At 36.0% G+C, this 130,723-nt stretch overlaps 1 protein-coding gene across 5 annotated transcripts; it reads right to left on the bottom strand.

Moving 5' to 3' along the window:
* Positions 1 to 10,352: 10,352 nt before the first annotated feature.
* LOC145671789 (uncharacterized) lies at positions 10,353 to 101,137 on the bottom strand. Of its 5 annotated transcripts, XM_081740998.1 has the most exons (9): positions 100,576 to 101,137; positions 94,445 to 94,545; positions 58,455 to 58,637; positions 39,747 to 39,860; positions 37,175 to 37,296; positions 33,443 to 33,613; positions 29,331 to 29,573; positions 25,808 to 26,021; positions 10,353 to 15,140 (listed from the first exon to the last, which is right to left on the bottom strand). In XM_081740998.1, the coding sequence occupies exons 1-9, from the start codon at positions 100,655 to 100,657 to the stop codon at positions 11,661 to 11,663; spliced, it is 4,710 nt and encodes a 1,569-aa protein (XP_081597124.1). In that variant the 5' UTR covers positions 100,658 to 101,137; the 3' UTR covers positions 10,353 to 11,660. The 5 variants fall into 5 exon arrangements, with proteins under 5 accessions (XP_081597124.1, XP_081597128.1, XP_081597125.1 ...); XM_081741002.1 differs by lacking the exons at positions 94,445 to 94,545; positions 100,576 to 101,137 and adding an exon at positions 66,002 to 66,118; XM_081740999.1 differs by lacking the exons at positions 94,445 to 94,545; positions 100,576 to 101,137 and adding an exon at positions 65,753 to 65,915.
* Between the last annotated feature and the right edge of the window lie 29,586 nt (positions 101,138 to 130,723).

The raw sequence follows: 130,723 nt of genomic DNA, 5'->3' as shown, positions 1-130,723 counted from the left end.
CTGCGTTTCGAGTGCTAAAAAGCTTTACGCTCGTTTTTGTTTGTAGAACAGCAAGATCTAATTCATTGAAATCTGTAAGGTGCATGCATTGACCTCACTATCTGAACGTTCCATTTAACCGTTGTCACTCATCTGGTTATCTTCTTTGTTTTCGACAAAGAACCAGAAAAAAGTAAAACCAGTAGGCATTCTCATTTGCTTCGATGTTGAAAGTCATACTAAAATTAGAGATCCTTACTTACAAATAGCATGCACTGCATTAAAATATTACGCTTGGTCGCGGCAGTAATGTTATTTCGTGTAAAAATGGTAGCTACTCCCGTGACCAGGTTATATCATCTCATCTGATGTTTAGTAATCCGAGAGATATGAGGTCGTAGGACTGGTCCACAGATATTCCATTCAGTGAGTTAAGTCAGTGATTACCCACTTTTAGTACAGATTTTTGTTCTTCATCAAAATGTGCATTTCTGAGAAAAATTAAACATTAAGCATTTGAGAAAATTACGTTGTAGGAATTATGCAGAACAGTAAATCAATGTTGACATGAATTTTCAATAGGATATACTAATTAATACCTCTTCTTCAAATATAATCTCAAAACTAACAATATTAATTTAGCATTGACTACAGGATAGTAGCTTTAAGTGACTTCAATTACATTTGAATTTATTTTAAGGATCTAAAACATCCAAGGCTCAGGGGATAAAAATGATTCAATAGAACCATAAAACTTCCCTAGTGACACCGAGGAAGAATCTTGGTAAACTCCGTAGTAGAAATATTTACCCACGAGGAATAGATCACACCATCTTCCGAATCTTAAGATGATGTTCTACTGCTGAGCTTTGGCCATTCGGTGTGGATATGAAGTGTTTTGTGTATTTGAATTCACGTCAAATTCTAAAGTAAAAATTTAAAATAATAATAATAATAAAGGTAAACCAAAGAAAGAAAAAGGTCACGTATACTTCTGTAGCTGTAGGAGTTCCCATTGAAATGTCTGTTCTGATGCTTTTTAAAATTAGCGAAAAAAATATTTCCTCTTTTTGCTTCAGTGTTCACTATCATTTTAATAAAGGCAAATTCATTACTCAGCTTCAGATTCTCAAGGGGTAAAAGTAACCAAATATAATTGAACGGCCAGACCAAAACAAGAGGCTGCAACCGGGGCAGTTGCCCCGAGCGGCAGCAAACTAATCTGTGTGTTTATTGGTATAGATGTAGATGAAGTGGGAGCTAATAGCAAAATTTGCCCTGCCACCAAATGTCTGGTTTCGTCACTGATCAGGCTACCATATTTATAGAGCATGAAATCGGGACATTTTTCTGAATTTTTAAGAACACATGACAATTATTGGCAATTTACTTTAAAAGTGAAACTTAAGCTTCAAGAGCAAGGCTTAAAATTTAGTGGGCTGGAATGGTAAATCAGTGTTCTGTTACGAGTTCAGTTCCTGTTTCTGCGTGACGTTTCTCTCTTAAGAACATTTGTTCTTGTCCGTCACATTTCCCTTTTTATTATTATTATTATTATTATTACAGTTTATCTACCAAACTATTTATATTATTATGCGGTATTAAACCAAATCTGGAACTTGTGATATCTATTTACTTCCATCATTCCATCCGGCAAATTAGTGTGATCTGTCTATCGTGATTTAAATCAATCCACCCTATACAGTACTCACATATTATTAATACAAAGATGGAGCCCTTGTACCTAAAAGGGAAATCATTAAGAAAATATTGATTATGATCCTAGCAGTACGTTTCAAACAAGAATTTCAAAACAATGTTGGAAGAAACAAGAAAGAAATCAAGGGTCAAAATGACCCCCCAAATGTGGTAACATAGAAAAAATCCCAAATGAATCTAAAGGTTAATTGATGAATTTTTCAATGGATTCTACTGCATTTCTCTTAACATGTTATCGGTGGTTTTAGATTAATTATATATAGATAAAATTTATCTGGGTATGAACAGCGCTGCAAGTTCTTGCTACATCTACACGATGAGCCACAAAGGAGGGTCAGTTGTTAAAGTAACATTTCTGGCTTTGTTCCAGATTAAAATACTTCTACTTAGAGGACCCGTGAAACAAAATGGCGGATCGATTTGATTTTGAATTTAGCGCCCCTTTCAGTAGCGAGGCTAAGTGAGACGTGGACCTAGAACTTAACGTGGGATCCGAACATTATCTTCCACCGGAAATCGCATCCGGGCCTCCCCACGCAAAAGGCGCATACACTAACCACTTAGCCACGAGGGAGCTCAAAGGGGGGATCAAGACAGGCTTTTATATAATAGTGCTTGCATATATATATATATATTCATGAAATAAAAAGTGTTCTGCAAACTGAATGTTTAGTGCTATTTCACGACAGAATTCACTCTGATAAAACAACAGCAACTATATGAGAAGTTCAAAAGGGAGGGTTCAAGTTCTGTAATCCAAGCATTCTGTCTTCAGAGAACGTCGAGGTTATCTGTATAGCAATGCAAAAAGTGTCCTGGGAAATCTTTCTGCGTCTTTACGGATATTCAGATATTCAGTGAAACTAATATTAAAACGCGATTTCAATTTTTCCTTATAAAATTAGTGTTGCATAAATCCACCGAGAAATATTAAGAGCGACTGCTATTTTGTGAATGTGGCCGTGAAAAGGATGAAATTGAATAACATGTGATTCTCACATGAGTAGAGATGCAAAAAAGCCGGCTTTTTTGAATCGATGGTTTTTTTCACATAAAAAGCCGGCTTTTTTGGGAAAAAAACGAGAATTTTGGAAATTTTGGCTTTTTTCAACTTCATGATTTTTCTATCTAAATAGCTTTCTTATAGTATATTCTATACTTAGATAAAAATTTCATGACCTGAATGTGATATTTCGCTCTGAAATTCACCATCAAGATGGATGGAGCACATGTTTTACGAATTAAAGCTAACATGAAGAATGTAGTATTTGAGGGTAATTTTAGAGGCTATTTAACTTTATTTTAACTTTTGAGTTATCGACATCTTTTTTCTTCTCTAGTTTGTCATCCGTGTTTCATTTCTAAGAGCTTTTAGTACTCTAGCTTCTAGCGCAAAAGTTAAACTTGCCCGTTTTTCTATTTATCCGTCAAAGTGTACGTTTTTCAATATATCCGTCAAACCGTACTTCCATATTTCTGTTATACTGTAGCTGTGAAGTGATTTAGCAATAATTTTCCGGACACAACCTTGAATACCAATTTATACAAATAATCAGTAGCGGATTTAGAAAAGTACTTTAGGAGGGTTTTTTTCTGATTGTTTCGTTTCCTAAAAAGTCCTAATTTTATTTGGGAAGTGCTTGAAGTTTATGAGTACAGGCATAACTAATATTTCGTTTCGTTTATATGTTTAGCAATAATCTTCCGGATACAACTTTAAAAATCATTTTATACTGAGAATCAGTGGCGGATTTAGAAAAGTATTTTGGGAAGGGTTTCTTACTAATGTTTAGTTTTTTTAAACATTCGTAATTTTTATTTGACGGGAGCTTAAAGTTTATGAGTAAAGGCATAAATAATAGATATTTCGTTTGTTGCAGACATTCCGTAACTTTGGGGAACGGGCTTCAGTCCGAAAGACCGCCCCCCTAACCTTCGCAAAACCGTCACTGCTGGTAATTAGTAATAATAACGATTTAAAAACAATAAAAAAGGAAGTCGCCCAACTCACAGTACACGCACTATTTCTACATTCACAGATGGAATGAAGAAAAGCTTTGTCAGAATGGTCGAATGCTGGTTGAATCCCGGACTTCCCGATAGAAGCGCAAAAGCTAATCACTCAGTCATGTTTGTTGTGCAGTTGTATTTAGCTTAACTTAAATATATTCCGTAGTCTTTGGGGGGGTGGGGGGTGGAGTTCCGTAATGATATGTTCAATCCCTCTTGTTAAAAATTCAGAAAACTTGAGGATTGGGTAAACTGTGATTGTGGTTCTATAAAACTTAACTGTAGAATGTCAAGAATATACAGAACCAAAAGCTCTAGATGTGGAGCCTTTAAGTGTATCATATAAATCTAAGTATTTCTCTTATGTTTTATTTTAATTTTATTTTGTTTCAAAAAGAGGGTATGGAATATTTTGAAGCAAAAATACTACATACTATTTAATATTTTGCTAGTTATTTGTGTATTCTTTAAAAAGAAGTGTTTACTTTTAGGGTTGGCTGATTTACACCAACTTGTTTTTTAATAACTGGTTTAAACCACAAAAATAAAAAGAATGAAAAATGCGAATCGCGTGAACTTCATGGTAACGTTTCCAGATATCAAACCACCTGCAATAGTTTTACTTCCCTTTCACCTTTTAATCAAGGTGTCCCATGTTCAATTCTCGGTCGAACCACAATCCTTCTTTCATGCGTAACCCAAGTAGCGGTTCGGATGTCAGTTTAAGCGAAAGTCTTCTCCTTGATAACCTCGGTATTTCGTAAGGATGTTAAGCCTAAATATACGAAACAAACCAAATTGTATATTTCTACATGCCTAAATGCGTGTTGTTTTATAAAGAAGCCAATATTGCTTAAATATATTGATAGAAATTGGCAAAATTTATCGATTGCCTACGTAGCTTCCAACATTAGCTTGGATTGGACTTTCAATGATATCTACGTACCGGTACTAAATTTGTAATTCAATACCTCAGTTTTAGCGTACTGATTATGGTACGTTGACCTTTAAATTTTACATGCAAAGCAATAACAGGATTTTCCCGTTATTGTCTTACATTTCAAGTAATGACGGGATTTTCCCAATGGCTAGGGCGGGAGATTCTCAACTTAAGAAATTTACTGACCGCACTTCTTTAAGCTTATGGGAGTTCTTCCGGCATAACCCCGCTGTTGCATAATAACATCAAGGCGAAACAAACTTAGGCTATTTCTGTGAATATGTAATATAAATATATAAAGCAAAAAATCTAAGTCAAAAAAGCCTGGTTTAAACCAAAAAAGCCTGGTTTAAACATCCCCCAAAAAACGGGTTTTTGGCATATTCAAAAACAACCACGGTTCTTGCCAACTCTGCTTACTTTTGTATATAGCAGGTTAAAAAATTCTTATTATATACATTGGTTAATCCTGTGGAATTCATAATGTAAATATGTTGAAGAAAAATTGTTTGAAATATTTTTTCGAAATTCATAGTTTATTTTCGATGTTTTATATTATTATCAGCATCAACCACTAATTAAATGATTTTTTGTGTTATAGAGAAGCGATACAAAGTCTGTTTTATCAATTTAAAGCAGTATTTTGAAAAAAGCCCAAAATTTCCGAAGCAAAAAAGCAAAGCAGAAAAAACCGAGTTTTTTTCCAAAAAAGCCGGTTTTTTTCCGAGCCCTTGCATCTCTACACATGAGGTCCACTTTCAACTTGACAAAATGTTAGTTTTTGTTGGGGAACCTAAAATCCAAAAGCCTGACCAAAAAATAAATCCAATGTGGATGGGTAGTTTGCAGTCTTGCCTGATTGAAACTTTCTTTACAGAGAACATCAATGATGAGCAATACCTGCTGAAAAAGTTTTGTAACAGCTTCATCCACACTTTCATGCAACAGCCTTGACCTTCAATACACAGTGCATAATGCAAGATTGGACTAAACCACACATTTCAGACGTTAGGCTCTTTCTTTCTTTTTCTGTATGTGTGTGGAACGTTCGGAGAAAGCGATTTAAAATAATTTCCAAATCTGTTCCATTGTGGAGAATCGTGGCCCCTAAACAGCCAAGATTTGAATCCCTATGACTCCTTTTGTTCAGAGAATTTCTTAAATAAAAAAGAAATTGTGATAGAGATAAAAACTTAGATTATTCTGGCATCCAGTAAGATCATTGTGGACCTGTGTTGCTGAATAGTGGGTAACATAAATGCCCATTCTGGAAAGGTTATCAGTGAGTGTTGGCTAGATTGAGGACGTGCTAAAGTGAGATGCATCTCGTAATTAAAAGTGTAATGCATTGTCACTCGATACTTGCTCAAGATATTAAAAATTTTATAATAAAACCTCTCAACTTGGCCACCTATCTATCTTGGAAGATGGCCCCATCGAAGCAATGCTTACCCTATGATGATGATAAATTTACCTGCGTAACTTGGTCACGCAAAATACCGTTATTTTTTTTTAACTCTCATACGGAAGAGGCAGATGTTCTGTATTTGTCACTGGAGACAAAGAAACATGTATTCCCACGATTTGTTCATGAAGGTCAATGGTCAGAACACTACCCTAATCAAGGGGTGGTGAAAGATGATGTGAATAAGAAAAAGCACGTACAGGAATTCAGGAAATAGTTGTACCTACTTGCTTACCCTCTTTTGGTGAAACCATTAGCTATATCGGCTCCTTTCATCTAAACTCAGTGGGAAGCTTTTAATAATTCCGGAAAATTCTCAACGTTAAATCTTTCTCAATTGTCAACTATTGGCACCTGACGGCTTGTCGAAAGGTAGCGAAGGTTTTGAGATGAATTCCCTTAAGATTTTCTCAAAACATCTTTTGCTCCAAGGGAAACACTTGTAGATCATTAAGAGGTGTAGTTAACTACAAAATAACAATGTGCGTATGTGCCAAAAAGAATAAAAGAAATACGTCTAGAATGAATTTGTTTTTAATAACTGATTCAGTATTTTCCGGAAAGTATCTACAGAAAATATTTGTCACTGTTTAAAGTAGCTGTCGTGCCACTTTAAAATTTTAAATCAAGTAATACTAGAAATCCTATTCTAAAAATTACACCAATTGCACTTATTTTCTGGAAGTTGGCCACTTTTCAATGGAACCGATGGTGGCCAACATAAACAGGTTTCACTGTATACAGAAATTAAACGCCGCATTAAGGCCGAAAGACGAAATTACGGCGCCAAAAACAGAAAAGAATATTTTGATGAAACTACTCAGAAATGCCGTCAAAACAGTCCCTATATACCAGTCCGTATTGTACTGTAAGAATTTGTTTTGTGAGCGCAACATAGCCAGCGCATGCGCGCAAGGTCGAAGTTTCTTTCGAACGACCTACAGCAGTTAGTTGTGCCTGAATTCCTGACGGAGAAATAGCTCACGCTAAATTTCCATAAAGTGACAAAACAAGGTTTCAATACGAATATTGAAGCGTTAGATATATATAGTCAAGGTATTTACTAAAATTCCAAAATGAAATTTCGTGACTTTTTCTTTAACAAACCATAAAATTTCGTAACATTCAAAAACTATAACAATACTTGTATTCTTCAGCACTTATCTTTATCTTATCTCTACTTTCAAAGGATGTTCCTTGGGTGATAAAAGGTTGGTATCTTCTTACAGTTGAATAAACTGGTTAGATCGCGTTGGTGGTTTCGGCGATGCGATGCGACTTGCATCGCCACTGCTTAATGATGCCAGCTGAAGGACAGTCAAGAGCGAATTTGAATGTAAATTAGGCCAAATTTTCATGCATGCGATAGAAGCGTGCTTTGCTTGCGATTTGGTAGCGTCTAAAGCCGACAACAGACAATTTTGGCGGTGAATTTTGACGTTTTATACAGTAAAATTTTCCAGTCTGTACTTATATTCGTACAGATTAAAAAACATCGTGACCGTAAAGCTAAATTTCGTGACTTTTTCTTTACTTTCGTGACAGTTTTCTGGATTCGTGATTTTTTCATGACTTTCGTGATCGATAGACACCCTGATAGTGTACATCTGAAATGACTGTGAACCTAACAAATAGGCCTAGTGTAAATATAGTACAGGTGGTATATGAAATAGTAGTGCGGTCAAAACAAGGAAGAAATATTTAACATACAAGAGTTATAAAAAAAAAAGTTCCAAAGAGTACCGTGACTATTCTTGGACAGTTCGACAATATATATATCTTATATCGAACATAGAACAGGAAAACACATGTCCCCCCTTTCCTGATTGGAGCGTATTGTTTGCACGCAGTTGTGAAGAACACGAAAATTAAGATGACTGTTTATAGTGTTGTCTTCATTAAAATGTAATGAAATCACTACAGTATATATTAAACAAGTGCAGTGTCAGTGAACTTGCTCAAAAATGCAGAAATAAACTGAAAACTGTAGTGAAAGTATTTGTGTCAATGCTTTTGGCAAAATGGCGGACGTGCAATTTACATGTACAAGCGGTTTAGCAATAAATATATGGAGAGGCTTGATCAAGACGTAACACTTCCGGTGTTACAACCATCACAGGGTCCGTCAACAACACCACGGCTTTCGAAGCAAAAAACAAGAGGAAAACCAAGAAAAGTGTTCAAAAAAAGTTCGCAACGAAGTAAGCAAAGATATGTGAACGAAATTGTAAAGAATGCCTGTTCCGAAAAGCTGTGCTTGGCTGCAGAATCAAGTTTGGTGAAATCGGGCAACAGAACTGCAGCCAAAGTTGTGAAATTAGCGATCCAGTCTTCGCCTAAGAGACTGAAAAATATGAAAGTGATCCATGACCAATCATCTGCAATTATAAGACCGTACAGCCCAGACGAAGCTTTAGGCTTTCTAGTGGATCTTATCTTGACAAAGGAAGATTATAAAACAATGAGACTTGGAGCAAAAGAAAGAGGAGCAGATATTTATCCCTCATATCATGTGCTAGCACAGACAAAGAAGTCTTATTCTGCAAATATTACGATAACTGAAAGCGCGGCTCTGATGCCACTGCAAGATCTGCTGAATCATACTACACAGAGTTTAGTAGAGGTACAGAGTGATGTGATACTGCAGAAAATTTCGGAGGACTGTGATACTATAGATATTTACTATAAATGGAGTATAAATGGGGCCTAGATGATAGCGGTGGCCACAGCATATACAAACAAACTTTCGCAAATAATTCACAACACGCAGACTCCAACATACCTTTATGTACTATTGTGCCATTGCACATGTGTGAATCTAATTGTAAAAACACAACATTATTTTGGAAGAACATGACTACATCTTCGACAAGGCACTGCCGACCAATTGCCTTTAAGATAAAAAATAAAAGGAAACGGTTAACAATGTGAAAACAGAGTATGACGAAGTACAAACCAAATATTGCAATTGCAGCCAACAATAATCGTTCTCGGCAATAAGACAATAAAATTTAAGCATATTCTCGTTTGTACAATGCTGGATAGAAAGACTGTCAACATTTTCACTGATACTGTAAGTTCGCAAGCGTGCAATGTTTGTAAAGCCACTCCGAAAGATTTTCACGTTCTAAAGCAACTTACGAACAGACTGTGATGAACACACATTCAAATATGATCTGTTCGTATTACATGCACATATCAGATGTTTTTGAATATTTACTACATATAGCGTACAAACTAGAAATACAACAGCGACAAGCCAGAGGTGCAAATGCAAAAGAAAGAGTAGAAGATCGAAAAACTAAACTCGCGACTTCATTTTATACAGAAATGGAAATGGGCCTCGTTGTTGATCAGCCAAAACAAAGTGGTGGCAATAGTGATGATGGTAACACAGCGCGAAAGTTTTTCCAAAATCTTTGTCTCGTTTTCCAAATAACTGGAATCGATAAAGAATTAAAAGAACGATTTGCAAATATATTTTCCATTATTGCTTGCGGCCACTATGTCAACGAAGACCTATTTGCTTTGAAACAGCGCAGCGCAAATGGCTAAACCACTTCACAGTTGGTACAAAATGAGTGCTAGTGTTCACGAACTGTTAAATCACGAGGCTGATATTATAAAATCTTTACCTTTGCCAGCAGGCCAACTATCAGAAGATGTGATTGAGACAGGCCATAAACACTTACGACAATATCACTCCAGAAAAGCTTCAAGACTTAACACGAATAGGGACGTCTTTAATTGGATTCTGAGGTTATCGGATCCCGTTGACACATACACGAAAAAGATCTAACAAACCTCCAAACAAAATACAACGAAGTTGTTTTGAGCATGCTCCGAGTGCCTCCTTCCTGTGGTGAAGAAGCTGATGATGATGATGGGACAGATGATGATGATGATGTAGCAGAATATTTAGATTATATAGCTATCTCCGTAAGTCGAAATGCGTACCAACAATTTAAAATGGCTCTTATTTTTGACTTTTTTAAGGCGTAGTCGTCTTATAAGGATTTCTGAGCAGAATATCCAATAAAATCAACTTTTATTTTTGTCGTCGTAACTCAATATTTTGGCCCTACGTGCGCCGTGTAGATTAAAAGACGCTACCAATATCTTCTATTTGAATTGTTATGGGTGGATTACTTGAATCATGCACAAAATTACGCTGACAATTTGCTTCACAGCATTTTTAAATGAACCAGTGTATATATATTCTTGAATGAAAGCGCAATAAAAGTATACAAATATTCGCTTTTATTCTTATAACTGAAGGCTATTCAAACTAGATACAGTATTTACATAGTGGATGGTTCACCTCTCTCAACAGCTGGACTTCGCAAACGTTAATGGAAGTTCAAGTAAATGGAACATAAATTAAAAAAGACATTCTTACACAAGAAATGAAGAAGTGGATCGCACCTGATCCTTAAAAACTATACTGAATAGATCAATAAGACTCTCGTATTTCTCTTTTTTAAAAATAGACCTGTATTAAATTCATTACACCTTAGATATTTGATTTTAACCCGATCGCAAATACGGGATTAATGAATTCAAACTGGCTTTGTACGAAGTACTGATTACGTATAAAACACGCTGATAGCATACAACACGTAGATTCAACTTACGGATCTAAAGTAATTTACCTCTGATTCGGGAATGCTCGTAATATTGTTATATTAAGAAATTCTTATATACAGTTTTTTCACTGGTTAAACTAAAATCGCTGCTTTTTCTTTCAATTTCCAGATTTCGCTAGCTAAAGGGTTTAGGTCGTTAGTGAGTGAGAAACTACGTCCCTGTGAGCATGAACAAATTCCGGGAAAAACTGAGAAGAAAGCGGTAGTCCCTCCAAGATACTGCTCTACATTTCTGATGGGTTCCTATAGTTCACACTTTGTGGCGACTTGTAAAAATGAAAGCGGGAGAGAGAACTGAAATACTTTCTTAAATTTCTGAAAGCAGAAACTTAGACAAGCACCGGCATCTGCATGAGAACAAGTGGAACGTCAGATTTGAAATTTCTCAACTTGCCTGCTGACCTATGCTTTCTTCGTTGAGCAACTGAGTTGCGGCAACTACACAGCATACATTGATAATGCAAAATACGAAACTGACTCGCCCATTTCTCAACAAAAATTAAGTGGTATGTTTACCAACATCGGGACAAAATAAGATTTTCAAAACTTACGACCACCCTCTTTAACAGTAATTATAAGAACTGCCGAAAGAACAACTACACAAGTAAGAGTTCTTTTTCTGAGAAATCTACGTTAATTTTTCAAGCTCATAAGATTCAGAAACTCAGTTTTATGATCTAGATGCTGAAGTGGTGTCATACGCTGCGTAAAATGAAAAAAAAAAAAAAAAAAAAAATCAATTTTTAGGTAAAGATACAAAGCCAATTTAAATCCATTAATTAATAAACTAAAATTAAATATATGCTACAATTAAATATACTTGTTGAAAACGATATGATATACATGTTGAATATTATTTAATATAATTTAAACGTATTAACAATGAGCAGGAGAACAGAGATCATCTTTGAGTCGACGGCCACACTTCCCACCTTGCAATGAGCTGAGTACTAGGTTTGCGAGGAGAAGCTCTTCGGGTGAAGTTTTTCGACTTGCTTGATCCTATGGAAGAACTGCCTTTCGTATCACCACAATCGTTAGTATACTTCTTTGCAGTCTTCTTATTGGCTGAACGTTTAGAAATACCACGACGAGTCTTGCTCATATGCCTCACGGAATATGAACACCTTTCTAATTCTGGCATCTTTTCCACACGAACACATGGCTGATACTCAAGACTGGATGCTGAGTCGATGCTTGTCCGTGAAGTCCGATCAAACTTACCACAACTACTACTACTACTACTGCTTGTGCTGCTACTACTACTACTATTACCATTCTTACCCTGTAGATTACTTGTTACCACTTTTTTGTGTAACTTTTCGTCTTCTTTAAAACTTCTATCACTCTGTCTTGTGCTTATTCTACATATTAACGAACCCTTGGTCTTTGAATCAACTTTCGCCCGAACTTTACCACTTGGTTTAATACTTATTTTCAACCTAGGTTTCTCAAATTTTGAGTCATTTATATCACTGTTGCTTCTCAAGCACTTCCCCTTGAACTCCTCACTATCTGTGGACCTACTCTTCGGTTCTTCGCTGTCTGTAGATTTACTTTTGCCTTCTTCACTGTCATCGGTGGCTTTCCGAATAACAAGCTTCAAACTGTTTTTATTCCCGCCTTTGTATATCGTCTTATATTTTCGCTTCCTATGGAACATTGCTTTAACAGTTTCACTTTTACTATTTGGTTTACGTTCAACCGTTTCACCTTTACTATTTGGTTTAGATTCAACCGTTTCAATTTTACTATTTGGTTTAGACTCAGTCTCATTTTTCACAGAATCACTACTCTCTCCGCACTTAAAAGTCGTCGAATGTTTTCTACCCTGATTCAATACTGAACTTAGGTTCGCTTCATGTACAGGTTTCGGTGCATTTGATGATTCACTCTTACTTAGCCTAACACTAGTTGCTGATTTTGCAGAAGTGTTCGTAACGTCACATTTCTTCTTTTTCTTTGGCTTATTTCTAGGCCATCCTGTCATATTTATTTTCCGCTTTTTTCCACCGAATCTTCTTCTGCCCATTCGCCATCTTGAGTCCGTGTCGGAAATAACAGTATCACACGTTGAGGCACACTCTGAATTTGATTCTAAATTATTATCACAGCCTGAACACGACGACGCTACTACATTCGCAATTCTATCCACACACTGGCAGTGAGAAAAATTAAGCAAAGAAAGAACATCGGGACAAGGAACACGATCCACAGAAGCGAAATTGGGGTGATTTGAAGAGGGACTGTTCTTCTCCATCTCCGCAAGAACTTCAGGATCGATTTCTTCTACCTTCTCTACACCAATTCCTGAACACTTTTTCTTTCGTCTCTTGCCCTTGCCTTTCACAGAGGGCTTTGGAAATACTGATTTAGAGTCAAAACTTGTACTTTCACACTCATTTTTAAACAAAGTATCTATGTTACGAGCAATCTGATTCATTTCATTATCAGATTCCGATCTAAATTCTGGGTTGACGTCTCCTTTGGTCGAACTCATTTGTACTTCAGTTTCGCTTTCAACTGGCACGGGGTCTCCGGGTTCAGACATATCTTTGCCCGTAGAATCGGAACTATCCTTTTTGTCTTTCATTATGCTGGATAAGATAGCTAATGTTGAAGCGTGGCAACGGGGCGACTTCCTCGGTGACCTGGCAAGAAGCGCAAGTTTCGATGACCTCCTTTGGAACATAGGTCGTTTCATGGGAAGAGTTTTATTGGGAACTAAGAATGTCTCAATGGGCATTTCGTACGGTAACAGGAAAGGTTTCCACAAACACGATTCACTTAAAGAAATATAAAACTCCTCTCCTTCGTCTTGACGATGATATGTTTGGTACCATGGCTCACTCTGCGGAATACTTTCAAATGAAAAATGTAATTCGTCGATTTTAATTGGAAGTTCATTTTCACCTGCAGCAACTTGATCTTCATTCTCTTCTTTCACTTTATCTACAGGGATTTCGGCTTTCTTTTCTTTATTACCACATTCCACATTTGCAAGTTCAGGCTTCTCATAACTGTGAACACTGTCATGCATACGCAATCGGGATTCCGATAACTGAAATTTATAATAGTCTAAATTGTCTCTAATAAAAACTTCTGCCTGCGTCCTTCGCTTCTTTTTGCCTGCTTGCTTATTAGCCTTTTTAGAATGGGAACTATCATTACTATTATCATCATGATTAACACTATCATTTTGCACAGTTTCACACGCAGAAATGGCGTTACTTTTACTCGAATTTGTTGCTTTAACACTGTCTGTTACTTCGCCGTTTTTACTCGACTTAGCCGTTTCATCTGTCTTTTTCTCATCTGCACTACTCTCGCTACTTGACGAATCCACAGAATCATCTCTCCTCACAGGTTCACCAAACATAAAGCACTCGGCTTCATCACTTAATACAGCCAACTCTGATCGCCTCGATCTTTTCGGTTTCACTTCCACTTTCTCACTTTCAGCAAAGCCTCCATTGCACCTCACACTGGACACCTGTTTGGGGGAACTGTTTGACACTTGTTTTGGGGAGCTGCTGTTAGAGACAGGTTTTGGAGTGCTATTGGCCACTGGCTTTGGAGTACTATTCGCAACTGGTTTCGGGGTACTGTTTGAGGTTGGTTTTGCGGAACTATTGGAAACTGAAGCATGTTTATTAGAGCTATTAGACAACTGTTTGGGAGAAGAATTTGTTGAACTGTCTGAAGCTTGCTTAGCAGAACCGTTCGATACCTGTTTCGGAGAAGACTGTGAATTCTTCTCTTCCTCTAAACTTTCAGCTTTCCTGGCCAACTCTAACTCTCGCTCTCTTTGGCTTAGAAAATAACCGCTTGATCGTAATTTCGCTGCTAGCACCTCTACCTTATAATAGTCTTTGTTGTCCTCTAGAAACTTCTCTTCTGCCGACAATCGTTTCTTTTTAATTGTGTGGTTAGAACTGTTGCTTTTTCCGTGAGAGTTCTGTAGTTTCTTCCCACCGCCTTGCTTCACTTCATCCATCTCGTCGGAGAAGTTCTCCTCTTCACTTGACTCGTTTCTACCCATCACATAGTCGAATTTCGAACGGTCTCTCAAAACCATTTCACACTTCACTGGTTCCCTTGAATGGAAATTCTGGAGATTTCTCTCACAAAGAGCGCCTAAGGAATAACGACCATGTCGCAAACGATGACATATGACGTTACTAGCTTCCTCCCGTTCACATTTGGCTGACACATGTCTCGAGCGTAGATGATGACCAGATGAAACTGACAAGGAGTTCCTTCTTGACTGAACCTCTTCTTTACTCAATGAATCGCAAGTTTTCACTGGTTCTGAAACAGGACTTGCATTGCTCTCCGATTTCGACTGTGCAGTTGGGTGCCTAATGCCATTACAATGTACCTGTTAACAGAAAGAGTTTGATTAGTCTTTGTCTAAGTGAACAGAAAAATAGCATGAAAATCACACTTTCGTAAACAACATACAACAACAATTACTATTTCTACCTTGAATTTCAAGCAATATTACTTTTGTTAGATAAACTTCCTTTATACAGAAAGCAAGCGTTTTGGTTCATGTAATTAACACGAAAAAATACTGCTTTCAAAACAAAAAAAGCACTAAAAAAATAGAAGTTTAATTTCCCAAATACCTAAGAGGTTAGGATTTATAGAAACAAAATTATTAACCAAGCTTAAAATGTTACTGCTAACCAATTCACGTCAACTAGAAAAGTTGCAATTACTTGGCAAGTCATGATAAAAGTATCCAAGTCCACTATGCTGAAATAATATAACACCATATTCTGCTAGCTGCTATGGTAATTTCCAAGTTACTTAATGAACTGATAGGTTGTATATTGAATAATAAAACGTGATTGTGAACTCATTTGAACATCCGTGTTTTTAACTTGTCCATATAGGTTTTCACGACTGTGTATTATCACCCTCAGTACGTATCCATTAAAGGTTTTACATTGCTTTGTGAACTCTCATTACTTGTAATATTCCTATACTTTAGAAAACATAGGATCTTTTAAATTAAATTGCGAGTTGTGTTTGGTGTCATCAAAGTATAGCTTTGTTAAGGTATTGGTATGTTACCGTTAATGTAAATCCACAAAACAACCTAAAATTCCTTAATGATTAATACTGAAAATTAGGGCACGGAGTCACTGAAACACACACGGGAGCAAGTACTTAAGTTCAGATCGTATTTTATTATTAGTGACCAAATATTTATATCGGGAGTTCTAAAACACGTGTAGCGTTTCGCACACGGTGATGCTTGTGGTAAAAAGACGAAAACAATATAACATTAAACCTTCGGGGCCTTGTTTCGGCGAAAGGGTCTGGTAAAATAATCATATGACGATGAGGCAACATCGCACGACACATGGCAAAGTAAATGTCTAACAGAAGAGACTGCCATTGCATGGTGTGGACTAGGTGCAATGTATATTAACTGGGCGCAATGCTATTTTACGGTGAAAAGAATAAAACGAAATGGGAGTAACGTGCCAAAATAAAAGCACGCACACTCGTCTATCATGTAAATGTATAAATGTGTTCATAAATACGCTCGTTCTTTGTGGCTCCCCTCCAATGCGCGTACGCACTAACTTGAAATCCGACGCTGGTACACTAGAACACGCATGAATATAGATGCAGCTCCGTATTCACACCACAACATATGAGACTGGATTCGAATTTAAAACAAAGCCACTGGGAGTTCAATATTAATATACTACTACTAATAATAAAGTGTATCCAAGGCTTGAGCTCTGAACACGGATCGCATGGCTGACAAGACACTATACCTTTACTCCATACCGAACAATTACTCTCTCGTTCTCTTAGACATTTGTTAGCATGTAGTGTTGCCTCATCGTCATTTTTACTGGACTATACCGCTGAAGCAAGACTCAAGGTTAAATGTTATATGTTTTCGACTTTTCATATTAGCATCATCCCCCGCCGAGCACGGGCTCGACTTTTGCCAATCTTTATCCTCCCATAAGAGTTTTAGTTGGAACTCACTTTCTTAAAGAAATCAGCCTATCGAATACCTCGTTCTATGGACATGAAAAGTAACGTTATATGAGAAAAAAAAAAAAAAAATCTGTTCGTCCGGGGTATAGAACTAACATGTTTAGAGTCTAGGCTGTTTAACTTTGAACTGATGTGTTCTGGAAAATAAAGCTTGATCCCTTTCTATCTGAACAACTTGCAGACAGTGTCACCTATCAAATAGGGTTTCACAGAACAAAACTGTATGCATACTTGCGTCAGTCTCTCAGCCACCGTGCAGTAGAATTGGAAGTGCTAAATTAGGCAAAATAATGCGAAAATCAATCGCTTTTGGGAACAGTGTGTCATTGCTCTTTCCCATGAAACTTCACCATTTCTCATATAGCAGAACAGTATCGGAATAAGGGCTGTTATGTACCAACTATTTCTTCCATATCCTCAACTAAATCACATCCAAAGAAAGCGCCACTGAAACTGACAAGACTTGCGCTAAAGAAGATCCGAGATACGACTACTTGTTATGACGGAATGGTTATATGAGACCCAATCAACAGTGAATCACGCAAACCATCACAAATTGAGGTTACTTCTGTTGTGCAAGGCCAGCCTGCATATATGAACACCGTGGGATATCGCGACAAAGGGACAAGGTTGTACGAGGCTAATGTGCGGTCACCACTGGGAATTTGTTGTTATAATAGACGAAGCATGGATCTACCTAACTCGCTGAAGAAAATTTTGAGCCATCACTTACAGGTGCACATGAAAATGACCCATCTTACTTGATACATCAATGCAAAGGAAGTTTCTCCAAAGGTTTTACAGTACTGCCCTTTACTGCCTTCTGCTACAGAGGAAAGTTCCAAGAGTCGCGAGGTCGAAAAAAATAAATAAATAAATAAATAAATAAATAAATAAAAAAATAAAACTCAATGCTCTTTACTATTAAAAAGATGTCCTATCTCAAGTTTATAGACAAAATACAGGAAGTGGACAAAAATATGTGAACACCGTGATATGCATACCTGATATTAAAATTCTCACTGCGGAGTGTGTAGGTGGCGCTGCCTTGTTTGCGCAATTAAATCACCTGTATAGATAGTAATTTTACCATGTGGCCAAGTTTGTTTCTAGTCGAGACAGGTTTTCTGCATTTGCCAGGGGTTTATATCAGAGCTGACGGAATTTCAACAAGGTTAAATTATTGGAGCTTGGATGGTGAGTGCCTCGGTATGCAAGGTAGACGAAGTGTTTGATGTATTACGAGGCACAGTAGCAAACATTATGTCAACATCCAGTATGGCTGGAAAAAACGCATAGAACAAGCACAAGCGTGGACGAAAAAGTATTTTGAGACCGACAAAATTGCGCAAGGTTCTGATGAAAAATAGGAAGTCGACAATAGGAAAACTGGCAGCTGAAGTGTATATTGTGCTCAAAAACTGTATCAGCACCAAAGCAGAATGAAAGAACTCCACAAGCAATATGTATAGACAAGTAGCCAATTCATACGTCTTATCACGGAGACATATGCTACATTTGGTCAAAATGACTTGATTTTTACACTATTTCCAACTTCTGGCCGAATTTACAAGTGGAGATCGCCATCCCAAGCTTACCACCAATTTGTTTGCTACTACACATGAAACATGATGAGGGTTACTTCATAATGTAGCAGCTAAATGGTGATATTCTGCTGGACTCATCGTTATCCTGCAACTCCTTCGTGGTTAAGCGATTAGTAACGCGCCTTTGCCGTGGAAGACCCGGGTTCGGTTCCCGGCGGTAGCTCATGCGGTTCGGATTCCACGTTAATCAGTAGGTCCACGTCTAATATAACCTCGCTGCTGAAAAGGACGCTAAACTCAAATTAACAACTTGTTACCCTGCAAGGTTATATCATTGTCAACGACTACGTGACTTTTTGAGCGACCAGGTCCATCCCGTGGTGCAATGTTTGTTCCCTGATGCTGCTGTTGAGCAAGCCTGGTTTTCTAGGCACCAACAGGAAGTTGCACATCTGCTATAGTTTCCCCAAATCACCCGATGTCAATATTTTTGAGCCCCTGTCAGTGTTGGAGAGGAATATTCAAGTACGCCATCCACCATCCTTATCAATGAAGAAACTTATGCACGTCTTGCAAGAATATTTACTCAATCTGTTTATTAATCCGAAGAAAACTACAACCATTGACATTCTTGACTTTGTTAATATTCTTGACTTCCAAAGTTTTGACATTCTTGACTGTTTCTTTTTTTTTTTTAAATATATATTCACCTAAAACAAACAATTGAGCTTTAGGGGAGCTGAAGGCGGCTGCGCGGGGTGCAAAACCCCTGCTGCCCAGTAGCTGATTACTGCTTCCAGTTGTGTTCCTTGATGCAACAATTCTTCGGAAATGCATATAGCTACACAACTTCTGAAACTTGTTATGATCCAATAATAGGCTATGATGCGAATTTCAAATTCTTAAAATGAGAAAGGCCAATGAAAGGTGTTAGTTGCGTCTCGCACAATCACATTTTGCGCAGAAATGGGTAAATTGCAAGTTTATTGTGGCAGATAAAACTGCAAGAATATTTAGTTTTGTTTCAATTTTAAAATTCTCTATAACGTTGTGTTTTCTATGGGACAAAAAATCACTTAAGACGAGTACCACCCACTCTTGTCCCTCTCTGGGTACAGACCTGCTCGTATAATATATGAACATTTTCAACGTAACAATAAAAATTTTCGTACCGAATTGAATATATCTATATACCGTTATACTGACAACTGGAAGGGTTCAAACTTTAGTGTGGTTATAAATAGCATCTAAAAACACTCACGGCAACGCTGTTTGTACATTCTTATCGAAAAATATTGATCACCCCGAAGTTTTATTCTCTTATTCATAAACGCATAAACAGACGTAACTGTCTTATGTATAAGTGTGACATTACTCTCGTCTTTTACAGGTGACTGATCGAATTAATTGCAATTAAATGTGCTGCGACTTTTTATGGCAAATGTAAATTTCAACGCACTCACGCTTTTGCGGTACTTTATAGTATCTCTACAGTACTATATTCCAAAAAACGGAAAATCTTCCTGTCCTACTACAGGAACTTTGAGAACAATTTACAGTAAATCTTCAAAGTAGAGTTTGCACCATTTTTTTATTCCAGTCTCAAAAGGAAAAATTGGACCATAATTTGGAGAACGTAACAGATTACGGACTACTTCCTAGAACAGGGGAAGATCTACGTACGAAACAGGTTTTCATCTTGATGTTTCTAATTGAAAATAATATCTCTACATAACTTTTCAGCGCTGTAAAATGTTATATATATTTATTCTGAGCACTTAAGATGGCATATTCTATATTGAATTTTTATCGTGTTTAGCTACAAATTTGGGAAATTTTATTAACTTGGCTTAGAAGATACCGATATCATTATACATTACCACCCTATCATTATCCAAAAAAAGATACACCCTGCTAATTTCGGAGCTTTTGGGCACAGTAGGGTTATACTGAGATCACTTCAACACACAGTCACACGAAGGAAATTATATACAAATACGTGTGGGAAACATTTGTCAATACAATTTCTGAACTAATAATTTCTCACTTGATCTAAATGTAATAATTTAAAATCTTTTCCTAATCTCTGTCAATTGCGTAATTCCACTTTCCCTCCCACGCAAACTTTTCTCAGAGAACATTGCATTCTTTTTTCTACAACACAAAAATACATAGACCACACAATACAAAGAAAATACACATACAAATAAAATACCATTTGGCAGACCCAATTACACAGAAATATTAGTATATTTTCTTTTTGACATATATTAGTGGCGACTACAGAGCAGAATTATCTATTTCAAACACACACACACACACACACACACACACACACACACACACACACACACACACGAAAATACAGTTGTTACTACAGAACTACACATGCATAATAACGCTTGAATATTTTCTCAGCATGCATTACTTTATTACCTAATAGATCAAAATAAAATCTTAAAAACACAAAGATAGTAAAGGCATTTTATTTACTGCTGTCTACAATCCAGACAAATGTTTAGGCAGAAGAATTTCAAAACTGTATACACTCCAATATCCGAAAAAAATAAATAAATAAATAATAAATCAACTAGTTCTACTCAGAATAGAATATACTTTGCAGCTGCCATCTTCAACCTCAAGAAATTCAGAAGTTAATGCAAGCAAATAGAGAATGAATGGAGACTCATCAGAGTACGTACACTCGCAAACAAAAGTACATATCCACTTTACACAAATTCTTCAGTCAATTACTTTGAAACGAATGGACCAATTTTAGTATGTTTGACGTTTGACATTTGACACTACGTAATTTTCTATAAATTCATCGCAAACTATCCATTTGTTCCGAAGCTCTTGACAGCAAAAATACAGCATGGATATGTATTTATATTTGCATCTATACAAGAATCGTTAGGAAAAGCAAAGAACAGATCGGACTACGAAGATAGTATCAAGTGAAATAAAAACATAGTCGTTTCCTGAATTATTTTATTCAAATGTTTACAAATCCCACGCAATCAGCAACATGTCTTTTACGTCTGCTCGACATTATTATTAATTTTCTTATTTGGCGATTTGACGTTTTAAAAACAAAACGACAGTATTTAAAAACCCTTCGTGACATTTCCCAACAGTTTCTTCCTCTAGTACGCAAACGGTGTGAACAAAACAACGGTGAAAACATCATAATTCAAATAAATACATTTTAAAAAAATGCTGCCGTCTACGTGCAGAGGACTAATCACCAAACCGTTTAACACTCGAACGCCAAGAATTTTTATCACCCTGGAAGAGCTATGGGTGGATAATTTTTCTTTAACTTTTTATCTTTATGTAAACATTGAGGTTAAGTCTTGTTTGTTTCCGCCTTTTTTTCCCCTTCCTAGCAAAATCAAGGTATGCAATACATCTGGCTTTCGTACTTGTTACCAATTGGAGGGGGGGGGGGGAAATCCTAAATGATTATTAAGTTAGTGAATATAATTTCTTTTAGAGTTGAGCACTCAATGATAAAAGTTCCTGAATTTAACCCGTATTGAATATATTAATTCCAGGTACTTTCAAAGATATTTTCCTATTTTTTTCCTACGGGAATTAAAACTACATCATTCATAATGTTCATATTCACTACTATACATAACCTTCAAAAAGAATAACTTAAAAGCGTTTACTGTTATGTTTCAAGTATCTCTAGTTTCATTACAGTAAAAATATTGTATTTATTTGAGATATAGATTAAGGGGAAAAAATTGTCAAGTTCCAGTGATTCAACACGTTAAAAAAAAAAAAAAAATCCCCAAAGCGCTTATCTCAACACACACATTTTTCCCCTTGACATGCAACGAAATGATAATCAAGCAGGACTCCCGCCATCAGAGCAATTGTACATCAGTGATCAGAGCAAAATAAGAACCACATTTGGGAGGCCATTGTCCTTGTCTCCGCCCTTACCAGAGGAGACGGTTTACTGCATGTAAGTCAGAATTACATTTTCTAAAGCTTTGTTCTGTTTCTTGTTCTATACGTCTAGGTCAATTAAAGCCTAAACAACCAATATCTGAAAGCAGCTCTTAAATTGCATTTTTCTAAAAATCATTACCTTCCATTAATGGGCTTGGTAACCAAACGATTATATATTTATATGAAAAAAAAAAAAAAAAAAAAAAAAATTCACAATAAGAAGTCAAATCTTAGTTCAGGTATCACATGATACCCACTACAATCTTCCTCTTATGCACCCTCAAATAACAAATTATACATTTTATTATTATTATTATTAATAATAATAATAATAATAATAATAATAATAATAATAATAATATCAGCGGACAGAATGAAACATATTCGCAGGACGCCCTTGACCATTACTGTTGTAAACTATCGATGGCATCTATTGTGTTCTTTCTTCCTCATGGAAGAATGTCTGTACCTACTGAGAAATTACTAAGTACCACACGATTGAATAAAATAATTTGATATCTTCAGTCAAATTCTAAGTTCAATATCGTCACGTAGCCACAACACCCTGGGTGCAATTTTCGTAAATTGTAGCAATGGTTCCGGAGCATGAAGTGTAGTATAAATATAAACTGTGAAAATCGGTTAAACGCCTTTAGAACTAATTGCTATTTCATTAGTTCTCTATTACATTCAAGAAGCAAAATCACTATATACAAAAGAAAATGTTAAATATACACATCCCGTAATTCTACACTGAGAAACTTCATATGAAATTAGTGATGTCAAGCGGCTCGGCTCGAGCCGGCTCAGATGGGTGACCTATTGTGGCTCGGCTCAGTGCTGACAGCCGTGAACCGAGCCGCTCGAGCTGTTGAAAACACTAAATTAAGTTGCTAACTACGTGCTACGAAATGTTAAAACAAAAGCCCAATTTTCGAACTTGGATCACGTGAAGACAAACAAAATGTTTTATATTTGAGTTTGTCGTAACTCATTTGTTAATCTCTTAAATCAGTAGGCACTAGTTTGATCTCTGTTGAAAATATCATACAAAACCTAATGAAATAATAGTACAAATGTGTAAAATTTCGAGTACGCCTAAAACTATTATTGTTAAGGTCGTGTAACAGCATTTATGTAGTTTTTTTAAGGCATCCTTTGTGTTTATCTAGACTTGTTTTATTACTTCCATCTGTTTATGAATAACTGAAAAAATATTTCTAAGCCAACGTGTATTTTTCTTTGTTAATCAGAACGATGTTGCGCCTAACCGGCTCGGTTCGGCCCAAATGAGCCGAGGGCTCGAGCCGGCTTGGTTGGGTGAGCTGTTGGCTCGGCTCGGTGGTGACTGAGCCGTGAGCCGAGCCGTTAACAACACTATATGAAATGAAACATTTCTTCTGTTACACAAATAAGATTAGAAATAGTTACTGAATTTCAATAGGAAAACTTCTTACGAATTTAATCAAGTGAATTACACAGAGCTGTAAAAAATCGTCCTTCACTTGATTTTTATTATTTTTTCTGTCCACGACTGACTTCAGTTATTTAAGCAGTATTTATTCCGTTCTCATTATATCCAATAAGTTCATTTAGAATTTTGATTGGGCATAGCTTAAACCAGAAACCTGCACCGCTGTGTGAATATTTCACACGTTTGTACAGCAAATCAAGGTCTACCATCGTGATAAGCTTAACTTTTTACACCGGACAGGTATTTTAATGAAATCGTAGAATCTCACGTTGGGGTTTCTGGTGACCTCCCTAATTATCACAGGTTAAGCGTCTTCATTACAGCGAAATTTAACTACCGCTAATTTTAGTTTTTCTGTAATATCTTACAAACAAATAAAAAAAAATATTCGAAAAACAAACGTAGTGAACTAGACAATACGGTTTTGCATGTAATACCTTTACTACAATTCATCTATCTGCTTTTAGTATGCCACTATTTACAGAACCCGCAAAAAATGCTAAATCTATCTACAGTTGCAAATCGAAAGCAGATAGGTGAGTTGTGATAACGATATCATATGCAAAATCGTATTTTCTAGTTCATTACGTTTCTGCTTTTCGAATATTTTTATTTGTTTTGAAGATATTACAGAAAAACTCTTAAGATTAGCGGTAGTTTAATTTTGCTGCAGTGAATACCCTTAATGACTGATACCTCATGGAACACTGATTCCAACGAGGTAACCATATGTAATTCCCACCTTATTCGTAGAAGAAACAAAAAGTCTTTTAAAAAAATCTACGCTGACAAAATGAAGCTAATGTGTAGGCAACAACTTTGTGACAATACGAAAAAATGGTAGCCACTGCTGCAATTCAAAGCGAGATAAAAAACCAGAACAAAATTTCTATAAAAATGCCCTGTGTCTCATTTTCAAAGGGTATTGCAAACCTTCGCGTGTTCGGCCCTGGTGACCTACCTAATTATGTCATTCTTCATACATAAAAGGCATATCGGCGGCAAGCTTCATCCGTAAGGAACACACTGATACCAAAATTATATTTCTAGCAACATTAGTTTCGAACTATTAAGGTTTGAAGCCTTCACGCAGCAGTTGCGTCCTTCGGCGTTCAAAGGTTAATCCCGATCGGATGATTTTTTCTTTCTTTCTTCCTAAAATATGACTAAATTAAATCGCTCATAACTCAGGAACGGAAAGTCTGCTCAAGATAACAGTTTACGTATTCTTATAAAATGGGTCACGGTCTACTAACATCCCAAATATGGTCCGTATTGGACGAGTTTAATCTCCCCCTCTCCGCGAATGTAACACCAACGGGAAAAAAAAAAAAAATCAATGACTTGGGAACCAAAAACCTGCACAACATAATATTATACACCTTTACATGGTTGGCAAAAATCATGGTTTTTATTGAAAAACCCAAAAAACCAGGTTCCGATACTCAGCGATCTTTGCTGGATCAGACTTGACTACGAAACTGTGAAGAAAGAAAAACACTACATTCTCTTCAAATATTTATGTAATTGCCTCAGGAATAAGATTAATATACCTCATATTCGTAATACGCTAAGCTTTCGTCTGAAGTAACAACGTCAGTACCAAGTATCTGAGGGAAGAAATAAAGGGATTATTTTCAAAATATATCTTTTTTGAGAATTTTTTGTTTAGGTTATTCATGGGAACACTGGGGTCCTCAGAGAGAAAATGTAACTAAGCAATACTGCTGCCTCCCTTTAACTTATCCTGTGATGTGATAATGAAATGCTTCATGTAACATTACAATTTGTTGCACCCTCCCCTACAATACGCACGAAACTGCGGTAACATGTTTATGCTCTCCAACCACATCAAGTGAAAGAAATTTGCTGGTACACCCAAATATGTACCACAACTTCGAAATATTTGTCGTTTTATTTTTTTTTCTCCATAAATTCTTTATTAAGTAATCTCTGCCTATACAATGATCTGGATTTGCAGACGCAGTGTTTTTTTAACTTTTTGTCTGCGAACATACGTAGACAGTACTCTACCTCAGTGCTATGTTTTCTTCCCTTCAACTGTCTTTCATCGACAGAATATCTTAAATTCCCCCGTCTTGTAAGAACTTCGGAATACGGTTTTTTGGTTAAATCTTCGTTTGTTTCCTCGCATTCATCACTCCACAGGAGAGAATTGTCAATGGACCACGTCCGGTTAACTTTTGACCCTCGTGGAGAGCGCCTAGTGCCAAACAGTTGGCACCCGCTACAGAAAGTAAGAAGGCCCAAGTCAAACACTGTTACAACAACAACAGCCAAAGAACATTAAAATAGTAGGTACAAACACCACAATACTTACCACATTCAGATGTTGTTTGAACATTCATTACATAGTAGAAAAAAATAAGAAGCTAATTAATAATGGCTGAAACAAACTACCGTAATTGCTAAAAAGTAACTTTCAGCATAATTTGGATGTTTACAATCTCAAATGTTACAAAAGTGAACATATTTGATAGATTATGGTCACTGCTGAAAATTAAATTTGCGAAACAATTGTTATCCTCTCATTTTGACACTACATTGAACACTTCGATAACAATGTACTATATTTCGCACGCAAATATTCTTTAAGCACCATTTCTACAAATTCAAAAACTGAATATACATTTTTTCATACCTTCCGCAAACTGCGACAAAAAGATTTAAATGTTTCTTTAAATTTCTTGCAACTCTTATAACGAATCAATTTACTTTTCGACAAGTTAACCATCTCACGCTAGTTATCTGATAACACCACAAGTACAATATTTTAATATTTTCCACTAAATTTGAGATAGTCTTTTTTTAAAGAGTACTTAACGAGAGTTTATTGAAATTATTTCTAAATTCAGGCTTAAAAACTTAAATGAACAAAAGCAGATTTGTCTAAAACAGATGGATGTTCCACGAAATATCGTGTAAAAGTTAGTATTTTGTGCACAATTTAATATATTCTAAAACTAATATTCACCGCAAAAAATAGTAGTTTTCTTCTACATATAAGACGCGCTTTCGGAAGAACCTTCTTCTATCTTCAACTTACTTAAAGTTTAAAGAGGATTTAAAAAAATGAAGGAATGTGGAAAGACAAAAATGGTTAAAAGGATTAAGAACTGTAAAATACAAATCTTCCGTCAAAAATTAAACACATGCGAATACGTTCCTCCTAAATCCATTACATAAAAAATTTAAGATATTTTTTGATTGACCCTCTTCAAAGCAGTGGCGTCTATCGGGTGAAATACTGTGATGAAGTGTATATAGATCAGACAAAAAGGAATATTTGCATTAGAATAACTAACACATTCGTATACCAAAATCTCGGAGCCTGCAACAGTTGTCTGGTCTGGCAACGCATCTCAAGATTATAATCATAACATCGCAGATTCATGTTTGAATAAGAAAGCAAAAGCAGCAACGGAACGAATAATCAAAGAATATTATATCCATAAAAAGAAACCCATACTTAATTTAGATACAGGAGAAATAAATACGATTTGGAGCAATCATTTTACTACATACTTTCGCCATCTGGAAAGCAAGAAAACCGTGAATAGCAGTGAAAAGTGAGCCTATTCGAATGTGTTTAAATTTTTGGCAGAAGATTTGTGTGATACATTTCTATTTCTTTTTTTTAAATTTTTTTAAATACCTTTCCAGATTCTCCTTCATCAGGGTTCCTACTGATTTGGAGAAATTATTTCTCTAACTTCTCCCTGACTTTCATGACAGGTGTCGGATGACGTCGACATATAAATATGGAATAAATAACAGTAATTATTTATTTATGAGAACATTTATTCTATCGAGACAAAATAGTAATCAATTGTTCATACGTACAACAATAAAAAATATAGTAATAAAAAATAAATACGTATTATAATGGTTGGTTAAGCTGAAATTGGTGTACAATTAATGTTAGAAAAAATATATTTTATAAAATTTCCGAGTTTTCCTGACCAGTAGGAACCCTCTTCATGTTTTTAAATCCACTTTGAATTTTAAATAGGCTGAAGGTAGAAGAAGGTTCTTCCGAAGGCGCTTCTTATATGTACAAGAAAACTGCTATTTTTTGCGGTGAGTATTAGCCTTTTGCTTGTTTATTACCTCCTAAAATTCCTTGTTTTTTGCAGTTATTCTTCCAAAGTACGTTAGCTTTTAAGAATGCAACTTACAAAAGAATGCTTTGTCGAAAATTTACTGTGTTGATGTATTCTATTCTTTCTCTATTAAAACAACGGGACACTACACAAATAATAAAAATCAATTCTATGAAATAATTTACTAACTCAAGGAAGGATGCTTGCTCAATGGTGTTTACTAATTAATGTTTTCGAAATGTAATCTAAATCGCGGTTTCGCAGCGGAAATAAATAAATGCATGGTCGTCTTGTACAGGACTGTTCTGCGCATGAATTTCTTAAAACATTATTCCACAGGCGAAATGAATCAGATATTTCCTTACTCAATTATATTTTCTTCACTATCTTTATGTGTAAAATCTGCATTTAATATTTTTTTTTAGTCAAGTATACTTGATGAACAAATACAGAAAAAGCTTTGTTCGCTCAGCTTAAAAGACTAACAAATTATTTTTTAACAAGTGTTTGTGAGTGTGGGGAAAGAAGTACAAAGCATTTTACAAAATATTTAGTCCTTTTCAATATATATCAGTATATGCTATTTTTATTTATTTATTTATTTTTAACGTTAATCTTGTGTCGCTCGAACCCAATGAACATGTCAGTTAAATCGAAAATAAATACGAGGGTTGTCCACAAACAGATATTTTGAGATAAAACAAAGTAACAGAATGAAACCGGACTGTATTACCGTATATACATTTGAAAGGTATACCCTTAAGCTATTTTTCCACATAATCGCCATGGAAATTAAGGTACTTATTACACAGTGGCACATGTTTTTCAGTACCATCGAGGTAGAAATCTACAGCGTGTGATTTAAACCACTGGCTTACATCGGCATGCAGTCCGGCGTCAGTGTCAAAGCGTTGTGTAGCGAACCATGTCTTCATCGCTGGGAAGAGGTGGTAGTCGCTCGGCGCCGGTAGGTGATCGAACCCCTCCCATTAAAAACCATCCAAGAGTTCTCGGGAACGCTTGGTCGTTTGTTCACCATTGCCTCACTCGGGCCTTCACTCATCATTCCATGTCCGTACACTTCACACAGTTGGCGATGGATTTCAGTTGGCTTCTGGTTTTGTGCCATCAGAAACCTAATCAGAGAACGCAACCTTACAAGAGACGGGATCTTCTATTGCAGCACACATTGTACGTCCCAGAAAGCATAGTAAGTGTGTCACAATCGTCACGCTACCACAATGGATGTGTATTGTGTGTGGCAACGTTCTGATATCAGGATGGTGACCAGCCCCGCCCACTGCTGCGATAGGCCAGAACATCTAGTACTTTGTGGACAACCCTCGTAAAAAAAACAACAACCTATAAATGATATTTTAAAGTTAGCATTCTACACTACTGACTTGAAAAACTGCTTAATGTCATTAACTCACCTGAAATCCTTGGTTCCATTCATCTTAAGGAAGGATTCAATATTTGGTCCCGCTTTTATAAGATGATCAATTGAGAGAAAATTCTTATCATTCTTCACAAAACTCAAGTGCTTTTCACTTTTCACATGTTGTTCAATGTTGGAATAATTGGATTTACAAATCTCACAGTAGCCACTCTTACTCTGGAGTCCAATGAAATTCTCTTCACAACTGTCCAGTTTGCTTCTCACTTTACGTGTCATTCTGAAAATAAAAAATATATCAGGTAAACTGGAAGTACAATTTCGTTAAAATAAAGAGAATACATAAAAAAAAGTTCTAACTGATCAGATCAAACTACTTGAACTAAAAACCTGATTTTGGACATTTACATACGATTTCAAGGAAACGATGTGGAAGGGGAGAAATGGGAGTTGCAATTATTATTACATTTTCATATCTCGGAATCCCTCAAGAGCCTCACATATTAAAAATAATACAAAATTTACCATTTTTCTTTCGCTTGTTTTTCATAAGTGAAAGGAAATAATGAAATGCAATTTACCACAATCATAGATAATGTTATTCTGCAACAGAAAATATTAACCTCAAGAATTTACAGTGTTGCCATCCATAAAAATTACAATGTTGTCAGAATAACATTTCCCCCAAAATGGAAGTTAAGACTGACTAGACGAATGAACTCAACTGCATTTGATTACGTACCATGTTGTTTTGGAATCCTGAACTACTTTTTATATAATAGTTGCATTTAGTTTCTAATAAACAAAATAGTTTAACAGTTATTAAAATTAAATAATAATGTATTTAAAAAGTAGATCACAAAATACCATGCCAACATGATACGTAATCAAATACAGTTGAGTTCGTTCCTCTAGTCGCTGCCTTAACTTAGATTTTGGGGGAAATGTTATTCTGGCAACACTGTAATTTCTATGGATGGCACCACTGAAAATTCTTCAGGTTCATATTTTGTGTTGTAGAATAACATTATCTATGATTGTGGTAAGTTGCATTTCATTATCTCCCTTCACTTACGAACAAGCGAAAAAAAAATGGTAAATTTTGTATTATTTTTAATATGTGAGGCTCTTAAAAACTGGAGACATAAAACTCGGTATTTGGACTTTTCATTTAAAACGACTGAGGCGTTCCCGAGTAGTACAGGCAAACTCAACAGAGGTTTGTTCCCCTTAATATCCCTCGTTATTAGTGCACTCTGAACGGTTGAAATATTTAATTTATTTTGAAATTGTTTTCTAAGGTAAACACGTACGACTTCTACAAACCACAAATATGGGTACGACAACTGCAGTTCGGTATTACCACTCGAACATCTCAAATGTAATTTCCATGCACTTAGATCGCCACATACTTTTTGTTGAGTTCATTTTTACTCCCAGGAATGTTTAAATTAAATACTTGTTTTAGCATTTTTTGATATTAGACCTAGACTGGAAGAGAAAGGGCTGGAAGTAGTAGACGGATGTCCATACCATATGTTCAAATTTTATTCAAGACTTTCGAGTTCAGACAAATTCTATATGAAAGATGAGAGAGAGAAAGAAAAGCAAAATATTATAACACGAAGAGTGAAAAAGTGAATAACAGGATCGAGACTCGAACCCAGGATTTCCGGCATACCATGCTGATGCGTTAACCATTACGCCACCCAGTCCGTTTCCCAGAACAGACAGACAGACACACACTTTCACTCCTGAAGTCGGTAGTCTCCACCACTCAGATCACATAGTTTGTACCACAGTCTACCTGCTGTGCTTGGACAATCCATTGTTCATATACTGAGATTGTAATTTCATATATCTATTAATGAAAGGTTGAAATATATACGAAATTACAACCATCAAAAGATGTTCTCACTATATGGACACTGGATTTGGTGTGTAAAATGTTTAAATGTGTTCTTTCCTCCTTATATATATAAAGCAGAATATTGCCCTCAGTAACACGTAGTGGCATTTGCTAGTACATGAAGAGAGAGGATGACCTGTTTTAAATCAAACTAATTCCTCTATAAATGATAACGAATCATATATAGGGGCACGAGTTTTTCGCACTAAGAATTTGGAAATTTCGCGTTTCATTTTTCATATTTCACGTTTTGTCGCATTTTCCGAATCACGTTTCTCATTTTATAGCTCTTTCTGGAAAAGATATTCCCTGGTATTTTTACAATTATTCCTTTAATTCATAGATCACTACAGAAATAAACCATTAATTACCTAATAACAAAACTGACTGAATATTTTACTTGACATTGTAAATTTCACTTATAATATTATATATAAAATTTAAAATCAAACTGAAAGAAAGTCCGTAACTAAACTTACTTTGAGTAGGAAAGTTCGCGATAGTGATAGCTAACGCTGAATATGTTCTCTATAGCCTTGTCCGAATCACCCAAAATGCACCGTTCATACCAAATTCTACCGTTCCATCACAGGAAAACTGGTGTTTTTAAATCAATGAAAACTTATTTTTAAAATTACGCGTTTTGTCGCACAACGGAAACCAATGAAGATACACATAATATTATAAAAATGTCAAGAAACTGAAAATTATTTATTTCTGACGCATATCGTTTTATCGCGCATTGCGATAAACTCGTGCCTCTAATCATATACAAGAATGAAAAAATGAAAAACTGGACCGAGATTCGAATCCGGGTCTGCGGGTTACCTTGCTAGACGTTAATCACTACGCTACCCAGTCCGTTCTCTGATCACTCGAAAGCTGTACTATACTAATCCGACCACATGGACTGTACAACTCCGGTTTGCTTGCACAACCCAGTGACTATATTACGCAACATCTCTAAACTGTTGAATTATGTATTATTGATAAGTGAAGTAAATAACAGATTTCATATCATCGATTTTAATTCTTTGTTTGTCGTAGAAATTTTGATATTTCCTACACTCTTTGAACGAAAAAGTATGACAAGATTACGATCAGAATTGTTTTGAAAAGTTTTAAGTGTGTCAATGATTATTAACCACACACTGGCCAACACGTCAGAAACTTAAAACTGTTCTGAAGGGTATAAGACGAACAAAGAAAACAGGAAAAGCCTGACATTTCAGATTTTTTTATTTCTTTTTTCAACTATCCACTTTGCTTTCACGATTTTATGGCATACTTCAGGTTCTAGATGCTATCTGAGGCTGGCTATTTTTCACAGGAAAAGGCAAACGTATGGCTAGATGGAAAGACGTTTCCCCTATTTAGGAAGTCTGATATCCTCGGACGGAAGTAGTGAAAAAAGACGTAAGTTCCAGAATAGCGCAAGCTAAACAAGCATTCAATACGAAAAGAGGACAACTAACATCAAGAAATGTGTCGCTGGACGTTCGTAAACGATTTCTTAAGACATTAGTGTGGAACGTGGCGCTGTACGGATCAGAGACGTGTACATTGAGGAAAACAAATATCCAAGCTGGAAGGATTTGAAATGTGGTGTTGGCGCAGAGTGCTGCGCATATCATGGACCGAAAAGAACAGGAATGATGACGTACTAAAGGAAGCTAATGAAGGACGACAGATCATTAAGATAATAGGACAAAGAAGAAACAGCATGCTTGGCCATCTTATTCGGCACTCCGGGTCACCGGGCTGGCAGAAGGAAAACCAGAAAGAGAAAGACCAAGGATAGAATATCTAGACGCAATTACGAAGAAGAAACGTTATCAAAGTATAAAACAGCTCTCTAAAGGGAAAGAAAAATTTTAAAATTTCCATGTTGCCCACCAACCTATGGTTGAGGTGAACAGGAAGACATTGCTTGTTTGTCTACAGGATTGTTGTTTGTTCTTCTCACCTGTGTTTGATGTGTTCCCCAACCGTAATCTTATCAGTATCTACAAGTACCTTATTTAACCCACCTTTCTGATCCTCTCTTTCGTACATTTAAAAAACAACTTTTATTGATTTACCAGTGTGGTTATTATATCATAAAACATGTGATTTCATTAGAAATAATTTTCTAAGTTAATGATTTTTTCTTCAATGTTAGTTCTACAGATTGATCACTTTTTTAGTAGACCCAATGATGACCAACTACAACTTGCTGGACTCGTTAAGGTAATACGTACCTTGACTTGTGTTGCGACTGCGATCTAACAGACGAGACCGAGACTTCATTTTTCTTTTTCTGTGGCTTCTCACCTAATTGTCTGGGAACTGCAAACGGTGACGCACCTGAACACCCGTCCAACCTTATGGAAGGCCAGTGATGGAGTTCTTTGTATACAGGTTGGTACTGCCTAGAATACACATAGATGACGGAAAGGCATCAATACATAAAATATTTCAAACTAACAAAATACAGGTAATTTACTATTAAGAGTTCGTAAACCTTCATAACAATTGTCTCTACATAACTTTCCACAACGCTAAAACTTTCTTACACCCCAAATCAATTCATCCAATTTACGTAAATCGTAAGTTTTGTCTAATGTGAACACAAAATTGTAATTTTTAAAAACTATCCTTCTTAAAAAGCAGAATTCTCGAAAATGCTGGAACATGTGCTCATTTATTTTTAAATGTAGGTTTATATAGGATTTGTCCTTACAGTAGTAGAACTGAATTAAAAAGAAAAAAAAAAAATACAATTTTGACATCGATTTAGTAGTTCTCAAAATATGCCCCTTCTGCATCACAGCGTTTCCAGCGACCCTGCCAATCACTGAAGGCTCCCTGGAACGCAGAAACTGGAATGCTCTTCAGCTCCCTCGTTACGGCCTCTTGAATGGTCTGGACCGACCCGTGGTCCCGTCCTTTTACAACGATATGTTATATTTTTCATGTATTCTTTGGGCAAAATGTCTGATCTTGTCTATAAAATATGCACTAGCTAGCTAGGTTAAGAAGAAGAAAAGAAAACATATATATAAAAAAGTTAATGTATTAAATAAATGAATGTGTTGTTGTTATCACCAAGACGACATATTTAGTTATTACTATGGTAACCGAAGTAAGGTTATACATAATGTTAACTACCTTGTAAGGATCATAACGTTTATAAAAAGGAAGTATACAATAAACGACATTTTGCATTATGTCCATTTAGTTTACTCATTGTGTGGCTCAAACAACAACGATAATAATATCATTAAGAATTAGGAGGTGACAGTTACACTTTCATAACGCTTTTCAGTCGGGAGAAGAGGAAGTCGACATGTAGGCTGTAGGGTGGCTGGGGAAGCTGTGTGGCTCAGCGCATCCTCGTGATGAAGCTTCCATGATCCAGTGATTGCTCTCTTTTTCTTGGACTTTCAAGTACTTCCACGTAGAATGCAGAATTCGCAGTATGACCAGGCGGTACAAACTCTCCGGTAACGCTGCTCTAACAAACGATTCATTGTAGAGATAATAAGGCACCTTGAAAGGGGTTTACCTTAAACTCGATCTACACTCCGTGAAGGCTTGGAGGCGACTGGTGCACGGGTAGCTAAGACCAACCACCACCCAACCAGCGCAGTAACATCCCCTTCCTTCACCACATTTTGGCGGGAAAAATTAACTTCTACTACTTTCCGCACAAATCCTGTATACCGAACTTACTCTAACTTCAGAGGCTAATGAAATGATTTACCCTTAGCAATAAAATACCATTCCGTTAAATATTTCAAAATGAAATAAAAATTCAGCTTTATCCACAAGCTAACTGCTGAAAAGTTTATTTCAAACGGTTCGCCCGTTTTCCCTCATTCACATTTTATGAAAGCAAAATCGGAAATTAGAATATCAAAGAAATCGCCCTCCTCCTCACTTTTAGAGGCGCGATTATCACAAACAATGGAACGCGTTTTAACTTATTTTTAATGACTGACTGACCTTAAAGGGCCTGCGACAAAGACTACTTTCCCACCTTTGGGATTAGTCAAAATAAATTTATAAAATTCATTTCACCGCTTTCTTTATAAGTCTTTGAGGATTACTTCTAACATAAAGCATATAAAAGTCGCTTTACTATATTAAATGGCGTGTTAAAAACAGTAAAGTGATAAATTAAAAACTAATTGCAACAACGTACGCTTAGGAAGTGTATGAACTGGGAGAGTAGTTATAAGCAGCTTGAAGTTCGTAAATTTCTCTTACAAGATAACATTATTTCGTGGTAATGTTTTTCTGTTCACTATCACAAATGGAGACAAGACCACCTGCCCTACATGTCAGCTTTTTGATTGACGAAGTTTAAAAATGGCGTATATCATTTCAACCATATAATGCACCGAAAATTATGAAAAAATTTCACGTAGTACTGAAACATGCTTTTCAGTTCATGTGCTGGCACAGTGGTAATTTTGGTTCACAAGCAGAACTTTCACCTCCGTTCCACATTCTTAGCTAGTAGTTAGGTATTGCAGAAACACTTCAAGGGAATTAACTACGATACTATGAATCATGTGAAGTTACGGATTTGACTTGTTTCTCGCGTTTAAGATAAAATTCACACAGTATCATTTAATTATGTAAATTACAAATGTGCTAAGCATTAAAGATCCGAAGGCAAATTCAAAGCCAACTGAGTTTTGAGTCCTTTATGCAACACCAAATTACGAAGGACAAAGTTATGAAATACGAAATGGGCTTGAATCCGGTACAGTTGGTGGGACCATAGATCATCAGGCCGTTCCCCACCATACAATCTCGTCTCCAGAAAAGCTGGATTATGGAACTATGCCACCGGATCCAGCGAAGTCTATCTTGAGTATACATTCTACGATGGTTTTGATGTAGCAAATAACATGTACATTTTAGAATTTGGAATTACCTATGATTGATTGAAATGCTCTGCAACTTCAATGTGACTATATGCTCGCAAAGTGTAAATCACAAAATCCACCACGATAATCTAAAGCATCATTATTATATTTTACCATAACTGACAACTATATTCTCGAGTTTATTCGCTGGATTAATATTATTTTTCTTCTGTATTCAAACTGAAATGAACTCATTCCAATATTTATTGAATACTCAATTGACCTTTATTGAAAGATTAATGATTTGTACAACATGTCCATTAAAATAAGGGAAGACCTATATGAATACTGCTTTTAAGGGTTTATACAGAATAAGAAACGTTTAACTACCTACAATACAGTAATTTGTACATACAGAATTTGTCAGTAAAGTAATGAGACTGGGTCTGATAAAAAGAATTTATTGATCCGAACAGACATATTGTTAATATTCTCCAAAATAGTTTGTTTGGGCGTCGATCAACGTCTACCAACGCAATTCCCACGCCGCAAAGGCTTCCTGGAAATCAGCTGCCGTAACTGTGCCAGCCCGTTGGATGGCGGGAACATCGTCGGAACGGTGACCTTTCAGGTTTCTCTTGAGCTTTGGGAACAGGAAGGAAAAAAAAGTGGTGGGCTCACATCAGAGCTGTATGGTGCTGCGGCAAAGTTGCAACTCTTATCCTGGCCAGGTAGGCGGTCACAACGAAGGCGATGTGAGTTGTAGCGTTGTCGTGGTGGAGCTGCCACCGATCGGCAATCTCCGGTCGTTTCCGCTTGACGGCTCAGTGGCACAAAAAGCAAGTAAGGACTATTCTGTAGAAAATGGCGTTGACGATTCGTCCCGGAATGATAAAAACACAGAGATTTTACGTCACGCGTGATCCTTACTGCGTCAGAGTTCGTACGCGACTGCCACCCGGCGCGTTGATTAGTTTAGACCCTCCACCACAAATCCCCAAGCGGCGGCCAGTCTCACTACTTCACAGACAAATCCTGTACCTCTACTAATACAATTAAAGTATTTTGGCGCAACTACAACTAACATTTTTTAAACATGTGATAATCACTTACTTATTACAAGCTTCAAATTTTATGAACGGTGCCTTGATTTCTGTATTCTTTGTGGTTTTGGACTTCGAGTGCGATGAATTCTTCAGGCATAGACTTTTAACTTTCTCTAGCCACTTTAACACCTACAAAACATATAAAATTGTTATACATCTTTGAAACATTGATTAACCGCTACAACATATCGGAAACTCAAATTTCAAAAATACAAGGAAAACTTAAATTATCGTAGATTACGACTACATAATGAAACGCAAAACCTACAAGTACTGTACAGTATCATTTTAGGGTAAATATAATTAGGTGTCTAGAAGTTCCTGCCATAGGTTATATTTCATAATCCAGTGACAGTGAGAATTACTATCTTACAGAAAACTGTACGTCAATTTTTATGAATTTGGCTCGCTCTTAATGTAAAATCTCGGCAGTCAATTTGCGATTTATATTCCTTGTAATTATCACATAAAACTCAAGTTCCACTTCAGATGAACTAGATATTAGTCGGGTTCTACGTAAACTGATTTCTTCCCGCAGAAAACAAGATCTAGCACGTTTATTATTCTTATTACTGATAATTTACTCAAAGAACCTAACTCTTATATCAGAGCATTCAATAAGATCGACATCAAAGCTAACTAAAGTTCATGAAATGAATACTGGTTAAATAAAAATAGGAACACGGTAAGATGGGAAACACGGTGGAAAAGTTCCAGTGCCAATATGTTGTGAATATCTAAGCAGAATAAAAGGTGGAAGTTTATTAAAACTACCGGCAGTTTCTTCCTTTGCACTTTTAATAACCAAATATCGTGGGACATGTCCCACGATCTTTTCCTCGTTCGCTTTCCCTAGTTTAGTATATCTGCTTTTGTCGTTCAAGGGAATTTGATGCTAACCACTTCTCCGTCATCGTTCTGGAACCAAGGAGGTGGACGGGTGTTACGTACTACAACCCTTGTCACGAAGCTGAACGATTACTCCAGACCCAATGTGCGAGGAGTCAACGCTACTTCTCTCCTCAACTAATAGGTATGCTTAAGAAGACCACCGTCCCACCAACTTATGGCAGAGACCAGACTTTTTTAGAAGTGCAACAAACCGCACTCCTATCTTTCTCTTTCAGAGAATCATTCAAATCAGTACAGCTAGGCCCCAACAAGCTGCACTCCAACGTAACAAGAACCCACACTCCGACACTAGGGACTATTGAAGAGAATCCGAAGAGTAAGAACGGACAGTGGTTCCTTCTTCACGATAACGCGGACATCTCATAACGCTGCAATCATAAAGGAAAGAGGTGTCTGAAGAAAGAAAGAAAAAAAAAGTTTGTACTCTCTACCAGATCTTGCTCTTCCTGATTACTTTCTCTTCTCAAACAAAGGAGAGAGGGTAAAAATCGACCTTTTCTTGCCTCTGATAGTCATAATAATAATAATAATAATAATAATAATAATAATAATAATAATAATAATAATAAAAACTTGTTCATAAAAACCAGTATATTATATAAATATGAAGTTCGAGCAATAAACATTCCATCTATGTAATAAGATGTATATGAAATATATTGCAGCATATCACAAAAAACTCTGCAAAACAAAGAATAATTGTTTACATTCTGCCAGTTTAGACATTTCCTCGAACTTGTACGGGGTGCTTCATGAACCATTATATCACTTGTTTTCGTGAAGGCTGAAGTTAATAAGTATTAATGTAATGTGGTTCATACAGCGCCTCATACTAAAATGATTATAGCTAGTTCGAAAATAAGCGTCTAACTGGCTACATAATAACGTTTTGTTTGCGGGGTTCTTTATGACTTCCTACAATATTTTTTGTATGTATCTTATATAAATATAACGTTTAATGCTTGAACTTTATACACATACGATATACTACTTACGAGTACCACTTTTACTTTTTGCTAAATAAGGTCGATCATTACTCAACCTCAGACGACTTATAAGAACGCCATTTTCTTTTAGTGGCAAACATTCAGAACGCGGTAAAAAAGAAGCTTCGCAACATCTCAAACGGATTTTCTGCAGATCAAGAAGTTGGAGAAATGTGCAAATGAGTGCATCCATCAAGGAGGAATGTATTTTGAAGAATAAAAATAAAATTTGTCCATATCAGAATTTGTGTGTTATAATGGTGACGTACTCTTATACACAGGCATGCTGAAATCAAACTATAAGGGATATTTTTGGACACCAGAAATGTCCGACTCTTAGCTCATTTGGTATTGAGGTATTGAGCTCAATGAGTTAGTGCTACCCCAAATGAGGCTAGTCAGTGTGAGGACGAGCGAGAGTAAACCTCACTGAGGATGGCAATCCCGAGCGTGGGTAAGCCCTGAATTGCAAAATAACCTCTCTACTAGACATTATTTTCGTAAATTAATTATTACTACCGTGACTAATTATACATAACCAATAATAAATCAATCAATCAATTCAAACCCAGACACATATAAACCGTAAAACTCGTTACACAAAATTTAGTACAGCTATTCAAAAGAAAGGAAATATATACATTGTTAGCAACTACAACTGTATTAATACATTTTGCCTACCTTTTCCAAAGGCCACACAGAGATACCCCACTGATCAGCTAAGTCAAGAACATCAACCTTATTCTTCTCTGCCTTATGCTGAATCCTTTCAAGCATTTCATCAGCTGGAGTTTTCTACAACAAAAGGAATAATTAACATAATTTTGTTTAATACTGAAAGATATTTCTCATAGAAGATTTTACTTTCGCTAAGCACTATAAGTATTTTGTTAGGAAATAACACAGAAAATTAATACTACACATCAGCGACTGTCGGGTTTCCGTCATGTAGACTGCCTATTCGTTGAAAAGCTGGCTAAGACCATTGCAATATACGATAAAAAGGGAAGGTTATACGGTATAATATAGGAAAGGATCTACTGTATACATTGCTAAATTAAAAAGAACTAGGACTCCGGACTTGATGCTCCATTGTCTAAATAGTTATTTCCAACTTGATACACTGTGACGTCATAGTCTGTTTACCCCATTCTCAGTAAACAAGACAAAGAGGCTGAGCAACTTGACATTCATAAAGACAGTGAAGACAGGCAAGCTCTTTTTCTTTAACGTTCCACGATTATGCAACGAAATTAAAGGAGACTGATGATAATGTATAAAATAGTGGAATGAAGGAAGTGAGCTCCGAGAAAACCTACGCACACGTTAAAAAAAAAAAAAAAGTTTAAGTCCCATAATGATGTTCTTTAGATTGTTCATTACAAAACCCACTTAGCACAAGCTGGGATCGAACCAGAGTCCCCACACACCATGTGACTCTCTACCACTGAGGCACCACGACCTGTAAGAATGATGATGGTTTTGCAGGTATATCACTCGGATGTAATTCTAAGTTAGAGGGGGAAGACAAGGTGCCTCAGTGGTAAAGGATTTATCTCTAGTGTGATGGTTAATGCTTCGTTCATAGGACAAGTGGGATTGCAGTAGAAAACAACATATCCGTCGGTTCTCGTTTCCTCTCACGTTCTCATTCCACCAATTCTCTCATTATGGCTCCTTTAGTCATGGAACTATGGGACGATCAACTAAAGATTTCATTTCGACTGTGCTACAGTCTATCCTCCTCTGCTCTATCTTTCTTTCTTAGGCACCAGATCACCATAAATGCGTGCTTCGGTGTCATACATCGGGCACAGAAAAGCTATAGAGATCCACGAACCCTACTTTGATACGTTTTTCATACATCAAAAGCGAATACTTGTCAAGTAACGTTACCTGCGTACAATGCACTAAGTTACCGAAAAATTGAGAAGTGATTGAACCTTAGACTATTAAACTGGTCATTGTAATAATGGTAGACGAACATTTTCATTTGGAGACTTTTCATAATTAGCAGGTCAGAGAAATACTGACATGCGCAAGCAAATACATGGGTATATAAGGTATCGTAATACCTAATTTTTTACGCACTGTGTCGCAACCCACCAAGGAATAACGCTGGCCAAATGAAGATCGTTCAGTGTGCCCCCAAACCCATTATCCCTGCTTGACTGGCAATTCTTTAATTCAACTGTTCCCCAAACTGCTTCACATGCTAACAATAAAAAATAAGGACCTCACAAACAACAGTACACTGGAATTACAGTACAACGAATGACACATTCTACATTGGTATTAATAGCAGGAAACTGAGTTTAAGTTCAATATTGGGTCATTTAAACCGTGTGAAACACGTGCCCAACTCATTAACGGATAATACAGATTGTGGGATAATACTGGAGTCGCCAGGCAAAAGACGGTGATATATTGCTACAGAACTGTGTAGGCGGAGATACTCTATACAGACATTTGTCCATAAATTGTGAGGCATTTCCATATCATGCAAATAAACAGCAATTACGAGAAGTGGATGGAAGAGAGGGTGTTTATAGGATGCCTGCATTCGGCCAACATGGCGAAGAGGGAAAAGTTCGTTACCAATTTGTTCTCGGGTGGGTACCACATTACACAGGTTGGTTATTCAACTTGATTTCTGGAACAAAAACACGACCTTTACATCAATAAAACACTACTCTACAGGATTCCATATCCGAAAGTCCCATAATACGCTTCAACTTATTTAAGGCAAGGTCCGTCGACCCTACTGCTCCTTTCCTCTTTTAAGGTCGCGTCATAACTACCCTTCTTTGAAAACCGAAGATGCAGTAAAATTGTGACGTCACGGAGGGAGCAGAAACAGCTTTCGCCCAAGGTCCTTGTCATTCACCCTTGCTTGTTTCTGTGATTTTTGCAGGAAAGTGAGTAATTCTTGCTTTCCTGTATTAAGAAAACATTAATTACTTGTGTTAGCCTATAAGCATGTCGAATTCTACACTAAGTACTTGTTGCAATTATGGTAGAAACACTACAGGTTCCAAAGTTATTTATCATGTATTTCCCTCGGACTTTTTGCGGAAAGTTTGGCAAAAGAAATGCTCCGATCATTTTATTTCCGAAGCTTATGGACATAATTTAAAATGTGAGCTTCTAGATATTCTACCCAACAAAAAGTTTAAACAAGATGTGCCTTCACTAATCTTACCATTACCGTACGGAACCGTGTTGATGTAAATAATGAAAGAATTAAATGTACAGAAGCTAGGTGTTTAAAGAAAAAACAATCAGACATTGGGATGCAGCCAGATGAAATAACTATTGTGACTAAAACAAAAAGAACTCTTTGCTTATGCTATTTTCAGTTTGTTCTGTGGAGAGTGAGGGGCATAAACCAAAAGAAGAGCTCTCCTTTTTGCGTAAAGAGAACGAAAAACTGAAGTCTAACAGTATGTACTCCCATGCGCAAAAAATATTGCGCGTATACTGTAACTCACAATTTTTCGCAATTATTCCATTTTCCATATGTTTATTGGTAAAATTCAGTTATTAGTACGTGGAGATAATAGAAAGCAATCCATCTAAGGAGATATTTCCAAAAAATATAATAAAATAATAAAAATATAAGCAAAAAACAAAATTATGTTCGGTTTTGTGTATACTGGCAATAATGTTTTCGAGGGAATTTTTGGAGTAGCACAGCACGATTGCAGAGGGAATAACAAGATTAGTAGGAGAACAGCTGAATCAAGGAACTGGAAATTGGAGCAACATATTGCATTTATTGGCTTAAATCTAGGGTGTAAATTGTCTGCCAAATATAAATTAGCTTCTGTAAGCAAGATGTTATACGGAAAATATAAACAAAGAGAAAAACTGTTGTCTTAAGTTTGGAAGTGACATGCTCTATAGCCATGAGCATTTATTTCTTAAGAAAAAGATAAGCAACAAAAGAAAATTTGTGTGGTCAAGTGGGTAGAGTGACGGACTAGTAATTCTTATACTGTTTTGACACCAGATCGAATCCCATCCGGTCCTGTTCAATTTTTTTTTACAAAACATTGTAGAAAGTGTATAATTTTTATGTTAATAAAACTGAAACAATACAATTAGGAAATAACTTTTTGTTTCCTCTGATGACGTATTTATTTAGAATTAGTGTACTATTAGTAATACCGATTGCTTTCAGTTTATGGTGTTGTATAGCTTCCTTTATCATCCTCTTTTCTTGAAAAAAAAAATTCTCCAATAAAGTATGAAAAATATATATAGTCAGAAACAGACATCTTAGTATCAAACATGATTTATCGTGATGAAATAAACAAGTTTCCCGTTATTAAAAAATAAAACTATAGATAATCATTGAATTTGGTCTTTAGGTTTTTATTATGCTATATATATTCTTTATAAGACTATACTTTATAAGGCAAGATGAGCGATCATACCCTCAAATTTAGCTAGTGAGTGAAAGATGTTTTCGGCACAAATATTTTACAGGTTTAGGTGCATGAAACACCAATACGCCATGGTCTTGACCTTCGTTTATTTCACATTATTATCCGACATATCATAGCAGGTAAAAAGCAGCATCAATCGGCAAGAAGAACTGCAAGTTGTGGTCTTAGTCTGTTTCTGATCAGGGTGTCTACTAAATGTTCATTTTTAAATTCCAGGTTTTATCAAGGTTTTCAAGGTTTATTTTTCCTCTTTTTCCAGGTCTATTCAGTAGTGACATTTATTGTAACACGTATAAGTTAATGCAATTTTATAGTTCTTAACAAAAACTGGTTATAATTAGAGAACGCATATGGCAATTGATAGTTTCTTTAAGTGACAAAATGAAAAGAAAAAACTGACTGAAATGCAGGTTCTCAAAAAATTTTACACAAGAAAATGTTTAATTAAAATATCCCCTACCAGAAGACTGGTTGAGAAAAATGTGCAGTAGCTTTAAATATCCTAATGTAGGAATTCTATACAGGGGTGAACCTTAATTAAACCGACAAACTTCGGGAAATGATTCTCGGCACCCAAACAAGAAAAAAAAATTCTCTTTAACTCTTCTCCAGGGCGCATAGTTTCCGAGCTAAAAGGTGCCGAAAGTGTGGAAACATGAACTTCCGACGCCTATATTTCCAAAATTATCCAAAGTAGAGAGTGCTGCTTAAAATCTCACATAGGAAATCATATGTTCAGAACAGATAAGACTTCCTTAAAGAGATATTAAGCTAAACTCTCTACGTTGGATACGTTTGGAAATATAGGCCTCGGAAGTTCATTTTTCCACACTTTCGGCACCTTATAGCTCCAAAACTATAGTAAGACTATTCATGGCTTTGGATTAATTGTTTTATTATAATTTAATTTATAAATTATAATTTAAAATAAAGTTTTAAGCTTTGGTCAGTGTCTCTTTTGTTAAATCCAAAACTATGTACCGTGGAGAGAAGTTAGAGGAATCTTTTTTTCTTGTTTCGGGCTCGGGAATCACCTCCCGAAGTTTATCGGTTTAGTAAAGGTTTACCCTGTATAATAGTAAATTTCCGTCAAAAACATTACTTCAAATAAACTAATATTATAGTAGTAGCACGTGAGTGTTGATGAACAATGACAAAAATGGCGGGAAAATAGCTTACTCATCGCTAAGTTATGGGATACAATACCACAAGAATATTTTACTACAAGCACTCCCCTTTAAAGTACTCTTGTGGTATTTTATGCTAAGTAGGACTTAGCGGTGTGTAAGCTATTTTCCCACCATTTTTGTCAAATTAGTATTAGTTTAGAAGTAAAATGAAAATGATCATATATAATACAAATTCTTAACGCAAAGTAGTCCATATTGTTAAACGTTACTGCATATTCTTCTTGGATAGGGACTGGCCATCAGTTATATTTTATTCAAAAATGTATTGTAACATGAAAGTTTGAAAAACTGAAAATGTTATGGAACCACGCACATTATATGAACAATATAGAAAACAACTTTCACAGTGAACAGTTTTTGACATTGAACTTCTAGAGTTCAATATCCCTTTCAACTTTTTCGCCTGTTCTTCCAATGCATCTACTTCTACTTCGGCGTCAGTTAGTATTCTTTTCTTCTTTAATTCCAACTCTTGTATTTTCTTCTTAATATCTTTCTTTTTTCGAGCTACTCTGTCTTCTTTTTCACCGCGGTCTTTCAGATATTCATTTCTTCTGCTTGATGCATTTCTCACATACTGGATCATACTCTTTGTGATATTCATATTACGTTTGTCACCAGCAACACGCACACCATTCAACACTTCTCTGGGCAATCAAGTACTCCTCTTGGAGATTTTCAACAATGCACTCTTTGTTAATGGAGAAACTCCTTTCCACTGCTATGCTGCTATGGAAAAGTACAATATCTTATGCATGAATGTTTTAAACGCATTGGAGAGACCTTCTTTACTTAACAGATCATGGAGAAAAACCTAATCTGTCATTTTTGTAACTGAAATTTGACAGTTTTCGTGCTATGTCTTGGTCTGAACAAAATTTTAAATATTCCCGTTTCACCATATCAGCATTTACAGGTGTTATTTGTTGCTTCTCGACAAATGTCTCCAGGACGAGTGTGATACGTGATTCACGAAGGGTTTCGTTGGTCATGGTTTCTGGAGACAAGCAATTTGTGGCTCTTGTTACACTGTATTTTAAAGGGCATTTTAGCACAATTTTTTTTACACAGTTCTTGCAAGAATCTTCTGCATTCCTTCTTAAAGTTCAAATCAACATCCTTCACTCCTTTAAGCGATGTAACCGCAGAAAATCCAACATCAACTAGATTAAGTGGTTTTAAGATGTCCTTATCAAAAACATCTATTGAGGTCAGTTTTCTTGAAATTTTAGCTACTTTTAAGACATCATCTTTCACGAAGAGGCTTAACAAACTACGAATTAACGTGTTTAGGTCATTCCATAGAAACGGTAGTAATGGACTGTCTGTCTGGTACTTAGTGACGAATTCTTCTAGTTTTACAGATACGGACTGAAGGAACCCTTATCTAGCAGGCAACGGTACATCAGAGATGTGGGCTTTTACATTAGAGAAGTTCGATGTTTCAGGAGGTTTTGTTTTCACTGCATCAACATAAACTTTTAAGGCAGGAATCATAGTTATGGCACGGTTGATAACTTTAGAATTCTCCACCCATCTAATAGAACAAAATTTAAGAGGGACAACTGCTGTTCCAGATGCTGCCATGAAATCTGCTCTTCTTGAAGGGAAGTCCTTGAATAAATAGTACAACGCTCTCAAAAACTCTATCACATTCCAACCAGCTTTGGTATGCGCAGTCTTAAAAGCCCCATTAACAATAGGTAAAAGCACGTTCCTGTTTCCAAAAGCTGTGGAACTTCACCATTTTCTTCACTCTGATAAGCCTTCAAAACACTCAGAAATTTCAAATTAACGCTGGGGCCATCAAGAGAAACCTGAAGTAACTTACAAAAATCGAGACCCTTGTCCTTGAAAGTATTTATAAATGCACTTAACAAATCCTGGGCAGTAGCATGTCCGAGGAATACTGATGTTAAATAACGTATTAAAACTTTATTTTCGTCACTGTGCCAGAAACGAACTACTAAGTCCATTTGATTTTTCTGTGAGATAGTGTTTAGGCTTTCGTCGAACGATACTGCAAAAAATTCACAGTTTTGTAGTACACGAAGTAACGTCTACTGGAAATATGGACCCAATCCAAAGGTGATGACATAACCTATTTTGTCTTTGTGTAACTTCATATTTTTAGCGACTTCACACTCAGGAAACATTAAAGGAAACAAATCCGTTGCACTCGCTTGACTTCTGGCCGATCATGACATGTAACTTTGTGTAATGTCCAGATTATTTCTGCTTTCGTCACTTAATCTTTGATAAGATAACTCTATTACACCACTAGTTTTTGCTGGGCTTTCATTTTTCTCCTGAACAACTGGAGTAGATGATGTGCCAGTCACTGAACTGGAAGACGCTGTAGATTTTTTTGTACAGGAAGGCTCCTTGTTAACATTGCTTGAAAACTTTACAATCGAACATTGTGCATTAAGAGCTTTAACAGCTATTTGATGTTTCTTTCCTTTTTCATGAGATTTCAATGATCCAGCTCCCATATCTGAAATGTCAAAATCAGTTCTGCAGAGTTTACAACCTGTTTTAAATGGATCGTTGGACCTAATAACCCATTCCCACTGGCCTTTCCACGAGTCCTGGAATTTAGTTTTACTTTTCGCCATATTAATGGCTGAAAAATAAAATGTTAATTGTTAGTGTGTAACAGGATTTATTGCAAGACTAGTAAAATGTTAACCTAAATACAAAAAGTGATTCCGTTAAGATGTGGGCAATTTTACTTTTTTCCGGTGAACACCTTTCGGCCACCGGGAATGGTGTTCACTGCGACATCCGTCGGCTTGGACTCCTGTTAAAAAGCTTCGGCACAGGAGTATAAGCGGAATGTTGTTCCAGACCTGTCTACTACTCTTGCTACAGAAACACGTAAACCAATGTCTTCACAAAGCAGCAAATAAGCTTGATTCATACTATGCAAATAAGCAGCAACTACAGAGAAAGCTTCTGGCTTGTATGCCAATATCCCCTCAGTGTAAGACACAAACTTAATAATCATGAAATTTAACTTTTTCAATTACCTTACTCTTCTCATCGGGGACTAATTTAGCTCTTTTTGTAGTCACTGTTATTCACAACGACCATGCCAAACAAATAAAATCTTATTCAGTCTCTTTTTGTACCCTCAACATACTTTCCAAAAACATTCACCGCCTGCACTCTGCTCACGTCTGTCTGTCTTTCTCAACTCCGTCTCCATTGAATAAGTTATTATTGGCTTTTAACCTATGCTGTAGTATATAACTTTCTTGCATTTTAAAAAAATATACTTATTCCATACCAATCCCAAAAACAATATTTTAAAAACAATTTTAAAACTTCAAGGTTCCTCATCCAATTCCAGGCTATTTCCAGGTTTTCCAGGTCCAAAAGTAAATTCCAGGCTAATTCCAGGTTTTCAAGGTTTTCCAGGTCAGTAGACACCCTGCTGATGCTCCGGACTCGATCGCCTAGCACGCTCGTCTATACCTTGACTCATACGTCTATCATTCAGTGCAGGCACATATCCAGCTTTTCTTTTCGGAGGGGACCCGACACGAATCCTCGTAAGCACGTAATTCTAATGTTTCCAAAATATCAATAATAATAATAATAATAATAATAATAATAATAATAATAATAATAATGCAACAGTTCTGTATTTCTCTTAAACGTTTCTTACTTGTCATTTATGAACCGGTCAAACTTTCTCTCTCTCTATTCTAACTCTCACGAAATCAAAAAATATTTTCTAGAGACATGTAAGGAAAACTGTTTGCTACGTATATCACATAAAAAAAATAGCAAATGGCAATGAGTGTATCGTTCTAATACAGTAATGTTATAAACAGACCGGAAACGAAATTGTAATCCCATTTAAAAGTGTTCTTTAATTCCACCTGGTATCAATGGCATTACGGTATATTCTTACAAGTAACACTTCCCAAGTGTAACACTCCGATTTTGATAAAATTTGACAGGCAGATACTACACATAAAATAAACGAATACATGTTTTTTTATTTTCTGCGGAAAAACTGTTTTACGGGGGCAAAAGCACTCACCCAAAATTTTGAAAGTTGACGCCCGAAAGACAAAAACAAGTGGACCAAAGTGTACGAAATTGTGCACAGATATGGCAGACGCAAAATGAAGGAATACGTGTTTTGTATTTTCCTGGAAAAAACGGTTAGGTGGGACGCAGACCCCTCCAAACCTTTGATCATGAAATATCAAAAGTGCTAGTAACAATATGTCTGATGTGTGTAAAGGACGAAGAATTCCGATGACACTTTGTGTATGGACAATACGCAAAAACTAAACGAATGCCTGTTTTAAGGGACAAAATCCCCCATCCAAAATGATGAAAGTTGACGCCCGAAAGGCAAGAAGAAGTGAACCGAAATGAATGAAATTGTGCACAGATATTGTAGACGAAAAATGAGGGAATATGGGTTCCGTATTTTCCTGAAAAAAAAAAAAAAAAAAAAAAAAAAAACGTTTCGGTGGGACACAGACCCCTCCAAAACTTTGATCGTGAAATATCAAAAGTGCTAATAACAGTATGTAAGAAGTGCTTAAAAGACATGAAGAATTGGAACGACACATTGTGTAGGGACAATACGCAAAAAAAAAAAAAAAAAAAAGAAAAAAAAAAGAAAAAAAAGAACGGGTTTATTTTCTGCGAAAAATTGGTTTTAGGGGGCAGAATTCCCCACCCAAAATTTTGAAATCGTGCACAGATATTCTAGACGTAAATTGAGGTAATTGTGTTTCGTATTTTCCTGAAAAAAAGCGATTGAGTGGGGCACGGACCTTCTAAGCTGTTGATTAGGAAATATCAAAAGTGCAAATAAGTATGTATACGTCAGAAGTTCCTAAAGAGTATGGAGAATTGCAACGAAACTTCGTATAGGGACAATTTGCAAAACAATAAATGGAATGCATTTTAATTTGTATGAAAAAACAGTGTTGGGGCCTAGAGCCCCTCCAAAAAAAGTTAATATTACCGTAAAAGTGCAGGAAGGAGTGGACCGAAGCAAATGAAATTGTGTGTAGATATTGTATAGACTGTATGTAAAATAAGGACTTTCGTGTTTTAAAGATGTCCCTATCAATTTTGGCACATCAACAGCAAACAGGAAATTAATCGGCACGTGTTTTTGTTTATGCGGAAAAACATTGTAAGGGTTAAAGTTGCCTCGTAAAATACTACAAAATACGCTATACTGTTTGTGCTTGTTGTTGATCTGCCAAATTTGAAGAAATCTGATGGAGACACTTGTGAAACACGAGAGGCTTTATTTTTCATATCCAATATCTACAGACAATTTCATTCGCTTCGGTCCAATCCTTCCGACACTCAACGCCTCGGTCCACTCAAAAGTTTTTTTTTTCTCTTTTCAGGAAAATACGAAGCACGTATTTCCTCATCTTACCTCTACAACATTTGTGAACAATTTCATTCAGTTCGGTACATTTTTTCTTCCCTTTCTTGCGTCAAATTTCAAAATTCATGCGGGGGACCTTTTGTCCTCTAAAACAGTTTTTTCGCAGGAAATAAAAAAGCCGAATTTGTTTATTTTTTGCATATTGTCCTAACACAAAGTTTTGTTCCAATTCTTCATGTAAATTTAGGCACTTCTGACATACTGTTATTAGCACTTTTGATATTTCATGATCAAAGGTTTGGAGGAATCTGTGCCCCACCTAACCGTTTTTTCCAGGAAAATACAAAACACGTATTCTCTAATTTTATGTCCGCAATATCTGTTCACGATTTCGTTCACTTTGGTCCACTTGTTTTTGCCTTTCGAGCGTCAACTTTCAAATTTTGGGTGAGGGCTTTTGCCCCCTAAAACCCCTTTTTCAGCAAAAAAAAAAAAAAATAAAAATAAAAAATAAATAAATAAATAAATAAAAAAGCACTTATTTGTTTATTTTATGTATAGTATCTACCTGCCAAATTTTATCAAAATCGGAGTGTTACACTTGGGAAGTGTTACTTGTTAGAATTATAACAACAACGCATTGTCCACAGTTTGGACACTGACTCAAAGTAATCTGACATAAATTTTAAAAAAAAATCTCAAAAGGGAAAAAGTAGGTTTATTAAAAAGTGCTTGAGGTTTGGTAAGGGACAGCTTCCAGGACCTCACGCTGGATACGTCACTGAGTCAATGCATTATATTTGTTTCTTGCAAAGATGATAATTAGATGCGTAATGTGTAAAATTATATCATAGTTTGACTTTTTATAGGTCTTTCCTTAACACATCCATATTATCCGGCGTTCTGCCTGCCTGTTTTATGTCGGATAAGCGAAACTCTACTGTATTTTCAGATAGCATATACACAGGAGCTAGAGGTCTGCACTGGCCGGAATTTTTAGAACGGACCCGGCCCGTCCCCTTTAATTTACGAGGGCTATCCAGAAAGTAGATTACGTTTTCGTCTGTGTCCGCTAGGGGCGGGGCTAGCGCGGCCATCTTGGGGTCAGAGCGTTGCGCAGCTCAGTCGGCATCTAGCCGTGCTAGTGAGAGGTTCGTGCTGTGCTCCGTTAAGATACTGTGACGGTTTGAAATGTCTGCGTTAATTGAAAATCCCGCGAGGTGCGTGCAGTAATAAGGTTTCTGACAGCAAAAAACTGTAAACCGATAGAAATCTATCGGCAGCTGTGTGAAGTGTATGGGGACAACATTATCACTGAAGGTGGAGTGCGACAGTGGGTCATAAGATTTAAAAATGGCCGAACCAATGTTCACGACGAAGATCGAAGTGGGAGACCCAGCAAAGTGACTGCCGAACTTGTCGAAAAAGTCGATGTTAAAGTCCGTGAAAATCGAAAGTTCACAATAACGGAACTTTCTTTGAGTTTTCCACAAATTTCGCGAAGTTTGTTGCACGAAATCATCAGCGAAAAGCTTGGTTACCACAAGTTTTGTGCAAGATGGATTCCAAAAATCTCGTATAATCTATAGGCATTAGCGGATTAAGGGCGGAGCCAATGGAGCCCAGGGTCCCCAGCTCAGGGGGCCCTTTAAAATCCCTCTGTTTAATACTTACGCTCGCGGTATCGCTAGATTTAAGTCTTTGCATCAGCAGCATTTACCTGTTAATAATGAATGAAATTATTTAATTGTTAATAATGAATTTAACTAAACTAATTATTGTAAACTTGAAGCACATTCAAATATTACAGCATAGTTCTCGGTAGTTCCATAAGTAATTTCAGAGACCACGGTGTTTCAGTGGTAGAGCGTTCACCTTTGGTGCATGGAGTCCTTGGTTCGATCTATGCTCGCGCCAAGTGAACCTTGTGCTGGACAAACACTGTGTGTGTGGGTTTTCTCGAGGTTCTCCCGTTTTATCCCACTTTTTTCATTCCACCATTTCATTCATTTCTTATCATCACTGTCTCCTTTAGCCTATCCGGCATAATCGTGGGACGTAAAACTTAAAAATTTCATTTCAAATCATTTCAATCAAAAAACAGTTGCAGGAAGTATGTAATTTCGAATAAAACAAACTACTATATACAATTCTGAGTATATTATTCTTTTATGAAATTCTCGCGAACCTTATTTCTAAATTGAAGGGTAAGAAGACTAAATTCATTCTCTTATTATTATAGACCCATTTCAATTGAAGCAGTTGGAATAGTTGAAAAAAAAAAAAAAAAAACCCTATATTCCAGTGTGCCACAATCGGTATAACGCGCCACACTGGTGTGTCCAGCAAAGTGAACAGTGTGACGCAAACTTTTTCCTATTATTTGCAAGAATATTTGTCGAGTTCCTGTTATTTATTATTATTATTATTATTATTAACGATTTTTCCATGGATCAGCTGTCTGTATACGGTTAAGCAACCACAAGTATCACATTGAAGGAATGAGTGTAATTATTTACTTTAATAGTAATACAAAAGTCTATTTGCTTGTATATTCTACCGGTAATAACTGCATCCGTCTAGAAAGCTAGGACTAACAACAAAGGGATACCAAGTTGTGACCACACACCGCCCCAAATCGTGGGTGCCACAAGTTCTCTCCTACGCCTTAGAACAATAAGGGCTGTAGCGTTCAGGGAGAGAGGAAAACAACTTAATTCCATTGCAGTTATATGCTTATTAAATGTTAACTTATATTTATAAATTATGTAAGTGATCGTATCGTTTTCTGTTTATTATTAATAATAATAATAATAATAATAATAATAATAATAATAATAATTCTTATTATTATACATTTCTTAATACGTTGATTGCCATGTGTATGGAATTCCATACACACGGCTGTCCTGTACAGTAGAGCGTGATTATTTTCCATACGCAAACAATGTAGATATTCCAAGTTTGTTGTGTTCGTTCTATAGGTGTGTATGTAATTAGATACATATGGCGTAGAAATCAAAATTTAATGTCCATGCCACGTATATGAAAAACCATACACAAAGACATTTATGAATAAAGACATTGAGTTTGAGTTTAACGTCTCGTTCAGCAACGAAGCTATATGAGACGTCGGCCTACTGATTAACTTGGACTCCGAACCATGTGAGCTCTCGCCGGGAATCGAAGCCGGGTCTTCCACACCAAATGCGCGTACGCTAACCACTAAGGAGCTTATGAACAGAGACATTTATGAGCTAAAACAAAGGCGAAAACAAAGATGTGTGATGTGATTTTGAGTTTATCGTCCCTTTCAGCAGCAAGGCTATATGAGACGTGGACCTACTGATTAACGTGAAATCCGAACCACATGAGCTCCCGCCGGGCGAAAACAAAGACCTTTGGAATTGACAATTGTTTGGGCATTCCAGTCGAACCTACCTAATATTAACAACGTTTCTACGATAATTTCGTAACATTGTATTATTTCTTTTGTTGATTAGCTTGGTTAGGCTTATTTAAACACTTTCTTCTTTGCACCGACGTGTCACATCTCTTGGATGAAGATACACTAGCTCTCACTGGAAATCTAATCCAGAACCAATGCACTTGAACCATTTGACCACAACAAGGCACATTTAAAAAGAAGTTTCGATTTTGTTCGGGAAAATTGTGATTAGGTGTAACATTTAAAAATATATTTAAGAAAGGGTACGGAGTAAACGCACTGTACTTTCTCGCTCGAATATTTTACACTGACTTATGTTAGGCTGCAACTGTTATTGATACATTTATTTGGGAAATTGCGAATACAATAATGTTTTGGAAAACTTTGCTAGAAGAAACTTCAGGCCCAAAAGTAAAGTACCCATTGGTCATATTTCCGTTAGAAATAACTTGATCCATATATTAGAATTATAAAGGATATAATTGTATGTGAACTATAAGCAAAAGCGTCTGAGTAATTTCTGAGAAAATTATGCAAAAAGTCACCCCCAAGAATAAATTATCCCTTGTGGATCTTTTCAGTATAAACGAGCTATGCTATATTGTTAGTGTTTTCATAAAACATTTATTTATGAAATACGAACACAATCACCTGAGTCGTTCTTGAGAAAATCGCAGGGTAAAACTTACTGTCAAAAGTAATATAACATTTCTAGATTTTCCGGATGAGGGAATTATACCATATAGCTAGGTTATTTATGTAATACGTATTTATAAAATATGAACAACAAACATCTCCTGAGTTGTTTTTAGGAAGGTCATCGGGAAAAGCTTACCCCCAAAGGTAAACTCTTCTATCTGTAATTTTGACAGTATATCAAGTAATTTTTAAGCAAATCGTCGGGAAAAAATTTCACTATCAAAGTAAACTATCTCTTTTGGATTTTTCTTTTCGGAACAAGCGAGTTATACCATATTGTAAGATTATTACAGAAAATATTTTTACTGAAATTAGAACAAATTTCAGTAAAAATACAAATTTCAGTAATAACTGAGACAATTGTCCAAAAAAAATCAACCCTTGAGAAAACCACTTCTTCTGTATGTTATCGGAATAAACTATTTATGCTCTATGTTAGTTTATTAATGAAATATTTTTTTACGAAATATGAACAAAATTGCCTGAGGCGTTAATGGGAAAACCATCGGGGGAAAGCTCACCCTAAGATTAAGCTACTCCTTCCAACGAGTTGACATATTGTTAGGTAATTAATGATACGTTTATTTATGAAATGTGGTTGAGAAAATTGTGCAAAAAGAACGCATACCATACAGTAAATTACACCATATATATTTTTTCAGAAAAATTATTCATATGTGGTGGAGATTTGTTAATAAAATATATATTTATCAAAAGTAAATAAAATCGTCACAGCTTTTTTTTTTTTTATTTGAGAAAATAGAATTATTTTAAATTTTAATCCTTCAGTAAATTACCCTTGCTTTTAAGTGTCGAAGGACATAAAATTCGAAAGATATTATGTTACTAAAACGTTATGTCTAGAATTCGGTGCAGATACGTTGAACAGTATGGCCTCTATTTGAGTGCGTGTAAAAGCGTGACGAACCGAGAGACAAATAGATGGACAGACATCGAAAAATCATTTTTTTCGCTATGTAGGAGCCATGTAACTTGAATTTATTGAAATCTGGTATTCTGTTTTTATAACTATCACCACACTTTCTTTTTTCGTCGCTCGAATGTGAAAACGAATAGGCCTACACCGACACGTAATGTGATAATTCGTAATCCCAAAAATTTAATTTGTTATGTTTAATGTGTGGTTACTCTTATATATATATATATATATATATTAAAAAAAAAAAAAAAAAACTTATGCATGTTACATCATTTTATTATCAGTTTTTCACGCTACTGTATAATTCGGTACGATTATAGTTAATATTCATGGCATCTTTTGGAAGCATTCGCGTTCCTCACAAAGAGAGCTGTAAAATTTAGTTTTGTTTAAAGAAAGCACTCTTGATTTTTTTTCACACAGACTTGCATTTCTTGCACTTGTGGATATGAAACAAAAGGAGAGAGAGAGAGAGTCAATACTTTAAAAAGAAACACACACACAGAAACACTAGAACAGTTTTTTTTCTTCATGACAACGAGCTATCGCTGTGACTGTGTTCCTCACGCTGTGTGTAAAGCTGCAGGTTGCTCTTGTTTTGTTTTTTCCTGTTCCTGACTCACAGACACTCGCAGTGAGTTGAAGCTGTGTAAAAACGGAGAGGGAACGGTTAAGCATACCATACCGTAAACTAAAAACAATCGCTATTAGTAATAAATAGTAAGCTAATTCTGAATAAATACGTCATCAGAAAAACAAAAAGTTATTTCATTATTATACTGTATTATTTCGTTTCTTATTAACTTAAAAATTACACACTTTCTACAATGTTTTGTAAAGAAAAAAAAATTGAACAGGACCGGATGGGATTCGATCTGGTGTCAAAACAGTATAAAAATTACTAGTCCGTCACTCTACCCACTTGACCACACAAATTTTCTTTTGTTGCTTATCTTTTTCTTAAGAAATAAATGCTCATGGCTATAGAGCAAGTCACTTCCAAACTTAAGACAACAGTTTTTCTCTTTGTTTATATTTTCCGTATAACATCTTGCTTACAGAAGCTAATTTATATTTGGCAGACAATTTACACCCTAGATTTAAGCCAATAAATGCAATATGTTGCTCCAACTTCCAGTTCCTTGATTCAGCTGTTCTCCTACTAATCTTGTTATTCCCTCTGCAATCGTGCTGTGCTACTCCAAAAATTCCCTCGAAAACATTATTGCCAGTATACACAAAACCGAACATAATTTTGTTTTTTGCTTATATTTTTATTATTTTATTATATTTTTTGGAAATATCTCCTTAGATGGATTACTTTCTATTATCTCCACGTACTAATAACTGAATTTTACCAATGAACATATGGAAAATGGAATAATTGCGAAAAATTGTGAGTTACAGTATACGCGCAATATTTTTTGCGCATGGGAGTACAAAGCCAAATAATATATTTACAAACGAAGTTAAAAGAATTGGAAAGCAAATATAATAAAGAATTAATTTCAAAGGCCAGTTCTAAAATATAATATTGTGATCGTTTCAATAAAGTGGTTAATAACCGGGTGATGATATATTACGAAAAAGTTTTACACTAGGGCAAGTAAATATGCTAATAAATGGCAAGAAAAAACTAAGACGGATTGATTAAGATATCATTCGTGCATTAACACAACACGACTCATTGATAAATTATACAATCATCTGCGGTTACAAGTTCGAATCCCCGTACCCAATATGTCAACATTTCGAGGTTGTATGCAAAAATTGCCGTTTTTTCCTGATATTCTTACACCAGTTTTGAAAATTTTGACTTGCTAGGGCGCTACTTAAAGAGTGTGGAAAAATTTTCAGTGCTTATATTTGATGAATTGAATGTTAATATGCGCGTATGCTATGACCAAGAGGTTTATTTATTTTTAGGACCACACAGAAATGTCCAGGTGGCAATGATTCCAGGCTTAATAGATGTGTGGAAACAGCCAGTGTATTATGATTTCGGAAAGACTATGAGAAGTAAAAAAACGACTCTTCGAAATCTTATCGAAAGTTGAAGTCTCAGGATTCAAGATAGTTGCGATTCTCTCAAAGTTCAATGGTGGCAATATGAGGCTACGTGGTGGTTTCGTTTCACCTTTTTCCAAGTGGATGGAAGCAATAAAATAGTATGAAGTTATAGTTCGAACATTTCACAAAAAACTGTGAATCGAAGAAAAGAAAAAGAATGTGATTGGCCAACCGTTTTATGTCCTAAGAAAGACAATTCGATCTTGAAACTATTCGACACGGCTAACACATACTTCAGAATTCGGTTTTTGAATAGAAAAGCACAGGAACTCCGCAGGAGGAATGTTTTTCAAGATAGTGGATGCAAAGCTATTCTTCAAGTTCTACTCAATGCTATAGTGAGTACATATTGTATCTGTATGTACGTAGTCTTTATTTTTATTGCATTTAAAAATTTGTTTTCCTTTGCAAATCGCTACGACAGAACATAGGCTTAGCACACGATATTTTTCCCTGCTTCACCGCGGTGATGTCACACTACAGCTGGAGAAAGTGGCTACGCAGAAACAGTGAGTTATGAAGGGACCTGTAAAACCGCGGAACAGTAGTGTCGACGTACCTTGTAATTAAGGTATTCATGCGATTGGACTTAACGTTGATCAGCAAAGGTAATGAATGCAATGATTGGTTTGAGACTGAGTTGTTTCATCCTTGTCCGAGAATCTGCCGGACTCGGAATTTGTGATTTAACAATGGTTTCAGCAAGAGTAAGTATCTTGGGCCTCAATTGCTCGCCTTTCACAGGGAGGCGCGTCTCCCTGGTTGGGAACCAATAACCTGTGTTTTCACGATTTCAAACGTTTAATGTATTCAATTACACGGGACACAATTGTAGATGCATTTCGCAAATTGCTCGGTTGTTATAGGTACTTGATGGATATAAATCACAACAAGTGTGATGTTTCTCTTTAGATATCATATGCAGAGTTATACTTTACATATTAACATCCTTATATTACAAGTAAATAAAGTTGTACAGGTTATGAATTGCGGTGTACTTCACTTCCGCCCATACTGTATTAAAACTAAAGAGATGACATCACATGTATGTAGGATGTGATTTTTTTTTATATCCGGATTCAACGTTTGATATTTTTCAATATTTCGATACCCAAACCGGATATCACAGAGCCCTACATACAAAGGAGAAGAATAAATAAATCCTGTTAAAATAAAAATGCTCTAAAGAAAAAGCCGATATTGTAACGTACCGATTGCGTAGCCTCCAGGTGACTTCTTGTAACATCAAGAGTCCCCGGAGCAGCAGACGTCCCACTGGCAACAGCCGACGACGAAGACGCTGTACATCTTGCTCTCCCCTTATATTTATCTCGAAAGCTTAAACGGTCGGTAATGACATAGTCTAATTCCTTCTTTAATGAAGACTCCACTACCTGCAAATAAAAAAATGTATATGAAAGTTCAATACAAATATTTCAGCAATTTACGATTACATTAAACCAAACAATTAAAACATGTCATAAAATTATTTCGAAACTTGGCTGAATAAGCGGTCTAATATGTTCTGTATTGGACAGAGAAATGTTATGTATAATCATATTCGTAACACTGAATAACTGCTTATATACCGGTACTCACTCACCTAGTCGCGCAATGACTTGATTTTCTGGTATAGCCTACAATATTTCACGGTTTATGTTTGATTTTTTATATATATTCAAAGTTATTTTGTTTTATGTACTTAGAGATACCTGTAAAGTATTTAGTAATGTGGAGAATATCCCATTTCTTGCATGGCTAGGTATGTTGATATAAACAGTGTGTGCAACCATACTGTTCTAAATCAACCGTCATGACGCTCCTAGCGGTCTCTCCTTAATACTGTTACTTTTTCACCAATTAGATGCTGAAACACAAAGAAACTTTGCGGACATAATGAGTGAAGTTCGGTAATACAAACAGGATACAATACGAAATATGGATCTCAGGCTGCTGCTCGAAAACCGTCAGTGTTAAACTGTCCAGCACCAATGTCCATGGTGAATTACGGTGCCGTGCATTTATGTTAATAGTTACCCAGCGATAACAAGGAAGTCTTAGATTTTTACAGAAATACGTAAAATAGGCATAGATACAGTCGATATTAGGCACTTTCGGTCGGTAACAATGTTTCTTTGGTGAAAAGAGATGGTCTCTATCAAAATGAGATTAACCTAAATTTGCCTTTGTTTTTATAAAGAACTACTTGGAGAATATAGTACACATCGGGTGTTATTTTATTATCATGGAAAAATAACAAAAAAGTCCCAGGAAAGATTTGTAAAGATGCTAATACTAAGCTGGGGACGGCCCCGACCTGAATCGAACATCAAATATTAGTACAGCATCAGTTGGTTTCCTGCGAACACTTTGAAGATGTGGCACAAAGCAAACCTGTACTATTTTAGGAATGTGAATGGTACTCCACTCTCAAACACATTCCCGTTTTTAGAAACAAAAGGCAACATGAGCCCTTACTAATATATACAATTCTAGTGCATATAATAGCTTTAGGAATTTTAAAAAAACGTCCTTTTGAATGTTCTTTCAACTGAGGTTTTAAGTTCTTCTGTGATCGGTATTATAAAAAATAGTTCACCGACGCAATATTTGATAGTATTCTGATTCTTTTTAACATTCCAAGATCCTAATTAAACACTACATATGTGAACCATATATCAACGGAAATATACAAACATATGATTTTAAATGTTTAATATAGTATAGGAATGGGTGTTCAAGAATCTGTACTTTTTAGAAAGTGATATTATATTCTTTATATATATATATATAGATAGATAGAAAAAATATTTTAGAATATTCGCATTACAAAAAATACGACAGATTATGGTCAAAAATGTAGCCGGTTACCTCCAGCTTAAGACTGATAATTAGGTTGGGCTATATTACACAAAATTGGAACCAAATTATCCACAATAATCATCTTTGCGGAAAAGGTGAAAAAATCATAATACAAGCCACTGTTTTCAAAGCTAGTACGCGTACTTCTGGACCGTTTGCTGAGATTCTAGCTAATTACTCTGGTGTTTGCGTTAAGCCGTGAGCGAATGAAAGAAAAGTGTATTTGGAGGCTTAAGGGGGAAATAAAAAACCTTGAGCATGCAATAGGGCGGGATTGTTTTACAGCGCATGGTACGGCAAAGTTATAACACAGGAATCAATGCTATTACTTCATAATATGATCTTATTAAGATACCGCTATGCATATTAATTTTCGTGAGAAACCAGACTAGATCTATTTCCTTTTCAAAGAGTATAAAATGTGCCAATATCATAATGCGGAAACGAATGTGGCGGCCCTGGGCATGACCTCAGAAATCTATATCACGTGTCTTTTTAACTATGGGGTAGCTGACAGATCTTGTTGAGCTATAGTTCAAATATGGTACCATGAATCGGCTGTCCGTCTCTTGTGCGCTAGCAACATGGAAAGCGGTAACCGATAGACATCAAACGAATGAGTTAGTTGCCTGCCGTAGGTTAACGTAGTTACAGTACGTAACATTCAATACCTATTAACTAATTCCAGAAGATATATCATGTACTGTTACTTTCATGTTGCAAAGGGAACAAACGTCGCTCAGTGGTGATATGCTCATCTCTGGTGCTAAGAGCCCCTGGTACAATCACAAGCCACGTGAGTTTGTAGTAAACGGCCATGGATATTTTAGGAGGCCTCATCCCGGCGAAATTAAAATACCGCTAATTTTACAGTAATTATGGGATATCTTCAAATAGATAAAAGATAATCGAAATGTGGAACAAGAGCGCCCTAGACAATATCGTTTTACATAAGATACCGTTATCACGACTCACTTATCTGCTTTCGATTTCGAGCCATTTTGAAAATCGGCATTTAATTTCGCGTTTCTAAACGGCTGAAAACGGAAAGCCATTAGGTGACTTGCGATAACGGTACCTCACGCAAAATAATGTTGTCTAGGACGCTCTTGTTCCACATTTCGATTATCTTTTACCTATTTGAAGATATCACATAATTACTGTAAAATTAGCGGTATTTTAATTTCGCCGGGATGAGGCCTCTTAAGGGTTTTCCGACTTCCCCCACATTATAATTCCACCAATTCGTTTATAGTATTTCACTTTCATTCATTATGTTAAACTAAAGGGCATTACCATGGGACGTTAAAGACCATTTTTTCAAAATATATATTTACACAGTATTTCGGACTATAATTATTGTTTCAACAACACGGCATATTATCTTCTTTATTTTAAATATATAATGAAATTAACTCGCTACTTAAAAAGGGCATTAGGTTAGCTAAGTACTCGTACCTAAAACGAAGATAACTTATCTACAACCGATTGCATGAAACAGTGAGAACCACATCACATTCAGGTAAGGTTGCTGAGAAACGTGCTGACCCAATTCAACGAACCTTTAACCCTTTAAAATGGGCGTGACATATAAACAACTCTGGAGAGAGAAGGCGGACGTGGTTTAGAAGCCTCAACTGCGCTTCTAAAGTTATTTAATAGCCAATCATGGGCTTGGACAGTGTTCAGAGCGCCCATTTCTGTTTCTGCTCTGAAGAAAGACTGACAGCCGTCCCTTATAACAGGGTAATTCTTTCAAAACTAATTCTACAAGCACCTTTCCTTTATGTTTCTCTCACATTTATCTTATATATTAGCAGAAGGCTGACACACGACTACTGGGAAATTTGTCTATTAAGCCTCGGAACTCGTAATTTATCAACTTCATATTTCTAAATAAACTGCAGTTATTCTGGCCCCAAAATAGAAATAAAAATAATAAATACAGAGAAATGAAGATAATCAGACGAAGTGTCAGCAGAGACTTAGAAAAAAGGTAATAAATATCACTGTAGGGAAGAGGTCTGCACGGGTCGGAATTTTAAGCAGGGGCCCATGAATTTATAATGTGAAGCCCGACCTGAGTCCTTTTGGCCCGAGCCCGAATTACAGTTTTTGAATAACTCAAAAACTGTATTTTTAATAACATCAATTAGAGAATTAATTTTACAGTTATGCTTTAAAAGTTCTCCAGAAAGAACATTTCGATAAATATCGTTGTACAGTATATTTACAAAGTTAAGCCCAGAAATATGGCTGTATGTTTAAAAATTTACGGCCCGAGCACAAAGTGATTTAAGCTTTGTAGGCCCAAGTCTGACCCGCGGACTCGGCCCGAGTCCATGCAGACCCTTACTGTAGTGTAAGTAATTATTGAGAAAAACGAAGTTAAATTTTACTGGTAGAGGATCAGTGTTTCAATATTGATGCGATATTAGGCAAACAGACAATAGAGCGTAATGTGATAAGTGTTTCAAGCCCACTGTCTTAGTAATTAAGCTGGAACATGTATGATCCAATAATGGAGGGGGGAAAAAATGTACTGCAGAAGGAAAATAAGAACATAATTTGCATCTTAACCAAATGTGGTTAAGACTTACTTTATGAATGTAGCATATGCCTGACGTGGGATAATATTTCGATGTCGAAAACCCACTCGTGAAGGAGCCAAAGATCTGTATTTTTATGCAATATGAAGTCTCTTTCCACTATCTACATCTATGCGTATACCCATTGTCACTAACGCGCCTGCTCACTACAGACGCACGCCCATACGCTACTGCCCCGACTCACATAGCATTCGTGCATTTTAGTGGTCAACTAGCACAAGTTGGTTCGTGTTTCATGCACTGTTATTTTTATGCTATGTGTCCATATCCGTCCGTATAAAGTGAATATGAACCAATTAATGCAATTCCTACCTTAAGAATCCTTTTCTAAAGCAGGAAGAATGGATGTTTGACAAGATATCTACCTATGTATTCGAACACGTGTCACAAAAGATTGACATTGCTCACGAATTTTTTTAAGTGCTTTCGAAGTTATATTCCTTCGTCGCAATGGGACGGTAAGGATTCATTGTTTTCATTATTTGTCAATAGTGCATAATTTGCAACACTTAATAATTTTAAAGGTACTAATGCTTCGTAGTAATATGAATTCATTCGTATTTAGGGAGAAGCAAAGAAAGAACGAAAATCATAAATATCTGCGATTAAAAGGAGTGAAGGTCGGAAATAAAACGGGAGTAACTGAGGTCAAGTATATTTAAAAAAAACAAAATTACTAATACAAGGGTGTCATCTAGGGCCGCAATCAACGAAAGGTTAGTCACATTTTTTTTATATTTATTGTTTAAAAAAAAAAGAAATTAGTTCTGGGAGAAGCGTTGAAGCTGAAGTTTGCGGAAGAGGAAAAGTATAAAGAAGTTGTGGTTGTTCGTTGGCGTTAAACGTCCCTTTTCAGCAGCGAGGCTATATGAGATGTGGCCTTACAGTTCAAGGTGGAATTCGAAGACTGTAATGTATTCAAATTTCAGCACTTTCCCACCGAGAAACACAAGACCCGCGCGCCAGCCACTAGACCATCGGATAAGTCAACACAAATCTATGGTATGGGTTTAGGTCTGTTGACCGATTTTAGCGTTTCATTTATTAGTGATGGCCTGGCGTGGAATCCGAACCATGAGCTCCCACCGGGAATCGAACTCGGGACTCGCACGCCAAATACGCGTATGATTACAGTATCACCACGAGAGAGCTCTAGTACGGAGTGTACAGAAGGGCTACTTGCAGTCACTATCACTTAAACCTTTACTGAGCAGGTGAAATCTTCTAATGTTAATATGTTGTGGAATCGTGCAGAACCCCATGAATAACTAAAGGTATATTTCAATTTAACATCTCACGATTATGCTCGTTAGGCTAAGCGAGAGAGATGATTAAGACAAGTAAATGATAGAACTGGTGGAATGAGAATGCGGGAGGAAAGTCAGGGACGTACGCTGCCGTGTCGTGACAAAACGCTGTAACTTTGGCGAAGAAGTTTTGCGAAAATGAGCCTTAAAGTTTTCATCCGAAAATGTGATCTGTATCGTGTAGAAATAGTGTATCTTGACTTTGGAAACACATGGTTACATGTAATGTTACGTAAATGCATGTTGTGTGATTAAATTTGGTGAAAATTGATTGGTTGACCATTATTGCCTAGTTACACTGGTTCTACACAATACAGATCGCATTTTCGGATGAAAACTTTAAGGCTCATTTTCGCAAAACTTCTTCGCCAAAGTTACAGCGTTTTGTCACGATACGGCAGTACGCAGAGGTGAGTCTTGAGGGTACGGACCCCAAATTTCTACTCTTAGCCTAATTTTAGGGGCAATCTTAGGAATTTTAATATAAAATACCCTCATATTGAAAAAATTAAATGAAATCGTTTTGAGTTTTACGTCCCACGGTTATGCCGGTTAGGCTAAAGGAGACGGTGATACTGAGTAATGAATGAAATGGTGGAATGAAGAAAGTGGGGGGAAACGGGAGAACCCCGAGAAAACACACGCACACGGTGTTTGTCCACCACAAAGTTCACTTGGCTGGGGCTGGGATCGACCCGGGACCCTAAGCACCAGAGGTGAACGTTCTACCACTGAGCCACCGCGGCCCCTTCTGAAGCAGTCAATGAATATATTTCATTGCACAGTGAGCAACACAAAAGAAACACATTATAGGCCTTACTTAAAAAAAAAAATCAATAATAGAAGGGAGTTCTGACCCCAGAACCTTCCTCTCTCCGAGTGTACAAGTTCCTTGGAACTTAATATTCAGATAGTAGTGGATTTCTATGATAGCAATGCCGTAATGCAAGGCTTTATAAGACCCGTGTAATGTACACTTGTACTCTGCAAGCATTTAAATACTATTTCGAAAATATTCATTTGGTAGAAACACTGCTTCCGGTGAAGTCAACGACAAGTGATACGATGGCAAGCTTTTATCAACTCGTCCCACTTTGTCGCTCCTTGCTAAAGCCGTCTTTATCAATAACGGACCTGCAAAGCACAGGACGCAAGCTCCATCTATTGTCAGACAATAACAGAGTTCAAAATAAATACTTAGAATTTTACAGAACTACTCCACGTAAGTTAATAATTATGCTAACAGGTTACGTAACCTATGTAATTTCTTACAAGAACGTTTATATATATATTCACACACACACATCTATTCATTTCTTCTAGTACGCCTCCCTGTAACTCTCCCACTTGCGCCCCACACAAACATCTGGGCCACTGACCTAAAATGTCACTACTTCAACTACTCTATTATTCTAACTTCGACACTCTCTCACTGTGATGGCGAAATATTGGCATACTTCTTAAATAATCTTAAAACTTTCAGCGATTATTACGCATTCTACGACAAACCCAACAGACACTGCGCTTGCAAGAACAGAGTGATTTCCCAATCCAATACGTTCTCGACCCACCTAACTGCTTACGAATTTCACTGACGTACGTTATTTCCTGGCATTATTTTCATGCAGAATAAAACACACATATGCAGAAGGAACCGCACAATTGACTTCTTCAAAGCTGTTACTTGTATCAACACTCATTATTTGATCGTTATTCAATTGTTGTACTTACTAATTAATCACTTATTATCGCACCAATAATCACTTTTGACAAAATGGCTCATTCTACTAACAACATCGTAACGTTAACACGAGAGGGCAGGGCAATCGCTTGTATTGGACTCGACTAATGGCGGTGGACGAAAGTTTGTAGCAAGCGCTCGTAACCCTCCTCCACGACCGCTTTCATGTGAATGACGCTTCGCTCGCTTCAACATGTCGGCAGGCAACTATAAAACTGCAAACTAATAATTACACCAACCTATTTAAAACATCAGTTTCCACAAATTTGCCTCTTCAGAAGCAATTAATATTACAACAACAAAACCTGTTGCAGGCCGCCTTTATATCCTCCCCTTGTACTATGCAAAGAAATCAATAACAACTTTGGTCATAACAACGCCAGGGTAAAATGACCAATCCAACTTTATTTTTCAACTAAACGTGCCAGGGTTTTTTCTTCTGCATCGACACAATTCAATATTTTCCAATATAATAGAATTCCGCTCTTTCCTCTCCTCAGCGATACGAAAAAAGAAAGAAAAAAAAGCTAGCATGAAGCGCAAACTTAGGGAGAAAAAATGGTTATATAATATGAACATTCAATAGGCTATGCAATTACGCGTAATAGCTTTACGGTTTCCTATGCATTATTTACTAATACCACTGTGGCATTTACATAATCATACTTGCATCCACTATAAAGTCTACTTGCAAAAAAACATCATCACTAAGCACTAGGCGGATCTGTATACACACTAGCGCACCTGTTTTACACTGTATTTTATATATCCTGTGTTCGATCCCGCAGAAGCTTTGCAGCTCTCACCCCACCACACCGTGCAAATATTCTGATACGGCAAAATCATTACAGCTGTTCTATCCTTATTAGCATAAGTTGCAGAGGTCTGCACGGGCCGGAATTTTTAGCCCGGCCCGTGAATTTATAATGTTGGACCCGACTCGAAACCGAAATATGTTATTTAGCCCTTAGGCCCAAGCCGGTGTGTTAATCAAATACGCCCGAATTACAAAACTTAATAATTAAACACAAAATTCTATTTTTATTACCAACAATTAGAGGTTTTATTTTGCAGTTTAAAATCTTACATGATTCAGAGAGAATGACGAAATAAAGGTTATCGTTTACATTTACTAATTATAGGCTATTCATTCTCTAAAGAATATGGTCAGTTATATAAATTTCGTCTTCTTCAGCCTCGATGTATAATCGTGGGAAAACTAAATATTTCATTTCATTTATATATATTCTCATGAAATTAATATTTAAAACTGAATGTCACTGTGTTCAAATTCTAATGCAAATGGATGTATACTGAACTCGCTCAGTCCTCAAAGCAGTTTTCCTTTTTTTCTCCATGCTCACCAGATCAATTTTCCTTTTTCTTGAGCTGTTGAAGCTGGGAATAGGTGCAATTGTTGCTATTCAGTTTTTCTGCAACGTTTGATTCCTCTTTGTACAAGCGAAAATGGGAATGCTACACTTTTTGGGGAGAATTTCTGAAAGATATGCTTCCGATATAAGCAAAAGAAAAATAAACTAAAATATAGTGACATCATCTTGAAGAAATAAATAAAAAGACAACTTGTTTCGAATGTGTTTCTTTAGTTCAGTGCAAGAAACAGTACTTTCACTCACAGACAAGCTAAGCATATTTGTTATTTTTAATTTTGCTCTCCACTAAACAGTTAGCTTTACTCTCAATTGCACAATGTGCTTTAAAAGTTCTCCAGAAAGAATGATTAATAAACATTGTTGTATAGTACACTTAAAAAGTTAGGCCCGAGAAATATGGTGCATATTTAAAAATTTACGGCCCGATTCCGGCCCACGGGCTGGGCCGAGCCTAAACCCGCGGATTCGATCCGGGTTCGTGCAGACCTCTACTAAGTAGACACATTCTCTATCCCCCAAATTCGAACAACGATTATTCTCTTTCACAAGAATTTTTTTTTATACTTTTGTAAAAATAAAAAGTTTAAACAACTATTATACTATTTGTTTTACTTCGGAGAGGAATCCACAGTGGATCAGTAGTAGAGCATTCATCCTTTGGTTCGAGAGGATCCGATTCGATCCCACAAAATAGAAGAAATGAAATCTTTGAGTTTTACGTCCCACGGTTATGCCGGTTAGGCTAAAGGAGACGGTGATGATGAGTAATGTATGAAATGGTGGAATGAAGAAAGTGGGAGGAAACGGGAGAACCCCGAGGAAACCCACGTACACGGTGTTTGTCCACCACAAAGTTCACTTGGCGGGGATTGGAATCGAACCCGGGACCCCAAGCACCGGAGGTGAACGCTCTACCACTAAGCCACCGCGGCCCCATTCCCATAAAATAGAATGATTGTGGATTAACATTGTTATGCGTGGGGTTTCTCTTTCTGTCTTTTCCTTTCACATTCTCATTCCACCAATTATTTCATACTCAGTAACTTTAACCTACATAGCATGAATCTTTTTTTAAAATATATACTTTCATTTCTTCTACTTTATGGTAATTATAATCACACTTTATAGTAAACCTTGTTAATATACTGCAACTAATTTTGTAGGCTCAGCACATGCGTTAAAAAAAATACACAAAAGAAAAATCCGGAATACAAGTTTTAAGTCCTTGTAGGCTACAAAAAAAAAAAAAAAAAAAGTGATCATGAAAGAATTAATGGAATGAGAATGTGGGAGTAAACGAAAGAACTAAGAAAGCCTACAGACAAGAAATCTACCACCACACACATTATTATTAAGTATTCTATCTTTTAGCAATCCTGGGACTATTTTTTCCCTGAAGGTTTGAGATTGGAAATGTTTCTCCCACACGTTTCTTAATCTTCAGCTTCCCCTTTTAACACCCAATATTTTCTTCTATTTTTCAAATCATCGATCAGTTTCTACCTTTTCCTACTTCTCGCTTTCCTTCTATGGCGGTATGAAGAAGACAATTTCTTCGCAAGATGTGTCCAATCCAATTGGCCTTTCCACAAAGGATGGTGGCTTCATCTTCGCCTGTTTTAAAAACTCTCTGTCCAATTTATCTTCTCCATCTTCCTCCAACACCACATTTCAAAGCTCTCTAAATATTTCTTCTCTACTTCTGTAATGTCCAAGTCTCTGAACGACTCGTTAAGAGTGATCTTTTCTGGTTGAATTCTTCTTTGGGTATGGTAATTCTTGATCTTATCTCTTTGGTGCAGTAAGCGTCTCTGGTCAAAATACTTTCAAGATATTTGAAATCATCGACACCCTTCAGGTTCTTTTTGTTCTACTGACCCGTAAGGGCACGTTCGCACGGGGTATTTTCACGACTTTTGATATTTCGATGTTCATTTTCATTCCATATAGTTTTCCAGTGTCAACAATTTTGCCCATCATCTGTAGTCTTTCTTCGGTTCTAGCTAATAATTACCTTATCATCTGCCTTCCAATCTTGAAATCTTCAATTCCCATTAATGCTTCCTTCATTAAACATTCACTGTAAATGTTGAATAATTGGGGCGACTACTACATCCTTGTCTGACTCCTTTTCCAATCTCCACAGTATTGGTTTCTTCTTCATTCAAGCGCAACTTGACTCGTTGTCCTAACTACAGGTTGCGAATGTCATCGGTTTCTCCAGTTGACTCCAATTTCTTTAAGTATTTGCAGAAGTTTCGTTCAATTGACCCTCTCGAAAGCTTTTTGCCAGTCTATGAAGCACGAACACAACTTTTCCTTTACATCGAGAATCTGTTCTGATATGATTCTCATCAACCCAATAGCGTCTCTGGTGCTCTTTCTGAAATCCAAACTGATCTTCCTCAAATATTTCTTCTATCTTACTTTCCAGCTGCCTGTTCAATATGCGCGCAATTATCTTTCTAGTGTGGAAATAAGACTAATGGTTCTGTGATCGCTACACTTCTTTTATTGCTTTTTCTTGGGTAATGCAATCATTGTAACACAAAGAAAATCCTTTGGCCATTCTCCAGTTAGGTAGATGTTGCTAATAAGTGAAGTCAGTACTTTCATTGCATTGTCTCTTAATCCCTTGGGCAAATCTCCTGGTATGTTGTCTCCAGTGGCCTTCCTCTTTCACATGTCTTCGATGGCTTGTACTACTTCATGGACCTTTTTTCTTCATTATCAAGCTCTTAATGTATTTCTCCCAAATTCTAAGGATTGTTTGATGATCAGTGACTACATGACCTTGTTGATCTTCAATTTCAAACGTGCGTATACTTATGTCAGATTTCCCTCCTAATTCTTGTACTTTCTGATACATCAGATCACATCTGCCGCGCCGCTGAAGTTCCATTATTTCTTCACACAGTTGTTCCATGTACTTTCCTTTGGCTTTGTTCGTCAACAATATAAGGAGTGAGATTGAACCAAACACATCTCTCACAGTAGAAGTGAGCACTCCCAACCGTGAGTGAGCCATCGTGCCCCAACTAGGCTATATGATTTTTAAGTAGAATGTATATTAAAGCAACTTTTTATATATATATAGTAGAAACTATATTACTCCGATTTCTAAGATTCAAATTCAACGTTTTCTCTACGTAAGTTTCATTAAAATGATACAATGGACGAGGAAAAAAACTTAACTTTCTTCTCTTTGATAAGGCAAGAAATGAGTACGCTTCTTGAACACCTTACATTCATTTTGAACTCTAGATGAAGGCACTATTCTGGCATTTGCTCCGTCGGAAATCTACAGAACAATATCACGCCAAACTGTCCATTATACACGTATTCTCACTCTGTCAGAATAAAAATATAAGACGCCTCGCCCTAACATCCATAATAAACACAATTATCTGTTTACTGTCAGTGTTGCTAACGAGATTACCCAGAATTCCACCAGATTCATGCATAAAATAGTCAGAATTGTACTAGAAAATATGCTGCTTTCAAAATTCAAAAGGACTGATTGCTAATACATTGGCGCTAAACCATAGCTGGAAACAATGTCTGCTGCTTCTGGATGTTATATTTGCATTTGAATTCACACTTCATGAAGTCAAATAAAAAATACGCTGCATTTCCCTATTTGTTTCCTCAGATCTTAAAATTTGAGCAACTGAACCATCCGAATCAACAAGGCATTAGAGAACAGCACATACAACGCAAATTCGCACATTCCGAAAAAAAAGAAAAAAAGTATGAACTGTATATAAATAGCAAATGACAAATACGTAGTCAATTAAACAAAAACATCAGATTGACAGTTACCACTTGTCTTATAATTCAGTTCTTTTACTTGCTAGTTGTCTTCCACGAATTCGAATTTATTTGATTTAATTTCGAGTTTAGCGTCCCTTTCAGCAGCGAGGCTATATGTGATGTGGACCTACAGCTTAACACGGGATCCGAACCCACGAGCTTCCACTAGGTATCGAACTCAGGTCTCCCATACCAAGGAGCGTACGCTAACGGCTTCGACACGAGAGAGCTCTTTAAACGAATTTGACAGTGCCCTTCCGCTGGTCTACTGGCGTGCGTCTGTGGTACAGGTGTTTCTGGTTTGATTCCCACTGAGACCGGAGAGAAAATTTAATTTTACAATCATTCACTTTTACCTATCATCTTTTCTTTCTTCCCCCTTTGAATTTGTAAGCATTTAACACACTCGTCCCTTGTCTAGACACAGAATACGAGGAACACAAACATGCGCTATCGAAATGCATTTAGGGCCATATGCATAGTCGACCACGTAAGGGTCCCCTAGACGAACCGTACCTGTGGGCTTCCTCAACCTTCCCCTTGACTGTGCAATGCATAAAGCTTCCAAAGTGATCCCTCAGGTACGGTTAACACTGAGAGCTGATTGGTCTAGTACACCTCGAGCGAGGCTAAAATTTTGTCAAAAAAAAAAGTTGAAGGTAGAACTCCGAAACTCAATTCTACTATGATAAAGAATTAACATCGAAGCAGCAACTGCATGGATACAACGTATGCTATATCAAAAAATGAAATAAATGTTCTGAACTTTGTTCTTGCCAAGGCGGAAAAATAATGGTGTAGATTAGGAATACAGTTCTTTTTTTTTTTTTTTTTTAAATTTTCATATAAAGTCTGTTAACTTGAAAATAGTTATAAAGTGATATAGAAAAGCGGAAAAATATCGGTGTAGATTAGCAATACATTTCTTTTTTAATTTTCAGGTAAAGTCTGTTAACTCGCAAAAAGAAATATGGATATGTAGCTAGAAAACGTGTGAGGCTGTAGCTTTAGAATAGAGATCCCACTAGAAATAAATTACACATACAATGTAATTTTTTTGGACAAAATCAGCCCATAGTATTTTTGTGAATGTATTTTCTAAACAATTTGCCAGTAAAAGTTAACCTTAGGAGAGCATAAAAGTTATGTCTATAAATACAGTATTTTTTGGGGGGATATTCCATGCAAATAGCGTAAAACTTCTTATCTACTTATTCCTAGAGTGTTATCATCTAATTGCGTATAATTGTATAAGACATACATACATATAGTGAAAGCCAGACGTCTCAAAACCACGCACCAAACTTTGCAAGCTGCTTATTACAAGCAATTTCTACATCTACTACGGTTTAATGCCAAGGTGAAGCTAGAGAGCTACAGTCGAGGTCCGTCCGTAGGGAACGGGCGAGTTTGCGATGGTGTGTAAACGAATTAGGGGTTCACTCGAGCAGACACTTTTACGAAATAGAAAATTTATAGGTAAAATACGATGTGAAGCCCTACATTTTTCGTGAAGGAATGAAAGAGTAAATATAAATAATTACCAACAATGGCAGCATATTGAAATGATTTAAGTGATAATGAAAGTATTATATGTGTAAGTGTGCTCTTCCACTATCCTCGTATATACGTATACCCCCATCGCTGACGCGCCTGCTCCCTATGGACGCACCCGCTCACTATCACTCGGAGTCGCCTGATGCGCTCCTACCATAACTCAGTTAGGGAGCATTCGTGCTTTTAGCCACATAGCACAAATTGATTCGTATCTTATGTACTGTAGTTTTTATGTTATACGCCCACACTGTATTTATACTCAGCCCTCCTGAAGTTAATCTGCAAGTAGTAATGGAGCTCTTCATATAGACATACTTTGCTAAAAGAAATACAAAGCTCTAACCTAACCTGAAAATGTAAGAAATGTGTCAAAATTTGATAGAACTGCTTAATCGAATAATGATCAAATTAGTATAAAAAATATGCATCTATCTGTAGTAGGTGGTCACTAGAACCTAGTTTTCCATTATAATTGCATAATTATGAGCCATACTTCTTAACACTGTTTCTATAATCACGTGAACCGATGCATACTTTGAGCAATTACAGCGCGTCGATAAACAGGAGTTCGATGATTTCCACTTGTCTTTCCTTATACGCATATCACCAACACTAATGTGCCTGCTTCCGCGGACAAAATCATGCGTGATCCCTCAAATTGTGCCCAGCTTGGAATCGGAATAAATGCAAACTTATCCTGTGTTGGGCATGGTTTTTCGCACTTATTTATTTATAAGATTGCAAGCATATTATAAATGTGTACGCAGCTGGTGGTCTGGTAAGAAACCAAGAATGCAGAAGACGTTAGATCATTAGTGGAAAAAAAAAAAGGGAAGTTAGCGCTCCTCAAGTTTACCTATGCTAACTGAGAAATGTAGGAAAACACCAACAGGGAGAAGGATGTAAAACACATTAGAATAACATTTTCACGATGAAATATGTGTAACTATTGAGTCAAATTTTCCCATCAGTGATTTTTTTTTTTTTTTTTTTTTTTTTTTTGTGTGTGTGTGGCGATTTCAATATACTGCGGATGAAATGTATTAGTAACGAAAATACTGAGAATTCACATTGAGCACGATAGGCTATGTGGTCCTGAGGTAATGTCATGGTTCTCGGAGAGAAATTTCTCCCCCCCCCCCCCGGCCGATCCTTGAAATCACCACTGGACCCCTAGAATCAATTCTGAAGCTATTCTACAATCTAATCTAAAATCTACTTCAGTACCAATACTGTAACAACAAGTATCTCTCGCTTATTTTATTTCACGTAGAAGTTGTTAGTCCATTCTATGACCTTGTATTCAATATTTGTACGAGCGAAAGCAAAATATCCTGTAATCTTCTTTCAGGAATTAGTATATATTTTTAAATTGGTTGCCATCAATATGTCATTTATTATCGCTTAATCAGCTCAACGAATTCGGTAAACTCATTAACATACTCAAATATTTTGTCAGCACGGAGCATATGCATTTTATACAACAACAGAAACTGCTACGGGCTAGCAAAGGGTGCGTTGAAGCACCCCTAGCCATCCTCTTGACTTACGGGAAGGTTGCGGGCTTGTTTGACCCTGCGGGAGAACTCTGCAACGCAAATTATCACGTGTCCCGTACGTAGCCTTTAAGTAACCCGCAGAATAACTATGCATACGGCCCTTAATACTTTTTGAGATGTTCGGCCAATTCGCTGACAATCAATTTTCACCGTTAAAACGCCAGATTGCGTGTTGCACTGGGCAACATTGGTATCTGGTCAACAACTTAAATAGCGCCCAACAATAAACAATTAGCTCATGATAATGAAGTACTAATAACAACACAATTGTTATATTTGTTATCAGATGATTGATAATTAATTTTTTCGTGAAAATTAACCCACTCTTTTTAGAAGAAAATATGTAAGATGGGACCTACTGTTTGAAGAGGAGCCGAAATAGTACTCGGATTAACATTTTAATAAATGAAATTAATTTTTTAGTTTTATGTCCCACGATTATGCCGTGTAGGTAATGAGAAAAATATGAAATGGTGGAATGAAGAAAGTATAAGAAAACGGGAGAACCCCTAGGAAACCCACGCACACGATGTTTGTGGACCATAAAACCCCCTTGGCGTGAACTAGAATCCAACCTGGGACCCCATGCACCAGAGGTTAACGCTCTACCAGAGCTGCCGCGGTCCACAGATTTGCTATCTGACACACGTACTTCCATCAAGAATCGAACCTGTGACCACACAGAGTACGGTGATCTTTCTTTTATTCTATTTGCATTTTTTATTCTCCAGTGTTTCAATCTGCGAACTGATGTATCTATGTGTTAACCACAGAAATATTTAGTTAACCTAGAAACTGCATTCATAAAATCAACAAGTCAAAATTATTATTATTGTAGCTTAACGAAACAAGCCGAATTCGTGGTATACCAATAACTAACTTGGTCTTTAAGTGCAGAAATTCAAATATACCTATTCTAGTCGCAAACAAAAGATCTTGAATTTACAAATACTTTTATATGGCGGACAGACAACATGATCAAGCTTCAGCTAAATAAATCATCTTAAATTGCCATGATTTTATCATTAATTGCACGCACACGGCATGGATTTCATTTCCAGTGGGAGTTCACGTGGATCGGATTTTTTATTAAGCTCACATCCATTTCTCCTACACCATGTCACAAAATAGTAGTAAAACTTGAGTTCAGCGGAAATTACTCTCCATCATTTTTACCTAAGTTTTTCTTTTAATAATATAATTCAATCCATATCAAGCAGAAACGAGTCAAGTATTCCGCATGGCAGGTCTGTGTTACAACATTAATATATATATATATATATCCAGGACGAACATATGCAGGAAAATGATAGCGTAGCCAATTTCAGAAAAAATCAATTCCTGTAAGGTACGAGCGAACGAAGTCATTACACGTTTCAAATTCCATGATTGGAGATGAGTGATGGAGAAACTTTGTTATATTACAACAACAAAATTTGAATTTAAACTTTTAGGTTTTTCTTTCTGACTTCCGCTTGAAAGGTGTCCTAGTTATTACAGCTTCCTGCCCTTTTATTTTCAAGATAAACTGCTGCACTAACGACGACGATTTCCTCCCAAATACTCAAAATATGTAATAATATTATTACAGTAGGCACCATCAATATATTTTCATTGATAGCAGTAATACTAACAGTTATTTACAGAATGATATGTCATAAACATAGCAACATGTCTTTAATTCATAGAGAAAGTGTCTATTTAAAATTTTGGAACCGAATGTTCTTACATTTTTATTTCATTATTAAACCTTCAAAAAAAAAAAAATTCGAAAAAAAAACTAAAAAATAATGTACCTAGGTATTAACCCTATTTTGGAAAAGACTCACCGCTAAGATGTGTTTAAAGGAAAGCTAATTACTGACAGGTGGCACCACACCCTCTATCATTGATAAATGGCACAACATATCCTTTATCTTTCCAGTGAAATTTGTAAGGATTAACATTATTGACAATAATTAAGTCAATTTTAAGAGATGATTTCAAATTGTCTCCAAAGAAAAATTGAGTAGATAATCAAAGATTAATTCGTGCACTATATGGCAATTTTGTTTTGTTCGTTGTACGAGCATTTAATCTTATTCTTCAAAAGCAACACTTCCAACAATAAAAAAAAAAACTCAACAGTGAAAGAAGCAAAATAATAGAAAAATGTACGGATTATTCTGATTATTCAATAAATATGTCTTTTACACACAGTTCGCATATCTTGTTTCTTGAAGTTGATTTAATTCTTGTGAACATTGTTGCTCCCTAAAAAGTACATGGAAATTATAGGTGAATACGTTCTGCCGTGTGTTGCTGGCTATCACTTCTTTACCTTAAGCACCTTTAAAGTAAAGAGAAATTGCATCTAGCTTCGATGATCGACTGTCATCATCCTCCGTGCGGTGTGAGAAACTTTTAAACACTGGTTAACTAATTACATTCTGTAGTTTGTTCTAATTGGTAGGGAATGGAAAACTATGTACACGGGAGAAAACGACTGAGCCCTCGAAATACGATCTACAATATAGTAGTATGCCTTCTGGATTCCTTGAACCAAAATCAATGGTTACGTGATTATATTAGTAACCTATACACATAGCATTTGCAAAAGAACAAAACAACAGTTGAAAAACAACGTATAACTGATCAAAACTTGCACTAAGTTACTGATATGATCACGCAGCCATTGAATTTGGTTCAAGGACTCCAGAAGCTATACTTTTCTATTGTAGATCGTATTCCGATAATCGTTTTCTCTCGCGTACCAAGTCATTGATTTCTACTCAGTAACTAGTCAGGCAATACAAGTTTTTCAGAGCTCACTGAGAATGAGGACTGTGAATCATCGAAATCGTATGAAATTTCACTACAATTAAAGAACGCTTAAGGGCAGTAGCTCGTCATTGTGCGATTTGCCACCGGGAGGCCATGACGAACTAGACTCGTCATTTCAGTGCGAGGGGTTAATGTAATATTTCATAAAAAGTTAGTTTTAATGTCATCAACAAACTGTAATTCAGCTTCATATTGAGAACTGGCACTTTTCTCGTGTATCTTCTCCACCAAGTACCGGTATTACTAACTGGCCTTGACGTTATTATTATGGTAAATTCCTGTCTAGCGTTCCAGGCTGAAAATATCCGAAATGAGTAACTGAAAGTACCTATCCCCATGTCTAGCCGTGAAGTTCGGCCTAAATCGTTATTCTGGACATAGTTGCATTACCATTCACGAAACGTACAAAGTTCACCTACAGAACATGGTGTGACATTACATTTGCAAATTACTACAGTACACCACAGCTGCCTTCATATATTAGATTCAATTAAACGGCAGTAGGAGTGAACTAACAGGTAACTCCATCATACCCTTTTTACTTTTAGACTAAGTAAACAACATTGACTATAAATAAAATGATCATTTTAGGGCAGAACAAAAAAAAAAAAAAAAAAATCACGTAATGTGAAAAGCAGCAGAAACGATAATGAAGCACAAAATGCATTAATAAGAATTACTAAAAACCAAACTTTTTTTTTTTTTTTGTTTAAACCAGGTTTTTTGGTTTAAATAATTTGCTCCACGTATTTATATCACATATGGACAGAAATAAGTTTGTTTCACCTTGGTGTTAATATGCAACAACCGGGTTATGCTGGAAGGGCTCACATAAGCTTAAAACGGAGTTCAAACTGTTTCTCGACTTACATCCGAAACAAACTGTCCTCTATTTGAACTCGAAACCGGGACTAATTGGCAACAAATGCGATACATCTGCCGACACACTCACGAAGGACTCCTGATACGCTGTACTGATCTTTACATACTTTTAATATATTGTCTAATTGTCAAGAGTCGTTTCAGAAGGACACAAAGATAAACAGTTGCACAAGTCAAACCATTATACCGAATTACATATGGACAATTTCAAAATACTGCAGAGTACAGAAGTACTAATTGAGTCCAAGTTAGTTCACTACGACTTTCATTAGTCCAAGTTAAAGAAATAAAACGACTTAATGTGCATATCAGTAAGAAAAGTGAATCAAGATAAGAATTATTTGAGTCCACTTTGGCTCTGACCCATTTACACATAGATACCAAAGATACTTCTGATTTCAATAAATGCCCCTCGTAGAGTTTGTATGACCCCCCACCCCCCAAAAAAAAAGTATGGTATTTCGATGTATTTTATCAATAGTAAACATTATTAAAACGAAACAATATTTAGAATTTTTCTTTGATTGCAATTGCATAACAACAAACTATAAAAAAAATCACAAAAGAGACATTCATAAATTTATAAAAAAAAACTTGTTTTTGTAGTATAATCTCTTTGAGTAATGAATGGGAAATTTAGGTCTGAATATAATACGAACAATATGCGGGAGTGACACGTGATAACCCACAAATGTGTGTTCATCAAGATTTTACGAACATTTTTCGGTTTTTGGTTTAAACCATTTTTTTTAACAGCTGATTTAAACCAGTCAATCCTGCTAAAAACTTATTGCGCAAATTCTTATCATTAAAAAAAAAAAGTGCAAGGATAGGTGGCATACTACCAGGGTTTGCCCAAGTGGGCCCAGCCCGAAAAAACCCACCGGTTTTTTTCGGGTTGGACCCACCTGAAAAAACCCATCTGGGTTTTTGACTTTTTTGTTAGTGTATTATTGGTACAACTAAGGTGATCACATTGAAAGTTATTTTTATCAGATTTTAAACTTTCTTTGGGCGAATTATATGCTTTCATGTTAAGATAGACAACAATATTCAACATAAGACCTTTATAAAGCTCTAAATGCACTGAATAAATAAATAAATAAAACCCTCACCTTAGCTTAGATAATTGTAGAACAGATTAATGTGTGGATTATGCTTATAGCCTATTTGAAGTAAAGCAAGCGATTGTATATTTTAGAAAATACTTTCCGTGAATAGTGTGTTTCCTGACTCGGCACCGCCGAGGGACGTTATCCCTCATACGTTGACGGGTTTAATGTCATAGGTGCCGGTACTAACAGTAAATATGTAAATACATTAGTAAAACTATTAATATTATTTCTTACCTTTGATGGTAACAAAAGTATTCAGTAAAATTTGGTTTTCCAACAACAACAGTTAAGTTCAGTCATTTGTTGCTAGCCTTCAAATAAGCATTCTGTAGAATCAACACTAGCAATAACGTAAAAATTCTTGTCAAAATTAAGAAGCTTAATGCTCGGAGCTCCGAAGACTACGTAACGCTTACTATTTCAAGTGCTGCATTCAAACTTCAGTATTAATGGAAGTTTCGATGTATAGTAAAGCAAGCTGCATTTTCAGGGAAAACCCATCGTGAAAGAAGTGTTCGGGAAATTCCCGCAACTGAACCCACAAAGCATCGAAAATGAATACTTCAACAATAAAACTATTTATTTTACGCTGGAGGATATTTCATTTCATTTTAGACATTTTGAAACATTTACTTTATAAAATGTGAATTATAGGCTTATCTTTGTTAATTGTTTTAAATTAATTTTCGGAAAAGAACGGTCTTGCAACAAGTGCTCGGGTAATTCCCGTAATTGAATGCACAAAGCATCGAAAGTGAACTTCAACAATAAGACCATTTATTTTACGTTGAAAAATATTTAAGATATTTTGATGAATTATGTCTTCGTTTTACATTAATATAGCTGTTTGGTATTCATATTTGGCGAACGTCACTGAGGCTCCTAGGATGATTCGATCTACATTTGTTCGTTTGTCTGCCTTTACCACACAGCAGGGTTGGCTGGTTTAAACCAAGGTTTAAACCAAAAAACGAAAAATGTTCGTAAAAGTGTAAGTGTTTGTAAAATCTTGATGAACACACATTTGTGGGTTATCACGTTTCGCTCCCGTATATTATTCGTAATATATTCAGACTTAAATTCCCCATTCATTACTCAAAAAGATTATACTACAAAAGCAACTTTTTTTTAATATAAGTTTCTTCAGTATTAATGGAAGTTTCGATGTATAGTAAAGCAAGCTGCATTTTCAGGGAAAACCCATCGTGAAAGAAGTGTTCGGGAAATTCCCGCAACTGAACCCACAAAGCATCGAAAATGAATACTTCAACAATAAAACTATTTATTTTACGCTGGAGGATATTTCATTTCATTTTAGACATTTTGAAACATTTACTTTATAAAATGTGAATTATAGGCTTATCTTTGTTAATTGTTTTAAATTAATTTTCGGAAAAGAACGGTCTTGCAACAAGTGCTCGGGTAATTCCCGTAATTGAATGCACAAAGCATCGAAAGTGAACTTCAACAATAAGACCATTTATTTTACGTTGAAAAATATTTAAGATATTTTGATGAATTATGTCTTCGTTTTACATTAATATAGCTGTTTGGTATTCATATTTGGCGAACGTCACTGAGGCTCCTAGGATGATTCGATCTACATTTGTTCGTTTGTCTGCCTTTACCACACAGCAGGGTTGGCTGGTTTAAACCATGGTTTAAACCAAAAAACGAAAAATGTTCGTAAAAGTGTAAGTGTTTGTAAAATCTTGATGAACACACATTTGTGGGTTATCACGTTTCGCTCCCGTATATTATTCGTAATATATTCAGACTTAAATTCCCCATTCATTACTCAAAAAGATTATACTACAAAAGCAACTTTTTTTTAATATAAGTTTATAACTGTTTGTTTTGTGATTTTTTTGTAGTTGTTATTATTGTTATGTAATTGCAATCAAAGAAAAATTCTAAATATTTTTTCGTTTCAATGTTGCTATTGATAAAATACATCGAAATGCCGTACTTTTGTGTGTGTGTGGGGGGGGGGTGGTCATACAGACCACACGAGAGGCTTTTAGTGAAATGAGAAGTATCTTTGGTATCTATTTATGTATAAATGAGTCTGAGCCAAAGTGGACTCAAATAATTCGTACCTTTATTCACTTTTCTTACTGATATGCAAATTAAGTCGTCATATTTCTTTAATTTGCAGCAATAAAAGTCGTTGTTAACTAACTTGAACTAAATTAGTTCTTCTGTACTCCGTAGTACTTTGAAATTATCCATATGTAATTCTGTGTAATGGTTTCACTTGCGCAACTGTTTATCTTTTTGTCCTTCTGAAATGACTCTTGACAGTTATGTTAAGAAGCATGTAAAGATCAGTAAAACTTTTTTTTTTTTTTACGTATCGCATTTGTGGCCAATTAGTCCTGGTTCCGAGTTCAAATGGAGGACAATTTCTCTCGGATGTAACTCGAGAAGCAGTTTTTATTCCGCTTTAAGCTTATGTGACCCCTTCCAGCGTAACCCGGTTGTTGCATAATAACATCAAGGCAAAACAAACTTATTTCTGTCCATATATGATATGAATATATAGAGCAAATTATTTAAACCAAAGAAACCTGGTTTAAACCCAAAAAACCTGGTTTAAACCAAAAAAACCGTTTTTTTTTGGTTTTTTTAAATAAAAACCATGGTTTTTGCCAACCCTGCCACACAGTGTTCAACTTTCGGTCTTTTAAATTTTCAGGATACAAACCAGAGACACTTAAAATTTTCTGTTTAGATTCTGGCAGCATACCAACGTAAAATTACAAAATGGCGCGCTTTTTTTTAAAAAAAAAAAAATAGCTTATATCCACTGGCGAAAATCCCGGAGGGATGATGGGGACATATCCCTTACAATCTTGGAACTGTCCCCCTCAATAATCCGATTGGAAATGTGTCTTTTAGGAAGAAATGTGATGATTTGTGTCCAACTGTCACAAAGGAAAGTGAGATGAAATTGATACCTCCCAGAATAAGCCTCAAATCTGACCGCCTCCCAATGCTGAAGACAACTCTGCTCCCCTGCCCATGTTGTCCCGGAGTCCAACACAGGGGACATAAAATATGACGATATTATTATTATTTTACAACTTTAAAATCAGACTGGCAACATTGAAAACTGTTAACAGGGAATTATCATATTCGGATCATCCCTTGTAAACAGTTTTCAATGTTGCCAGTCGGATTTTAAAGTTATAAAGCAATAATAATATATTTTATGTCCCCTGTGGCGGACGCTGAGTCTGACATGGGTAATCCTCCCCAGCATTGTTTTTCGCCTTCATAAATATTTTGCACATCGCATATTATATATATATATATAATATACCGTCTTACCCATCTCCCCAATGTTGAAGACATTTGCGCCGCTGTTGATATCACGCTACAAAGCGCAATTTTAGGTCTTTCAAGCTGAAATTTTCAAAGTAGAAGCACAAGGGAGTAAATTAACTGTATATATTTTGGCGGCATTAAATTTCAAAATGGCGGCCATTTTTCAAAATAGCGAGCATCCATGCTACAAGGTGCAATTTTCGGACTTTTTAAGTTGATATTTTGAGGGTAGAAGCACAAGACCTTCTAAATTTGCTGTATAGATTTTTTCGGTGATCCAATATAAAATTTCAAAATGGCGGCATTTTTTTCAAAACAGCAGTGAATAGAAAGTTATTGCAAGTTGTGACAATGACACTCATAAAATGTAAATCATATTTTAACATTTTTACCCCAAAGAGATTGAAATATTTCGAAAAAACCCAATTAAACCCGAAAAAACCCAATAAAACCCGAAAAAACCCACATGGGCCCAGGTGGGTTGGGTTTTTTCAAAAATACCCGGGTTTTTTCAAACCCTGCATACTACTGAAGAAAGAAAAAAAAACAGTTTTCCACTGCATGCAACTAATTTATTCTTAAAGGATTACTTTTACATTGCTTTCTCTCACGCGGGGTTGAAATTTAAGGTAATCACAAAATGTATACAAAACACATGTATATTAAATTTAGGCTTGTACACTGTAGTTTTGGTTTTTGTACTGGTATATTCAAATATTACGAACTTTTCCTAACTATCGCACTTGGTATAGGCACTTACTCACTTGCAACCGGTATGTTGTAAAACGAAAATGCCTGACACTTTTTGCATAATGCGATAATGAAGATGCAGATCACTAAGGATCAGCGAATCAAAATTTCCATCAAATTTTCTCTTTTATTCAACTATTATAACGTTGGGAACATTTGAGATCTTGAATGAATTTGAAATGCTGTTATTACATCACGAATTGCCTACACAGACTATATACTCTGTAGTTTACTAGTATAGATTGTTGAAACACGCAACAAAAAATAGACGCCTAATCCTCAAGGAACCTCAAGTATAAAAACTAACATTTGATGGAAACGTACATAACATACAGTTGGGATATAAAGATATAACTTGAAGTTGGTTCAAAGGTGGTAGTACGATCCCAACATTACGTTCGTGTGTGACACCGAAAATGTTACATAGTGTTCCAAAAGATACATTGCTAGTATTAATAGCATGTGTAATAATCCCGAGCGGTCACAAGCTGTTGTTCAATTAGATGGCCGGTCGTTGAGATTCTGGGCTATGGGAACCCACGGTCGCTGGAATCTTGGCATAGCTGTGTGATAGTCTTTGCCGGAGACCAGCTGGCGGCCAAACGCATCCCACCACGTTCCATGCTCACTTGATAAGAGCAGATCAGAGTGGAAGACATATACCGAAACGAGCAAGCTGGGTTATCCTGGCACTATGGAACGCGGGTTATTTTGCTGGAAGATGGGGTTCAGCAGTGTCTAGATCTACTAGCAGGAAAGGAATGACGAGATCACTAATTAACAATGCACTAGCCACCAGGGTTGTTAGAATTTACCAAAATACCTAGTGGACTTTTTTGGTAAAACCCAAATTTAAAAATAAATAAAGCCCAAAAAATCTATAAATAAATAAATAAAACCCAAAAAAGTCTATCTCCAAAACCTGGATTGAAATGACAACCTGAACGTAATTACAATTACTATCTTCAATCGTGTTTCTTAGTACATCTAATTTCAGAATTGGATGGTTTCAAACTAGTTTCAGAACTACGTATTTATCAAGAGATCTCTAGAACAGAAAGTCAGGAAATAAAATATATTTGGAGATCATGTGTAAGGAATTTTGTTCCCGCTCGATCAAATTCGCTATAACGGTGTTCAATTGTAATCTACAACAGAAAGCAATGCGACTACATTTCCTATCGCTTTTGACGTACATATTTGCTTAGAGCACAAACAATCAAATATATTTCTCCATGTGTCAATTACAAATCGAAAACGCTTCACTTAGAAAAGGAAAATGCTAAGGATACCTCTATTTTCGCAACATTATAGTTGGATAATTACAAACATACAAACAAACAAACAAACAAAAGTTGCATTATGATAATCATAAGAGACGAAACTTTTTCGTTAATGTGATATGTGAGAAACATAAAAAAAAAAAAAAAAAATGCGTATATGTTTCAGGAAACCTCAAACTTCGTTTCAGAGCCAGAAATCACGTCTATATTATCGAGAATTTTTGCAAAATTAGGAATTACTTGTGATAAATGCGAATGAAAACGAAAAAGTGGAATTCAAGTTAAATATTGCTAATGATAACTAGAAAGCGCATTTCCAACATTATGTAACTTTAAAAATTGCATTTACGAAAATGTTCTGCGAGTTATCTGATCTGTTTCCCTTTATAAAGATGTAGACATCAAGAAAACTGAACTGTTGTTTAAACCCTTGACTGTGTTTAGTGGTTAAAATGTTCATGATCTGTTGTTTGGTTACCGTGAATTTAAAAGTAAGGTTACTGAAGTTCTCAACAACAGCGAGGGTAAGGAAGTTGACATTATATCATTGTTAAACAGTTTAAGAGTTAACCACAGGTTTTTTGCTGTCAGCTCGTTACGTTCAATATAATTGCCAGTCTCGAGTGTTGATGCCGAGAGATTCTTTTCCAAGTATAATGTGATTGTTAGGAGAACAAACTTAAAAGAAGAATTGGTAATGTGTTGCTTCCTTTAACTAAATATGAGGTTAGAGGAAGTATTTAAATTTTTGCATTTATTCTAAATTTCAGTGAATACATTAGCTAGAATGTGCACCTAATCAAGGTATATCCTCATTTTTGTATTAGATATACACCTTACTACCAAAAATATACTGTTTACAAGTTCCATAATTTAAAAAAAGTGCTACATTTGGAAAAATAAACACAACATAAATCCGAAAATTGTGATAATTAATGCTACAAAGTTTCAAAATTGCTGCAACAAAGTTTCGTCTCTAATAATCACAAATATAATAACAAATAAAGATGATGGTCTCTTATGATAATCACAGGCTTTCCAATGCTAATGAAATATATATATATATATATATATATATATATATAGGAAATCACGACGAAAAAATATAGGTTGTTTCGTGAGGCTGTGAAAAAGGAACACTTCAACATCCCAATAGGTAGAAATAATAAATAAAAAAAAATTACGTGGAAATTACACCAATTGTTCTGAACATACATTCTACTATAAATATAATTAAATGAGAAATTATCTCGTTGAAAAATTGTATACGAGTTTCTTAGTGTTCTCATATGTAGCTTAACAGTACTAAGCTACGACCATTAAGGAAAGTGTAAAAAGGCTCTGTATCAGAAAATCAGTGTTTGTAAGTATACGTCTCCAAGATCTAAATGAAATGTAATTTAAATCTAAAATGTAAACATTCTGCAGCTTGCGTTTTTAAGGTAAGATTTGACTATGTGTAACATATTCTACAATTATTTGCCTACAATTAGTGTAAAAAGCACTGATACACCTAAATAAATTAATTATAAGTCTTTAAAATCACAACTCCATAGAACTTTTAATGAATATGACGAATCTAGTTTTTGTTCCATTTTGTAGGTGTATGAATACTTTTTGCGCTAACTGTATACTGTTTGGTGTAATTATCTTTAGACAATAAGCAGAAAAGGACGAAACACAGAAGAGTCTCCATTCAACCACCCTACTGTGGAGACAAAAGGCCCTTCAACCACCCACACCGTATTTCCTTATGTTATTTTTAAAAGTGGAAGTAGCAATGACACAAAAATATAGGGTGGTTCGTTAAAATATAGGAGTTTATAGGAAAAGACGCAAACCTATAGGAGCATTGGAAAGCCAGTAATCACAAATTAGTCTTTTTTTAATAGTATAATTTGACTCAAGGACACTACAAATGCTTCACATTAAAAAAGAAATTACCGTACTAAAAATCTACCTCTCTTTTGTCTTGGTACACTTGGCACTCACATAAAACAGGGTTGGCAAAAACAATGGGTTTTATTGAAAAAACCAAAAAACCCGTTTTTTGTTTAATTTTTTTTTTGGGGGGGGGGGGTTAAACCAGGTTCTTTTCTGTTTAAATAATTTGGTCTATGTATTTATATCACATATGGACAGAAATAAGTTTGTTTCACCTTGGTGCTATTACGCAACAACCGGGTTATGCTGGAAGGGCTCACATAAGCTTAAAACGGAGTTCAAACTGTTTCTCGACTTACATCCGAAACAAACTGTCCTCTATTTGAACTCGAAACTGGGACTAATTGGCAACAAATGCGATACATCTGCCGACACACTCACGAAGGACTCCTGATACGCTGTACTGATCTTTACATACTTTTAATATATTGTCTAATTGTCAAGAGTCGTTTCAGAAGGACACAAAGATAAACAGTTGCACAAGTCAAACCATTATACCGAATTACATATGGACAATTTCAAAATACTGCAGAGTACAGAAGTACTAATTGAGTCCAAGTTAGTTCACTACGACTTTCATTAGTCCAAGTTAAAGAAATAAAACGACTTAATGTGCATATCAGTTAGAAAAGTGAATCAAGTTAAGGATTATTTGAGTCCACTTTGGCTCTGACCCATTTACACATAGATACCAAAGATACTTCTGATTTCAATAAATGCTTCTCGTGGAGTTTGTATGACCCCCCCTTCCTCCCCCCCAAAAAAAGTATGGTATTTCGATGTATTTTATCAATAGTAAACATTATTAAAACGAAATAATATTTAGAATTTTTCTTTGATTGCAGTTGCATAACAATAATAACAAACTATAAAAAAATCACAAAAGAAACATTCATAAACGTATATAAAAAAAATGCTTTTGTAGTATAATCTCTTTGAGTAATGAATGGGAAATTTAGGTCTGAATATAGTACGAATAATATGCGGGAGTGACACGTGATAACCCACAAATGTGTGTTCATCATTGGTTTAAACCAGTTGTTTTTTGAAAAAACAGCTGGTTTAAACCAGCCAACCCTGCATAAAAACGAACAAGAGTAGCATTAAAAACGAGATCGGAAAACTCATGAATTCTTGCGTATCTGGTGAAGTATATGACGTATGGTAAGATTATCGCATGTTACAAAGCTGTTTCCCCCGTAAAATCTTTTGTAAAAAAACCAAACTGGCAGCTGACAATGAGATTTTAAAAAAATCCCAACATTTTAGTTCTTCCCAAAAAAGAACCAACTTTTCAATTATAAAAAACGTTCATTTAATAAACCGTTCTTTCTACATCTCCGGCTCCTAATGTTGAGGTACTATCCCAGTATTTGCCTGGGGTGTTTTGAGGAAAATTAAAGGAATCTTCAGTCAGTGCGGCTGGTCCAGAGATTTGAATCCTGAGTTTAATTCGGATCCTATTCTACATTACCTAGGTATATAGAATTACTCCCTTCTTTGTTCGTCTAAAAAATTATGCACTTCCTTCTTTCTAAAAATCGAAATACAAGCGAGTGCAATGATGCAAAGTGTGTCCCAAGGAACGCGGATAGAATTCACGGATTCTCTTTGGGGGACATGGGAATATCATTGTTTCACGTGTGCAATACAATATAAATGTTGAAATGGTATTTTAAGTAGCAATATGGCTTTAAACGTGCGTACAAAATTTAAGACAACACAATTTTACCAATTACAATCCACTGAGCTAGGTTTATTCACAACCTTGCTTGCCACGCTTCCCTGAATGAAAACCAAAGGCGAGTGAGAAGTTTGCTGCCACCAAACCAGAATACCAGGTCTGATTTCTCTTTGTCGAGTGCTATCACCCTTCACTTTCACGTCTACCAACATGCATAAGGACATCAGTATGTCAGAGAGATTGAAAGAACTCCTCTGCGAAAATCGCTGCAGTTCATTTACCTCGCCACTGTACTCTCTGCACACTATAGAACACATTCTTGCAGAACAGGGTTGGCAAAAACTATAGCTTTGGTTCAAATAATTTGCCCTATGTATTTATATCACATATGAACAGAAATACAGTATGTTTGTTTCGCCTTGGTGTTACTATGCAACAACGGGGTCATGCTGGAAGGGGTCACATAAGCTTAAAGTGGAATTCAAACTGCTTCTCGGCTTACATCCGAGAGAAATTGTTCTCCATTTGGACTGGAAACCGGGACCAATTGACCACAAATGCGATGAGTCTGCCGACTCACTCACGAAGGAATCCAGACACAAATACGTTGTACTGATCTTTACATACTTGTTAATAATTGTCAACAGTAATTTCAGAAGGATAGAAAAAGATAAACAGTTGTTCAATTGAAACCATTATACAGAATTATATATAAATCGGAAAACTCCTGCCTTAGCCATTGGGAAAATCCTGTTATTACTTTAAATGCAAAGCAATAACGAAAAAATCCTGTTATTGCTTGGCATGTAAAATTTTATGATCAACGTATCATGATCAGTACGCTAAAACTGAGGTATTACAAATTTAGTATGTAAATATCATTCAATTAAATTAAAATTGAAAGTCCAATCCAAGCTAATGTTGGAAGCTACATAGGCAGTCGATAAATTTTGCCAATTTCTATCAATATATTTGAGCAACCTTGGTTTCTTTGCAAAACAGGCATTCAATTTGGTTTCATTTCGTGTGTTTAGACTTAAAATCCTTATGTAATACCGACGTAAGAAGAAGACTTTCGCTTAAAGTGACATCCGAACCGCTACTTAGTTTACACTAGAAAGAAGGGTTGTGGTTCGACCGAGAATTCAACATGGGACGCCTTCATTAAAAGCTGCAAATGGTTTGATATGTGGTTCATACGATTTAAAGCATTTTTTTTTTAAAGCATGTTCGGTCATTTCTTAATATATGCACATGAGCTGTGAACCTAAAGTACCGATAAACTTTCTTTTCTTCCTAGTTTTGAGAAGCAAAGGCAAAAATATTTCTACGTTACTTCAAAACACGTAAATTCGTTTCAAGCCCAAAATGAAGGAACGTCATCACCACGGCGAAAAATGCACTATAACGTCATACCCTCTGAACAGACGAAAAATCATTTAAGAAGTAGCATATAGATTCTGGGGGGACAGCATTTGTGCCAAACGGGTTAATAAAGTCATTAATCTCTGGCACCTAACTTGAAGTACCATCTATCCTAGTATTTACCTGACATGCTTCGAGGGAAATTAAAGAAATCCTAAGTGAGGACGGCTGGCTAATAGGAGTTTTTATTCCTATTCAGTATTACATAGAATTACTCACGTTTTTGATACTTCACAAAATTGTCTACGGGAATACCATACTTTCATTCGAAATATGTACACCGTGCTTGTGGGTTTTCTCGGGGTTCTCCCGTTTCCTCCCACTTTCTTCATTCCACCATTTCACTCTTGTCTCATCATCACTGTCTCCTTTAGCCAAACCGGCATAACCGTGGGACGTAACACTTAAAGATTTCATTTCATTTCATTTCGAAATATGTACAATACACTATGAGTGCAGATTTTAATGTACGAACAAAATTTCACACAACTCAATTTTACCCCATAAAACATACAAGTTCAACGATGCACAATGTGAAAGGATCACCACTCTGTAGAATCTTCCTTACTTCCTGATAGTAAATGATATTCCATAGTAACTAAGTTCAGTGATGCACGATATAAGAGAATCACCATTCCGTGTCTCCCATACTTCCTGATCTTAAAAATCTATATACCTTAACCAATTTTAGAGCTTTTTCCACCCCAAGCCTGTTTCTCGCCTTATTCCGTATCAAACTGAAAGCGCTCGGGAAATTCCCGAAATTGAACGCACAAAGCATCAGAAGTGAATACTTCGATAATAAAACTTTACTTTACGATGGAAGGTATTTAGTTCCATTTAAGACATCTTGAAACATTTACTTTATAAAATAAGAAATATATCTGTTTTAAATTAATACATTTGGTATTCATATTTGGCGAACATCACTGAGGTGTGGCTCCTGGGATGACCCAATCTACATTTGTTCGTTTGTCTGCCTGTACCATACAATTTTCGGTCTTTTTAAGTTGAAATTTTCAGAGTAGAAGCACAAGAGCAGTTCTAAATTTTCTGTATATACAGGGTGGCCCAAAAGTAGGAATACACCCATGCATTGATCAAGTATAACGTTCTAGTGTATAGGGTTATTTGCTTCTGCTGTTCCAAGCTTAAAGTATAAGTAAAAAAGCATTAACAATAAATAATAAAGAAACCAGCTCTACCTGTTTGATAACAATGAAATACAGTGAGTTGATCAGTACGGGACTGTATACCTACTTTTGGGCCACCCTGTGCTTATAAGGCGCCGATCCAACGTAAAATTTCAAAAAGGTGGCCATTTTTCAAAACAGCAGGTATCCACGGTACAGGGTGCAACTTTTAGATTGAAATCTTGAAGGTGGAAGCACGAGACATTCTAAATTTGCTATACAGATTTTCTCGGCGATCTAATGTAAAATTTCAAAATGGCACGATTACTATTTCAAAACAGCAGCGAATAGAAAATTGTGACAATTCTGAAATATAAATAATATTTTAACACTTTTACCCCAAAAGACGTTGAAATATTTCGAAAGAAACCCATATGGGCCCAGGTGGGATGGGTCTTTTAAACCCTGGTGAACGGTGTCAGAGATATGGTGATAAAGTGAGTCAGTTTGGTTCTATATAAATTCTAAATACTGAATTTTCATTGAGTGAGGGTTCAATCACCTCACGTGAGTGAACGAGGCATTATGATATATGACAACAAAGATATCCATTCTAATATTTGAACATTGGATTATCCAACTCATCATTGAAGACTACGATACAGTCTAGTGGGTTTAAACAGTTGAACACCAATTTGAAAAAAAGAAAAACAATGTGAGCTGAACGTGGAAGGAATTTATAGCCTAAAGCTTATTCAAGGAATGTTCGGTACCTCATGTTTCATAGTATTGGTTAAAGAGACTTGGAACATCCATGCGGCAGAAGAAAAGTCCATGTCAACTAAGCTGTTTTTTAATGTCGTTGTTGCTTATAAGGCTCATTATCAGAAATGCAACTTCCTTGTAAGTAAATAACACTATATCTAAGAACTAAATTAAATTAATGCAATAAAGGGAATACGCATGCGTAGAAAGTGGCTTTGACCCACCTTAGGCGAGAATTACAGTTTACAATACGGCCGCGTGCGGGGACTATGTAAAAGACCGACACGGTACCAGTGCTTCTCGAAAGAAGCGCTAACCGACAGCCAATCATCCGAAAACTGGAGGAATAATACCATTCTGCAATGTTTACATCAGGATCAGGCAGTTCGTTGAATGAACTTTAGTACTTCGGGCATCATACGGTACGTTCCATACGCAGCCCTAATTGTATCCTTTCGCTTTTGAATTTCAACATAACCGCAGTTTCATGTATGCTTACCGTAGTTTCCTTGGAATGTTATGATCCAACATACAGGTTTGTAATTCTTTGTATATGTGCTGATCATTACCTAATACACACTGTCTACATTAGGTTCTAGTTAATGCAACGAAAACCAAGGGCTACTACTGTAATTACCACACAATTTTATTTTGATCACGACATTACATACTGGCAAACTGCTAACTTACTGTATTACTAAATTCATATCTGCTATTAACATCTATGATCGAAATGGAAAAACAATAACATATTTTACAAAATCCCTAACAGAGTGATTAAGTGTTACACTATTTCCTCTCTCACTGCGAAAGGAAGCCAATCCATACGTGAATATCGTGACAGACACCTTGCAAAGTTCACATTAATCCCGAGAGCTAACCCCGTAGGACTTCTAAGAATTCATAGCACTTAAAATCTCAGTTCTCAAGAGCTACAAGCACTTTTGTCTTACATTTTTTATTTATCAAGTTATTTGGCACGTTCCATACTAATTTATAGGGCACGCCCCTATTAGAAAACTTGTCTTCGGAAACCAATAAGCCCGTCCCGCATTAATGATATTATATATATATATATATATATATATATATATATATATATATATATATATGTGTGTGTGTGTGTGTGTGTGTGTGTGTCAAAAATACAGAAGACTTGTGAAATAATAGAAAGCAATACGAAGATCACTCACCTTGCAGTGTGGATGCAAGATGAGTATATTTTTTATTGTATATGTACGGTTCCCAAGAGCATCAATTAGTAATTACACTGAAAAGCAATGTTTACTTACTAATCAGCCACTTAAGATCCAGATCAATGCTTATGCAGAAGAATACTTTGGTATAAGGGAAATTTATGGAGGACTACTTAAGAAAATAACCTATTATGGAGATAATCCAGACAACGCTAGTTGACTGAAAAGATACGTGCTAAAGGCAATAATAACTTTTTGCCGAAATATTCAGATTTACATAATTTTGGGGTAATCTCACTAATCGACGCTATAGGGTACATCTTGATATATAACAATCCAGTTATCTTCACGCCTCCAGTACATCTGCAGTTTAGTTTTCAATTAACAGCACGTATTACGGACACAAAAGTAAGTCCATTATTGTTAGAAAAATAATTTTAATGGACATTGGTCTGCTAAGAATAATCAAGAGGTCAGGAAAATTCTTCATATTAGATATATAAACATGATTGTTTGGAATATTAAAAGAAAATGGCCATCTGCATGCGGTAAATCCTACGTAGCTCCCAGAAAAAGCATGTCCATCAACGATCAACATAAATTCTTCCATTGTCCGTCTCCTTTATCTTAACCGTTTTAAATTAGTTATATATATATATATATATATATATATATATATATATATATATATATATATATATATATATATATATATATATATATATATATATATATATATGTAAGGTAAACAACAGACTTTCAGTCCAGCAACTACAGCATCAGCCATATTTATCCTAGGATCATGGTTCGCACTTCATTCTCTTCAGAATAGAACATCCTTTCAAACGGTACCATTCATATGTTTCCATGTATTAGGCGGGAAAATAATGAAAAAATGGATTTTTTTTTATACAAATATTTTTTTTTTCTCTTATATCTTTGACCCTCTGGACCCCACCTGTTTTAACGTAGAGACCTAAAACAAATCTGAAAAATACTAAGGGTTATGCTATTTGAGAATGCGTTTCCGAAGCGTTACCCCCTGTAGCGAACGTAACCAAGGTGGTTATTCGGTCATTTTACTTTCTCCAGAGCTATGAACTAGTCAGGGTCAAACTGTGAACTAGTCAGGGTTTCCAGGTCTATAAAGCAGTTCCAATACTCTGCACAAAGTATCTTCCAAGCAGCTGTTTCTTGCTAAAATCCCCTTGCCTGGCAACACGTCTTTCCTTTTTTTCTTTCCTTTAGACATCTTTTAAACAGCAGGCGGTCTATTGTTCCGAAACGCACCAAATACGCTTGAGCTGACGTTTTCTCCGCGTTTTTATTGCTTTCGCGTTTGAGATTAGCCATCCACGTTCAAATACATTGTCAGTGTATTCCAAGGGTACGCGTGGCGAACGCTTATGATTGGACATGGGCTAAGGGGTGCACTGAATGTGTAAAATTTCAATCTTCTAGGTGCAAAAGCCCGCCCGCCAAAAAATAATAAAAATAAGCGCAAATTATGACGTCTTCACACCCTGTCTCGACGCAAAAAGGCGTGAAAGCATATGTAACATGTTCCACAATGCCTCCACGCTTGGAAAAACAAGAACAGAAACTAAAGTAAAAAGCTTTATTGGTACTTTTTTAAATAGAATAATTCTACCCTATCCTCTAAAAATAGGTAACATAATTTAAAAGGATTAAGGGGATCAGTATCGGACGTACGAGTAATGCAATTTCAGAAAAGCTCTCCATACGAGAAAAGCTTCCAATTAACTCGTTCTCTACCGAAAGGACACTATCCCATCTGGCCCTTGAAAAGCTAACTTTTCTATTTTCACAGGAGAAATAAATTATACACCTAAGCCAAAACAGAAAAATCTCCTATCGGGAACTGTCGTAAAACAATATGTAAACTGCATTCTCCTTCCTGTACATGGAATTTCCCAGCAAATCATACACAATTCTACTAATCAAAAATGTCTCCCTCATAACATCTACCAAAACCACTGATAATATAAAGACATCATGTAAAACTTACCCCTCCGAAGTATTTTAATTTTGCCTCTAACTTAGAAGATACATTACGATCCTTAATGTCCAAATAAAATCTCTTCCTTGTAAGTAGCTTCAAATGTTTCCCTGTAAGAAAAAGCATTTTATAAATAAACGGAATCAAAGAAAATGGAAACAACCCCTACAAACAAAATTCCATTATACACTTCCAGAGTAGCACACTCGTACCAGTGTCCCATCTAATTGATCATAAATACTGCAAAATACAAATGATAAATCTTACGACTTGACTACACAATTGCTTTTCATTAGCAAAATAGTAAATCGTACTCACTGGTTGTGGGAAACTAGAGCCTGTCTATTCCACCTGTGCTCTCGGAAACTGTGCGAACTTCGGCTTCACCCCCGCCAACCCTCTGACTGAGAAAACCCTCCCTTTGCTTAGAGAAAAGAAGTGAATGACTTTGGCTGTGTTGCCGATTTGTCATTCAGTCGTTTGGTCTTGACGAGTGAAGATCGTAGACTACTTAGTGTGCCTAACAAGACAGAGCCCATCGAAGTCCATGAAATAATTCCTTGTGGCAACGCTTCCGCATCTAACAATTAAAAGATCTCGGCAGCAGCAAATTCTTGCTCCTCTTTCGAGGGAGGTACGGGAAACCACATTATCGATAGCAGCGCCACCAACGGCACAGTTCAAATAGAAATGCTCTACTTAGTGTTGATCAGTTTCCCTTTAAAAATACCGGCAAGGTACAAGAACACAGGTCCATGACCCAGAGGCCAAGTTTACGACAAAGTGAACTATTTCAGACTATTAACTAAGAAAAGGATCACTTGCATAAAAGCATTACTTCCAATAATCTACGTTATAAAATAACTGGGGGGCAGCCCCCCCCCCAATTTCCCAAACTACATTATTTTAAAGTACATATTATTAGAAGAAATATTTCTTCTAATAATATGTACTCTAAAATAATGTAGTTTGGGAAATTTCCCAAACTATCCCTAAATTTCGAATAATTTATTTTGCCGTAATCCATCCAACTTGCCCGAAAAAACAAAAGTAACCAGAAAACATCAATAACACCAGACAATGCAAAACAATATACCCTTTGCGAACAAATGAATTTCATAGAACACCACACTCTATGCTTTTTAAAAAAATCAAGAAATGCAACACTAAAAGCAGGACGCAAAATTTCCAAGTCAGACGCATGCGCCAATCAAAAAACTACGGTCACGTACAAATGATGACAGGTCCTCCCGCCCAGGCCTTTGGTTTGACAAAGAAAGAATTCACAGCCCGTGTTTTCTCCAACTCAGTGACAATATTATTGTCGTGTGAAACAGAAACTGCTCAGAAACCACACCTACTGATGTTATTGGTCACCAGCTTTATATTTCTAGTCGCCATTGGCGACTGGAAATTTTGCACCCAGCTACGAGAAACCATAAAATGTACGCAGTACACACGAGGTGTAAAGCAACACATACTACGTCTGCCACCAATGAACAATTCAACATCGACTCCGAAGACGAAAGAGAAACTGAATGGAATTTCGAAAGTAAAGACTGTTTTAAGATTGAAGTTCAGCGTTCTTAGTTTCGGTAATAATATATTTCAACAACGAAAAAGCCTAAAAACTGGAAGAAAAGAAGGACAATTTAGCTATTTTTTTCTAAAAAATGTTACAATTCCGATATTTTCCGTCCACATTTGGTTAGTTTAGGTTCATTTCGGTTAGGGTACATTAGTGTAGGGGTCCAGCATTTTTTTTTTTTTTTTTAAATGATAGAATTTCGCTTATTTCTATTAACCCTAGATTACAAAGCCTTCGTAAATTTTACGACGCGCCATTTGCAAAAACGATAGAACTTGAAAACCACATTTCCGAGCACTGCCATTTCCCCAGTACCTTCCTATCATAGCCGATAGATGTCATTACTAGTTTGGCAGTCGCGTAGATCGGATGTATGTGTTTCATTTGAGCAGTGCGTCGTAAAATTTACGAAGGCTTTGTGATTACGTTACTTTTTTATTTTACGTTAGAATTTTACTCTACAAGTTGTTCCAGTTGTAGTGTGTACATAGTGGTGGCTCTTTGGTTGATATATATTGTCAGTGTCATGGCAGATGCAGAAGAGCGGGAAATAGACCGCATAAGACAGTTATTGAATGAGGATTTGTCAGATTATGATAACCAAGATGAAGAGCGACATCAAGCATTATTTGTTGAAAGTGATGAAGGGGAGGAAGATGAAGTAGAGCAAGATGAAGTAGAAGATGACGAAGTAGAAGACACGGACGACACAGTCGCCGACCCTGATTATACATTAGGTGGTAGTGCATGTGCATTGGATTCTAAAGAGTCACCTGCTGAAGGATCACCTTCAGGAACGAAAAGAAAACGGAGAGAAACTGTGTATTGCCCCTTTTCTGTCCCATTATCTAATGTTACGCCCTCTTCCTCAACATCCACATCCTCCACTCTTGACTCTGTACTATCCGCCGCTGGCGCACCCCCTGCTGCTGACGCATCCCCTGCTGATGACCCCTACATTACGGTTCTTCCACAACATGTGGTACGAGCTAAAAACAATCATGTCTGGTCAACACGTCCAAGGCCACGAAATGCTCGCACTCCAGCTAAAAACATTGTAGTAAATAGGAGAAAAGTTCTAGGCCAGGCAAAAGATGCTACTACAGCACGGGAATGTTTTACTCAAATGTTTGATAAAGAAATGTTGGATAAAGTTACTCTTTACACAAATGACCAAATGAATCGAGTTAGGGCGAAATATGCTGTTCACACTAATACAACGTCTCCTGTAACTAAAGAAGAAATGTGGGCTTTCTTTGGGATATTGGTGAATACTGCTTTTTCGAAGGACAACCATTTGTCCTCCAGAGAATTATTTGACCATAGGTGGACTGGTACTCAATATAAATGTGTGATGACTTCTGAGCGGTTTGATTTTATCTTGTGCTGTCTTCGATTTGATGATAAAGCTACTCGCTCGGAACGGAAGAGAACTGATCCTTTTGCACCGATAAGAGAACTATGGGATATGTTTACCAAAAATTGCCGTTCAAAGTACAATCCAGGATCATATGTTACAGTGGATGAACAACTGTTAGGATTTCGCGGAAAATGTTCGTTTCGCATGTACATTCCAAACAAACCTTCAAAATATGGTGTGAAAATTGTAATGGCATGCGACATGGTTTACCATATGTTGGGAAGAAGACCCAAACTGGGGGATTACCCCTATCTGATTTCTTTGTCAAAGAAGTGACAACTTCTATCCACGGAACTAATAAAAATGTCACAACCGATAACTGGTTCACTAGTGTGCAACTGGCTGATGACCTCTTGAAGCCCCCATACAAGTTGACAATGATTGGTACAATCCGTTTGAACAGGAAAGGGGTCCCAAGTGATGTGCTTTCTAATAAAAAGGAAAGGCCAGTAAATAGTTCAATATTCCTATTTGACACTAATAAAACCTTAGTGTCTTTTAAGCCAACAAAGAATAAGACTAACATTACTCTCTAGTATGCATGACAGTGCACAGACGAATCCAACTACCCATAAACCTGATATCATACACATCTACAACGACACAAAAGGTGCAGTCGACAAAATGGACCAGATGTGTCAAAACATGTCTTGCAGTAGGAAAACTCAGCGCTGGCCATTGTGTGTCTTCTTTGGCATTATGAACATTTGTTTTGTAAATTCATACGTGATTTATTGCTTGAACAGTTTTGCTCAGGGAGGAACACCCAAACAACGCAAGATCTTCATGAAAGAACTGTGCATGGAACTAACAACTCCACACATGAAAACTCGCTTGCAAACACCGTCACTGCAGAGAAACTTACGTACTATGATCTCCGAGAATCTGGGAATACCTGTAAATGCGAATGGTCGCTGCCCTGCAAGTGCAAGGAAAATCTGTTCCTTTTGTCCTTCTGCCAAGAGAAGAATGACTACCAATTACTGCAACCATTGTCACAATGCAATTTGTGGGGAACATAGAGCAATGTGCTGTGTAAACTGCGATGCAGACTAAAGATATGCAAATGCTCATGGTCGGAACAGTGTTATTTGAACAATATTATGTGAACAGTTTTATGGGAACATTGTAATCAAACTGAGAAAAAAAACTTTCTTAACTTTTACAGTGAAATATTTAAAATTTTCCCTTTTTCAGTGTTAAAACCTCACAATATTTACAGTTCCACCTAAACATGTTTTCTTGCTCCATACTCAAGTGTAATATTTTTTTTATTTTACCTTATATATTCTAGTTTACAAAATATAGTTATAAAGTTAAAAAAAAGTTCATATTCAATTTTTCCTCCCCCAAACCCAGGCATCATATTTTTTTCTATTTTCCAAATACACATGTCGCGAAAATAAATTTTTTATTTTCCCCGCACTGGACGTAAATAAACAAGTTATATATATTTGTGATATAGATATACAACTGACTCCTAGATAATTTTTAGATTTTAAAAATATACAAAAATCAAGTAGATATATATAAGAACCCATCGCGTCGTAAAAATTACGAAGGCTTTGTGACGGCGTGACAAAAAATGAGGCTTTGTAATCTAGGGTTAATATTAGGTTAATTTGCATCTTCAAGTTTGCTCAAATTTGAGCTTACGGACAGACAATGTTTAGCAAAAGGGGTCCAGCTATTTTTTCTTATATAAAAAAAGTTACAATTTCGGTAGTTTCTGTTCACATTAGGTTAATTTCGTTAGGTTTCATTAGTGTAGGGGTCCAGCATAATTTTCGGTAAAATGATGGCTCGCATCGCCATTGGATCATACTTGCTACACCTGGCTACTAACCCGCCTTCAGTTTCTCGGCGTTACTGTGAATTGAGTACTGAGCTTTGATAAAGAAGCCAACTAAGCTACCAACCCATCTTCACCTATATGAACGGGCCAGCATTCTAGAACGTTCCCTTATGTTATAAAAGACGCAAGCACTTGCATCTTCAATTTCTCCCGTACTTCTGGACCCCTTCTGTTAAACATCTACCGGTCTTACCATATCAATTATAGCTAAGCATATTTATTGGCATTTTATTATATGTTTCACCAGTGTCTGACTGAGCAGGGAGAGGGGGAAAAGCCTCTTCCGAATCGAAAAAAAGTTACAACTTAGCTCATTTCTGTATTAGGCTAGAGGGAAACAATGCACACTACACGGTGCCTCTCAAATGTAACAGGGATAGACACCTAATTAATCTCCATTATAATGACACTTTGTAAATAACTTCAACGGAGACAGGCTACACATAGCCTACATTAACCCTCCACACATGTTATTGGCTACTGAGTAGCTTTCAGTAAATTTATGCTGGACACCTTAACATACAACAGAAAAGTACAATTCTAACGTTTCCCCAATACACTCGTGAATAAATATCAATTTGATTTCCGATCATTCAAAAACCAGTTTTATCTTTCGTGAGTACAAGCCTCAATTCATCTTACATATAAGCTATGGCGGTCTTTGGCGGGAAGGAAACTACTCTACTCCCGCCTTTACTGGAACAATATAAACAATAATTATATCCAGGATATACTCATCTTTATAGGTTTATACTATTATTTTCTGACTTTATGAACTTAAACGTAAGTACGAAAACTAAACCTAGTGTAACTGAGGCAATGTAACTAAATATTTGTAAGACAACTAGATCTAAAACACGCAAATATTTTGCATAATACACAACAAAATAGTCAATCAACGAAGTCCACATATTTAATTACCTCGAACAACATATTTTCACAATATTGAATAGAGATTTCCGGTGAGGAATTACTTTCTCCACTCAGTTTTAAAATTGTACAGTTCGTAAGTCAATTACACTTCAGGAGAAGAAAATTAATCCCTGAATCACATCTTTGTAAACTTTATTGACTACTCTAGATTGAAATGATCGTATTTCTATAAAATATTAAAATTCAAGCATTAACATGACAATGTTAAAATTGATTCTATTATATGGCACAGATGTTTCTCAACTAGTTGCACATCACAGCAGGATCATGATTTACAATCCAAACATGCACCAAATATTCGAAAGAAAAAGAACAAATTATTAATAATTTACATCCCTGTTTACCTTTCTCATGTTTTGTCGAAGTTTCAGCTCCATTTCCTTTCTTGATCGGCTTCGATTTTCTGTTTTTAGACGGTGATACCATGCCTCATTTCATGCTAAGAATGTTAAATTTCCACATAACAGTTCGCTTCATACCCTCTCACTACTTTCACTTTTGCATACTAAACTGTTGAATTAAAGAATTTATAATTTGAAAATATGCTTGTATTTTGTTTTTCAAAAGCAATAATGGCTTCCTTAGTACAAAACACGAACAGACAACACAGCGCTCGTCGTCAAGAGGTACTGTCTCTCTCGTTCAAATTCCATTCGCATTCTAACCGCCATACACATTTTCTTTGTGATGTTTGTGAATGAACACGATAACATATTCCACACAATTCACTTCACTGCACAATTAATATGAAATAATAATAATTAAACAGTAAACACAATTTCCATTCCTATTTTTCCTTCGCACTTTTTTTCGCGTCCTGTAAACGCTTGTTGCAGGTAAGCGTTCCCACACAAACGGACAAATTCGAAAGCAACTTCCGTCCGCCACGCTTCTGTAGACACGCGACACCAGAGCCATCAATTGGGGTTTGGCGGAAGTTTGGTTGCCACAGGCACAAGCTTATGTTATTGATTGATTCATGTCAAATAAATTGGGTTTTAGTGGTAGCAAAAAGCAAAGCATATCATAAACGTATCAAAGGAATACTCTAATAACTGTTCGTAAAAATGAGTTTAGTGCTAGATTTCAATGTTTTTATGTCAAAGCAAAAATAAAACATTGACCCAATAGTATCTTTTAAAGCAATTTGCAAGGAAATTGTAACTAATAAAAGCAAAGAAGTTCAATTTAGATCTCATTAAAAGTTGACACACATTTTAAATCCATAGAGGCCATTATTTCAAATTTAGTTACTCAAGGGGTAATTCTCCTAGGAAATAAAGTCCCATCTATTTGATTTATTGTCCTCATAAATGTCATGGCAAATTAGAACATTTATGATTCCTTGTCGCGTATTTGTGCATAATTGTTTCAAAAGTTTAAAATGTCTTTAGTAGGTTTTTAAGTACTGGCAAGCCTATATTTAACATTTTATTGAAAACTCGTATGCTAGTGTTGTGTGAATGTTTATTAAATGAATAAAACTAAACAAAATACTATCGTTAAGTTTTAGCTTGTAGCGTTAAAACTGTAATTTTTACCGAGGACTTCCCTCAAATGCCTCCACTGCTGCCCTTAACTGCGTTAAATCATCGGTAAAACAAGGCTTTCATTTATAATACTGGTGATGATAGCATCATTATAATAAACGGGTCTTAGTAGGTGTGTCACACTAATAGATCAACACAATTTTATGTATTACGAAGTCATTCAATAATTACACGCCTTCGGTGCGAGCGGTTCCGGGTTCGATTCCTGTTGAGGACACTCGGTCGAAAAAAGTATAAAATCTTCAAACCAGTCATTCTGAGTGAGGTTTTGTCCGAAGAAAGAACGCAACCCTTTAAACGGGTAGACGACAAAAAATAATAATAATAATAATAATAATAATAATAATAATAATAATAATAATAATAATAATAATAATAATAATAATAATAATAATAATAAGGATTTCCTGGCTTTTCCTCGTTCACACCAGACAAATGACGGGATCGTAAGTTATGTAAGAGAAAAGTTCCAGTCCGCTTTCTTCCTTCCCGTCATTCCTTTGTTCCTCTCCAATTCCCCGGGTAATGTGATCGCCGAGGAATGTTATCCCTCACGTGATGGGCGAGCATTGACACAGATGCCGAAAGCCCAGAAACTTAATTCCTAATCCTAATTCTCAAATAACTGCATAAATGAAGTTTTAGGTGGTTGGTAGTTCAAATATATTTTAGAAAATAAATGTCAATATAAATAATTTTAATCTATAGTGATCAGAGGATAAAAACAACTGGCTAATTTTTGAATATTTTTTCCCAATATTGTATAAGTATATGCAGAGTCGTAATGAGGCATGATTAGTGTCACACTAACGAGTTTGATTAACATACATTTCCTGCAGTAGACAGAGCTTTAGTATGATGCTAATCATACGTCAAAACGACTTTGCTTAAGGCGGTTATAACTTTCAATTAACCACAATTTTAACGTATACTGTACAGTGGGCTGAAATAGTGATGGGCATTTCAGTTCGTTCACTCTGAACTAGTTTGTCACAAACTTCGTTCAGTTTTTCAATGATCACATTCGCCTGCATTTTGGGCTATTGTAGTATGTTAAAGGGAGGAGATTTCTCCATAAATTAAAAAGCTCGATGCGCGCGCAACCATTTCACGAACGGAAAAACACTGAACTAAGTAACGAACTACAAGTTTTTGTTTCATTTAGTTCAGAGCATTTCCAGACAAATATTCATCTGTTATGGAAAAAATGAAACTGCTGGTATACACATTTGCAATACATAATTTGAAAGCTAATTTCATGTGAAATCAAGGTCAAAACAGATTAATTAAATATAAATTGTATTTCACTGTCAAATAATGCTATTTAAGTGATACATCATCCAAGTGATTAAAACAGGCAAATTGTATATTGAGTTATAAACTGATATACAGAGAGATCAACAGCAAGATTTTGACCAAAATGCATTTTACTGGTGTACTGTGATCAGTATTTCATAAATCAAGTAATAAAATGAATATAGTGTGTGTAAATTTAATTATCTTCCAAAATTTATAAGTACTATCTACATGTGTGTCAGTCCGGAACATTTTCCATTTCTAATTTTATGTAGCTTGCGTGTATGTTTGTGAATTTAAATATATATATATATATATATATATATATATATATATATATATATATATATATATATATATATATATATATATATATATATATATATATATATATATATATATTTCATATTTTCTGTCTCCTTTAAACAGCCTTTCAAATGAGCCGTATGACTTTACTGTAGCTTCTCCCACAACCAAGTAAATTGTGTTCCGGACTGACCAAGTGTGTGTTCTGGACTGACAGATGATTCTTTTTTTTTTTTTTTTCCTGTCTGGACTTGTTTTTGCTCCCTAATCTCATCAGAAATTCTGCCGGGTAAACATATAGCTTGTACTTCAGAGCTTCTAATTTATATTTTGACAATTTACAATTACACAAGCATTTTACAATTCAAGAAATCCTGGATGAACTAACTTGTGACGTTCCTGATTTTCTTGAGCCATACTTTCATAAAAGGTAACAGCATAGCAGACATTCCTCGTTGAACCATTGTTTGCAAATGGATTTTGCTGAAAAGTTCACCTGTAAAGAGTAGAGTCAAATCCAGTCAGCTCACTGAGTTAACAACAAATGTCAGTCTGCAGCAGTGTCGTGGTTCCTGGATGATGATGGTCAGCGACAGCAAATGACTTTTGTTTTTGTTTCGGATTGTTTGGAAAATGAAAAATACTATGTAGTTCATATTTACCTTTAAAATACTCTCTGCTCTTGAGAATCACGGTGTATTTCTTTACGGAGTGGCTTCAACTTTGAAAATCTTCTCTGATGGCGCATCTAGCCAGTTTAAGCAGAAGTTCATGTTGGCAGATATAACAAAAATACCTGAAACATTGATGTCGTGGAATGGAACTTTTTTGCAACCTCCCACGGGAAAAAGACTATAGATGGTATAGGAGGTAACGTAAAAGGTATTGCAGAGAGAGCCATATTAAGTGGAGACTATTACAAACGCACATGATTTCGTGAAACATGTTGAAAACAGGGTGAAGCATGTCAATGTTTTTGAAGTGTAAGTGAATGAAATTGAAGCTGAGAAAGATCTTGATGACTTTTGGAAATATATGGTGTCCATTCCAAGACTGCGTAAGAACAACTTCTTCAAGGTAATTGGATATTGCCAGAGTGAATACGCCTGCATAAGAAAAGTGGATGAGGCACAAGACATGCCACATGCAGCCACAAGACACTAAAACAACATCTTAGGAAGTATCCCTTCAAGAACATCTTTATTACGCCGTGTTTTACGATCACGGATTCTACATCGGCTGAGCTTTCCAATGCAGCAAAGGTGACAGTGTTGTTACAATTTAAGTCTTGCACCAGATAGGATAGGGTTTTCGTTGGCAAAAAAAAAAAAAAGTTGAAAATGCAGAAGTATAACCTGTTTGTGTTTTTTAATGCTCCATTTAAAGTGGAAGAATTAGAAATTGCAGAAGTATAATCTGTTCAAAAAGTATCCTACAGTGTAAGTTTTTTTCTTTTCTGATCAGTTTTGTAAGCTTAAATGCTTATTAGCTTATGCACATGTTTTAAGTGCTGATGTATGTCATTTTGTGCACAATACTATTGCTCATTACACTAGTATTCCCAGTATCTCAGTTTTATCTCACAAGATCAGTCCGGAACAGAAATGTCAGTCCCGAACATGGTTTATAAATTTAATATCTCTCTTAATGTAATACTACACTTGTCTTCTGTAATTTGTGATATAGGACATGTAGTGCCCACTACATCCTCGATAATTTTTGGTTTGTAATATTTTTAACCTTAGTACTTTTTCTATTTTTTGATCTGGCCACTCTGTAAAAATGTTCCATCTTCCCTCGGAATTTAGGGGAAGTGACATAGGAGTGTGTTGAAAAATGGCAGTTGTCAAACAGAAGTTGTAGTGTGTGATCTCTTTAGGAATCGCACCGTATCCTTTTGTTGTTGGATGCACAGCATGTTTCTTCAGTGATGGTTGACAGCTTGGACACTCAAACGGTGGAAGGGAATATTTAGCGACTGTTAAAAGTGTGAAATTCATAATATTTTTAGGATCAAAGTAACTTATTACAATCAACGAGCTTAGCACATGTTAACAATGTCAGTCTATTAGCTATTTTTAAGTGAGAAGTGTCTTTTTCTACCAGAAATTCAATCAAAGTGATTTTGGTGGTACTGTGATTTTCGTAATTATATCCCCTCGGAAACTAATATTTAATATTTTTCTTCAACACTTCATCTAGTGATATCATGTTTGCGTAAACTTCTAGTAGAGCTCAATCCCCTTTCGACCTAATTCGTACCTCGATATTCTTAAACATACCAGCAGTGATAGATGTGGCAGTTATATCCTCATTTTAAATTTCATATCAAATATTTCAACAGTAACTGCACTAGTATTCAAGTGCGATACGAAATATGTGTTTGTTCATCTTCTACTTGTAATGGTTAGACCATAAGAAGCTACTTCGTTTTTTTTTTTCATCAATATGGACTTGCACTTGATGACGACATGGTTATTTACCAGGCGTCTCTGCATTACTTCCTTGGACTTTAAGTGTCGTTTGTTTCTATCAATATGGACTTGCACCTGATTGTGACATGGTTATTTACCAGGCGTGTCTGCATTACTTCCTTGGTTTTTAAGTGCACCGGCTTACCTTCGGACTAAGCCTATTATTGTATGTGAATTTTCGTCTTTTGGGGAGCAGTTTATAGCGACCAAGTAAGAAATTATACTCATGGTCGCTCAGCCTTCGTACTAAGCTATTTATTACTTATGGAATTCATGGTCTCTTAGTCTTTGTACTAGGCTATTTATTGTTTATGGAGTATCCTTCCTGCCACTTTAGCTTTCGTATTAAGCCATTTGCTATTTATGGGACTTTCCTTATGTGTTGCTTAGCCGTCGTACTAAGCTGTTTATTTATGGAACTATCCCACCGGTTGGCTTAGCCTTTGTACTAAGCCAGTTCCTGAGGTTTTTACCCCAACCGAAGCTGTTTATGTCTCCGTATTCTTTAATCATGGAAGAAAGTGGATTTCAGTGATTAATTTTCTGATTTTTCTCGCCATACATCTCTTTCTGGCGACAGCCAGTCATTTGAAGTGTCCACGATTTATGTCGAGAGAGCTTGACTTTTATATCAAGCCTTTTTATGTCTATAGGCTGTTGCCTTCGTCACAAGTAATTTGGCTTCCTTTGTGTTACATCATTGATCGCCACGTCAAGTATTATTTGTCTCTGTCTTTTTTAACTGTGGAAGATTACTATGAAGTGTCCACGATTCACGACAATAGAGCTTGAAATTTGAGATCGAGTCTTAATGGGCGGTATTCAGAGAGAATTCGTTAATCGAGTGTTAGTCACAGTCTAATTAGTAGCATACTAACTCTTTATTAAGGAAGGTGCACTTTTTGGTATTCAGAGTCTACTTTGAGTACAACTAAAAAGATGATTTGGGTATGATTAACTTATATAACCCCAATGCACCGGGTGAGAAAAATAAATGTGACAACTACGGAAAAGTAGATCAGCGCATGTGTAGTCTGTAAAAATGAAAATACATGAAATACGAAATGTTGTGTCGCATGCTAAACCGTAGGTGAAACATTATCCTCAACTTTAGATTAATTAGGCACATGCGATTAACTTCGTCAAATACTACGTCCTAATCAGAGACTCTGAATACAATTTTGATAACCATCTGTTAGTCAAACCCCGTAGTATGGCTTTAATCAGACGTCAAAACGACTCTGCATAAGGCCCAATATGTCTACTTGCTGATGCCTTCATCCCAAGCAGTTCGACTGCGTTTGTGTTACGCCGTGGATTGCCAAGCTGAGCATTATGTTTTCCTGTTTTCTTTGGCCGCGGAAGCATGGTTTGAAGTGTCCACGGTTTACTTCAAGTATCCTTGACTGTTATATCATATCAAGTTTTTGTATGTCTACAGGCCTGCGCCTGCATCCTAAATGATTCAACGTTATCCGTATCTTGTCCTGTATTGCAATACTGAGTGTTATGTACTGCCTCAAGTTGAGTATTACTTCCACCGGAACAATAATGGGAGTATATTTTATAATTGCTTGAAGACGAAATATTTCTCTGGCCATTAAGTACACTATGGTTGTGAATGTAGTAACGAAAATATTAAGAACAATTACGTACCAATTAATTATGTCTTAGAGAATCTCTGTGCACAGGTAAGAGTACTCTTATCATCTGTCTTAATAGTGTATACATTTTTAAGTGTTTTTGCTGACATGGCTTACTTGTATTTATTTTGTGTTTTTTTCTCTTTTTATTTACTATCATGCAAGTTTCCAATGTTAATGTCAGTTATTTCACTCGTAAAGAAGCATATAATTGAAGTAACTTATACCATTTGTAGTAAGATATGATGCTACCTTTACTATTTTTGATACAGCTTCTTGTCTTGTTGCGATGAATAATCTTGCTGTATCGTGGAATTTTGTGTCATTCTCATTTTGGATAATCCGGCTATATTTGTGATATTTATCTCCGTGAAAGTAGAAAAAAGTTAGAAACAAAGTTATTACTGCATTTAAAGATTTCATCATTTTTTAATTTGTCTTATCTTACTTTACTCAATTATATTTTTGTGTTAAGTATTTGTGTTATCCAAATCCAAGAATACTGCGTTTTCTCATTAAATAATAAAAGGACAAACCAATATCCTATATTCAATTTTTATTGGTATATCTTTGTCTTAGGTAACCTCAGGTTAAATTAATAGATAAACCTGTGAAGTTCTTAAAGCAAGTGCAGGAAAAGGGTCCCCTCTTACTTATTCGTATGATTAAGGGAGAGGTAGCCTCGCTTAAGTCTGGTGTTATCCGTTCGCTTCCGTAAAGGTCGTATTTAAAATTGTCATTTTCACAGTTTAAATTTTATCTGAGTCTTCCTGTACTCATCAAAAATAGCAGGATGGCGACTCTACTTTATTTCAGTGTTTCCACACTGAAGGATGCTAGTGTCTTAGAACCTTTGGGCAGTTCGGGACGCTACAGACACTATCTGATAATCAGTACTTTTAGAGAATTAAAATGATGAATTGTTTCATATTGAAACCAAGGTTGCAAAACTGTCAGTCCGGAACAGTAACTTCAATAATTAATCTCTATTTAAGTACTCTCTTGTAAAAATTGCATCCTAGTCAAAATGAAGGTCTTGGAATGCCTGATAGGTTAACAAAGTTTCAGCATCCTGGAGCTCTTATTTCTGCAAATATATTAATTGGAAGTGCAACATGTGTTCCGAACTGTTAGTCCGGAACACCTGGAAATGCCCTTCAACAACGAGACAACCTGGAGTTGTTTATGAAAACGCCATTGTCTATAGATTTTTCTTTGATATTGGCAATTGTCTTTCACATATGCTAAATTAGCAAGCGAGTAGACGATTAAAATAGCAAACTTGTACCTCATGTGAAACAATGCCACATCTTTTAATATCAGCTGTAAGAACGAACTCCCATGTAAAGGGTTATTTGAAGCTTCCTCACGTACAGCACACGAAAGATTATAGTCAGCCCAGTGATAATTTTAGGCGGTGGCCCGGGAGGTAGTGAGGGACATTTTTCCCCTGGAGCTGCAAAATTTCTTGCAAGAACAAACTTCCAGTCATTTATAATTTAGGTTATCGGTATATTTACAACACTATATTTCACCCGCTGTATATCAAAAGTGCCGGGGCAAATCTGAAATTACCATTCGGCCAGACAGAGTTTAACTAGTTGATGAGTGATTAGTATACCAAGACCAACTCCTGCATTGCTTTTGGCTTCCTAGACTACTGTTCATGATATCTTAATTAGTTTTACAATCACTTATGTAACGGTATTGCGTAATGTTTATATGATAACTTGTATTTACGGGCAAAATATGCTTTTAAAATATGCACAAGCTGTTCAAAAGGAAGAAGAAGAAAATATAAAGAGAAGTACAGTGAAGCCTCTACTAACGGACATTTCTATAAAGCGGACACCTCCCATAACGGACATATTTTGTAATCCCCAAACACTGTAATAGGAAAAAAAACATATTAGCAAACCTCTCTAAAGCGGACACTCTCTAGTACGGACACGGACAGTCTTTCTTGTCTTTTATAGGTATTATTTACCTCCGTATTACGGACACTTTCTCTAGAAACAAGTTGGAAAGTGCACTAAAAATACACTTTTAGTAATCACTTTTAGTACACGTATGTCACCAAGGAAGAACATGTGGGTGTGACAACATTTTGCCTCGTCAACTGTCTGTTCAGCAACCCAGAGGAAGGGTCTCTGTTTCACAACACCCTTATATCCTTTGCTTGCATTCCACTCCCACCCAACCTGCTTCAGAAACAAAAGTGATTGACAGTTGCCAACTGTTTGGAATGACACATCATTCTATTGTCCCGCTGGAACCTCTAACCAAACAGAAGACAAGTTTGGTATTTTTGACCACGGGTACGCATATTGTCTTTAAAAAAAGTAATTGCTGGACTGCAATTAACTCACAAATTAAAGCAACACACCAAAAACGTAGTAAGTAGCGATAAGTGTAAAGTGCAAAAAACTATAACATTTTATTTAAAAGTGTGTAAATGTTTAATTTATTATGTACTACAATAAAAACAGGTAATATCGAAATGAAGTGTTTAGATGGATTTTTATAAAACAGTAACCTAGATTATGTAAATATATGGACTGAGGGCTATAACGACATATAATATATGCAAAACAAACATTAAGCTAATTACAAACTGGTGATTTTCATAGTAATACACATTTAGTGGTCGTTATAAATTGGTGGTTTGCCGCCTCAGGAGTTTAGGAGATTTGTGAGAAGACAAGTAAACAATCTCCTAAATAAATAACTGCAGATTGATTTTGAGGTTACATAGTAATACATCAAAACGGAATATAGGCCTACCTTATTAAGGAGTGGAAGAAAAATTTTCAGAAATACTAAAATGAGTCTTCCTGGTAGTGAAAATACAAATGAAGCAACTGGTAATAGGGAAATGTACACTTCCTCTGACATAGCTGACCTTATTAAACAGCAGATAGGACAATTGAAGCAAGATTTTGGTGAGCAAATGAATCAGCAAATTGTACAATTGAAGCAACAACTCGACAGTAATAGTCAACATTTATCACAATAAATTGAGAATACAAATCAGCGAATTGAACAGAGTGGCCACAAAATGGAACAAATACTACGTAGGTTCACCGAAGTGCAAAATTCAGGTGAAGTTGTAGAAACTAAATTAATGAACACAGTGACCAAATAAGTGAACCTCAACCTTTCATGGAAGCTATAGAGAATGTAGTTCCTAAATTTGCATCGACGATTACTATTAATGATTAAAATGTGTGGATGAAATTTGTTGAGTATTCGCAAAAACATACTGCGGTATTGGTTGAATTAGATTATCCCGACTTCTTTCTTTATTCGAATGTTTTTGATGGTCTTGCTGATACTACTTGTAACGAAGATTTTAGTATGCATCAATATGCAAAAGTTATGGTCATCTTCGTCTAGTGAATGCTATTGGTTGCTTGTATTCACAGTATATTCAACATGATATTAATTCTGGAGATGAAGTAATTGTAATAGGATCGTTTAATGAGATGTACACGACATTGGTTTATGTAGCAGGTAGAAAAGTGATTCTAGTATTCCTGAAATTCAGAAAGAGATCCTGTGTTCCCACCAATGCTTGTAGTGATTGGTTGATTGAGTTAGAGCTGTTGAAATGTTCACTCAACGAAAAGACCAAAATGATAATAGTGAACAATCCAATGATGCTTTAACAGAACATGATGCAATGCATTGACTTCAATCATCTAGGTATGGCATTGCAAAATTTTGAAAATCCATCAATGGTGTAATACAATACTAACCTGAACCAAAATAACCTTAATCGAAACCAAGTTAGAAATATCCATGTGAGATTAAAGTGTGATTCCAATCTAAAATGTTATGTTAAATTCACGTGTACCGGTATTGTAACCGAATCTAATCTTAGTAACAACAGTAATAGTAATCGTACTACATTTAGGAAGCATGTAATCATTAGATCTAATTTCCTTCGAATTGGATTTCGTAGAAATTTCCTAGATAGCAAAAATTCTCGAAATAGGAAACAAAGAACTGTAGATGTAAATAACGCGCAAGATTGTATTCCGATTTATGATTTTGAATGCAACCTAAGATAATGAAGCAGGCAAATAAATGAAATGAAATGAACAGTTACTTTAAATCGCGTGATTTATACAAAGTAAGTTTTGGTCTGTTGCAGAAAGTGTTCTATTACGTCAAAGTCAATGAAATTCATATACCAATATACATAATATTCCAATATATCATTTAAAGTATTTAGTGTATTGTATAGTGATATTCAAGTGATCTGAATTCACGTACAAAACAAAAATTTTGAGTAACTTTTCAAAATTATGTAATTACAAAATGTATTATGATAGTCGAAATTTATATTTTAAGGCATGGAAACATTTAACTTGTTCTTTCCATTTCAGCATATTTAAATTAATCCTCATACAAATCAACAAAGTTATTGAGCTGGATCGGCACTCATGTCACAATTAGAATCTGTCTTTAGCGTATATTGGCCAAGCATTCACGCCCGAACTCTGTCCTCCGAACTATTTAGTCCAGTTATATAGTCGGCTTTGTTGGTATTTTCAAGCCAATGTTGAGACTAACCTATTATTAGATAACTGCCAATTTCTAAATAGAAACTAACAGATTTAGAACTAGAGCATTATGAAATGGCTTGCCCTTCAGAGGGACGTACGGAATGGAACTCATAACTTATAAATTGTCGCCTTATAGAGCGTTATATAATTTGGCGCCCGAACAGGGACGTATGGGATTGGACCCATAACTGTTATATAAATTGAGTCCATTTCAAACAAGAATGACTAAGAATTAACTCTGATGTAAATTGATGACTCTTACAGGAATGAACGGAAACTGAACGCACTAACATAAATTTGCACCATAGGGAGAATGAACGTTTGGCACAAATGCGTAAAAACGACGTTAATTGTACCCTCAATTAAGACATTGAAGTGGCTTATTAGTGTTACATAATTTTATTGTATCTACATAAGCAAATTAATCACCATGTCAACAAGTAGGAAAATAACACTAGTTTTGTGTGAAATACAAAAGATACGCAACGAGACTGACTGTATAATTGTAGAAAATAAATGTAGATTTGAAACGGAAGCTTTCATGTTATATCTAATTGACAATGTGTTAGGTGTACACAATGAGGCATGTAAAATTCGTAAAATAGCAAACTCTATTTTCAAAAGAAACATAATATGCAGAGAACAAAATTGTTTCAAAAATACTTGAAATATAGTATTTTAGGGACTATAAGAAGCAACTTAATTTGTAAGCATTTTTAAAAAATATAATTTCGCGGAGTTTACGGTCTGTATATTCTAGTCTGTGTTTGGGATGGCGGGGCAGGAGGAAGACAGTGTTAGCAAGCTTGTGAATCCCGCAACTTACGTTCGTCGCATCGATGCACTGCTGCTGCCAGTTGAATCCAATGTTGCCTGATAGAGAAAGGTTTTCAGCGGCATTGAATATATTGGCCATTTTTAAGACTGACGGGAAATTTAAAACAAACACTGGACATTTTAATATTAATTTCGAGTATAAGATGCACCCGAATTTTGGAGGCATTTTTTCCAAAACAGTGCGTTTCATAGTCCGTAAAATTGGGTACGTAAATCCGATCACCATCGAGAAATTGAAGTTATACTTGTTTATGAGAGTGAATTTGATACTTTGTCAGTGATAAAATGTAGACGTAGAGATTTATTACGAATATTCCAATATTACACTAATAGCAAAAAACGTTAGCTACAAAAATATATAAAAGGAATTTAAAGTACAGAGATATTAGCTGTAATGAGGGTTCCAGTGATAGCCAGAATGTAAACAGTAATTCCCATGAAGTAAATTTTGCTAACGCCAACTGTAAAGTCGTACAACCAAAACGGGTTAGATTTGCAAGTTTTCCTGAGGTAGTAACATTTGCGTTCAGCAGAAATCGTTAATTTTGAAAGTTATTGGGAGAATGAAGGTTATAAAACTAATATATTGCTTTTAGAAGTAAAATATGCAAAAGATAATTTTGTCTGGATTGAACGTGAATTCGTAAATATTTTATGGGTTGATTATCCCGTAGCCCAACATGTATATTTAGAAACAGTGAAAAATGAATGTACCGAGTGCTGTACAATTTCATCATCTGTCATTATTCAGCCATAAGTTAGTATTAAATTTTTGACAATGAATTTCAATAAGTTGAAGAAATATCTAATTGAGTCAAATGTAGTGAAAGAAAAAACATCTGTTGTCAGTCACATTAAAATTAAGATGGACAAGGCCAATGAATGTGTAGTTTCTCCTTTAAATGATACGTTTGTGTCCAAGATTGTTTTTCCGTAACTAGTGCTCAAACAGAAAAAAACAGTGACCAGCAGTTAAAGAGAAAGCTAGTTGATAGACGGCTGTAGTGGCCACGGCTACTGTTGAAATATATGTCAATCAACAACCTGCTGTTTTCAATACAGATTGTTTGTTTCAGAAAGGGTCGAGGAACATTCTTATGTTTTGTACGTTCCGCCCTATAAAGGCTTTTACTGATGTAATAAGATATTGTGTTGCAATTGGAGGCAAGTTTTCCATGCACAAATGTAGTGCACGCCATATAACTTTTTGAACAAGATTGTCTCCATGGCTATTTGCTCATAACGTCCTGACGGATATTTGTTTACATTCCGATGTGGTGAAATAGTTTACTAAGACTTCTGTTTTACATCAGAATACACCTCATAAAATTAATTTAACTAAGTGACTTCTATAAACTTTGCATTCAGTGTACTTGTGATTCTGGAAGGTGATAAAGATGTTATTTTGCCTATAAGATACCTGCCCATGGAAGTTGAAAAACAACGTGAATGTTAAAGTTTTTAATGTATGTACCTATTGTATAGAGGACTTATTCAGAGATGTCGTCAGTTTAGTTCTCAAACGTCTGAGACACCATTACATGTTAAAGTTGAAAAAAGCTTAATTGAGTGATTGTATACGTTCGTTTTCATGAAGTATCTTATAACATCAGTATAGCATACAACACTTGATGAGAAAATGGTATTTTTACGAAACAAACTTATAACGCATGTATCGTGGCGGACAGAAGTCGTTGGTCAGGTAATGGTGACTGCTTTGAAACAAATGCAGAGTATGAGAATTAAATCTGTCATATCTGTAGTTTGATGTGGAGAAGAAACAAACTTGTGAACCAAAGGTTTACTAAGAAAAACTCAAGTTATTAATATAAATTATGCGAAATATCATTGAATTATATCATGATAAAAGAAATACGAAAGAAGCTTTGAAACGAAGAAATATAGTGTAAAACTTTGTAAGCGGAGGCAAAGAAACATAACGCAAACACACTAAAGACGAACCACTTACTGCGTAATGATCGTAGTTCAGTGGTCAAGGTGCTTGATCAGTAGTTTGGAGGTACTCGGATAGAATCCACATCGGGAAGTACTTTTTTACTTTAGGATTATTGGTGGCGATTGATCGGCGATGATACACGTTTTATTGTTTTCAGATTTTGAATACTTGGATGTTTCAATACTTGAACTATCAAATCTTCAGGAATAATAATAGTAATAATAAACTACTAACAATAATAACTACCTCGTAGAAGATTAAAAGTTACCACCTTATTATCTCTCGGGTCATACCATTACAAGCAGAAACGTAACATTTGACAAGAATATTTCGTTTTTTTAATGTTGCTCACGAGAAGAGGAATTTCTCATGTCGTTTCTAAAACAAACAAAATCGGGACGAGAGTTAACATTTTACATTCGAGACGTGACAAGGCTAACTCAAATTATCGTCTCGCTTCGGAAATGAGAGACGAGACGAGACGAAAAGTATCGTAATCATTTCTCGTCTTATCTCTTCTTTCTTTCTTTCTTCTTCACCATTATCGGTGATCCTTATCAGCATCAGCTATTATAAGCTAGTATGCTATAAATGTATGTAATTTGTTTGCTCAGCCAATACATGTCTTCCTTATTACAGTTGAATGATTTTTTTTGAAGTTATATTGTTTATGTTGTTATCTCGATTCTCGAAACAGTGTATGTCAATAATTAAAGTAACAATTGCTCTGTAGACTGAATCTTATAGGCTATTTTGTTGTTTTGTATTTCAGAATTCATTAAATTATGGTCTGTGTAGGTATATTTATACCAAAACTTTTATAATTAGGTCTGCATATCGTAAAAGTTAGTTTATAATATGCCTTCATATTCAGTGATATTCAGTTATTTTTTATTACAGTTATTTCCCTTAAAACATACAGTAGATTACTCTCTACATCAAACTTTACTGGAATGCTTTCGTTTAAAATTTGGGTAGTTGCAGATGTGTTTCTTGGAGGTATCGACCCCCCTTTCCGAAATCACAACTTTTCTGATGTTGTGCCTAATTTAAGAACAACTTTAAAAGTTTTAATACAATATTATTCTTATTATTAATAATAATATTATTACTGAAGAGTTGTGAATTTATTGGTTCAACCAGCTCTCGCCCAGTGGACATTGTGTTGGATAAACGCCGTGTGATTAAATTTTCTCGAGGTTCTGCTTCCTACCACTTTATCTATTCCAATATTTCATTCATTCTTTATCAAATCTTCTTTAGCTTAACCTGTGAATTCAGTAGCCCTACTTTCTACATGAAATTAGCTGGAAAGTTTTCGTTCAACATTTAGCTAGTTGTAGGGAGGTACGCAGAGGGTATGTCCTGGTGGTCCGGACACTTGCCTCCAATCCCGACTATTTTGTAACTTTTGCCTAATGTTAGAGGCGATTTTAAAGATCTTAATACAATCTGTCCTTATGTGAAATTTGTCTTCTATATTATTATTATTATTATTATTATTATTATTATTATTATTATTATTATTATTATTATTATTATTATTATTATTATTATTATTATTATTATTATTATTACTGAACGTTTGAGACCTCAATATTACGTCCTAATCCAATGCAAATAAGTATACAGAAATTATAATAAAGGAAAAGAAGTTGATTTGGATCATGTCTATGACGAATTGCCTTAGAAGAGATACTTCGGAAGGATTCGTGTCCGGAAGGAAAAGGGAGAAGGTGTCAGCTCCTGGAGAGTACGAAAATCTAAACATCGGATACCTTAACAGAAACTAAGTGGAATTTGTCTTCATCACGATACGTAGTAACATCCTTTCTTTGGGTAAAAGACTTTGGATTATGTATACATTACATTCATATTTTAACAAAATATCAATACAAATATAAAAAGAATAATTCAAATGGTGAACAAATATATTAATATTTTTTCTGGAAATAGTGGATGAAGTTAGAAATAATTCCACAATGAAACAATAACGTTCCAGACATATTTATAACTCATGCTAGGCACTAAGGATGACCCTTATGTATTCATGAATTGTTTTCTAAAAACTTTACTTTCTGAGACAGTACGAATCAAGGTTTTAACCAGACATGTGACGTCATGTTGTTAGTATTTCCCTTGTGAAGAAAGTCGCATTTATCTCTTTTGTAAGACCGAGAGAAATTGAATATTTTTCATGTTATTATATATAAGGGATATCAACATTGTAATTGATAAAAAGTCCCTTAATTACCTCAGTGGAAATCGAACCCAGAACCCCTAAATTACGAAACGAATGCTCAAAACCACTACCCTATGATTGCTTTCTTGAGGAAGACTTAAGAAACACTCGTATATCTAGCAAATTGCACACGTTTGCGATTCCAATATTTTATTAACGACGGAACACTCTGATTTCGGTCATAATAAAATACTGTAGTCTAGTGAATTGAAATTTAAAATTTAAAAAATATACAAATAAGCAATCACTTGATGGAGAACATGGTGTCAAGAGCAATTTGAACTTTTAACTCGAACCTGGTGTCTAGGGCCACTTTTTCTTTTCTGATTCACCGAAAGTATCTCCGTAACTTATCTCTATTATACTCGGTTATACTAGTTTCAGTTATTTCCAGTAACCTTGAACTACAGATACAAGAACATAGATACATCGAGAAAATTTAAAATTTCAAAGGCTCTTGCACCGAGAACCAAACCCGGGAACCCGACCACTGAAATATCTGTTGGGTGGGGTACCTGGTTCGTTCCCAATGCACGTAAGCTTGAGACGGACAACATCGTGCTCGTGGGATTTTCTCAGGACTCTCCCGTTTCCTCCCACTTTCTCATGCCACCAATTCGTCCATCATCATTCACTTGCTTTAATCATGGTCTTCCTCAACCTAACAGGTTTTATCGTGGGATATTAAATGCAAAGGTTTTATTTCACTTGATTTTCAAGCGGTTAACCCAAACCAACTTGAACCGAAAGACAGTTATATTTTCTATTGATCATTAACATGTTCTCACAAAAATATATAGAGAAATAAATATGAGGAATCGTAATTCCATTCAAAAGTGAAACAGCAGATTTATAATATTTTAGCCTAAAACGAAACCATTACACATCTTTCGGAACTTTTCCGATAAATGTATGTATATTCTGAAAAGTGTCAATATAGTGTCTGTTTTCAAAGAAAACTGACCCAAATGACAAATTACGGGTTCGGTTTCTGAAATAAACGGACGCATTCCGTTGCAACTTTAAAACAAACCCAAACCAGTTAACCGACTTTTGGAACACGTCTAGTGCCTAGCTTGTAGTTGATGTTACTATTTTCTCATGAAATTAACGACATGATGCATCGAAGGCCAGCTTGAAAGGTGTTTGTTGAGCACCGGTAATGTATTACCATCGATTCCCATAGTATATTCTGTGTTCTTGAAGGAAACGTATGAAACGTTGAGACTTATGCTCGTAAAAGTGAAATATGAAGAACATAGAATAGAATAGAATAGAATATTTTATTGTCATTGAGCTTTACAAGCAATAGACAACGTCCGAATGAAATATACATAGCTATAGATACAGATATATATATATATAAAATAATCATTACATACAGACAATCAGTTATTGGTTAATGTTATTATGAACAATCTAATAATATTTGAAATAAAGTGATACTGCAAACTAGGACACAATGCCTTGACATTCAATAAACTCTTGAATCGAGTAAAATGGATTCGTTATTAACCAGTCATATAACTTTTTCTTAAAAACCTTAAATGGCAGCTGTTGTATGGAGGATGTTAGTTTATTAAATAGCTTTGGTCCTATAATTAAATAATTATTTTTGATCTTCGATAATCTAGTGAAGGGTATATCAATTTTCTTACACAATCTAGTATTATATGTATGTACTTCATCTCTGAGTGTCATATTTGCCAGGTTTTGCTTAGTGTAAAGTAGCACTTGATAAATATATACATTAACTACTGTCATTATCTTAAGCCTGATAAATAGTGGTTTGCAGTGTTCTTTATCATGTGTTCCAACAATAATCCTGATGGCTTTCTTTTGCAAAACTAGAACATCATGTGCTTGGCTACTGTTACCCCAAAGCAAAATCCCATATCCAATTATGCTGTGGAAAAATGCAAAATATGAATTCCTCAGATACTCATAAGGAACTGTATCTTTCAACTTTCTTAACAGAAAGAGCACTCGGGAGAGCTTTGTACATACATATTTGACATGTAGTTCCCAGGTTAGTTGGCTGTCTATACGTATACCTAGAAATTTAACATCAGATACATCATAGTTTCCTCTATCATTGCAGTGATTGAGACTAAAGGTTACTTTTTTTTGTTTTATCTTGATTTAGCACAAAACCATTTCTTTTAAACCAGGTCGCTGCCTCTCTTAATGCAGCTTGAGCTTCTATATACACTTCTTCAAAGCTTGTATTTATGTTAAGTAGCGTAGTGTCATCCGCGTATAGAATTGATGTGGCATTAGTATTTAGAGGCAAATCATTTATCATTATTAAAAATAGTACCGGACCCAGAACAGAACCCTGCGGTACCCCATATTTCACTTCTAAGATGTTTGAATGCATGTTGTTAACACTGACTATCTGTTTACGTTCCTTTAAATATGATTTTACAAAGTTTAAACTGCTACTGTGGAATCCGTAATACGCTAACTTATCACATAGAATTTTATGATCTACACAATCAAATGCTTTACTTAAATCGCAGAATGTAGCTAGAGCAAAACCCTTATTTTCAAAAACTTCATATATTTTTTTCGTTAGTGATTCTACTGCATCAATTGTGGATTTCCCAGATCTGAATCCAAATTGAGCTTCTAGAATTATGTTTTGCTCAGTCATATATTTATATAGCTGATCTTTAACAATAGTTTCCATAATTTTAGAAAAAACTGGAATAAGGGATATAGGACGGTAATTAGATGAACACGATCGATCTCCCGTTTTGTATATAGGAATAACTTTTGCTATTTTAAGTGCTTTAGGAAAAATACCTTGAGAGAAACATTTATTGAAGCATATTGCAAGGGGTTGCGCAACGTGATTAATGATAGCTTTTATAAGGTTGTTCGATATGTCAAATATATCCTTACTGTCCGAAGTTTTCATTTTTTTAACTACTTTTATGACATCATCAGGGCTAACATGGTTAATAACAAAAGAACTATTAAATGGACTATGTTGACTTAAATACTGATACATATTTACATTAGTATCTGCATTGTTTTTCTTGATTTCCTCTACGGAAGTAACAAAATACGTGTTAAGAGTATCAGGCGACAGCGTAACATTATTGTTGTTATTATTATTACTATTGCTTACCTTGTTGATTATCTTCCATGCAGTTTTGCATTTATTTGATGCTAATTCAATGCAATTTTCATTGTATGTTGCTTTCGCTACCTTTATTGCAGATTTATATTTACTTCTTTGAGACTTATAAATATCACTGGATTCACTAGTCATTTTATTCTTATATATATTATAATACTGCATTACTTTAGCTTTCATGGCAGAGAGTTCTGGGGTATACCACGTTCTTTTACCTAACTTTGTTTTCTTTGATGAATTATATCGGACCACCCTTTTAGGCACACACATTTCAAAAATATTTAGAAACTTTGTTAAAAAAAGATCAAATGTATCGCTGGCATTTAAATTATCATACTTAATGTTTACTTCCCAGTTTATACACGATAATTGTTGAATGAAAGTTTGCAAATTAGTTTCTGTGATGGGCCTAGTTGCTATAAGTTCGGTGGTGGGAAAACTAAAGTTGCAGGATTCTACTTTTGTTGTACTTAGATTGACTAGCAGGGCATCATGATCTGAGAAAGGAAATTGACATACATTACTGGTTAAATATTCCGTTTTTACATTGGTAAATGCATTATCTAAGCACGCTTTGCCTCTAGTCGGTTTACGATTAACCACTTGAAGATTATGTTGTCTGAGTAGATTAAGTAACTCATGGACAGTTCGTTTGTCGGTAGTCACATCAAAATGTGCATTTACATCGCCCCCTATTACTATCTCATAATTATGCCAGTTGCTGAGAAAGACCAATAACTTCTCCAATTTTTCTAAAAAAATACTTGGATTACTATCAGGAGTTCTATAAACAGATACAATTATTAACTTGTACTGATCCAGAAAAATTGCAGTTGATTCAAATTCACGTTCAGTATTAAGAAAAGTTATATCTAATTGACGATATTCTATTCGGCTATTAACATAGATAGCGACCCCACCATGTATGTATATACTCCTACTGTAACTATTTGCCATAGAAAAACCATCTATATTGTTGTTGCCATAGAAAAACCATCTATATAGTTGGTCGATATGTGGCGATTTTAAAGTGATAACATTGTTGTTAGGTCTCCAATCCGGGAACACAAAATTTCAAAAATTTCCCTGCTTTTTGTGTGAATGGGACAGTCGGGACAGGGAGAATCATTGGAAAGTGAAAATGTGGCCACTTAATATGAAGGCCTATTATAAACTAACTTTTAGGATATGCAGACGTAATTATAAAAGCTTTGCTACAAAAATACCTACACAGGCCATAATTTAATGAGCTCTGAAATATGAAGTAACAAAATAGCCTATAAGATTCAGTCTACAAAGCAATTGTTACTTAAAGAATATACATACACTATTTCGAGAATCGAGATAAGACGAGAAATGTTTACGACACTTTTCGTCTCCTTACTCATCTCCGAAACGAGACGATAATTTGAGTTAGCCTTGTCCCGTCTCGAATGAAAAATGTTAATTCTCATCCCGATTTTGTTTGTTTTAGAAACGAGATGAAAAATTCCTCTTCTCATGAGCAACATTAAAAAACGAAATATTCTTGTCAAATGTTACGTTTCTGCTTGTAATGGTATGACCCGAGCGATAATAAGGTGGTAACTTTTAATCTTCTACGAGGTAATTATTATTAGTAGTAGTTTATTATTTATTCCTGAAGATGTGATAGTTCAAGTATTGAAACGTCCGAATATTCAAAATCTGAAAACAATAAAACGTGTGTCATTGCCGATCAATCGCCACCAAAAATCGTAAAGTCGAGAAGCTTGACAACTGAACTACGATCACTATGCAATAAGTGATTCATCTTTAGTGCGTTCACGTTATGCTTCTTTGCCTCCGCTTACAAAGTTTTAATTACATTTCTTCGTTTCAAAGCTTCTTTCGTATTTCTTTTATCATGATATAATTCAATTATATTTGGCATAATTTATATTAATAACTTGAGTTGTTCTTAGTAAACCTTTGGTTCACAAGTTTGTTTCTTCTCCACACCAAACTACAGATATGACAGATTTAATTCTCATACTCTGCATTTGTTTCAAAGCAGTCGCCATTACCTGATCAACGAGTTCTGTCCGCCACGATACAAGGAAATATTGTGTACCTGCTAGAGACTAAGTGGAACAAAATTTTTCAAACACATTCCAATGTGTGATACATTCTGTTGAAATGTGTTCCAATTGCAAAAGAGTATTAAATATGTAATGCAGCACGTACAATATTTATGTAAACAGTGAAATTTGATGACCCCGATCATGGATACGTGTTTCTAATGATGAATAGTTTATTTTTTACAATATATACATCGATTTTCTATTTATAGATACTTTCATATACTAGGAAGTCTTCAGTTCGAATTTAAATTATACTGTAAAGTAAAACTGGTAAAAGAAGTACCGTACAAAATAAGGTTTATGAACAATTTCCAATTTTTTTTGTTTAAAATGAATGTTAGCTGTTAACACAACCATGTCCTGTAAGTACACTGATATCCAAAATGATTGTCGCATATCTGTAACTATCTTCTTGTAAGAATATAATTTGATAATGATTTTGCAGGGTACTTTTAATACTCATACTATGTGTATAATCGGGAAATGTATATTTGTGGTAAATTTCATAGGAAAGGAATTATAAATACGAAAATTAGAATGACTAAAACAAAATGTTGCTAAATGGACAAGAAAGCTTTATGTTCGTTTTATTGTATTTATTTACTGCTCTTTTGACATGAAATTTGCCACAGGCATGTCTTTGCCGATTATACACATACTAACGTTATAAGAAATACCGGACGAATTCGTTATTAAATTATATTCTTACAACAATATATTTATAGACATGCGACAATAAATTTGGACATAAGTGTACATCGGCAGAATTTCCTTCTTTTTATCCGGTCTCCAAAATTGGAGAAGTTAATCGAAGAGAATGAAAAACCTATCTGCGTCCGTCGTAATTATTTCCGAATATTTAATCATGGTATGTTAATTGCTAATTTAGGTTGTGTCCCCTGCATGCTCCTTACGTTCGTCATATTGCCATCTCTCTCGTCCCAGATTGCTTTCCCTGTTCTCGTAGTAGGGATATATTTCACCAGTCACCGTCTCAATTTCTAATTTTTAAAAAATGTTTGTGATATACCTGACGGAAAAATACGGGACCGCGCCAAGGTTGGACGACGACAAGCCTGGACACTTTTTGTGTCCAAGCTTGTCGTTGGCCAACCTTGTCGTCAGCGACCCAAAATGAGATATGTCAAAGCATCTTGGGGTCGATCGCGACAAGCCTGGACACCCCAGGAAAATCGTTGGCCAACCTTGTCGTCAGCGACCCAAAATGAGATGTGTCCAGGCCTGTCGGGATCGACCACGACAAGCTTGGACAACCCAGGAATGTGTCCAGGCTTGTCGTCAACGACCCAATTTGAAATGTCTGTTCCAACAAACTCTACCAGTTAAGGCGTTTCCAGTTCATACATACATGCCATTCAATACAGAGTTGCATGGCTTGCATCTATATCGCTATTGGCTGATTCTCGCCAGTCAGCTACTGCCCTCTACTAGAGGATTTTCGAATTATTTTAAATTTATTTATCTTTTATTAAAAGAGATTATTATTATTTACAAAATTTTCGTTTTACTTAAAAATTACAAGCAGTATTTAGCAATCGTTGCAATATTTCCGCCAAAAAATCATGATAAGTACGGACCGTGCGACTCTGCCGTGAAAGCCACGTTTTCATGCACCGCTGACTCTAGGGGCGCGTTCTTAAACATCGATCAGGTTAAATGCTTTCTTTGATCAGGTTAAATGCCTAGTGTTATGAAATTCTTTTTGTGAAAATGCTTATTTTGTTACGGCAGGTGAATCAATTATTCGCGTGAGTAGGACTACACTTCGCAAAAAATTTGGACTTTTTGATGAACAATTATGGAAGTGAGTTATTTGGGGAGATCATCTGGTGAGCAATCGTAAGCAAATAAAGTATATCTGGTTTCTGGAAGACTATCTGATAGAACAAAGAATATCTTTAAAAAATCATGATCTATGACCATGTAGAGCATATTTGTTTGCGTGCCTCTTAGTAGGATGTTCAAAAGCTGAGAATGGGGTTCGTCTTGAAGAGGGTCGTACCCAGGATTTGTTTGAAGAGGTCATATTTGGAATATTTTGAGGAGGGTATAGACCATATTTAGGATATTTTCATAGGTGCATCACTGTATTTTTGTCATAGCAGCATTAGGCTGGGAGAATAAGTATTTGTGCTAATCTTGATGTTATTTTCGGACTATGAGAACGTGAGCAATTTTGAAATATAAACCAAGAATATTCCAATATCGCACAGTGTGTATTTCTACGGACGCCATCTTGATGGAGAACAATGTTACAAGAAAGCGTGGGTTTCCAAACTGCAATGTTAGAATTGAATCAATCATTTGAGCTATACAGATGTAGTCTTGAATGGTAGAAAAAATTCTGTGTGGAACTCTCTTGTTTGACATCAGTGTATGAAAGAGTGGATAGTTTTATGACTCTAATCCAAGGAAAATGAGACAGACGGGCAGCTAAATGCTGATACTTGCTTTTCGTACAAGTGTTACAGATTTGATCTGAAGAGTCTGCATTAATACTAAGCTTATTTCTCGCTCCCCCTGGCCTATCGCATTCTTAAGTTAGTGCGTAGTCTCACCCATTCTACTTCTCTTTAATTCCATCTTTTTAACATTGCTGTTACAACACTTAATTTCTTCTGCTCTCCTTCATTATATATTTTGTCTGATAATTTACCTTTCTCTCTATGCCCACATTTCGAAAGTTTCCAATTAGATTTCATTATCTGTTCCTGCAGGCCCGGATTTCCCAATAGGCCTACTAAACCCGGGTCTAGGAACTAAATGTTCTGAGATACGCACGGACAAATATTGTATAAGAAACCGCCAGAGTGATCATAGTTTAGTTTTATATCCTTATTGTCGAAGGATAAGAGAATGTACTAACAACTTTTGATCAAGATATCTTGCAAATCAAATGCGTAACATCGCATTTTCTTGGATGATCGCGTGTGAAAGTGAACATGATTTAAAGCATAAATTTAAAGCATGTAGAAAACCATCGGCATTCTTCATTTCAGACGCGAAAAATCAATGAATACGTTAATTGGAAATTGGTTCTATTTTGAATTGGAACTTCAAAAAGTTCACCACGTAATACAATCACAAACACTAGAGGTGAACACGTTTAAAGTTTCTGCGATTGCTTTTTACGGCGAATAGCCGCAGTCTTAGCGTTCTCTTTTGTATTAAATGCATGTGTGGTTAATTGTGACTAGGTGCTGCGTTAAAGCCTGACGGACCCGCTCAGTTTGGCGCCACCGTTTCAGCTCGGCGCTTATGTTAATCAAATGGGATGTGTGCCCTTGTACATAAAATTTTCGCCGAACTGAGCTGGCGCCGAAACGTAGCGGCCCCAAAGCCTGATGGCTTGAATAGGTTTGAACCCTAGGCATTTTTGGGTTTTAATCCTCGTTATTTTTTAAATTTTAAACCGGGTTTTTATTTTTCAGTATTGATATATGATATTGTAATTGAATAATCATGTCTGTGGTACTTCTTACGATTTTTATGAATATCACGGTGGTATAAAAATAACACTGCAGTATAATCGGAAAGAACAGTTGCCCTTGTACATTGATAACACTAACTGCCCTTGTACACCCGTACAAGTGAATAAACAGTTGTATTTGTCAGATCATTTAATTTAGAAAACGAACATCTGGTTGATTAGTGGATTAATACCAAGGTTCTTCGAGATCTTTCATATTCACCCACCAAGTGACCACAAATTATGGATAGTTGTCCAATATTGAAGGATATGACGAACACAAATATATATCCATTTATTTATTAAGTGTCCAGGCTTGTCGTTGGCCAACCTTGTCGCCAGCGATCCAAAATCGATCCCGACAAGCCTGGACACCTCAGGAATGTGTCCAGGCTTGTCGTTGGCCAATCTTGTCGTCAGCGACCCAAAATTGGATGTGTCCAGGTTTGTCGGGGTCGACCCCGACAAATCTGGACATCATTAGGAATGTGTCCAGGCTTGTCGTCGACCAACCTTGTCGTCAGCGACCCAAAATTAGATGTGTCCAGGCTTGTCGGGATCGACCACGACAAGCTTGGACACCTCAGGAATTCGTTCGAGTGTGGCGCAAGAGGATAAATTGAGAAGTGTCCAAGCTTGTCGTTGTCCAACCTTGTCGGAAGCGACCAAAATTAAGTGTCCAGGCTTGTCGTCGTTCAACCTTGTCTGCGTCCCAAAAATACTCCTAATTGATACGTTTTATTTCGGAATTAGATTTCTGGCTTTTCGGCATATATGGCCAGGTTAGCCCGTCATGTACAGGATGACGTCCCTCGGCGATCACACTAGCAAAGGGAAGGAAGGTTTGGGACCTATGTCAGGCACTATCCCGGCATTTGCCTGGTGTGAATTAGGAAATCCTCACTCAGGAAGCTGGCCTGAAGAAGTTTCTACCTTTTTCGATCGAGCGTCTCCACTGGAAATTAAACCCGGGACTGCTCGCACTTGATAACTTTGAATGTAAATGTCCTATCCTGAACCTCCGGTTGCTTCCATCATGCAATGTTTTGTGGCACTGGGATGGTAGAGCTGTGAATATACGAAGCTTTTTGTGGCTTTATTCACTATCTTTTATTACAAACTACAACAAAGAGAATTTTTAAGTTTAACAAAGTTAACAAGAAGACCGCCCGGAGATGGGCTGTGTGTCTAATTTCTTTAATTCTCTATTTGTATGATTCTGGTTAGATTTTATAAGGACGCTCCATGGCTCAATGCATCCGAAAAGAGCAAGCCGTCATAAGGAACGCTCCACGGACTAGTGCAGCCGAACAGAGGGAGTGGCTTGACTTTAAGGAGTACCCCACGGCCCAATGCAGCCTAACTTGAAGAGCTGGTATGTGGTCTGGGAAAGACTGACACTGAGGTGTTCCAGAGGAATAGGCTTACCATTCCCGCAGGGGCTGGAAGGGCGTCTAGCAGTACTGCTGTTTACCCAGCGAGATATCTTTATTAATTGTTGGTATTTGTTTTGAGGTAATCATATTCTTGTTTTCGTGTTTTACAATTGAGTTTGGTTTAGGGAGGATGGAGGGTGCAGGAAGTCCAAACTTTGTGTTATTCTCCGTGTGTGAAATTAGACGTTTCGTTGCTCGAAGTCTGCTATTTGTTGGTGTATTTTTGTATTGTAGGGTGACCAAACGTACTGATTTTCGCAGTACAGTACTATTTTTTAAAGAGCTGTCCTGCATGTTGCGAAGACGCCTAGAAAATCGTGAAATGTCCTTCTTTTTTCAAAATGTTCTGAGTTAACTTATTTGCAATTTATTTAATGTTTCATTCTTTATTCACATTTTGAATCACATGCACTCTTTTCCTGAAGGATGAAAAGCTGTGTTTTTTGACACTCCTCAAAAGATTAGGGAAGAAGAACAATCAATAAACCAATGTTTTGACTGAGGAGGGCTTGTTGAGATATTGTAGGATAGGAAAGATTTCTACTTTCAGTTACGATAGTGATGCTAACCAAGTTACGTAAAAGTTCCCTCATGCTGGTCTAAATTTACCCCATCCCTTAAAATTATTCCACAATCCGAAAATAGATTAAAAAAAAAAAAAAACATTAGCCCTACAGGAAGTTTCACTGTACGTTCATACCACTTCATTCATCAAAGCTTTTGGAGTTGTGTTGAATTCCTTGAATACTTTCAGTACTTTTCTTGTTAACAACAATGAATGATTAACTTAACGTTAAATAAAATAAGGACATGCGTATTGCTGACGCACTAAACTATCATATACTATTATATTTGTGTCCTACTTTTGACTTGCCAGAATCTGGTCATTCTATTGTATTGGCTTTTGAAAGGGTCGAACATCTATGTATTGTACACTATTTTTTCAGAGTGCATGGAAGAGTATACACAAGGCTGGGGTTATGTTTATTTCAGTGAGGTATCGTTTTATTACGTACCCGTGTGATAGATAGGCACAGAGGTAAGGTTGTTGCGATTTTGTTATTAAATTTGATTTGAGGCTTTTGGGGTTGCTTTGTGTAGTAGTGGCTGTTTAGCGGGCTCCGTAGTCATAGCGAGTATTGAGGTTACCCATATCATTATCTACTGAGTAGCATTGTGTATGGTTTCTCTGATTATGTTCTCTATTGGTAGTGTTCCTCCGTCGTTCTCTTCCTTGGTTGACTGTTCGTTTTCATGCTGTGCTGAGGAATCCCCGGTGGACATGGGCGAACGAAGGGGAGGGTCTGCATCATGAAAATATATACGTAATATAGCAAACCATGTCTACCCCTATATTAACTACCAGACGCAATATAGGAACCATGGAGATGGGACCCTCCCTAGAAAATTTTCTTTGGGCGCCCCTGCGGGTAGATGTTTGTTGGTGGTCCTCGTAAGACCCAAGATTGTAATTTGGAATTGTTTTTTCTTTGGTTCTATTGTGTTGGGTATCTTTCTGTGGGAGTTGTAGTCAATCTGTTGTACGTCGTGAGAAACTGTGGCTTAAGTTTAGAGTTGCCCCTCCAGTCTGAAGGTGCGCTTGGACTTTGCAACATACAAAAAGCAATGCTTAAAGTATAAAAAATTGTTACATTTCACGTAACTTCAGTATTCCGTGGGCTTCACAAAAATTTAAAAGGTTTTCTTCATTATTGTTGTGCATTCGTTACACCTGTTCGCCATATCGCCCTATTTTACAACTACCATGCTGCTGAAATCTTCCGCATCCGGCAAATAGTACTAACTTCCACATATCTTTTCTCGTATTAAACATAACTCTCCTGCCGAATTTACATTCCTAAACATTAAATATAAACTTCAAATTATCATTTCTTATCTCATTTCTCCTGTAAGTTTTCCTGATTTTTATAAAAAGCAGAGGGGTAACTCTAAACTTAACCCGAAACTGCTATGGTCTGTACAGTGTCCTATTGTTTTGCATGTGGCGCAATACTTCGGATTAAGGGGTACATTGCATGGCTCTGTCTACATCTGTAGCAGTTCTTGTTGGTACAAAGATGGATGGAATTGCCGTACTTGAAGCATGTCCAGCACGACCTTTGTCTTGCTATTGCTTTTGACATTTCTATTTTGTAATGATTCTGGAACATTGGATGCCAGTCTGAATGAGTATGTTAAACTGGTCTGGGTTATTTGAAAACAATTTGATGAGTGAAAGAGGTCATTTTTCCGTGGATCCTGGTTATATCTTGGAAGTCGATATCGTAGTTAGTTCATCCTTGATTGATTGCAGTTAGATTGTGGGATCTACACCTTTAATGACACAGGTGTATGTTATTCGTCTTTTTTAAAACTTTAGTATTGTTTGTTGTAATTGGGACTAAATTGTTCCCTGTTGGCTGTTGTGTTCTTTAACTCACTTGCTTCTATGTTCTTGTTCGTTTGTGTGTCAGAGTTTTCTGTTCGCGTTTCTTTTAGTGTCGCTTCTGAATTACTTCGTTTTATTTCTTTAGTGTGGGTTGGGTCCTCCCACAGGACCATGTCTTGATTTTTTCTGTTGGTGTGTGCGAAAAGTAGTAGTGTTTCTGGAATGATTTTTTTTCCCTCGGCATGCGATGGGGAAAAGCCCAACGTGGTGCTTATGTTTGAAGGCCAGTTGTAAGCAGTATTTTCCTTCAAAGGTTATTCAGTTGGAGATGTAGAAATATACCTTTACATTGTCTTCTTATCCTGTCGTAGATGTCATTTACGATGTTCTTCGTTTCTTAGAAATTGTGTGATGATTTTCCAATATACAGAATATTTTCCTTGTCTTGTATCTTTGTTGGCGGGATAGGGTTTGGATGCATGGGCGCCCGCAGGATATTTTCCAAGGAAGGCAACACCCCCCCCCACACACACACTCACTCACTAACTCACTCTCTCTCTCACACACACACTCTTTTGCTAAACGCAACAAAACAAAACTTCATTGCTATCAGCACCACGTCAGCAAAAGAAACAACAAAGAGCGAAATTATCTTTTCAACTCAACGACGGATACCATCATTCAAAATACTTAGCATTGCATGCAGCATCAGGCTGAATATAATTATTACTGAAAAAATATGAAATATCACATGGGGGAGAGAAGTAGATTAAAATCTTAGAAATGTATTTGACTAAGTTTCGTTACTCTAAATCATTTAGTGAATGTTGATTTTAAAAGTATAAGTTACTATTGTCACCAGACGAGCCTATAAATGTTAGCCTTTTTCGAAAATCCAGGGAAGGGTAATTGCCCTCTCTGTGGGCGCCCATGCTTGGATGGATGATTTGACATTTTGTGCTTGTTTATTTCGGTTTCTACACATGGTGGCAATGTTTTTGTTGGTGGGATCTGATAAGGACCGGACTGGTGAGCGGGGAAGAGAGAAGGTACG

Source organism: Thermobia domestica, chromosome 15 (genome assembly GCF_964235325.1).
Source record: "Thermobia domestica chromosome 15, izTheDome1.hap1.1, whole genome shotgun sequence".
Taxonomy (NCBI): domain Eukaryota; kingdom Metazoa; phylum Arthropoda; class Insecta; order Zygentoma; family Lepismatidae; genus Thermobia; species Thermobia domestica.
The sequence above is the reverse complement of the archived record's forward strand: the minus strand, read 5'-3'. Positions and strand labels throughout refer to the sequence as shown.

What these genes read in the sequence shown, in the direction of transcription:
- LOC145671789 (XM_081740998.1), bottom strand. Translation starts at nt 100,657, where the DNA reads ATGGTATCACCGTCTAAAAACAGAAAATCGAAGCCGATCAAGAAAGGA. An exon ending in CTGTGTGGCCTTTGGAAAAG is followed by an intron (nt 37,297 to 39,746) that starts GTAGGCAAAATG and finishes TATGTTTTGTAG; the next exon opens with GTGTTAAAGTGGCTAGAGAA. An exon ending in CAGTCGCAACACAAGTCAAG is followed by an intron (nt 29,574 to 33,442) that starts GTACGTATTACC and finishes TTTTATTTTCAG; the next exon opens with AATGACACGTAAAGTGAGAA.